This window comes from Mustelus asterias, chromosome 7 (assembly GCF_964213995.1).
Source record: "Mustelus asterias chromosome 7, sMusAst1.hap1.1, whole genome shotgun sequence".
NCBI classification, from domain to species: domain Eukaryota; kingdom Metazoa; phylum Chordata; class Chondrichthyes; order Carcharhiniformes; family Triakidae; genus Mustelus; species Mustelus asterias.
This window is the reverse complement of record NC_135807.1, coordinates 13,325,463-13,469,641: the sequence shown is the minus strand read 5'-3', so window position 1 is coordinate 13,469,641 and position 144,179 is coordinate 13,325,463. Positions and strand designations below refer to the sequence as shown.

Here is a 144,179-nt window from a genome sequence, read left to right as displayed (position 1 = left end):
ACATGTGCCTCCAGAGCCACAGCAATGTGGTTGACTCTCAACTGCCCTCTGAACAAGGGCAACTAGGGATGGGCAATAAATGCTGGACAGCCAGTGAGCCCATGCCCCACGAATCAATAAAAAAAAACACTGCAATGAAGTTACTTTGAAAATCCCCTAATCGCCAGACTTTGGCACCTGTTCGGGTACACTGAGGGAGAATTTAGCATGGTCAATGCACCTAACCAGCACATCTTTTGGACTGTGGGAAGAAACCGGAGCACCCAGGGGAAACCCACGCAGACACGGGGAGAACGTGCAAACTCCAAACAGACAGTGGCCCAAGCCAGGAATTGAACCTGGGTCCCTGGAGCTGTGAGGCAGCAGTGCTAACCACTGTACCACCATGCCGCCTAAGGCTTGGTGTCAATAACTCTCCTAGGAAGCACATTGGGACTTTTTATTATGTTGAAGGTGCTATATGAATACAAGTTTTTGTCGTTTCTGGACCATCCAATCAAAATGTTATATCAAACAAAAACAGAAAATGCTGGAAAGTCTCAGCAGGTCTGACAGGATTTCTGGAGGGAGAATAGAGTCAGTGTTTCGAGTCAGGATGACCTTTCGTCAGAGCTGTTTCTAGACTTCTTTGTTCCCAGATTACAACAGTGAGTCTACTTCAAAAGTACATCACTGGGTGTAAAGCGTTGTGGGAGCTCCAGTAGCTGTGAAAGACGTTAGATAATGCACAACTTTCTTTTTTATCCTACATTTAATTTATTAAGAATGAGCCTGACTTAAATAAAATATCCCCATGATGTTTTGTACAGGAAGCTGCCGCTGGGATTTAAAGAAAGATTTAGCCAGCTTAATGGTTGTTAAGTAGGCTTAATTGAATTATTTCTGATAAGCTAATTGAATGAACAATTATTTTATCTGCTTAGATTTTAAACCTGAATTCCAGCCTCCCCAGGCATAAAGCATGTTGCCAAATGATAACTTCCAATGTTTTATCAATATGAACCACCACGTGATTATATATCACATGGACTGATTGTGTATCATATAGGAAGTTGTCTTTACAAAGCAAGGTTAAAGTCTTGACATAAGTGTTGTAACAAAGTTCTTGTGTAAAACACAAAGTGACTTTCTCGCTGGTTGGTGTCTAAGTTATTCAGGTTTCAACTTGGTTGCAGTGGAATATGACCTTTAAATTAGAAATGGAAGTACTTGTGAGAAACATTATTTTGGGTTGGACCCAGGCTTTATCACCACCCAAATAAATTTCTGAAAGACGTGCTGGTTAGATACACTGACCCAAACAGGCGCCGGAGTGTGCCGACTAGGGGAATTTCACAGTAACTTAATTGCAGTGTTAATGTAAGCCTTACTTGCGACTAATAAATAAACTTTAACTTTTTAAATTTGCTGAAGGTTCTGTTGAATTAATGTTGCAAGGGGAACTGTAACAGGAAACATTTTAAAATATTATTTTTTCAAATCGGAGGATTTAAGCCGTTTTAATACTTGCGATACAGCGAAATGCAAAGAGTCGACTAGTGCTCCCACATCCCTAGAATTGACTTTTGGTCGTGTGTTGTACGGATATTGAAGTATTGTTCCCTCAGACATATTTGGAAATTTAAATTGTTTTCTGCTGCTGTTCTATAGCATGGCTTCATTTTCAAAACATTAGCCAGAATTATCCGGTCACGCATGCCCTGCTGCAGTGCCAGCGAGAATGTGGAATTTGATGCTCAACTGAATCTCTGTTCACAGAAGCACAACTAGAAAATCCCAGCCGCGGGCGAGGTCAGATAATTCCGGCCATTGTTTTTTTGCCATACTCTTAACCTACTGTTACATGTCATTGCCAAAGAAATCAAAGCTTTGGAGATGTTTATTTATCATTAGTGTCACAAGTAGGCTTACATTAACACTGCGGTGAAGTTGCTGTGAAAATCCCCTAGCCGCCACACTCCGGCACCTGTTCGGGTACACTGAGGGAGAATTTAGCATGACCAATGCACCTAACCAGCACGTCTTTTGGAATTTGGGAGGAAACCGGAGCACCTGAAGGAAACCCACGCAGACACGGGGAGAACATGCAAACTCCGAACAGACAGTGACCCACGCCGGGAATTGAAGCTGGGAATTTGGCACTGTGAGGCAGCAGTGCTAACCACTGTGCCACCATGCCGCTGTGTAAAGCAACAAGTTTTTAAAGTTTATTTATTAGTCACAAGTACGGCTTACATTAACACTGCAATGAAGTTACTGTGAAATTCCCCTTGAAATATGATTTGACTCTGGATCTTTGAGTTCTGCAATCTGATGCTGTAATGTGGAGGTGTGGTCCCCCACTTACATAGTAATCCCAACATTGACTGTTGAAAATTCCATGTTCAACACATTGCAATATTGCTGGGCAGGATATCGATATATCTCCTACCAGCAGCTGGCCACGTATGCTGGCAGGCCCAGAGAATACTTGGAATCAGGAGGAAGCTCTTAACGACACAACATGCCGGATTTTAAGCTCAAGAGCTCTTAAAGAAGAACTAGAATGTAGAAACTGAAACCTTAGATCAAAACATACTACACAAGTGTCGGGTAATAATTATCTTCAACAAGGGAAAACCTGCTTATGTTCCCTTGACATTTAATGGCATTACCGCTGTCAAATTCTGAACTATAAACATTCTTGGTGTTACTATTGACCAGAAATGGAACCGGACCGGCCATATAAATACCGTGATTACAACAGAAAAGTCAGAGGCTGAGAATTCTGCAGCAATTGACTCATCTCCCAACTCCCCAGAGCCTGCCCACCATCTACAAGTCACAAGTCAGGAAAGTGATGGAGCGCTCTTCAGCTACCTGGATGAGTGCAGCTCCAATAACACTCAAATGTTTGATACCATTAAGGATCACGGCGGCACGGTAGCACAGTGGTTAGCACTGCTGCTTCACAGCTCCAGGGACCTGGGTTCGATTCCTGGCTTGGGTCACTGTCTGTGTGGAGTTTGCACATTCTCCTCGTGTCTGCGTGGGTTTCCTCCGGGTGCTCCGGTTTCCTCCCACAGTCCAAAGATGTGCGGGTTAGGTTGATTGGCCATGCTAAAATTGCCCCTTAGTTTCCTGGGATGCGTAGGTTAGAGGGATTAGCGGGTAAAATATGTAGAGATATGGGGGTAGGGCCTGGGTGGGATTGTGGTCGGTGCAGACTCGATGGGCCGAATGGCCTCTTTCTGTACTGTAGGGTTTCTATGATTTCTATGATAAAGCAGGTTGTTCGACTGGCACTCCGTCTAACACCCTAAATATCCATTCCCTCCACCACTGGTGCCCTGGTGACAGCAGTGTTTACAATCTACAATATGCACTGCAACAATTCACCAGGTTTCTTCAATAGCATCTCACTTCCACCAAAGAATTCATAAAGAATATAGGACAGTACAGCACAGGAACAGGCCCTTCGGCCCACCAAGTCTGTGCCAAATCAGATGCCTCTCTAATCAAATATTTTCTTGCCTCTATGTGGTCCATATCCCTCTATTCCCTGCCTATTCATGTATCTATCCAGATGCCTCTTGAACGTTGTTATAGAATCTGCTTCCACCACTTCCTCCAGCAGCACATTCCAGGCATTCACCGCCCTCTGTGTGAAAAACGTGCCCCTTACATTGCTTTTAAACATTTCCCCCTCTCGCTTTCAACCTATGCCCCCGAGTAATTGACCCTTTGACCCTGGGAAAAAGACTCTGACTATCCACTCTATCCAAGCCTGTCATAATTTTGTAAACCTCTATCAGGTCCCCTCTCATCCTCCGACAGTCCAATGAAAACAATCCAAGTTTGTTCAACCTTTCTTCATAATCCATATCCTCCAAACCAGGCAACATCCCGGTAAATCTCTTCTGCACCCTTTCCAATGCATCAAAATTCTTTTGGTAGTGTGGCGACTAGAATTGTACACAATTACCATTTAGAAGTCCAATTTTAAACTAGGGTCCTAAATCTAAACAAAAGAACCTATGAGGCGTGCGTTGGCTAAGATAGATTGGGGAATTGCATTAAAAGGCATGATAGTGGAAGGCAATGGCTAATACTTAAGGAACAAATGTATGCATTGCAACAGGTATACATCCCTTTCTGGCACAAAGACACAATGGTCCAACCATGGCTTATAAAATAAATCAAGGGTAGTATCGGTTCACTGTCTGTGTGGAGTCTGCACGTTCTCCCCGTGTCTGCGTGGGTTTCCTCCAGGTGCTCCGGTTTCCCCCACACTCTAAAAATGTGTGGATTAGGTTAATTGGCCATGCTAAATTGCCCCCTTAGGGTAAATAGGAGGGGTTAAGGGGATAGGGCCTGAGTGGGATTGTTGTTGTTGCAGGCTCGATGGGCCAAATGGCCTCCTCCTGCACTGCAGGAATTCTATAATTCTATGATTCTATTCTATGAGTATTAGACCCAAAGAGGGGTCATATAAAGTTGCTAGAAAAACTAGCCTGAGGATTGGGAGAAGTTCCATACACAGCAAAGGAGGACAATGGGATTGATTAAGAGGGAAAAATAGAGTATGAGAGTAAACTTGCAAGTAACTTAAAAGCTTCTATAAGTATATAAAAAAAAGATTAGTGAAGACAAATGAAGGTCCCTTACAGTCTGAAACAGAAGAATTTATAATATAGAACAAGAAAATAGCAGAGCAATTAAACAATTAGTTTAATTCTGTCTTCACAGAATAAGACACAAATCATAGAATCCCTACAGCACAGAAGGAGGCCATTCAGCCAATTAAATATTAGCCATTGCCTTCCACGATCATGCCTTTTAATGCAGTTCCCCAATCTATCTTAGCCAACTCACACTTCATGGTTTCCTGACAACAATCCCACCCAGGCCCTATTCCCATAACCCTACACATTTACCTTGTTAATCCCCCTGACACGAGGGCCAATTTTAGCATGGCCAATCAACCTAACCTACACATCTTTGGACTGTGGGAGCAAACCGGAGGAAACCCACACAGACACAGGCAGAAAGTGCAAACTCCACATAGACAGTGACCCAAGGTTGCAATTGAATCTGGGTCCCTGGCGCTGTGAGGCAGCAGTGCTAACAACTGTGCCACCGCGCCACCCATAGCTTCCTTGAAACGCTAAGGAATGAAGGGTCGACTGAGAAGGAGGAATTGAAGGAAATTAATATTACTAGAAAAATAATGGCCTGAACTTTTCAGTCCCATCCACCAAGGGAATCGTAGCGGGCGAGGGGTGGACCATGGAAAGGTCCGTTGACCTCTGGCGGGATTTTACAGTTTTGGGATGAACAAGGCCATAAAACCCTGCCCATAGTTGGTGAAACTAATGGAACTGAAAGCCGGAAAATGCCCAGGACCTGATAAATGGTAAGTTGGTTTCATTGCAAGAGGACTTGTGTACAGGAGCAAGGGTTCCTTACTGCAACTGTACAGGACCTTTGTGAGACCACACCTCAATATTGCATGTAGTTTTGGTCTCCTTATCTAAGAAAAGATATACTTGCCACAGAGGGAGTGCAGCAAAGGTTTGCCAGACTGATTCCTGGGATGGCAGGATTGTCATTTGAGGAGAGGTTGGGTCGACTGGAGTTTAGAAGAATGAGAGTGGATCTCATTGAAATGTATAAAATTCTGACAGAATTGGACAGACTGGATGCAGGAATGTTGTTTCCTCTGGCTAGCGGGATCCAGAACAAGGAGTCACAGTTTCAGGATACGTGGTAGGCCCTTTAGGACTGAGATGAAGAGAAACTCTTCCACTCAGAGGCTGGTGAACCCGTGAAATTCTCTACCAGAGAAGACTGTGGAGGCCAAGTCACTGAATATATTTAAGAAGGAAATAGATAGTTCCCTAGACTCTAAAGGTGCCAAGGGGTATGGGGAGAATGCTGAGTATAGAGTTGAGATAGAGGATCAACCATGATCATGTTGAATGGGGGAGAAGGTTTGAAGGGCTGACTGACCTAATATTGCTTCTATTTTCTATTTTCTATGAATCCTGCAGCAAGTAACTCACCTTCTGGCTTTACAAATCCTGTCCACCTTCTACAAGGTGCAAATCAGGAGTATAATGCAATACTCTCTACTTGTCTGGATGGGTGCAGCTCCAACAACACTCTAGATTCTCGACACCATCCAGGACAAAGCGGCCCACTTGATTGACATCACATTCACCCCCTTCAACATTCACTCTCTCCACTACACACACTCAGTGGTAGCAGCGCGCACCATCTACAAGATGCACTGCAGCAACTCACCAAATCTCCTTTGGCAGCATCTTCCAAACCCATTTTAAAGGACAAGGGCAGCAGACACATGGGAACACCACCAGCTGCAAGTTCCCTCCAAGCCACACACCATCCTGACTTCGAACTATTTCACTGTCCCTTCACTGCTATTGGATCAAAACCCTTGAACTCCCTTCCTAACTCCCTTCCTTCTTGATCAATAAGGGGATCGAGGGTTATGGGAAAAAGGCAGGAGAATGGGGATGAGAAAAATATCAGCCATGATTGAATGGCGGAGCAGACTCGATGGGCCGAGTGGTCTAATTCTGCTCCTATGTCTTATGGTCTTATGGTCTAACAGCACTGTGGCTGTACCTACACCACATGGACCCTTAGCAGTTCAAGAAGTTGGCTCACCATCAGGGCCAGAGAGAGAAATCATGGGCCCCGGTGCTTCTCCTGTTTCTGAGATCTATATCCCATGACTCGTGCTTCATAGAAAATAGCATCCCGCACCCCCCCGCCCAACACCCTCGGGGTACCCAGAATTAGGAATCATAATGACAGTGGAGTCAAGCTGTTTCTTCTAGGTTTAACAAAATTCTTGGCTTTTGTGCTCTTTGCTTCTGTTTAGAAACCTATCAAAAGCTTAGGTTTCTGTACGATACACTTTACTTTGTCAAGCAATTGCACATGACGTGGTTGTTGGCTAAAGAGGTCAGACAGAATTTTCCCGTCTTGAGGTTTATACTTTGAGGAGATTTTTACTTGAGGATAGCAGGACTGTCACTACACAATCTCGTCCTTCTCATCTAGGAAATATCTGAAGGCAAGCAACTTGCTTGCTTGAGAGAGAAAAGGAACCAATGGCATAACCTCAACACCTGGCAATGCCAGTGGAAATTGACCCAGCCTGTTATGGCCCAATTTCTTGCACTCACCAGCCTAGATTGGTTAACTTGTGATGATACAGATACTCTAGATGAGTAGCTCTGACGAAGGATCATCCAGACTCAAAACGTTGGCTCTATTCTGTCTCCACAGATGCTGTCAAGCCTGCTGAGATTTTCCAGCATTTTCTATTTTTGTTCCTAGATTCCCTCCCTTCTCCAACAAATAAACCCGAAAGAATTGCCATGGAGAAAATCATTTTACGGTCTTCTAAAAGCAAGAAAATGATGCCAAATATTTATAAATCACTAGTTAGTCCTCAGCTGGAGTATTATATCCATTTCTGGGTAGGATGTCAAAGCCTTGCAGTTGTGGGCGGTTTAGGAATTTTTCTGACAAAAATACCAAGGATAAGGGACTTTGGTTATGTGGAGAGATTAGGGAAACTTTAACTGTCCTTAGAGCAGAGAATGTTACGGGGAGATTTAATAGAGATGTTCAAGGTTAGGAAGGGTTTTGATGGAGTAAATAATGAGTAACTATTTCCACTGTTAGGAGGACCAGTAACCAGGAAGACAGATTCATGACAATTAACAAAAAAAAACAGAAGGGTGATAAGTTTTCTTTTCTAACAGAGTGAGCTGCTATGATCTGAAATGCATTGCCTGAAAGGGTGGTAGAAGCAGATTCAATTGAAAAACTTTCAAAAGATAATTAAATATTTACATCAAAAGGGGGAAAAACACAATTTGGGGCGATGGGGGAAAGAGTAAGGGAATAGGATTGCAGGTCATTGGGTAGCTATTCCACCGAGCTAACACAGGCAGAATAGGTTGAATGGCCTAAGCCTGTGATACATTGATTGATTTTCTATTTATGTGAATAATGTTAGTCTGCTTCAGTAAGACATTAAGAAGTCTCACAACACCAGGTTAAAGTCCAACAGGTTTATTTGGTAGCAAATACCATAAGCTTTCGGAGCGCTGCTCCTTCGTCAGATGGAGTGGAAATGTGCTCTCAAACAGTGCACAGAGACACAAAATCAAGTTACAGAATACTGATTAGAATGCGAATCCCTACAACCAGCCAGGTCTTAAAGGTACAGACAATGTGGGTGGAGGGAGCACTAAACACAGGCCAAAGAGATGTTTAATCCCCTGTGTTTAGTGCTCCCTCCACCCACATTGTCTGTACCTTTAAGACCTGGCTGGTTGTAGGGATTCGCATTCTAATCAGTATTCTGTAACTTGATTTTGTGTCTCTGTGCACTGTTTGAGAGCACATTTCCACTCCATCTGACGAAGGAGCAGCGCTCCGAAAGCTTATGGTATTTGCTACCAAATAAACCTGTTGGACTTTAACCTGGTGTTGTGAGACTTCTTACTGTGTTTACCCCAGTCCAACGCCGGCATCTCCACATCAGTAAGACATACCAGACTCTCATTACAGGAGGCAATTATTTTAATCCTTATTTCTACCATTCAGTTTTTTTTCTGAAACGGAGAGGTTACTTATATTTAAGGGGATAATCTGAGATCTGTTACATCCCTCGGACATTTTTGCAGCTATGATACTTTCGGTAAAACACTTAGTCTACACTGAGAGTAGCACACTTGATTTGGATGCAAGAAAGTTTGTAGTTTTTTTATCCACTCGTGGGGCATGGGCATTGCTGGCTGGCCAGCATTTATTGCCCATCCCTAGTTGCCCTTGAGAAGGTGGTGGTGAGCTGCGTTCTTGAATCGCTGCAGTTTATGTGCTGTGGGTTGACCCACAATGCCGTTAGGGAGGGAATTCCAGGATTTTGACCCAGCGACTGCGAAGGAACGGCGATATATTTCCAAGTCAGGATGGTGAGTGGTTTGGAGGGTGTAAGAGGAATTTTCTGAAGGGTGTTCCCCTTGGGGTGCCCTGTATTTGTTGAACCTCACTCAACCAATACATAGACTGCGAAAGACAGCATATATTTAAAGAATGAAAAGGAATTTATTTGCTAACGCATGCATCAGGAGAGAGACACAGTCATTGAGGGTTGACTGTGCTCTCTGACCTAACATTGCCCGGTAAAATTATTATATTAGTCTTAACATTTCAATATCCCGCCTCGTCTCGTCAATCAGACTGGAGGGCCCAATCACAATATTCAACATTATTACCTTAGCCAATAACGTTCCACCTGTCAACAGGAATAGGAGATTATTAGCTTATTGCCCATGTAGGTTCCTTCCCCTTTACCTTGGAAACCCAACCCACATCATTACCACTAACCAAGGCCATAACGAACACCTGTGATTTTTAATTGGTGAAAGGAGTCGTTCTTTCGCTGGAACCTGGGCCTCCTTTATCAGCTTGAGAGCCTGCTCCAGCCTCACTACCCATGAACAAATCCACTCCCTTAAATAGCAGGCCTATGATTCAACTTGTTTTCGTGTATCCAAAAACAGATAAGAGAAGCTGCCTTTCTGTGCTCCATTGTATTAGAAGAATTTGGTCTGTCTACCACTGTGTTTATGATGTGGAGATGCCGGCATTGGATCAGGGTAAACACAGTAAGAAGTTTCACAACACCAGGTTAATTTCCTGTTGGACTTTAACCTGGTGTTGTGAGACTTCTTACTGTGCTTACCACTGTGTTTCCCATCATGCTGCATTCAGAACAAAGTTGGCCAAGGCGCACAATACAGGGTTGAAAATACAGTTTAAGCTTATAATACTTGATTCATTTGTGGATATAGAACATAGAACATAGAACAGTACAGCACAGAACAGGCCCTTCGGCCCACGATGTTGTGCCGAGCATATAGTTTATAATACATTTGGAATTTATAATACCTTTGCAATTGTTCTAGGCACATTGTGAATTCTTACCATATATATAAGGCACTTTATAATTACCTTAACTTATTATAGTATAACTAAAAGAAGGGCCTCATACTAAGAATTCTATCCTACCCCCCCTCAGTCCCTGCTTTTGGCCCTTGGCTATAGCCCAAGATAAGGCCACTAAATAGAAGTGTCCCAATACTTGTTTCTGTGTCCTGAAGGATGACTGGTCCCTTCGTATCCTTGTTTGCTCAACTTAACTGCCATCACTGGTACCATCCCTTCTGTGGACTTGGACAACCTTGCACAAGCACACTTAACTACATTGACAAGCACCATCATCAATGCCAAGCTCACCATGAAGAATATTGCAATCCCTTGTAGGATTGATGTTCCCAATGAACCCAGCCAGCCTGAGAGCCAATCACCTAAGGTAAATGGTTCAGGGTCTTTGAGTGTCTCCACCTCTTTCCTGATATGATTGATGCGCGATTAAATCACTCGGGAGGCTAGATTGTACCCGGGAAATAAAGGCTTTTATTACTAACAAGAATGGAGCACACTATATACAATACAATCCCAGACTAAAGGGTCACCAGGCAGTGCAGTGACCTTTATACTTCCCCAGGTAGGCGGAGCCAACTGGAGTGTACCACAGAACAATATCAACAGGTAGAACAGCCCAACCCTAACCCCAACAGTGACAACAGTAATATATCTACAAATACCCATAGTGCTGACCATCCATGGCTCAGCACTCATAGTGGTAACCAACTATGGTTCACCACAATGATTATCCCGATTAGTTATGTTTTCTGAACTATCTGGTATGTCCGTGCAACATCCTGATCCAATCACTGCACAGGTCCCACCCCTTGCCGCCAAGACTTAATCCAATGCCAATCTGTGTTGAAGTGCCACAGTATGCATGGCTATCATCTCATCATTATCCTTAGCAAGGGCAGTTGCTGTATCATTGGCGACTTGTTCCAAAATGGAGTGCAGAATCAGAATTTCACGCATCGCTTTAGCTACTCCATATTGGGGAAACAATATGCCAAAGAACCGTTCTGTTTCTGTTATAGCTCGCCGATGTCTTGGCAGGGAGGGAGTTTAGGAGTGTGATATATGTATGGGATTACATACCTAAGGTAACACGGCCCCTTCCATCCGACAGGGAACCAAGGATATGCCCTATCCCCACAAATCCAATATGTTCCATAACACTTGGATAAGTGTTGCATCCTCTAAAGCAATAAGAATAATGCAAGATTGGTCATTACTGGGTGGACTCAGGCATAGCCAGGTGGTTCGATCTACCATGTGTTCACATGCGCAAGTTTTCCCCTTGGCATTCCATGTTTCTAGCACAATATATCCCTTTTGATTTTGGTGTTGGCTGTTTTAAAACTAAACTAGGAGCTGGTTCCCCTAGGTTACAGATAGGTATATATGTGTTTATATAACCTAACTTCCCTGCACAAGACTCACCGTAAAGAAATTCTTTCCTTACCTCTCTACTGATTCCCTCTCCTACATGTATGGGGATGTGTGAACATACCCAACACTTCGCCTGACTAGTCAGTCTAGCATATGTGTGTGCCATACATAAGTAAGTATTAACACGTACCTTCTGTCTTACAATTAAACACAATTGTTGATCAATGTCAGTAATAATACAGCTTGTTTACAAAACTTGCACAATCACCGCGCCACACTTTGCACACGCGCGCGACTTGACTTGCTTCTGCGTTGGGGATGTCTGGTCGATCTTGATTGGAGCTGTGCCTTGATTGTAGTCTTCGTTGTAGAGCTCCGGGTATCTTCGCTAGCATATAATCTGCAATACAATCCAGATGGCCTCACGATCTTAAATTTAAAATTCGATCTAATCAGATTCTCTCCACTTCTACTATTATATTAAATCATTCGGTCACTGGGTCAGGTTCATTATCTTGGAGCTTACCACCAGGGTACGGCTTTAACTGAGTCCAGTGTCTCCAGCGCAGGCCACACTTCTCATCAATGACGGCACATGTCTGCTCTGTAACCACCACATCAAAAGGCCCTTCCCAGCAATTTCCTAGCCCCTTTTTGTCTGTCATGAGTTTCACCATTACCTCATCTCCCGGTGACGGCAACTTAGGAGTACTCTCTCCTGCCAATTTAGTCCAATCTCGGTGTTGCTGTTGTGTGATCACCTGCTTTTTAAGAAAATGTAGATGGTCTATTAGATCCCTCCATATTCAATTCATCCTCTCCACCACCCCTCAACTCTGAGGGCGATATGGTATGTGAAACCTCTGCTTTATTCCCAGCATACGACAGACCTCTTTCAAAACTCTTCCTGTGAAATGAGTTCCCTGATCAGAATCCAGCTGAAGAGGCATTCCCCACCTGGGAATTATCTCATTTGGTAATATGGGAATGCTCCAACCCAAAGAGTAAACTGGTCTACAATTATTAAACACTACGCTTTTCGTGTACCCATGGTAATGGTCCTGTAACATCCATTTGTAAATTCTCCCAGGGTCCTTTGGTCTGGGTTGACTTCCCATTTTAATCTTGCAAGAACGTCCTGGCACCACTAGGGTGCATTGCAGACTCCTCTGACAATACTAATATTTGTTCAATAAATCAAGCATTCTGTCCCTGCTTGTCTGTTCTATTCCGAGATAAATCTTCAGCAGGGAATGCTGTATTATTTTAGGAACTATTATTTTCCCTTCTCTCCTCCATATTAAGAACATAAGAACTAGGAGCAGGAGTAGGCCATCTGGGTCCTCGAGCCTGCTCCGCCATTCAATAAGATCATGGCTGATCTTTTTGTGGACTCAGCTCCACTTACCTGCCCGCTCACCATAACCCTTAATTCTTTTACTGTTCAAAAATGTATCTATCCTTGCCTTAAAAAATTCAATGAGGTAGCCTCAACTGCTTCACTGGGCAGGGAATTCCATAGATTCACAACCCTTTGTGTGAAGAAGTTCCTCCTCAACTCAGTCCTAAATCTGCTCCCCCTTATTTTGAGGCTATGCCTCCTCGTTCTAGTTTCACCCGTCAATGGAAACAACTTCCCTGCTTCTATCTTATCTATTCCCTTCATAATCTTATATGTTTCTATAAGATCTCCCCTCATTCTTCTGAATTCCAATGAGTATAGCCCCAGTCTACTCAGTCTCTTCTCATAAGCCAACCCTCCTTTCTCAAGTAAGGAGACCAAACCTGTACACAGTACTCCAGGTGTGGCCTCACCAGCACCTTATACAGCTGCAACATAACCTCGCTGTTTTTAAACTCCATCCCTCTAGCAATAAAGAACAAAATTCCATTTGCTTTCTTAATTACCTGCTGCACCTGCAAACCAACTTTTTGTGATTCATGCACAAGGAAACCCAGGTCCCTCTGCACAGCAGCATGCTGCAATTTTTTACCATTTAAATAATAGTCCATTTTGCTGTTATTCCTACCAAAATGGATAACCTCACATTTACCAACATTGTACTCCATCTGCCAGACCCTCGCCCACTCACTTAGACTATCTATATCCCTTTGCAGACTTTCAGCATCCTCTGCACACTTTGCTCTGCCACCCATCTTAGTGTCATCTGCGAATTTTGACACAGTACACTTGGTACCCAACTCCAAATCATCTATGTAAATCGTAAACAATTGCGGTTCCAACGCTGATCCCTGAGGCACACCACTAGTCACTGATCGCCAACCAGAAAAACACCCATTTACCCCCACTCTTTACTTTCTGTTAGTTAACCAATCCTCTATCCATGCTAATACATTACCCTTAAGACCGTGAACCTTTATCTTATGTAGCAGTCTTGTCAAATGCTTTCTAGCAATCCAGATACACCACATCTGCAGGTTCCCCATCGTCCACTGCACATGTAATGTTCTCAAAGAATTCCACCAAATTAGTCAAACATGACCTGCTCTTCATGAACCCATGCTGCGTCTTTCCAATGGGACAATTTATATCCAGATATCTCGCTATTTCTTCCTTGATGATAGATTCAAGCATTTTGCCTACTACAGAAGTTAAGCTAACCGGCCTATAGTTACCGACCTTTTGTCTACCTCCTTTTTTAAACAGTGGCGTCACATTTGCTGTTTTCCAATCTGCGGGAACCACCCCAGAGTCCAGTGAATTTTGGTAAATTACCACTAGTGCATTTGCTATTTCTCCTGCATTAGTACCCTGGGATGCATTCCATCAGGACCAGGAGATTTGGCTATCTTTAGCCCCATTAACTTGCCCGATGCTACCTCTTTCATGATAATGATAGTTTCTAGGTCTTCACCTGCCATAGCCTTCCTGTCATCAATTTTTGGCATGTTATTTGTGTCTTCCACTGTGAAGACCGACACAGAATACCTGTTCAATGCCTCAGCCATTTTCTCATTTCCAGTTATTACATCCCTCTTCTCATCCTCTAAAGGACAAATGTTTACTTTAGCCACTCTTTTTTGTTTCATGTATTTGTAGAAACTTTTGCTATCTGTTTTTATATTCTGAGCTAGTTTACTCTCATAATCCATCTTTTCTTTATAGCTTTTTTCGTGGTTTTCTGCTGACCTTTAAAGATTTCCCAATCCTCTAGTTTCCCACTAATCTTTGCCACTTTGTATGCATTTTCTTTCAATTTGATACCCTCCTTTATTTCCTTAGATATCCATGGCAGATTATCTCTGTTTCTACAGTCCTTCCTTATCAGTGGTATATACTTTAGCTGAGCACTGTGAAAGATCGCTTTGAAAGTCCTCCACTGTTCCTCAATTGTCCCACCATAAAGTTTTTGCTCCCAGTCTACCTTAGCCAACTCCTCCCTCGTCCCTTTGTAGTCTCCTTTGTTTAAGCACAAGACACTGGTATTGGATTTTACCTTCTCACACTCCATCTGTATTTTAAATTCAACCATACAGTGATCGCTTCTTCCAAGAGGATCTCTAACTGCAAGATCATTAATTATTCCCGTCTCATTACACAGGACCAGATCTAGGATAGCTTGCTCCCTTGTTGGTTCCATTACATACTGTTCAAGGAAGCTATCATGGATACATTCTATGAACTCCTCTGACCTGATTTGACCAAGTGATATGTAGATTAAAATCCCCCATGATAATTGCTGTATCATTTTTACATGCATCAATTATTTCTTGGTTTATTTCTCGCCCCACCATGATGTAATTATTTGGTGGCCTATAGACTACACCTATCAGTGACTTTTTCTCCTTACTATTTCTAATTTCCAACCAAATGGATTCAATCTTTTTTTCCATAGAACCTATATCATCTCTCACTACTGCCCTATTGTCATCCTAGCTTGTCAGAGCTACACCACCTCCCTTACCTTCCTGTCGGCCCCTCCGAACAGTCTGATACCCCTGGATATTTAACTCCCAGTCATGACCATCCTGCAACCATGTCTCTGTAATGGCCACCAAATCAGACTCGTTCGCAATGATTTGCTGTCAACTCATTTACCTTGTTTCGAATGCGATGAGCATTCAGATAAAGTGCCCTTATGCTAGTTTTTGTACCTTCTTTTTGAATTCTACCACTTCCATTAATAACATTTCCTGAGTTCTCCTTCCTTTTAACCTTTTCCCTGATTTTTGATGTAGTTGGAACATTTTCCCCATATTTTTTCCTTGCTCTCTCCTTCTCGGACTCCTTACAGAGGTTCCCATCCCCCTGGCATATTAGTTTAAATCCTCCCCAACTGCCCTAGCAAACACTCTCCCTAGGACATCAGTCCCAGTCCTGCCCAGGTGTAACCCGTCCAATTTGTACAGGTCCCACCTCCCTCAGAACCGGTCCCAATGCCCCAGGAATCTGAAACTTTCCCCCTGTCACCATCTCTTCAGCCACATATTTATCCGATATATCCTGTCATTTCTACTCTGACTAGCACGTGGCACCGGTAGTAATCCTGAGATCACTACTTTTGAGGTCCGATTTCTTAACTTTCTTCCTAGCTCCCTGTATTCTGCTTTTAGGACCTCATCCCTTTTTTTACCTATGTAGTTTGTACCAACGTGTACTACGACCACTGGCTGTTCGCCCTCCCACTTCAGAATGTCCTGCAGTCGCTCCGAGATTTCCTTGAACTTAGCACCAGGGAGGAACATACCATCCTGGAGTCTCATTAGCATCCTGTCTATTCCCCTTACAAGTGAATCCCCTATAACTATTGCACTGGCACACTTCTTACCCCTCCCCTCTGCAGCAGAACCAACTGTGGTGCAACGAGTTTGGCTGCTGCTGCTTTCCCCTGAGAGGTCATTCCCCTCAACAGTATCCAAAGCGGTATATCTGTTCTGCAGGGGAATGGCCACAGGAGATTCCTGCACTACCTGCCTATCCCTCTTGCTCTGTCTGGTAGCCACCCATTCTCTTCCTGCCTGCAGAGTCTGAGCCTGCGGTGTGACCACCTCTCTATACGTGCCATCCACGATACTCTCTGACTCGCGGATGCCCCATAGTGTCTCCAGCCGCCGCTCCAGCTCTGAAACTCGAGTTTCCAGGAGCTGTAGCTGGAGACACTTCCAGCACACACGCTGACCCAGGGGATTGGGACTGTCCCCAGGCTGCCATATGGAGCAAGAGGAGCAAACCACGGCTTGGAGCTCTCCTGTCATGTCTCACCCCTTTAAATTAAACTTTTGAAAGATGTTTTGTTTCAGATTATATCCAATTCTTGAGGGTCCTTCTTTCCTGCTCCTTGTTACTACCAAGTATAACCTTTTCAAACTATAAACCACAGAAATGACACAGAAACACTGTAGTAGTGTGCAACAACTACAATGTCAAGAGCAAAAAGAAAAAATAACACTTAGTTACCAATCAGAACTCTCGCTTATAGCCTCTGCTGCCTGTTTCACCTATTCCATCATGAACTTACCATCCCCCATCTTTTTTCCATTGTTCCTGTTCCTCTTCATCGGCTTGTTCCTGCACTTATTCTACATCAATATCTGGACTATCCTGAACTGCTACAGCTGCCAACCCTACAGGCTGTGTCCACTCCCAGTCCTGTTTTACTAAGGCCTTTGCTGCCTAGTCGGCAAAATGATTTCCTTGCTGCTCTTCATTCTCAATTTTCCTGTCAGCTTGAACTTTTATCTAATATTGCTGCTTCTAAAGGAGCACTGGCTGCCTGGAATAAATTCCTGAGTATGTGGGCTATGGAGGATCATTTTTTCCCATCAAGGTGAGGGGCTCCGAAACATTGACCGCCCACGAGGCACAAGCGAGTGCCCTCACACACCGATGCATCCCTTTGGCAACTGAGTCCAACTGAGCAGAGTAACACCCCATCAGTCTCAATCTGTCCCCGTGCTGCTGAGCAACTACAGCTGCCTGCATTCCATCATTTTCCTCACAGAAAATGTGGACTGGTTTGGTGACTAAAGCTGGGGCTGTCACCAAAGCCTGCTTCAAATCTGAAAAAGCCTGAACTTCTGCGTCTCCCCACTCTATCTTTTCCTGACTAGCCCTTCCTCCCTTTATCAAGTCCTGTAAGGGCTTTACCACTCGGGCATAATCTTCCACAAAATTCCTCCAATAGTTAAAAAGTCTTCAATATTTGACTTATCCCTTTTCCAGTGAAAAGCCTTTGTACACAAATAACCTTCCCCCGATCCTCTGGAAACTATCTTTTTTTCCCCCTGTATACTATAACCCAATAGCATCTTTGAAACAGAGATCAAGTCTTTCAATTTGATCCCAGGCCATAACTTATTTTAATTGTTTGTTCTTATCTTAGATCACATAATTTTATTAAGGTAACTTGCTTACAGCACATTTTCTTATGTCAGAAACATCCCAAACTCAGAAAGCAGTGTTTTGGGCTTTCAACTGCCCATTACTGTCTATCTTGTCTCTTCTTTCCTTTAAGAAAACTTTGTTCCTTCATCTATAGCTATCACCTAAACTGCGTTCTACTCCCTAGAATCCCTTTAAATGTCTTTCTTGTATCCAATGAATCCCACTTTTGATTCTGTCCTCTGTTTATTGTCAGCTCCTCTATAATGTATCTTTTATTACCCTGTTCATTTTCCTTTCTCATTTATTCCACTGAATTATTTCCCTCATCTCTAATTATATTAATCTGTCAAATCAGTGTTATAGGCGGGCTCTCCCTTTTAGCTCGTCTCGCATCTAATACAGCTTTCAACCTTCCCATATTCAAAATTTACAACAGGATGTGCTTAGTGTTCAAAACTACTCCTCCAGTTTTGTGGTTGATTCGCTACTTTGCATATCCATGTCATACATTTTAACTAGAATGCATTATGGCAGCATAATTCCCATCATTAAACACGTACTCTCATTCTACCTAATGCAACTCCCCTTTCTGTTAGATTTTTGATTTTATGTCTTAAAACTACTTCAAGTCTTATAACACAAAGATCCATCCTGTCTGGGACAGAATGGGTTAATTCTCTGCGTGTTTCAGCAGGGGCAGAGTAAATTCACTCAGATTGACATCACCACTTCAAACACTCCAGAATAATTCTTCCCATTTATCTTTTCATTGTCAGTTCTATCAAGAATACATTTTTGAAATTAACAACAAACTTGATCCAGATTAATCCAAAATTAAATGAAATTTTTATCACTTTTAAATATCCCTACTAAATTAAAACTTCTACACTTACAATTTCTCCAGTTTAGCTCAAAATTTGCATGATTAATTATTTCTACAACTCTGCCTCCGTAACCAACACAGGCAGATACAAAATCAAATCAACTGTGTTTAACTCTCCTTGCAACTTTTCAGACATAACGTAACGCCAGCTTGAAATTGATTTTCCTTTCCCAACATGGCAGAGCTCAAATCTCTGTCAGACTCCTATTCTTGAAAATGACCATGAATCGCACAATTACATCCTCTCTCTCTCTCTCTCTGTGCCATACTCAGAGAGTCCATGCCTGCTTTTAACCCTTTACTCCCCTCTTTGGTCTATGACGCTTTAGACCAACCAATTTAACCTGTCTCTCTGTCTCTCTCTCTCTCACAGGAGACCTGTACCTCTGGGACCTCTCCCTGCCGGTTCTCTCACACGACCTTGTCCCTACCTCTGGAACCCCTCCCTGTGAGTTCCTTATGCCCGAGCCAGCCGCCGTCTGTACGCACGGTCTAGCCACTTGATGCTTCTCTAGCCTCTTCGGCTACGCTGCATAGGAGTGTCCGAGAGTCCGTCCCCGGCCCCCTATGTTTAAGTGTATCTTCCCTGCAAACTCCTCTTCTACCCACACGGCTTTTCGCTCCGCTCCGTAGGAGATCTGAGAGTCCGTCCCCGGCCCCTGTACAGTAAGTGTGGGCTCTTTACATGCACACTGCTTTCGCACCTCTTCCCCAGTCCAAGATACTCAACTTCCGGCTTCCGGCTGCCAGACGCGTAGCCCCCTAGCTACTGGGTGGTATTTAAAGAAAGTACTCACCCATCTTTTGGGAACACGTCTCACCGCCGGCCACTGGTGAGTACTCTTCTGTCACAGCGCCAAATTGTAAGAGGAATTTTCTGAAGGGTGTTCCCCTTGGGGTGCCCTGTATTTGTTGAAACTCATTCAACCAATACATAGACTGTGAAAGACCGCATATATTTAAAGAACGAAAAGGAATTTATTTGCTAATGCATGCATCAGGAGAGAGACACAGTCATTGAGGATTAACTGTGCTCTCTGACCTAATATTGTCCTATTCCTGTTGACAGGTGGAACGTTATTGGCTAAGGTAATAACGTTGAATATTGTGATTGGATCCTCCAGTCTGATTGACGAGACTAGGCGGGATATTGAAATGTTAAGAATAAAATAAAACATCTCCCTAATATTAATCTGTAAGCATTCCTATGTTAGCAAATGATTACATTTAAATGAATAAATTATTCCAGATAGGTACATTACTGGATAGTTTATCAGTCATTGTAGAGCCAGCGAAACCCCTGCCGCCTCTTTTTGAGAAGGCCTTCTGCTTAATGTGGTCAATGGCGGGCCTTCCCCTGTGATCAAGGACCCGGGGGTGGGGGGGGCGGGGTAGTTAATGTCCTGCCTGTTGAGCGCTGATGGCAGAATCAGAGACCAGCAACTCTTCCGTATTCATCAGCGCCACTGGGGAGGTGGTGGCTACTGCTGGTATGACGCTGGCCCGAGGCTTAGGAATTGAAGAGGGCCCACGCTCAGGTAAATGATGGTGGGAGGATCAAGGGAGAGGGACACTGAGGGGGTTTGTCAGTACATGCAGGGTGGTGGCTTTCAGCCCCTCTCCCTATGCTAAGCCCCTCAATCAGGTATTGAGTGCCTTAGAATGAGGACCCATCCTGGGAGCCTGTAAGTCCTCTTGTCATGCTCCCTGTAAGGGTTAATAGCAGTGGCGGCAAGATGAGGCCCTTAAGTTGTCATTAATGGCTTCCTGCCACAGACTGAATTGGGGGGGGGAGGTGGGAAAGTGGCAGTACCCCAACAGATTAAATGCCCCAATTTAGTCCAATTAAATGCTCCCCCTGCCACACCACCAAATCCACCACAAGATTCCACTCAATGCTTCTACTTGTAGTGAATAACAAAACTAGGTGCCATAAATGTATGATACTCACCAATACATCCAATCGGGAATTGGTTAGAATGTTAAAATTGCTACCATAAGGAGTGCTTGATTCAAATTGTATAGACAAATTTAAGACAAAGTTGATTAATACATGAGGAAGTGCGATAATACTGTTCCTTTATGAAATGTATTTGTGTCATGTATCTTGTGCAGAATTTGTTTAGCAGTCATATCTATGTATTGGTGCCATTTTGTCTGTACATGGCAGTCCCTGTTGTTACTGCAGCAGCATAATTGATCTTAATTGCTGCAATGTTTGTTTTAATCTGGACTAATGCAGGGTTATTATTTTAGTGTTTTCCTCAGGTGTTTTTTCAGAGTGGGGCTTGATTAGGTTGATTGACAGGTGCAGTCATATGACTGGGCGTGACTAGGCTTACACAAAAAAATCAAGTCAGTTGCTGTTTGGAAGCCACAGAGAAAAGTCGCTCTTTCTCTCTCTGAAGTCTGGAGACTGGGATCTGCCAGAAACTAGGTTTATTTCTCTGAAGTTCTGCTGTTTGGGGATATATCCTTCTCTGAAAATTGCTGAATAGGAGCCAGAAGGCAGGTGTCCACAGGGGTTAAAAGGATTGAAATCTAGCATCCACATGAACATACCTGTTTTTGGTGCTAGTTGGTTCTGAAGTAGGATTTATGTCTATGGGGATATTGCTTAAATTGGAACTATAGAGATGGATAGCTGTTAAGAATCACATTTTGTCATGTTTAAATATCTTAATTGATAAAAGTTGTGCTAATTCTTTTTGATATATTCTAACTGTGTTCTGAAATAAAGTTTGTTTTAATGAAAGCTCCCTAGTGAGTTAATAGAGTCATGCCTGGAGCACTTTATGCTTGCCATAATGCCAAAATCAAATCAAGGTTTAGGCTAACTTCATAATATACTTTGGAGTTTCTGATTTGGTCCCTAACAGAAGGAAGAAGTAGAAAAATGTATATTTTTTTATTCATTCGTGGGACATGGACGTCACTGACTGGCCAGAATTTATTGCCCATCCCTGGTTGCCTGAGGACAGTTGAGAGTCAACCACATTGTTGTGGCTTAGGAATCACATACAGGCCAAACCAGATGAGGATGGCAGATTTCCTTCCCTAAAGGACATTAGTGAACCAGATGGGTTTTCCCGACAATGGACAATGGCTTCATGGTCATCATTAGATTCTTAATTCCAGATATTTTTTATTGAATTCAAATTCCACCATCTGCCACGGTGGGATTCGAACTTGGGTCTCCAGAATATTAGCTGAGTTTCTGGATTAATAGTCCAGTGATAACACCACTAGGCCATCGCCTCCCCCGAGAGACCAAGTGACCTGTTTCTGCGCTGTAAATTCTATCTTTATAAGGTTACCACTTCTGTTTTATTTTTCATAGAACAAGAAAATAATAATCTGCCCAACCCTCTTTCAATCAGGCATCTTTGTGCTGATGGAGTGAATTCCTTATCTTGAGCCACAGAGTTCAGTCGGATTGGCCAATATTCAGTTCCTATCCTTCTATTTGTGTCTGCCTGACTGGCTAGCTTCAGGACACCTGAGTCCTGGACCACTGAGACCTCTGCTGGGTGTCAACTCATCTTGGTCCTCATTGGGTATTGGATACCTGGCTACTGTCTACCTGTCAACATGGGCGGCACAGTGGCACAGTGGTTAGCACTGCTGCCTCACAGTGCCAGGGACCTGAGTTCGATTGCCAGCCTTGGGTCACTGTCTGTGTGGAGTTTGCTCCGGTTTCTTCCCACAGTCTGAAAGACGTGCATTGACATGAACAGGCGCGACTTGGGGAATTTCATAGTAACTTGATTGCAGCGTTAATGTAAGCCTTACTTGTGACTAATAAATTAACTTTAACTTTAACTTTATTCAGTGGATAGCAGTTGCTTTGCCACATGGGGTTATACTGTGTGTATGTTTGTCTGCAATAGGAAGTATATCTTAGGTGGTTTGGAACTTTTGGTCAAACCAGGCATGTGGCTGTGCCACTTCTACAGCATCCTGTCTGATGAATCAAACCATTTTCATGGTTTGGACCTCTTTAAAACATAAATGGTGAGTTTCTCCATCCTGACAGTGGAGAGAGAATAGAGCCAACGTTTCGAGTCTGGATGACCCTTCATCTCTCTCCACAGATGCTGTCAGACCTGCTGAGTTTCACCAGCATTTTCTGTTTTTGTTTCAGATTCCATCATCTGCAGTAATTTGCCTTTATCATTTTCTTTTAAGTTTTTTTTATAATCCCATTTTAACCCATTTGTTCCTATCATCTGATTTTTACTAATTCCGTGCAGATAGAGTGCTTCAGATTCAATACTGTTATGAGTAAACAGCGTTTGGCAGTCCTGCCCTTAGAGATTGATAAAGGATGGCTGAACAAGGAAGACCACATTACTGAAGAAATGTAAAATGGACTGTTGCTTAGTTAGACACTGGTTATAAAATACGTTTTTGTCTTCTGCTGAAAAAACAAAATTGCCCATCTGCAAACTGCCAGACAATGGTGTAACTCGTTTTTCCCAATGAAAGAAGGGTGGCATGTTGGCACAGCGATTAACACTGCTGCCTCACAGTGCCAGGGACCCGGGTTCAATTCCAGCCTCAAGTTACTGTCTGTGTGGAATTTGCACCTTCTCCCTACGTCTGCGTGGGTTTCCTCCGGGTGCTCCGGTTTCCTCCCACAGTGCAAAGATGTGCGGGTTAGGTGGATTGGCCATGCTAAATTGCCCTTTAGTGTCAGGTGGACTAGCTAGTGTAAATGCATGGGGTATGGGGATGGGGCCTGGGTGGGATTGTTGTCATTGCAGACTCGATGGGCCGAATGGCCTCCTTCTGCACTGTAGGATTCTATGATTCTAAGGAACATGTGCCTGTGCCTGATGAGGTAAAAACTGAGAGTGTTTACCGTTAAGGAGCTCCTAGAACAAAGAACATTACAGCACAGAAACGGCCCTTCGGCCCACCAAGCCTGCACTGGTATGTGGTTCCTATCCCTCTGTTCTCTTGCTGACTATGTGCTGAAGTTGTCTTCCTGTCTCGGAATTGAACTTTTTATGAACTTGGAGTTCAACTGGTTGAACTGACTTCGGGTGGGTGAAACCCACAAGATGGTGTGTGTGTGTGTGTGTGTGCGTGCGCGCAATTGTGTGTGTGACATCCTTCACACTATTAAGATCAGGAGCTCGAGAGGGTCAGTGCGATGATCAGAAAGGTATGAACTGGTCAGTCACTGAAAACATGCAGAGGATTCTCTCAGTGCAGGGACCACCCTGGGATGGGACGCGCACGCGGAAAGGCCAGTAGCCAGTTTCTAATACAGTATATTTGTAGTTATTCAATCAAGAAAACTTTGATTGAGCCACATGGCCGTCCTGCTCTGAAAACCAGAGTAAGGCGAGAACCTAGGCAGGGTATAGCCCAGGAATCAGAGGAGTTTACAGCAGGGGGGCCGTGTATCAGGCAACAATAACTTGTATTTTTATAGCACCTTCAGCATAGTAAAACATCCAAAGGTATCTCACAGGAGAGTTACCAAACAAAATCTAACTCCGAACCACCTGAGAGGATATTGATTTGGGCGTCACTGGCAAGGCCAGCATTTGTTGCTCATTCCTAATTGCCTTTGAACTGAGAAATTTGTTAGGCCATTTCAGAGGGTGGTCGAGAGCCAACCTCATTGCTGTGAGTCTGGAGTCACATATAGGCCAGACCAGGTAAGGACAGCAGCAGGTTGGTTGCTGGGATGGCAGGTCTGCCATATGAGGAGAGACTAAATCGGTTAGGATTATATTCACTGGAGTTTAGAAGAGTGAGAGGGGATCTCATAGAAACTTATAAAATTCTAACAGGGTCAGACAAGGTAGATTCAGAAAGAATGCTCCCAATGGTGGGGGAGTCCAGACCTAAGGGTCATAGTTTTGACGATGAGGTAAACCTTTTAGAACTGAGGTGAGGAGAAATTTCTTCACCCAGAGGGTGGTGAATGTATAGAATTCACTACCACAGAATGTAGTTGAGGCCAAAACGTTGTCTGATTTCAAGAAGAAATTAGATATCGCTCTTAGAGCTAAAGGGATCAAGGGATGGGGGGGGGGGGGGAAGGCGGGATCAGGATATTGAATTTGATGATCAGCCACGATCAAAATGAATGGCGGAGCAGGCTCGAAGGGCCGAATGGCCTACTCCTGCTTCTAGTTTCTATTTCCTTCCCTGAAAGACATTAGTGAACCAGATGGGATTTTACAACAATAAATGATAGTTGCTATGGCCACCATTACTGAGATGAGCTTTTAAGTACAGATTTCAGATAGGTTGCTATGAGAGGGGTTTGGATCTGTTACCTCAATACATTAGCCAGGCCTTTGGTGTTACCAGTCTACACACATTACTGTCTCCAAGTGCAAAGCAGTACAAACACAATGGGCGGGATTTTCCAGTCGCGCATGTCCCGAAACTGGAAAATCCCGCCCGAGGTCAACGGACCTTTGCATAGACCGTGTCCCACCCACTATGATTCCCGTGGTGGGCGAGACGGGATAATTCAGCCCAATAGGTTGAGAGGAGATGTGGAGTAAAAAGTAAGGCTGGTAAAGAGAGAATATGAGAACAGAATGGCTGTCCATATAAACAGGAACCCAAAAATCTTCTATGAGCATGTAAATAGCAAACAGGCAGTAACAGGTGGAGTGGGTCCTATCAAGGACAAAAGAATATATGCTTAGAGGTACAGGACAAAACTAGATATTCTAAACTAATTTATTCAGTGTATTGGTGTTAATGAAGGAAGAGGAATCTGACAAAATATCGGCAGAAATGGAGATGGTAGAGGCAATGGCTAGTGTGATAGACTAAGACCTCACCCTGTGTATGTTTTAAATAAAATATATAGAGATATGCTCATTAAAAATTTAAATCCAGACACAAACCTAAAATGGCCCAATCTATATCTATCTGCGCCCCTTGAACAAAAGGAGCTGCAGTCTGCAAATATGGAAGTCATGTTCTATGGATCTCTGCCTTGTGGAACCAGTAATATTGCCTTGTTGTAAGTAAGTTAAGTCACCGTTATCCCAGATGACCATAGGCTGCTTCCCCCTTTGAGGGCGAGAGCTGACTGGTAGTGATTTAACCTGAGGATCACCACACCTCAGGTGAGGGACAAAACTGAGAAGGTGGGCCTTCATGAATAACCTCAGCCGGTAGGGGAAATTGAACCTACGCTCAAGTTGAGTTTGAGTTGGCGGTGCTCTACATTACAAACCAGCTGTCCTACCGACTGAGCTAAACCAACCCCCAAAATTAAGTCTGCCATTTTATCATCTAGCCAGCTGCATCGCAAACAAGGAACTCTGGCTCAGGTTGGATACCTGGCCCCATCTACTCTGCTTCTGCTGGAAAGTCTGTCCCATCACCTAAAAGACTGATTCATTTCTGTGTGCCCATCCCATTGTGTGAAGTCAACACCACCAGAAAAGGAAATTATACAGCATTGCTATTCAGCCTGCTGATCGCCATGAAAGAATGCCTCATTGGACTTTGATTCTCGACTCTGTAACCCATGTGAAACAACATTTATTTTCTCTGTGGTTTCTGCACCATAAATCTTTCTTTTCTCTTTCCCCCTTTTACTGCCTGAGTGCAAAGAAGGCAATGTTGTGGCCCTCCTCCTGCGTTTTGAGTTTGCAAATAAACTAACCCTTTGAGTCTATCCTATCTCAAGTCTGCTGTGGGGATATGAATAGAAATTGGATCACACCAAAGCTGAGAGGTTGGGAAATAAGCCACCATTAAAGTGTGGGAAGCAAATCAAATAGTTTTCTGTTTGCAGACAGGTAATGAGGGGAAACATTAAAGTTTATTTATTAGTCACAAGTAGGCTTACATTAACACTGCAATGAAGTTACTGTGAAAATCCCCCAGTCCCCACACTCCGGCGCCTGTTCGGTACACTGAGGGAGAATTTAGCATGGACAATGCACCTAACTAGCATGTCTTTCACACTGTGGGAGGAAACTGGAGCCCTCTCCTGTCCATAACAGAAATTGGGAGCTCAAATCTGGGATCACCCATTGCAATTTGCCCAGAGTGCAAGTTAAAACATGAGCCAAATCTGATAAAAGAGTCAATTGGGAGCCTAACGGGAAAAGATCTTGGTGGCTGCTTCGGCGATACAATTCTAAGTGTGTGGCATGGAGGTGAACTTGCTGGTGGTGCTGTTCCCATGCATCTTCTGCCTTCTTGTAGAGATTGAGGGTTCAAAAGGTGATTTTGTAGGCGCCTTCTTGGACTGCTGCAGTGCATCTTATAGATAGTGCACACTGCTGCCACTGTGCATTGGTGCTGAAGGGAGTGAATATTTAAAGTGGTGGATAGGGTTCCAATCAAGAGGGTCCAGGATGGTGTTGAGCTTTATGAGCAGTAGTAGATGGTGTCCAGCAGGGGTTTTCCTTGTCCATGTTTGATCTGATGCCATAAGACATCATGGTATCTGGGGTCAATGTTGAGGACTCCCAGAGCAACCCCCTCCCAACTTTATACCACTGTGCCAATGCCACCTCTGGATGGTCTCCTGTAGGTGGGGCAGGACATGCCCAGGGATGGTAGTATCTGGGACATTATTTGTAAGGTGTGATTCTATGAGTGTGACTCTGTAAGGTTATCGCTTGACTGCTCTGTGGGACAGCTCTTCCAATTTTTCCCAAAGCCCCCAGCTGTTAGTAAGGAGAATTTTGCAGTTGATAGGGTTGGGTTTGCCGTTGTCATTTTCTCTGCCTAGATCTTTGCTGGGTGATTTGACAGGTTTCATTCCTTTGGGGTGGCACGATGGTTAGCACTGCTGCCTCACAGTGCCAGGGACCCAGGTACGATTCCCGACTTGGGTCACTGTCTGTGCAGAGTCTGCATGTTCTCCCTATGTCTACGTGGGTTTCCTCCGGGTGCTCCAGTTTCTTCCCACAGTACAAAAAACGTGCTAGTTGGGTGGATTGGCCATGCTAAATTCTCCCTCAGTGTACCCGAACAGCTGGAGTGTGGCGACTAGGGGATTTTCACAATAACTTCATTGCAGTGTTCATGTGAGCCTGCTTGTGACACTAATAAATAAAAAAAACTTTTAGATTTTGTTGTGGTATGATACAACTGAGTAGATTACTATGTCACTCTTGTTACATGTAGTCCAGACTAGGTAAAAATGGCACATTTCCTTCCCTAAGGGCATTAATGAACCAGATGGGCTTTTATGACAATTGACAATGTTTTCATTGTCTCCATTACTGAGGCTAGCTTTATAATTCAGATTTCTTAATTGAATTTAAAGAAATGGGGCAGCACAATGGCGCAGTGGTTAGTGCTGTTGCCGCACAGCGCCAGGGTCCCAGGTTCAATTCCGCCCTTGGCTGACTGTGTGGAGTTTGCACGTTCTCCCTTGTCTGCGTGGATTTCCTCTGGTTTCCTCCCGCAGTCCAAAGATGTGCAGGTTAGGTTGATTGGCCATGGTAAATTGCCCCTTAGTATCGGGGACTAGTGGGGTTACGGGAATATGGCCTGGGTGGGATTGTTGTCGGTGCAGGCTCGATGGGCCAAATGGTCTTTTTCAACACTGTTGGGATTCTATGATTCTGCTCTGAAATAGCTGCCATGATGAGATTTAAACCCATGCTCCTAGAGCAATAGCCTGGGTCTCGAGATTACTACACCAGTGATATTAACCACTATGCCGCCACTTTCCCTTGCCAGATGCTATAGATAGGTTAGCAGAATGGGCAGACCACTGACAGATGGAATTTAATACAGAGAAATGTGAAATTATGCTTTGAGGCAGAATGGATAGGGAGAGGCAATATAAACAAATGGCACACGTCAATGGAGTGTACAGAAGCAGAGGGATCTGGGGGTGCAAGTTTATCAAATTTTGAGGGTACAGAACATATTAAAAGAGTAGTTAGCACAGCGCATGCAATCTTGGGCTTCATAATCAGAGGATTTGAGTACAAAAACAAGGAAGTTCGGCTAAGCTTTGCTAAAGCTCTGTTTAGACCCCAACTGGAGTATTGCATTCAGTTCTGGTCACCACTCATAGGATGTGAGGGTCCTTGAGTGGGTTCAGAGAAGATTAATCAGAATGGTTCCAAGGATGAGGAATTTTAACCACAAGGTAAGGTTGGAGAAACTGGGGTGTTTGATCTTGGAGCAAAGGAGATCTGGGGATAGTTGACGGAGGTGGACAAGATTTTGGCAGTTTTAGATAAGGTTGACAACAAAAAGCTCTTCTCATTAGCTGACGACACAAGGACGAGAGGACACAGATTTTAAGGCTTTGGAATTGCAATGGGGAGTGTGAGGAATGATTTTTTTTAACACAGTGAATGGTAATGACTTGGAACTCACTGCCCTTGAGGGTGGTGGAATCGGAAGCAATCAATGATTTTAAAAGAAAGTTGGATGATCAGTAGAAGGTGGTAAACCTGCAGGAAAACAGGGATCAGATAGGGAGTGGAACTGACTGCATTGCTCTACAGAAAACCAGAATAGTCTCCTTCAGTGCTGTAAATCATAGAATTCCTACAGTGCAGAAGGAAGCCATTCGGCCCATCAAGTCCACACCGACAACAATCCCACCTATGCCCTATCCCCGTCATCCCACATATTTACCCCACTACTCCCTCTAACCTATATACCACGGGACATTAAGGGGCAATTCAGCATGGCCAATCAACCTATCCCGCACATCTTTGGAGTGTGGGAGGAAACCGGAGCACCCAGAGGAAACCCACGTAGTCACGGGGAGAATGTGCAGATTTCGCACAGACAGTGACCCAAGCTGGGAATCGAACCCAATTCCTCAGAGCTGTGAGGGAGCAGTGCTAACCACAGTGCCATCATGCCGCCCTATTCTATGTAAAGTTTAAAGTTTATTTATTAGTCACAAGTAAGGCTTACATCAACACTGCAATAAAGCTCCTGTGAAATTCCCCTAGCTACCACACTCCGGTGCTTGTTTGAGTCAATGCACCTAACCAGCATGTCATTCAGACTGTGGGAGGAAACTGGAGCACCCGGAGGGAATGCACGCAGATACGGGGAGAATGTGCAAACTCCACACAGACAGTGACCCAAGTCAGGAATCGAACCTGTGGCAGTAGTGACCACACTTCAAAACCCACTTCATTGCTTGTAAAGCGCTTTGGGGTGTCCTGAGGTTGTGAATGGCGCTATAGAAATGTAAGTCTTTCTTTGTATTTTTATACCTATTTTATGTCATATATTATCAAATCAAAACGTCTCAGAGTGCTTCGCTCAATTAATTATTTTTGGAATGTATTGACTTAGTCGGTGTATAGCCCACAGTTACACTTCATCCAATGCTGGCCTTGAGCTGTCCCGTCCCAGAAGCAAGCGAGAGTCTTCTGCTCGCGAGTATCTCTGAGCTTTGCTGACCCCTCGCCTTCTGCTGACGGGCTCAAATGGGAAATTAAGGACACGAACCCTCGCTTGTTCTGCTTGTGGGCACAACATTCCTTGCATCACATTGTTAACGCTGTGGCTAAAAATAGGAATTGCTCTGCATATGTGTCATGTAGGTGCACCTCAGGAAAATGCTGCATTAAATTTAGCTCTGCAAGCAGCAGCACAGATTAACATGAGTCTGATCCTTCTCTGTTCAAAGCAAAATAGAACTTTGTGGGTGTAAAAAGCTGAAGCATATAATTGGATTTTTACAGGGATTGCAATTGTAATCGTTAAGCTTAGATTTGAAATCAAATGTTATTCCCTTGGATTGACAATATATTTTAGAATAATATTGAAATATTGCACATTTATTTAATTGTTAGTTTATGTAATGATACAATTTCTCAGAAAGCTCTGCAAACATAAGCAGTTTCTGTTTGTTGAAAGGACTTCTGCAATAACAGTACTAACAGTGCAGTATGCTTTCCATGGTTGCTGTTGTATTACAGTATGCCCTGTTTAATTTTTATAACTGCGCCTCCCCACATGCAGCCGATGAGCAGTGTACTGGGATTGGAGATCCATCCAACCATAATATTTCCTTTAATGAATTCCCAGAGGATTTCAGCATATACCATTTTATTCCAAAGGGTCCACAGGACATTTTCCAAAAAATGTAAAATGCGGATAAGCAACTGGGGTGGGGTGTGTGTGGGGGAGAAAGCTGATTCAATAAAGGCAACGCAAGATTACAAAGGTTTTAGAAAATATATCTACGAAAATAAATAACAGGGGCTGGCGGTTTTGCGTTGCCATCGGTAATGAGTGGTTCCTTGGGTTCACCCTCGTGTTGGTGAAATGGAGGCAGACCAGTAGACGAGGAGCACTGCTGCACTAGTGAAATATAAATCAGTTCAAGTGTTGTTGTAGGCGTTGGAGGAGCTGAGTTTGTCTTTACGGGAGCAGGTTAAAAGCAGCAACCGGTTCATGATCTGGGACATTCTTTGCACCGATCGCAGCAGAAGTGTATGGAAGAATGGGAAATGCCACAAAAAGATTCTGCTTGTTCTTGTGGATTATGCATCTGTTGCTGCTAATTGAAGCAAAGACATCCAAGCAGATGAGATGTCCTGCAGGGTGCACTTGCTCGAAGGATAACGCTTTATGTGAAAATAGAAAATCCATTCCTCACAATTTTCCTCCCGGCGTAGTTTCCTTGTGAGTACTATCATTTTGCGACAATATTTGTCATTTAACATGAACGGGTAGCAGAGAAGCCAGGCTGTGTTTATTATATAATGTTGCATGAAAGGATCTCGCCTGTGTCACACAGCATCTAAAAATAGACTAGTGTGAATGCAGATTGTCGAATTGTTAACGGTGTTGTGGGATATTTGGACGATATTGACAAACGATGATGGATGTGTAGTCAGTCAACAATGTGTGCGATTGGGTTGATTGAAAGGGCTCAGAATTCTGACATTGTTAATTTTGTTTACAGGTCGTTTGTGAAGTCTGGTTTCAGTGAAATCCCACAAGGCAGCTTTTTACACATGCCCTCTCTGCAGCTCCTGTAAGATCACAGCTCCTTTTCTCTGTTTATTCGGTAGATTAATGAAGACTCTCATTTCATATTCTGTGGCGTTGAAGCAGCAACTGTCTCGGTTGGAAGGGGATGTCGGGGGGGGGGGGGGGGGGGTTTAATGTTGCAGCAGTAGCGCCCTCCCCACCCGCCCCCCCACCGAAATAATTTAACACAAACTAGCACAAGAAGAGGTTAATAGCGAAATTTCCATTGGAAATTGTGGAACAATCAGCAAGACTGTTTTGAATCGTAGTGTAATGTAAAAATGAGAGATTTAGATTTTACATTCATTGATATCTGTGTTGGGAAACGCAAAAGCAATAGGTGTAAATTTTAAGTGCTAATTGTGTAAGGAGCATTTATAGTTTGTGTTTTTTACATATTAATCTTCAAGAAGCGTATCAGAAGAACATCAGTATTGACTTAGGTCTTGGTCATGGGATTCACAAAATGCATTGGGAAAATGACACCATCCCCAATATTTTGTATTATTTGGAGAGAAAGGGATGTTTAAGTGTCTTTGGTACTGCATCCAACCTCCTGGTATGGCACAGTGGTTAGCACTGCTGTCACACAGCGCCAGGGACTCGGGTTCAATTCTGGCCTCAGGTGACTGTGTGGAGTTTGCACTTTCTCCACTGTGTCAGTGTGGGTTTCCTTCGGGTGCTCTGGTTTCCTCCCGCAGTCCAAAGATGTGCAGGTTAGGTGGATTGGCCATGCTAAATTGCCCCTTACAGTCAGGGGAAGAGAAGATTAAATATGTGGGGTTGCGGGTATAGGGCCTGGATGGGATTGTGGTCAGTGCAGACTTGATGGGCTAAATGGCCTCCTTCTGCACTGTAGGGATTCTATGAAAAGAATCATAAATCTTCCTTAGCTTCTCAATCCTGTGAGAGCTGCAGGAAGTATTCCTGCAGCAAAAATTTGTAACAGCGTGGGATTACTTTCTCTTTAGAAGAATGAGCTCAGTCCTGCTGTGAGGGAGGGTTGGTTGAGTAAGGCATTGTAAAAACAGAAATTTCTTCAACAACAGTGGGCGAGATTTTGAGCGCACTCTCTCTGTCTGCAAGACAGGTGGCAAGGGCTTAAAACTCGGAGAGTTCGGAAAAGCGTGATCCTCGTCAGCGAGATCGCCTCTTCTGATTTTGAGCTAGCCCCGCCGGCGGAGTGGTGCGGAACATGCCAGGCGAGGGCACGAACCTAATCTGAATGCATCGGCACATCATGCCAGATATTGAACCTGCATCGAATATTCAGCGGGCGTCAGCGTGACATCGCCTTGGCGCCATTTACAATAGGTCTACGCAAGTGTGAACCTGGCGCCATCACTTCTGAGGGGGATATCGGAGGTGAACGCTCAGGTGGCCACTGCTTCTCAGACAATCCAAGACTCAAGGGGCAGCAGGAGGAATGCTGGGGATGCGCACAAGTACAGCTTGGGGCTGGGGGCGAGGATCATGGTGGCCATCGTGGGGGGGGGGGGGGGGGGGGGCGGGGGTCGCTCAGAATCCTTATCTTCCCCACATGTCGGGTCGCTCCTTGCTCCGAGGTGATGTGCTGGCTGCCAAGCCGGCATCACTTCCTAGATTCCTACATGAATGGCCTCCTTCTGCAGTGCAGTGATTCTATGTCTCTGCCTTTGTCTGTGTGAGTTACTGTTCAAACAGTAGCTGAGTGGGTGCCCTTCCTGTTTGGAGCTGCAAACTGGGTGGGAGGTGGCCACCACAGAGGGGCAGCACTGGGGGTGAATATTAAGGCCAGGACTCCTGCTTTGGGAGAGGCTGCAAGGGCAGTGTGGGGGTATCAGTATTGGGGAGCTACTCTGCCTCATGAGGCATAAAGGCCCTCTCCCTTGAGAGAGGGCGAATGCAGTGAAACCTGCAACCCTCACTCTGTCAATAGTGTGAGACCAGAGGGGCCTATTGGACAGGAAGTTCAAATCCGCTTCTCTGTAAACTCCGACTCTCAGGTCAAGCAGTGAGTGTGTGTTTATTGTTCTCATGCAAGGCTGCTTAACTCCACAACATTGAAGAGCCGGAAGAATGAGGCTATCCTCGAGGGAATTGCTTCAAAAGCTAATTGCAGACCTCTCAGGATTCAGCTGTGTCTCATCAAGATGGATGTTGTTGCCAGAGCGACTAACTAATGAATCTTGGAGGAGTCCAGCAAGCCAGTTTAATATCCAGAGCTAGATCTAGTTAGATCAAGTCTGGGGATAAAGGCTGACCCTTTGGAACACCAAGCCCAAGAATGCAGAAGCGTCTTTCAATCCAAGCCTTAGTAGTGCACAGCTCGCACTGTGGAGAACCCCCTGGCAAGGTAGGATAGTGATAAGTGGCACCATGCCCCCTATTCAATATCAGGACTGGCACCATTTCTGAGGTGCCCTGTCAGAATGCAGACCTTGTTATCATGCATTCTGCCGGATGCACTTTAGCACTGTGCAGGGTCGGGGCACATTCTTTGGCATAGGTGGGTTGGGGGGGGGGGATGTGGGGGGGTTTAATGTGTTGATCAGATACCATGAGACAATAGAGGCTCAACACCATACATCCTGCTGGAGTTCAGGGGAAGCTATGAGGGGATGTGGCTGTAGTATCAGAGGGGGCAGTGTGAGATAGGGCAGAAATTCACACAGGTAATGGGAAGCACTGAGGTGGAGGTCACAGACACATGGAGCGATGAGGATCAGGGCTTTGTGCCGACTCCTTCGCACTCACTGTTTCAGTGCATGATTCATCAGAATCCTGGAGTCTGTTGACTTGACCTTTCTACTGATCAGGATTGGCCAGCAGCAGAGGCAGCTGATGCACGTGGCCAGGACCAGCGGCCTGCTGCGACTCAGCAGGACCACACATGGCGACGGCACCATCTCCTTGGACAGAAGGCGATGGGACTCTCCCAGTCGGCCTTGCACACCGAGGAGTGATGCTGCCAGCCCTTCCTGATGTTCACGGCTCTGCCTTTGCAGCTCCAACAGCTGTGGGATGGCTGGACCCAGGGGCACATCATCGGGCAGGGGCCCAGCAGAGTCCTGGGGTCCGACATCCCTCCGGTTCCCTGGGATGTCCCTTCCTCCCCCTGCTGCGGATTTCAGCTATGAGGTGCTCACCAGTGAGTGACCCAGAAACCAATGTACTCAGTGATCCCACCGAGGTGTGAGTATCTTCACTGGTGCCGGGTGACAGCTGTGACATATCTTCCATGGTGGGGTTGGAGAAGCCCCCCTCGGAGCTGCCTGAGTCCAGTGGGTCCAGAGGGTGCGAGGATGATCTGGCCTGCTTAGTTGCTATGCCTGAAAGAGAAGGGAAGGTGGCATTAATGCATTACAGGGAATGAAGGAGGGAATACTGATTACTCACTTGGGACTTGAGGAATGACAGTGTGTCTTGAGGATTCTCATGTTTATCTGCTGCCCCCACTTCACCATCAGCGTGGGTGCACACTTCCTCCTCAAGGGCTATCTCCTCAAGTTGTGAGAGCGTTCTGAGCTCCGGCATGACCCAGCCCGGGCGTGACCCAGGCCGGGCGTGACCCAGCCCGGGCGTGACCCAGGCCGGGCGTGACCCAGCCCGGGCGTGACCCAGGCCGGGCGTGACTCAGGCCGGGCGTGACTCAGGCCGGGCGTGACTCAGCCCGGGCGTGACCCAGGCCGGGCGTGACTCAGGCCGGGCGTGACCCAGCCCGGGCGTGACCCAGGCCGGGCGTGACCCAGGCCGGGCGTGACTCAGCCCGGGCGTGACTCAGCCCGGGCGTGACTCAGGCCGGGCGTGACCCAGGCCGGGCGTGACTCAGGCCGGGCGTGACTCAGGCCGGGCGTGACTCAGGCCGGGCGTGACTCAGGCTGGGCGTGCTTGCTGACACTTGTTGTGGTTGAGTTTGTCTTGCAATGACACAGATAGGGAGAGTGTAGGCAGGAGTGTTGACATTTAAGATGGTGATGAGGTGTGGCAGGCGTGGGTCTTGATTGGGAGCTGGAGTGTGAGGAGCATAGCGTGGGGGCAGAGTGCATCCCGCTTCTGCTCCACTCCATCAGGAAGTCTGGTCAGGGTCCCTCCGGGAATCAAGGGGCAGGCGTCCTGGGTAGCATTCGCTGTGAATGAGATTCACTTCACCTGAATGATGTTCTCTCTATTCGACATATCTTAATTGGTCTACTGCCTCCTTCACGTCTCCATAACAAAGCATTTGGCACAGCGGCACAGCGGTTAACACTGCTACCTCACAGCGGCAGGGACCTGGGTTCAATTCCAGCCTTGAGTGACTGTGCGGAGTTTGCACGTTCTCCCCGTGTCTGCGTGGGTTTCCTCCGGGTGTTCCTGTTTCCTCCCACAGTCCAAAGATGTGCGGGTTAGTTTGATTGGCCATGCTAAGTTGACCCTTAGTGTCAGGAGGATTAGCAGGGTAGATATGTGGGCTGGGATTGTTTTTGGTGCAGGCTCAATGGGCCAAATGGCCTCCTTCTGCACTGTAGCGATTCGATGATTCATGCTTCTTTTTAAAGTTTATTTATTAGTCACAAGTAAGGCTTACATTAACACTGCAATGAAGTTACAATGAACATCCCCGAATGAACCTGGGTCCCTGGCGCTGTGAGGCAGCAGGACTAACCACTGAGCCGCTGTGCTGAAAGAATCATTCTGAACATAACAATCATTCAATGGGACAAAAGCAAAATACTGCAAAAGCTGGAAATCTGAACTAAAAACAGGAAATGTTGGAGGGAATTAACAGGTCTGACAGCACCTGTGGTTAGAGAAACACATGGACTCGAAACATTAACTCTGTCTCTTTCTCCACAGGGGCTGCCAGACCTGCTGAGGTTTTCCAGCAGTTCCTCTTTTTATTTATATTAATTATCCAATGACTATTGCTGAAAAAAGAGCCATGCTGTCGAAGTTTTTCACCTTGCGCTCATCAGGACAGACCTAAGAATGCCAATTTTCAAAGGGAGCAACAATATCTGCTGCATGGGAAAATGGTGCAGATAGCAAAGCAAAGTGCGGCGGATGCTGGAAATTAGAAGTACATGCAGAACATGCTGAGAAAACTCTGCAACCTGGTATAGGGGTTGTTCACTTTTAAAACAGTGCTGTGACAATCCAGATTGGCCAAATCTGCAGGCGGCGTGGTGGCACAGTGGTTAGTTAGCACTGCTGCCTCACAGCGCCAGGGACCCGGGTTTGATTCCCGGCTTGGGTCACTGTCTGTGTGGAGTTTGCACGTTCTCCCAGTGTCTGCGTGGGTTTCCTCCGGGTGCTCCGGTTTCTTCCCACAGTCCAAAAATGTGCAGGTTAGGTGGATTGGCCGTGCTAATTTTCCAGGGGACTAGCTTGGGTAAATGCATGGGGTTATGGGGATAGGACTTGGGTGGGATTGTGGCTGGTGCAGGCTCGATGGGCCGAATGGCCTCCTTCTGCTCTGTATGGATTCTGGGATTTTAGGATGTATAATGTATTGGAATCAAGTTTAAAACACCAGAAACAAAAAAAGCTGACGTATTGATTCCTATCAGGGTTTCCTGTGGGAATGAGGTGGGCAGACCATAATATCCTTTATGGTTCTTAGGCACTAATTCACATTCCCGCTCCACTTACTCACCGGGATGAGCAGTAGTATGTGACAAGATGCCAGAGAAGGAAAGGTCTCTCCCTGCAGACTGAGGACAACTGACATAGTGAAGGGTAATGTTGCTCCTTGCCCCATTTCTTGAAGAAGCTTCTTTTGACTTTCTGTTTCTTTTCCCTCCATGGTCATCTAGCAACTTACTAAGTGGGTGTTCATCGCGTCTGTTGAGAAAATTGGGCCGGAATTCTCCGGACGTTCATACCCTGCCGCCGTTACCAGCGAGGATGGAGAATTTGGCACTCAGCCAAATCTCCGCTCACTGCAGCGGGACAGGAGAATCCCACTGCGAGCGAGGTCGGAGACTCCGGCTCCTGCTGTGCTACTTTCAATGGGGATCCCCCCACCTGTGCGTGTGACCATGTTCTCATTGGGCGTTTATTCATGTGTGCGGTCAATGTGAATTACTGGACAACAATCAGCAGCAGAGATCCTCATTAATTTTTCTACTCCTTAAGGATTTTCCGGTCGTGCCCACCCCGAGACCAGAAATTCCCGCCCGAGGTCAACGAACCTTTAAATGTACGTCAGGTTGTCTGTCCCACCAGTGCCAATTTCTAAAGGATTTGTCGTATGAGAAGCAGTTGAGGAGTCTGGGTCTGTACTTGATGGAGTTTAGAAGGATGAGGGGGGGATCTGATTGAAACTTACAGAATACTGAGAAGGCCTGGATAGAGTGGACTTGGAGAGGATGTTTCCACTAGTGGGAGAGACTAGAACTCGAGGGCCCAACCTCAGAGTGAAGAAACACTCCTTTAAAACTGAGATAAGGAGGAATTTCTTCAGCCAGAGGATGATGAATCTGTGGAATTCATTGCCACAGAGGGCTGGAGAGGCCAGGTCATTGAGTATCTTTAAGACAGGCCATTCTCTTAGAATTCTTAGAATCCCTACAGCACAGAAAGAGGCCATTCGGCCCATCGAGTCTGCACCGACCACAATCCCACCCAGGCCCTATCCCCATATCCACCTGCTAATCCCTCTAACCCACGCATCTCAGGATACGAAGGGCAATTTTAGCATGGTCAATCAACCTAACCCACACAGACAGTGACCCAAGCCGGGAATCGAACCCAGGTCCCTGGAGCTGTGAAGCAGCAGTGCTAACCACTGCGCTACCGTGCCGCCCCAGAGATGGATAGGTTTTTGATTAATAAAGGGATGAAGGGTTATGGAGAGAAGGCAGGAGAATGGGGAAGAGAATCATATCAGCCATGATTGAATGGTAGAGCAGACATGATGGGCCAAATGGCCTAATTCTGTTCCAATATCTTATGGTCTTTTGGAAAGGGCCAGAAAATTTGTCCCATAGGTGCTCTTGTTTTCTTGTGAACTAAGCTAATTTGGTACAGATCAGCATGCAAACCTGGGGATCTCCTGATCTGACTGGGTCACTGCCAGAACATTCAGTATAGCTATTAAGCTATTACACAGGACATGACAAATTAGCTTTAATTGATGGACAAATCTTACTGCGTGGAAATGAAAATCAGCACATTTAAGATCTTCAAGAAAAGTCTGCAGATTGGATTGGGTCTAATATATGACATAGGGTTTAACATTTTGCCAGGAGACATGGTGGCACAGTGGGCTGGCATATTGGTACAGTGGTTAGCACTGCTGCCTCACAGCGCCAGGGATCCAGGTTCAATCCCGGCCTCGGGTGACTGTCTTTGTGGAGTTTTCATGTTCTCCCTGTGTCTGCGTGGGTTTCCTCCGGGTGCCCCGGTTCCCTCCCACACTCCAAAGATGCGCAGGTTAGGTTGATTGGCCATGCTAAAGTGCCCCTTAATGTCAGGGGGATTAACAGGATAAATACCTGGGATTACAGGGGTAAGGCCTGGGTGGGAATGTTGTCGGTGCAGGCTCGATGGGCTGAATGGCCTCCTTCTGCACTGTAGGATTCTATTCTATTTTATCCATTCTAAAGCATAGAGTTTTGAAATAGAGAGAACTGAGAAGATGACTGTTCATCATGGTAAAAAGCATAACACACAAATCTAACCCGCTTGACTCCATGTTAATAAGTCTAGAAACACGTACGTTTGTTCAAGTCCATCAGATACATGTTGACTTGTAAAACACAAATGTATTTACTGACAACATTCAGGAAAAGGACCTGCTATCTCTAATGGGTCTGGCTTATATGTGACTCCAGTCCCACAGCAGTGAGATTGACTCATTATGTTCTCGGGGTGGGGAGGCAGGAAGAGAATCCTCACCATAGAATCATAGAATCATAGAAACCCTACAGTGCATTTGGCCCATCGAGTCTGCACCGACCACAATCCCACCCAGGCCCTACCCCCATATCCCAACATATTTACCCACTAATCCCTCTAACCTACGCATCTCAGGACACTAAGGGGCAATTTTAGCATGGCCAATCAACCTAACCCGCACATCTTTGGACTGTGGGAGGAAACCGGAGCACCCGGAGGAAACCCACGCAGACACGAGGAGAATGTGCAAACTCCGCACAGACAATGACCCAAGCCGGGAATCGAACCTGGGTCCCTGGCGCTGTGAAGCAGCAGTGCTAACCACTGTGCTACCGTGCCGCCCTTTTTTGGTTCTTTTTTGGTTGAAAGAGTCCTCCTCTCTCACCTACCCTGTCAGCCTTCTTTGCTGTCGCTCTCTATCTGTAACAATGATACAGATTTTGCCATGACAAAGAGGCTCTCTGTCATGGCAAAAATAGTGGAAATGTCAAAACATCTTAGGTTCTGCCCCCAAGTGCAACATTTGCTGTTTTTGTGGGGACGAAAATGGAGTAGGGCTGGGGTTTGCCTCTGTGTGTTTTATGGAGGTTGCTGGCCACTTAAATCATCAGCTGCCTCCACTGAAGTGGCATTTTGATAGGCCAAGAGTGTGAATCCTGGCGTGTGCAAATTAGACCAAGTAAGACGAGGTCTGAACTTGCCGATTTCATTTGGATAGCCCTTTGGAGAAGGAAAGTACCCCGGGGATATGGTCCAGGAGAACTATGGGAGAGGTAAGCCACCCTTTGGAATAGGTAAGACACATTTTAGTAGATCAAGGGATTGTTAAAAGTAACATGATTGTGTGTAAAAACTGCATACACTCATTGGAACTGTCAACACTGTCAAGCAACTGTCAAAACTAATTGGAACTGTCAAAGCTGTGAGTGGATTTTACTCTTCTGGGATTTAAATCTTAAAAACCATCTGGAGATTTAAAAAAAAATATGTCTGGCTGTTGACATAAGCCTAAGGGTTATCATTATAGGATTAGTGCTGCAATGTCTGATTTAAGAAACACATATTGTCACAGTGGGATGCCTGTCATGAGACCAGTTTGACTGACAGCTCCAAGTGGTTATAGAGTAAAAATGTTTGTTTTCATAAGCAATCAGTTGAAGGAATTTCCATATATTGATTTTTTGTAATCAATGAGAGTTTTTTTGTTGAAAATAATGACTTCATCAATGGACACATGACTTTATTTTGTGCCAAGATGGCTCCTGACGTTTGCCCATGATTGATACTAGATGAGTTGGCATGCAAGGGGTAAGGGCAAAGGATGATGGATATGGAACATGGGTTGGCAGTAAATTGGCATAGGGTTTAGAAAGGGGCCATGGGGATGTGGGGAATCTAATGAGTGAGAGGGTCCATGGGGGTGGATAGAAGAGCATGGGTTGGCATAGGGGATATGAGGAGCCATGGGGGATGAGTGGCGGCATGTGTTGACATGGATTGGCATGCATTGGGCATGGGGTGTGTGTGGGGTGAGGGGTGAGGACTGTAGGGCTTTTTTTTGTTTCAATCATTCTTTTTTATTGAATTCTACAAAGGGCTGGACTACAAAGACAGGCCTTCCCCACAGCCCGCTCCTGCACCCAGCAGCCTCCACACTGGTTCGGGAGGTGGCGGGCCAGACTTCTACTCCATCCTACAGCCCCTCCCAAAATAAAATTGAAACTGCGGGCCATCATTTTTAAATTGGGTGGGCAGGGCCTGGAACTCTCCCATCTCCATGCGCACAACCCGGGAGTGAGATTCTGGGCCAAAGACTCCAAATTCCAACATACCTTTGTCGGCCTCAGCTGTGCCTCAGTTTCTTTACATTATTGCTAAGCACTGCACAATTTCATGTTGTCTATTACTCTTGCTTTCCAATAATTTGTTGCAATCTGAGCAAAGCAATATTTCTTAATAATCTTTTTAAATTTGCTGTGTATTAACTTTGGATTTTCCAGTCTGATTTATTTTGAACTATTATTCGAGGCAGTGAAAATTAGACAATGTATTTATAGACCCAGAGGACAGAACCATAGGGCATTCGATTAGGAGCAACTCATGCCTCTCAATACCATTCTTAATTAGATATAAAGTGATCTGCTTTTTAATTGGCACAGCATTAGCTTTTGTGGGGAGTTTAATCCACTGTTGTTTGCTTTTCTGTAGGAAAGTTATTTAAAACCTTTAATCTTTTAGGTTTTCTAATTTAGTGCTCCAATCCATAATTCCGTAAGTACTCTCTCAGTACTGAATTGCAGCGTCAGCCTAGACTTCTGTGTTCAAGTCCCTGGACGGGAACTTAAGCCATCTTTCACTTGGAGCCAAGGTTGACACTGCTACACAACACTACACAACAGCAATAACTGCAATAGCTTTTATTCATATAGCACTTTTAACATAATAAAACATCCCAAGGTCCTTCACCAAGGCCCGATAAAATAAAATACAACTCCCAGCTACGTAAGGAGCTGGACAAAAACCTCGTCGAAGAAGCAGGTTTTAAGGAATGTGTTGAAGGGGGAAAGTGAGGTAGAGAGGTAAGTGGTTTAGGGAGGGAATTCAAGAGCGAAGGCCCGTGGCCACCAATGGTTTGAAGTTTTATTTATGAGTGTCACCAGTAGGCTTACATTAACACTGCAATGAAGTTACTGTGAAAAGCCCCTAGTCGCCACACTCCGCTGCCTGTTCGGGCACACTGAGGGAGAATTTAGCATGGCCAATGCATCTAACCAGCGCATCTTTCGGACTGTGGGAGGAAACCGGAGCACCCGGAGGAAGCCTGTGGGAGAACATGCAGACTCCGCACAGACTGTGATGGAGCAATTCAAATTGTGGAATGCACAGGAGGCCGGAATGAGATGAATGCAGCTGTCTCAAAGGGTTGTAAGGTCGGAGAAGATGGCAGAGAGAGGGAGAGACCAGGGAATGGAAGGATTTGAAAAGAAGGTAGAGAATTTAAAAACCGAGGCATTATCAACTTGGATACCGTGTAGGTCAGCGGGCACAGGGATGGTGGGTGATCAGCAATTGCCCTTATTTGCTGACAGCATTATCGTTTGCTTTTCCCTTCAAGCATCCAATCATTTTTCTTTTGGAAGTTGCTTTTGAATTTGCTTCCACCTTCCTTTCGGCCAGTGCATTCCAGGACATTACTCTCTGGGTGAAAAAAAAGTTTCCTCATGCTGCCTCTGGTTATTTTGTCAATCGCTTTGATTCTCTGTCCTCTGATTACAGGCCCTTTAGCCATTGGAAGTAGTTACTCCTCATTTGCTCTATCAAAACTGTTGATTTTTAACACCTCCAGCTGCAAGGAGAACAGTCCCTGATTCATTAGACTCTCCACATAACTGAAATCCCTCATCCTTGGTACCACTCTACTAAATCTCTCCTGTCCCCTCCATGAGGCCTTGACATCCTGCCTAAAGTAAGGTGCCAAGAATTGAACACAGCACTCAAGCTGAAGAATGAAAGTGTGTTTTAGTATACAGTAAATGTTTGGGCATAACCTCCCTGCTTTCATATTCGATTAATAAAGGGAAGGGTCCACTATGCCTTTTTTAATAGTGTAAGTTAATAGAAAAATTAAATAGCATGCAATTGAGGGCAATGTGGGGGTGGGGGGGTGGGGGTGGTGGGTTGGAGGGGGCAATTACCCTGTACATAATTACAAACAGGTTACCAGCTTTGACAAAGGGTCATCTGGACTCGAAACGTCAGCTCTTTTCTCTCCTTACAGATGCTGCCAGACCTGCTGAGATTTTCCAGCATTTTCTCTTTTGGTTTCCATTTGTAAGTTCATATCAGGCTGCCATCATTTCTGAAGGAAATTTATGCATTAGGTGGGTGAAACCATGCCCCTGTTTAAAGCCTTTAAGTGGACACTTTAGTGATCACTGAAGGGCATTTTCCCACCCAGCCTCATTTTTTTAGGCTGGTGGGCAGATGACAGTTCGGGGGAAGGCTGGAAAAAAACAAAGTTCGATCTTGGGTGGGGAGGCAGGGGCGTGGGCGTCTCCATCTGATGCCCCCCTTCTGACTAGGAGGTTGCCCTCCCCTTAAGGCCCTGTAACCTCCAGAACTCCCACTTCCCCTGGTTTATCCTCCAGGTCCCTGATCATTACCCTGGTGACCCCACAGACGTTCCCACCCTCCAAGCCCTGGAACCTTTGCCACTTATCTTTCCTTTGGGTCTCAGGATTTAGTTCCAGGCAGCTCCGTGCAGTACCCCTTCCGGCCACTGCAGTGCTGTACATAAGGGACCGGAGAGCTTCTGATCAATCCCGAGTGAGGGCAAAAGTTCCACCTTCTGCCAATCAATGCTCATTAGAGCATAAAATGGCATCGGCCCAATAGATTCTTTGGATGGCGGGGACGTGGCCTAAAAATTCAGGCCTAAGTGGTTCTGTGTTCCCTTGTCAAATCTCAAAAAACTGGACACAGTAGAGTAGCCTCTTGGAGGATGTGTAGGTTGGGAATAGAGCTTCAACACTAGTGTTGATCTCCTGACCTGCACTTTCTTCAAATTCTGTTCCCTACTGGCAGCATTGAATCACTAAATTTACCCTAATGATATTGGTTAGGCCGCATTTGGAGTATTGCGTGCAGTTCTGGTCGACACACTCCCGGAAGGACGTGGAAGCTTTGGAGAGGGTGCAAAGAAAGTTCACCAGGATGTTGCCTGGTCTCAAGGGTGTTGGCTATGAGGAGAGGTTGAATAAACTGAGATTGTTTTCACTGGAAACTTGGAGGCTGAGGGGAGATCTGATAGAGGTCTACAAAATTATGAGAGGCATAGACAGGGTGGATAGTCAGAGGCTTTTTCCCAGGATGGAAGTGTCAATTATAAGGAGGCACAGGTTTAAGGTGAGAGGGGGCAAGCTTAAGGGAGATGTGCGGGGGAAGTTTTTCACGCAGAGAGTGGTGGGTGCCTGGAATGCGCTGCCAGAGGAGGTGGTGGAAGCAGACACATTAGCAACACTTAAGAGGCATCTGGATAGGTACATGAATAGAGGGATATGGCCCGAGTAAGAGCAGGTTTTTTTTTAGTTTAGTTAGGGCATCATGATCGGCACGGGCTTGGAGGGCCGAAGGGCCCGTTCCAATGCTGTACTTTGCTTTGTTCTTTGGATTGCATTGATGCCTGCAGTTTGGGGTTCAATGCTGTTTATCACTTGAATTTGTCTGCTGAGATAGATGAGTTAGTCAATTCTTGGCAACACCATCCACTGGAAGGAAGGGGAAGGGGGACACTGGCTGCCTCTTGACTTGACATTATTTTTGTGCTTAATTGGCACTTAAAGATTCCACTGATACACAAAATGGCAAACGTCAAATTGGTGCAGCAGGAGTGCCCAGATAATGTTAACTTTAAAGTAACTTGATGTGGAAGGATCTAGAGATCTTTCGGTGAATCTTTCTGTTATTTATTGCACTGGGAAAAGATTAGCATGCGGACTTGCAGCAGAGTCTTTATGGAACAGCATTATTTACACCTCCCCAACAGAGAGGGCAGCAGAGAGGGCAATTTTACACTCCTTCCCCATTTAAAAAAAACTTGTACATCCAAATGTAAAAGGGCACAAGTACATAATTTCCCAGAATATCTAAACCAATGTCATCAGTTCCTAATATTTAACAGGCTGGGTTGCATATTTGTTTATACTATAATCACAACCAGACATCTATGTGACCAAAGTTACCCGAGTAATATACATGTTAAAAAAAACGTCCTTAATGTGTTTAACAAAAATACCATATTCGATAAGAAGTAATGGCATCTGGCTTCTTCCTCTTTCTGACTGGATTTGTCCTTCTGTTTCCAATGACCTGACGATGCTCTCTCAACATCTCTGATTGTGTCAATCCTGAACTTTGACTTTGATTACCAACTCCATTTAATGGTTGGGACTGTGACATTGATTGGTTTGTCTTTATCAAAGAACCCAACTCACTTGGCTGTATTGGTGGATTCTGTGATACTGGCAAACTTCCAGTTTTATCGTGACTTTCACTGTCTTTCTGATTTTAACTTCGGACTGATGGAGGAACTTGAATCATAGAATCATACAATCCCTGCAGTGCAGTAGGAGGCCATTTGGCCCATCGAGTCCACACTGACAATAATCCCACCCAGGCCCCATCCCACAACCCCACATATTTACGTCGCTAATCCCTCTAACCTACACATCCTGGGATACTAAGGGGTGATTTAACATGGCCAATCAACCTAACCCGCACATCTTTGGATCTTAGAAGGCCTCCCTCTGTCAGATTTTCTCTCTCAAGCATACAGTCTACATGACACTGATAGTCTCTCTCCATCTTCACTAGATATGTGAATGCACCTAGTCTCTTTACAACAACTCCAATCACATACTTCTCCTCATATATCAGTGGTTATCACCATAAATTTCTGACTAGAACTGAACTCTCTAGATTTCAAGCCCCGTGCATCATAACTCATCATCATTTTGTCTTGCTTTGCACTTACTTTGCCATTTATGTCAGGCTTAAGCAAACTAAACCTTGTCCTTAAGCATGAACTCGTAAGGAGAACTATCTGTTGTAGGCTGTGGAGTTATTCTGTAAAGGAACAGAAAATTGTCCAGGCTGTGTTGAAGAGAAACATGCAACTACATGGAGGGCAGCACGGTGATTGGCCATGCTAAATTGATCCTTAGTATCAGGGGGATTGGCAGGCTAAATAAGTGGGGTTAGGGGGATAGGGTCTGGGTGGGATTGTTGTCAGTGCAGGCATCCTTCTGCACTGTAGGATTCTATGATTTCTATGAATTACTGCTGTAAGAGGGAATGAACAAACTGACTCTTCCGAGACCATGTAGAACTTCAACAAAAACGGCTTTATTCAACATGCATTAGGGAGAGTAGAACTCATGGTTGTAACTACAGCTTGCTTCTGAGCTACTCTACTGAGCATTGGCTCTGTCAGATTATAATACCCCTTTACATTACAAAATATTACATTTACATCAGGTCGTCATATTGTTACTTTGAATTGGTTACAGTTGTGTTTTTGAATAGAGTCATAAAGGTTTACAGCGTGGAAACAAGCCCTTTAGCCCAACTTGTCCATGCCACCATTTTTTTTAAACCCCCAAGCTAGTCCCAATTGCCTGCATTTGACCCATATCCCTCTATACCCACCTTACCCATGTAATTGTCGAAACGCTTTTTAAAAGACAAAATTGTACCTGCCTTACTACTATCTCTGGCAGCTTGTTCCAGACACTCACCACTCACTGTGTGAAAAAATTGCCCCTCTGGACCCTTTTGTATCTCTTCCCTGTCACCTTAAACCGATGCCCTCTAGTTCTGGACTCCCCTAGATTTGGGAAAATAATTTGACTATCGAGCTGATCTATGCCCCTCATTATTTTATAGACCTCTATAAGATCACCCCTCAGCCTTCTACACGCCAGAGAAAAAAATCCCAGTCTATCCAGCCTCTCCTTATAACTCAAACCATCAAGTCCCGGTAGCATCCTAGTAAATCTCTTCTGCACTCTTTCTAGTTTAATAATATCCATTCTATAATAGGGTGACCAGAACTGTAAACAGTATTCCAAGTGTGGCCTTACCAATGTCTTGTACAACTTCAACAAGATGTCCCAACATTACATTATACGGTTCCATTGTCTTGTGTGCTTTCACTTTTAATCATTTTCTGGACATCTCCTGTCAACCTGTTTACAATATCAAAGTGTTGTGTTTGCCCAACCGATTTTGATGGGGTGTTAATTGTCCCATCTCCTGGATATGTGACTAAGTTTTCAGAGGCACAATGGTTCCTCTAGACCTTTTGGAGCCTTGATAATTGATACCAATTCTCATATGGTTGTTGTAATCGTGGAGCGATACCACCTGGGGTGTGACTGTTTTAGTGCCGTCTGAGATATAGTTATTTGTATTTTGTCCTGTCTGCCTACAATGAGTGTGGATACCACAGTGCGATCTGTTTAACCCTTTCCATACATTCCTCTCCTGCTGCAGCTCACACTCCCTGGGTTTTGCCCTACTACACTGCCTAGCTTGTCACCTAACAAATACTTCTGCAAAGACCTCTTCATAATCTGTACACTTCTTTCTGCAGCTCCATTCAATGCTAGGTGTTATCGTGATAATTGAGTATGTTTCTTACTCAGAAATATTTCAGTCTGTTCTGATGTAAACTGTGGACCATTATCTGACATCAACACCTCTAGCTACCCATAAATCGCAAACAAACTTCTCTAAATCTCAATAGATTTTCCATTTGTGATATTGGGCACAGATTCAATGTTTATCCATTTGCTATATCCATTGACCAAAACAAGATACTCTTTCCCCTTCCACTTCAAACAAATCAACAAGTACTCATTCCCACGGTATTCTTGGATTTGACCACAGAATTAAAGGAATCTTGGTTGGATCATTTCTCATTCTGAGATACACTGCACAACCTCCCACCAACTCTTCAATATCTTAGTCTATCTTTGGATACCAGAAATAGCTTCGTGCCACTGCTTTCAAATGGACTATCCCCATGTTCCCTTGATGAAATTCCTCTATCACGGTGGCACAGTGATTAGCACTGCAGTCTCACAGCACCAGGGACCCGGGTTCGATTCCAGCCTTGGGTGACTGTGTGTGTGGAGTTTACACGTTCTCCCTGTGTCTGAGTGGGTTTCCGTCGGGTGCTCTGGTTTCCCCCCACAGTCCAAAGATGTGTAGGTTAGGTGGATTAGCTATGGTAAGGGGCAGGGGGTGGGCCTGGGTAAGATGCTCTATTGAAGAGTCGGTTCAGACTCGATGGGCTGAATGGCCTCCTATACCGTAAGAATTCTATGAACCTTTCTCAAAGCCTTGTTGGAATAATGACTCTTAACCACCACAGGAGACACTCATTTCATTTGTACATGTGAAATACCCTTGCAATTTCTCATCATTATATTCTTTAGGTTAGTCATTCATGATATAATCGAGTACTTTACTGAGCACCGCACCCTTCTGAGTCTCTTCGCTAATTTCTCTGGCAGATGCTGGCATGCCGTTTTGCATGTAAAGTAATTCACAGGTAACTCAGTGGATAAAAATGAATAAGAATAAATGGGAAATCCCAAAAGAATGTTCACATTTCCATGTTCTGCTAACTTCCGACATTTAAATCATACTGATGGGCTATCAGAATCAACGCCCATCTTTAAAGCTGTGCTGCCACTAGGGATAGTGCTCTCTTCTTGGAACCAAACGTGATCATAAGGGTCACCTCAGAAGCAGCTGGTTCCATCACATTTGCTTTAGCCTCACCTCCTACTTTATTTGCCTTCAGTCAAATGTGTAATCTTCGTTTGTAACTACACCTTTGTGAGAAACCAAAAGAGAAAACGCTGGAAAATCTCACAGGTCTGGCAGCAGCTGAGCAGATGAGCTTTGACAAAGAGTCATCTGGACTCGAAACACCAACTCTTTTCTCTCCTTACAGGTGCTGCCAGACCTGCTGAGATTTTCCAGTGTTTTCTCTTTTGGTTTCAGATTCCAGCATTCGTCGTAATTTGCTTTTACCCCTTTGTTAGAGTTGAGTTTCCCCCTATTGTCCCCAAATATGTCTTCACTGCAGTGACTCGCTGTTTATCTGTACATGGAACAATCTTTCAAATTCCTCAAACTCAACTCTAGACATTCCAAAAATGTGTCACGATGTTTTTCAGCCATTAATTTCTCAAATGAATTGTAAAAGAAAATTCTAACCCAGTCTGGTCACCATCTTTCTGTTGTGCAGAGAATGTGGACTCACAGCAGGTAACCATTATTGAACATCTTTACTTACAACTCCTCAACAGAAAGGCCAGCAGAAAGGACAATATAACAACATGCTCAGCTATCGCAATTATTACATTTTGCCCTTGCTGTGTCTGTCCTAAAGAATTTTGATGTTGACCCTTGCAATGAATTTGATGGCTGTGGTGGTGGACCTGTTCACAGCCCAGAAAGCTGAAGGCAAATCCTGCCATGGTCATTTTTGGAAGCCCAAATGTAATTACATGGCAGTCAGGTATCTAAGGGCAGAGGCCCTGCCTTCGAGAGCTGTTTGCCAATCAGAGAGTCAGCAAGTCTTCAGTCCCTGCTGTGCCACCAGGAGTGGTGGCTGCTGCTGGTACTGCAGGCAGCCTGTACTATGGGGGAGGCCCAGGAATGGATCTAGTTTTTGGAGATCCTCAAGACCGGTTGGGCAGATTCCAGCTCATTGTGGAGGACAGGGTTTTTTTTTCCATTGGCGCAGTCCTTGTCACCATTTGGCCCTTTGTGGGACACAGAATGCCCAGTGAGGAAGACCCCGAAGCCCAGAGAGAGGCCGTCAGGTCTTACCATGCGGTTGACCACCCCTACCAGTCGTGGTGGGTTGAGGCCCATAAATGGCCATTAATTAGCCATTTGAGGGCCTCACTTGGCCTCCACCTCACTTGGCCTCCAGGCAGGAAGACCATCTGTTACCCTTTCCATCCCTAATTTAAATGGTCTCTGCTCCCTGCGATCTCTCCCAATTCTACTGTCCCCACCGCCTCCTAGCCTGCTCCTGAGGGTGGAATTAAATTCTAACCCTTACTTCAGCACACAAGAGTATTTTATTTCCAGCATTGATCCCCTTGTTGGGCATACAGATAGAATTGTGGAATCTAACTGCAGTGAAAGAGGCCATTCCACCCCTCATGTCCGTGCCAGCTCTTTTGGAAGTGCTATCTAATTACTCTGCTTTTTTTTCACAGGCCTGCAAAACTTTTCCTCTTCAACTGTGCACCCAATTCTCTTTTGAAAGGGTGATTTCATTAACAAATTGGGTATCGCTCTTGGGGCTAAAGGGATCAAAGGATATGGGGAGGGGAGGGGGGATCAGGATGTTGAATTTGATGATCAGCCATGATCATAATAAATGTGGCGTGGTGGCACAGTGGTTAGCACTGCTGCTCACAGCTTCAGGGACCTGGGTTTTATTCCCGGCCTGGGTCACTGTCTATGTGGAGTTTGCACGTTCTCCCTGTGTCTGCGTGCGTTTCCTCTGGGTGCTCAGGTTTCCTCCCACAGTCCAAAGATGTGTGGGTTAGGTTGAGTGGTCATGATAAATTGCCACTTAGTGTCAGGGGAAGTTGCAGGGTAAATATGTGGGGTTATGGGGATAAGACCTAGGTGGGATTGTTGTCGGTGCAGGCTTGATGGACTGAATGGCCTCCTTCTGCTTCTAGTTTCTATGTTTCTATGCAAGTTGCTAATTGAATCTTACTCCACTCCCCGCCCCCCCATCAGATAGGGTCAACCAGCAAAATACACCCACCTTAAAGTGTGTGATTGAGAATTGCATAAATTTTGTCAGTATCAATCATAATGTCAGATATTTTCTGAAAATAAAAAATATTCTTGTTCTGATTATTACTTCTCTAACAGCTTGTTCACTTCAAACTCTTTTGACACTGTTGGGGATGATGCCTTCCTTGGTCTTTCTCAACTCGAGTATCTGTGAGTAGATGACAAATCTGGACGTGTTCGCGCTTCGGAATAATTGAGTATGATTGATATGAGAGCACTGAAATGCTAATCTTCCCCCTAGGTTTGTAGAAAACAACAAAATACAGTCCATCTCCAGATATGCTTTTCGAGGACTCAAGTCTCTAATTCACTTGTAAGTATAACGTTTCTCACTCCATGTAACCTATACATTTGACATAGCATATGACCCTTGTACCTTGTACAAATGCTCTTGAGGAAAAGTAGTGAACAATTCTAAAATTGTAATGAATGCCAATAACATACCTCTGTGTTGTGCTGAAATCAATGTATTTGATATCATCCGATCTAATTAGTCCCACCTCCTCTTTGATCATGCCTATTGTTTATTACCTAAACCCTTCTTGTCAACCACCATCTACTCTCATACATGCTCTTGGTGTTTCTAATTTTCCCTTTTGCTTCCCCTTCAGTGTTTTTATTATATTTCAGTTCTTTGCAACCTTTAATCCAGCACATGTCTTTTTAATGTCTGCAAGGATGGTGGAGGTGGGATAGGTAATAAGTCTTCAGAGGCAGAAGTCCCTTCACCAAATCCCTTTATTTACAATTCCAAGAGCAGTACGCAGAGTGCTATCAGTCAGCAGTCTATCTTCAGGAGTGTCAGAGGAACTGACACTCCCAGTTAAATACAAGGAAAAGATTCCCTGATTGGCCCATCAATTGACTCCTTAATCAGGGACTTCATATTCCAATAGGCCAACCTCAATGACCTGATTGAAGTCATTACAGGGTAGATGAATGATTTCAAAAGGAAATTGGATGGGCACTTGAGGGAAATAAACCTACAGGGTTACAGTGCCGGGTTGGGGGGGGGGGGGGGCGGCGGTGGGGGGCGGTGGGGGGCGGTGGTGGGGGGCGGGGGGGGGGGGGGCAGTGGCGGCCGGGGGGGGGGGGGGGCGGCGGTGGGGGGGGGGCGGCGGTGGGGGGGGGCGGTGGTGGGGGCAGCGGTGGGGGTGGCGGTGGGGGGGAGGGGCGGCGGTGGGGGGGCGGCGGTGGGGGTGGGCGGCGGTGGGGAGGGCGGCGGTGGGGGGGCGGCGGCGGTGGGGGGGAGGGCAGTAGTGGGGGGGCGGCGGTGGGGGGGGTGGCGGTGGGGGGGCGGCGGTGGGGGGGGGGTGGCGGTGGGGGGGGGCGGCGGTGGGGGGGAGGGGCGGCGGTGGGGGGGGGCGGCGGTGGGGGGGGCGGCGGTGGGGGGGGCGGCGGTGGGGGTGGGCGACGGTGGGGGGGGGGGTGGTGGGGGTGGGGGGGAGCGTGGGGGGAATGGGAGATGGGACTGATTTGTCTTCTCTACGGAGAGCTGGCACTGAATGGGTTGAATGGCCTCCTTCAGTTCTGTAATGATTCTGTGATATGCGGGTTATTGTATAAGCTGTAGTGCTGCAGGATACAATATAAAAACTTAATGCTGACTACAATGTAAAATGTTAACTAAGTTATTTAAATGTTACATGGATATATAGAAGTTACAGTGCAGAAACAGGCCATTTGAACCCTCCACTCTATACTAGTGTTTATGTCCAAATGGCTTCTTGGGGTTGATTAGCTCAGTTGGTTGGATGGCTAGGGTGTGGTGCAGAAAGTCCAAAGGTGTGCAGGTTAGGCAGATCGGCCATTCTAAATTGCTCCTTAGTGTCAGGGGGACTAGCTAGGGTAAATGCATAGGGTTATGGGGATGGGGCCTGGGTAGGATTGTGGTCAGTGCGGACTCGATGGGCCGAATGGCCTCCTTCTGCACTGTAGGATTCTATGATACCAATGGTGCAGGTTCAATCCCTGTGCTGGCTGGAGTAATTTATGGACATTGTCCTTGCTTTGCCCATACTTGAATTGTTCATTTGGAGAGTCAGTGCAGACAGGATGGGCCAAATGATTTCCTTTGGCGCTGTAATGATTCTGTGTTATAACCAATTGTCTCTCATGAATGAATATTCAAAAACCTGTTTGTCTCATTCAACTCTCCTTGGTTTGGACTTCAACCCAGAGCAATAGCATGAAACTCCGGTCCTGGCTCAGTCTGGAATTCTGCAGGTTTCCTGCCATAATTTGATTTGGACATCAGTGAAAAACATGTGCAAAATGATGACGAACAACATTTAGACTATTCCCCCTGGGGGATTTTTGCCAGTGTCCCATTGGAATTACCGTGGTAAACACAAGATTTCTGGGTCATTATTTCATTTGACTGCAAAAGTCCTAAAGTTAGCTTTGATAGCTTAAAATGCAGTTCCAGTCAGTTGGTATATGATCTAAGACTACCCACAATCTGGTGGTTTTACTCAGGAGCTTACAAAGCAGAGTGGTATTGGAAATCGAGAAAAATTGAGTATCATAATGGGAATGGAGGGTTGGGGAGTGGGGGTGGTGGAGAGATGATCTGCACAGAAAATTTCAATATAGGACTGTGCTGTTTTAAAATATTAATCTACATTTCTCGAATGGATAGTTTTGTGGCTTGATTGTTTTCTTGAGAATCGTTTCTCTATCAGGCATTTCTCTACCAGGGTGGCACGGTGGCACAGTGGTTAGCATTGCTGCCTCACAGCTCCAAGGATCCAGGTTCGATTCCCAGCTTGGGTCACTGACTGTGTGGAGTTTGCACGTCCTCACCATGTCTGCGTGGGTTTCCTCCGGGTGCTCCGGTTTCCTCCCACACTCCAAAGATGTGTGGGTTAGGTGCATTGGACATGCTAAATTCTTCCTCAGTATACCCGAACAGGCGCTGGAGTGTGGCGACTAGGGAATTTTCACAGTACTTCATTGCAGTGTTAATGTCACTACTTGTGATACTAATAAAGAAAGTTTAAAAAAAAATCTTTTATACATTGATTCATCATTTTGACTTCAAGTGATATTTGTTAAGTTGGAAGTATAGATTCCTAGTGCAGAAGGCTGGTGCTCTACCTCTGGGCTTCCTGTCCTATCTGTCTTGGATTTATCAACTGAGTTGAAAAAAAAGAGTAACAGCAGGAATCAAGGCCAAGGTTACTTTACAACACCAGTCCTCGAGGCTTCTCAAGGGGGATAGCAGAGCTCTGTCTCAGTCAAAGGAAATAAACCAGCAATTTGATGCAACTGAGCTTTCCTGAACCCTCTTGGGGACAGTCACAAGTCACGTAGCTTTTGCTCTCTTACCAGTGTTTTGGCTGCCGTCACATTATGCAATGGATATTCTTAGCAATTCCAAGGCACTAATCCAGTCAAGAGCTTTAAATAGTGTTGCAAACTAGAAGGGTTATGTGTAAGTAGATTATAATTGTCATCTAATTGTAATTGGATCACTGCCTTATTGAGTGCTATCTATATTTTTTTATTGGGCAATCTTGATGTCAGACCAAGATGCAAAATGTAAGGTAGTCTTTTACCAAGGTTGAAAAGAATTGGACAGAAAGCGAGTTGAATTTAATTGTTATAATTGGATGACGTTAAGATTGTTGTTTTTAATTTATTGGACTATGAGAAGACTCAGAGTAGTAAATGATTGTTGTGTATTATTGAGATGCTGGGGAACATGTTTTTTCATTTCCTCATGGGTTGTGAGTGTCGCTGGCTAGGCCAGCATTTACTGCTGATCCCTAATTGCCCTTGAGAAGGTTTTGACCAAGCGACAGTGAAGAAATGACAATATATTTCCAAGTCAGGATGGTGGTGGTGTTCCTATCCCTCCGCTGCCCTTGTCCTTCTAGATGGTAGAGGCCATGGATTTGTAAGATGCTGTCTAAGGAGCCTTGGTGAGTTGCTGCAGGGCATTTTGTAGATGGCGCACACAGTTGCTACTGTGCATCGGTGTCATAGAGTCATAGAGGTTTACAGCATGGAAGCAGGCCCTTCAGCCCAACTTGTCCATGCCGCCAATTTTTTTTAAACCCCTAGGCTAATCCCAATTGCCAGCATTTGGCCCATATCCCTCTATACCCATCTTATCCATGTAACTATCTAAATGCTTTTTAAAAGACAAAATTGTACCCGCCTCTACTACTACCTCTGGCATCTTGTTCCAGACACTCACCACCTCTGTGTGAAACATTTGCCCCTCTGGACGCTTTTGTATCTCTCTCCTCTCACCTTAAACCTATGCCCTCTAGTTTTAGACTCCTCAATCTTTGGGAAAAGATATTGACTATCTACCTTACCTATGCCCCTCATTATTTTATAGATCTCTATAAGGTCACCCCTCAGCCTCCTACGCTCCAGAGAAAAAAGTACCAGCCTATCCAGCCTCTCCTTATAACTCAAACCATCAAGTTCTAGAATCCGAGTAAATCTTTTCTGCACTCTTTCTAGTTTAATAATATCCTTTCTATAATAGGGTGACCAGAACTGCACACAGTATTCCAAGTGTGGCCTTACCAATGTCTTGTACAACTTCAACAAGACATTCCAACTCCTGTATTCAATGTTCTGACTAATGAAACCAAGCATGCCGAATGCCTTCTTCACCACTCTGTCCACCTGTGACCCCACTTTCAAGGAGGTATGAACATGTACCCCTAGATCTCTTTGTTCTGTAAGTCTCCCCAACGCCCTACCATTAACTGAGTAAGTCCTGCCCTGGTTCAATCTACCAAAATGCATCACCTCGCATTTGTCTAAATTAAACTCCATCTGCCATTCGTCAGCCCACTAGCCCGATTGATCAAGATCCCGTTGCAATTGGAGATAACTTTCTGAGTTAAGTGGTTCCGAGTTAAGGGTTAAGTGGTGGAGGGAGTGAAAGTTTGTGGATGGGGATCCATTCAAACAGGCTGTTTTGTTCTGGATTGTAAGGAGCTTCCTGAGTATTTTTGGAGCTGCACTCATCCTGACAAGTGGAAAGTATTCCTCACAGGCCTCACTTGTAGATGGTGGACAGGCTTTGGGGAGTCAAGAGGTGAGTTACTTGCCTCATGATTCCTAGCCTCTGACCTGTTCTTGTGGCCACAATATCGACTTGGTTATTCCAGCTTTGTTTCTAGTCAATGATAACTCCAAGGATGTTGATAGGTTTTGGAAATAGACACGAGTTTTAATTTCAATACAGTGAGAGTGTAGGTTGGAGGAAGAGAATTATGGAGCTGGTTCTGTGATCAGAAGGCAGTGACAGACGTGCCATAGATAGATTGGGTCTGATTTTGTCTCAGTTTGAGAGGTCAGGTTGCTTGACTGATCAGAAGGTGCACACGTTAGCCGAGTAGCAACCTGATGAAGGAAGAGGATAGGAAATCTGGCACAACACAAGATCCTTTAAGGGTTAATAAAAGCAAAATACTGTGTATGCTGGAGATCTGAAATAAAAACAGAGAATGCTGGAAAAACTCAGTGAGTCTGGCAGCATCCGTGGAGAGAGAAACGGAGTTCGCCTTTTGGGTCCATTACTTGGCTCTTCTTTGGAACTGAAGAGAGGCAGAAATGTGATGGGTTTTGTGCTGTTGGAAGAGGGTCAGGTGGAGCAAAAAGAAAAGGCCAGGGATAGGTTGGAGGACAGGGGGAAGTTAAATTACAAAGATGTCATGAAACAAAAGAACTTAAATCCTTTATGGGTTGCATGGAAAATTTCATGGAAAGTAACTACATGAGGGCAAGCTGTCTTTTTGGCATATGATGGGGGTGGGGGTGAATTAAAAAGCAAGTAAGGGCATGGCAATGAAGCAAAGGAGAGGATGTGGGTTTGTGATAGAGTAACATAACTTTGTCTTGTGGCTGAGGAAGTGAATGTGTGGGAAGGGCTTGACCTCTTTAGCATTCGAAATTTCACAAGAAAGGATATAGAACCTGACGTAGAAGAAGATGGCACACATTAAGGAACCTGGCACTTTAATTATCCAACAACGTTCAATGGATATATCTTGACTTAGCATGGCACACAGGGAAGTTGCATTTTTTCAGCTGAAAAATGTGTTTATTAAACTATCGAGATACCTGTATGCTTTACGAATTGGTGAGCACCACTCTCTGAGATGACTGGAATTAAAAGCAGACACTAAACATTAGGAGCGGGATTTTCCGGCCACGCTTGCCCCATGACCGGAAAATCCTGTCCGAGGTCAACGGACCTCTGCACGGTCCTGTCCCACCTGCTGAGATTTTTGTGGTGGGCGGGACAGGAAAACTCCATCCTAGATGTGTGATATTAACACGAGATGAATTTAAAATACTGCGTAAAAGCAACTGTATTTGCTTCAATCATTTACTACTCTGAGTCTTCTCATCCTCCAATTAAAAACAATCTTGAAGTCATCCAATTATAACTATTAAATTCAACTTGCTTTCTGTCCAATTTTTTTCAACCTTGGTAGTACTTTACATTTTGTACCTTGGGTCTTAGATCAAGATTGCCCAATAAAAAAATATAAATTTAGATGCTCTAAATCGGAACAAAAAAAAAAGAATGCAAGTCAGGCAGCATCTGTGGAGCGAGAAACAGAGTTAATTTTTTAGATCGCTGACTTTTCATCAGAACGGAAGTCATATTTGTGGGACCTTGCCGTGTACAAATTGGGTGCCTCCCTCGCCTGTATGACAACAGTGACTGTACTTCAAAATAATGTAAACACTTTTGGACATTACTGAAAGGTACAGTGCTGTCTGTATAGATCAGCGTTCTTTATTTCCAGCTTGGTATGGAGACTTCTTCAGTGATTGATTTTCATAAGCAAACATCCAGTTAATGAACCTGCCCTATGCTCTAAATGGAGTAGCGTAAACAGCAGGAAGGAAGAATTTAATGCGAATGAAAGGAACAGCTTATATGTACTCAGCACTATGCACAAATTCAGGATGTGGCAAAGTGCTTTGCAGCCAATAATGTACTTTTAATTGAAACTGGTCAATGCTGTAAGGAATTATGGCATTGGATCTGAACATAGCAAGGTCAACAAACAATTAATTTTTTTTTAATGATGTTGTTTGAGGGATAAATGGTGGTGAAGGCACTGGGACAATTCCCTTGTTATTCTACTTTTACTCTTTCACCTGATGTGGTATCGCTGGCTGGGCCAGAGTTCTGATTGCCCAATCCAGAATGAGGTGGTGATGGTGACCTGCAGTTCATAAGACCATAAGACATAGGAGCGGAAGTAAGGCCATTCGGCCCATCGAGTCCACTCCACCATTCAATCATGGTTGATTTCAACTCCATTTACCCGCTCTCTCCCCATAGCCCTTAATTCCTCGAGAAATCAAGAATTTATCAATTTCTGTCTTGAAGACGCTTAACGTCTCGGCCTCCACAGTCCTCTGTGGCAATGAATTCCACAGACCCACCACTCTCTGGCTGAAGAAATTTCTCCTCATCTCTGTTCTAAAGTGACTCCCTTTTATTCTAAGGCTGTGCCCCCGCGTCCTAGTCTCCCCTGCTAATGGAAACAACTTCCCTACGTCCATCCTATCTAAGCCGTTCATTATCTTGTAAGTTTCTATTAGATCTCCCCTCAACCTCCTAAACTCCAATGAATACAATCCCACGATCCTCAGATGTTCATCGTATGTCAGGCCTACCATTCCCGGGATCATCCGTGTGAATCTCCGCTGGACCCGCTCCAGTGCCAGTATGTCCTTCCTGAGGTGTGGGGCCCAAAATTGCTCACAGTACTCCAAATGGGGCCTAACCAGTGCTTTATAAAGCCTCAGAAGTACATCCCTGCTTTTGTATTCCAAGCCTCTTGAGATAAATGACAACATTACATTTGCTTTCTTAATTACGGACTCAACCTGCAAGTTTACCTTTAGAGAATCCTGGACTAGGACTCCCAAGTCCCTTTGCACTTTAGCATTATGAATTTTGTCACCGTTTAGAAAATAGTCCATGCCTCTATTCTTTTTTCCAAAGTGCAAGACCTCGCACTTGCCCACGTTGAATTTCATCAGCCACTTCTTGGACCACTCTCCTAAACTGTCTAAATCTTTCTGCAGCCTCCTCACTTCCTCAATACTACCTGCCCCTCCACCTATCTTTGTATCATCGGCAAACTTGGCCAGAATGCCCCCAGTCCCGTCATCTAGATCGTTAATATATAAAGAGAACAGCTGTGGCCCCAACACTGAACCCTGCGGGACACCACTTGTCACCGGTTGCCATTCTGAGAAAGAACCTTTTATCCCAACTCTCTGCCTTCTGTCTGACAGCCAATCGTCAATCCATGTTAGTACCTTGCCTCGAATACCATGGGCCCTTATTTTACTCAGCAGTCTCCCGTGAGGCACCTTGTCAAAGGCCTTTTGGAAGTCACGATAGATAACATCCATTGGCTCTCCTTGGTCTAACCTATTTGTTATCTCTTCAAAGAACTCTAACAGGTTTGTCAGGCACGACCTCCCCTTACTAAATCCATGCTGACTTGTCCTAATCCGACCCTGCACTTCCAAGAATTTAGAAATCTCATCCTTAACGATGGATTCTAGAATTTTGCCAACAACTGAGGTTAGGCTAATTGGCCTATAATTTTCCATCTTTTTTCTTGTTCCCTTCTTGAACAGTGGGGTTACAACAGCGATTTTCCAATCCTCTGGGACTTTCCCTGACTCCAGTGACTTTTGAAAGATCATAACTAACGCCTCCACTATTTCTTCAGCTATCTCCTTTAGAACTCTAGGATGTAGCCCATCTGGGCCCGGAGATTTATCAATTTTCAGATGCATGTGGTGCAGGTACATCCACTGTGCTTTTAGGGAGGAAGTTCCAAGATTTTGACCCAGCGACAATGAAGGAACGGCGATATATTTACAAGTCAGCATGGTGTGTGGCTTGGACGGGGCCTTGCAGTTGGTGATGTTCCCATGCGTCTGCTGCCCTTGACCTTCTTAATGGTAGAGGTCACAGTTTAGGAAGGTGCTGTTTAAGGAGCCTCAGTGAATTGCTGCAGTGCATCTTGTAGATGGTACACCCTGCTGCCACTGCGAATGGTGGTGGAGGGAGTTGAGGATGTTGGAGTTCGTGGACGAGGTGCCAAGTAAGTGGGCTGCTTTGTCCTGGATGGTGTTGAGCTTCTTGAGTCTTGATGGAGATGAAAATTTATTCATGGGATATGGGCATAGCTGGTCAGGCCAACACTTATTGCCCAACCCTAGTTGCTTTTCAGAAGGTGGTGGTAAGCTGCCATCTTGAATCGCTGCAGTCCAGAGGTGTAGGTACACCCACAGTGCTGCTATGGAGGGAGTTTCAGGATTTTGACCCAGCAACAGTGACAAAAAGGTGATATATTTCCAAGAAAGGATGGTGAGTGACTTGGAGGGGAACCTCCAGGCAGTGGTGTTCCCAGGTATCTGCTGCTCTTGTCCTTCTAGATGGTAGTGGTCCTGGGTTTGGAAGGTGCTGCCTGGGTTTGGAAGGGCGGCACGGTAGCACAGTGGTTGGGGCGGCACGGTAGCACAGTGGTTAGCACTGCTGCTTCACAGCTCCAGGGTCCTGGGTTCGATTCCCGGCTCGGGTCACTGTCTGTGTGGAGTTTGCACATTCTCCTCGTGTCTGCGTGGGTTTCCTCCAGGTGCTCTGGTTTCCTCCCACAGTCCAAAGATGTGCGGGTTAGGTTGATTGGCCAGGTTAAAAATTGCCCCTTAGAGTCCTGGGATGCGTAGATTAGAGGGATTAGTGGGTAAATATGTGGGGGTAGGGCCTGGGTGGGATTGTGGTCGGTGCAGACTCGATGGGCCGAATGGCCTCCTTCTGCACTGTAGGGATTCTATTCTATTCTATTCTAAAGGAACTTTGGTGAGTTCCTGCAATGCATCTTGTAGATAGTACACACCACTGCCACTGTTCATCAGTGGTGGAGGGATTGAATGTTTGTGGAGGGGGTAGCAATTGAGCAGGCTACTTGTCCTGGATGGTGTTGAGCTTCTTGAGTGTTGTTGGAGTTGCACTCATCCAGGCAAGCGAGGAGTATTCCATCAAACTCCTGACTTGTGCCTTGTAGATGGTGGACAGGCTTGGCAGGGGGAGGGGAGGGGAGTCAGGAGGAGAATTCCACCCCCCCCCCCCCCCCAATGTTTCTCATCCATGTGACTCTTCTTCAGAGCTAAAGAGAAGGGGAAATGTGTTGGATTGGAAGTTGGGCATGATGGAGGAGTGGACCAGGGTGTCACAGAGGGAGCAGTCCCTGTGGAATACTGACAGGGGGAGCGAGGAGAAGATGTGTTTTGTGATGGCATCATTCTGGAGTTGGTGGAAATGGTGGAGTATGTGAAGGATGGTGGGGTGGCTAGTGAGGACAAGGGGAACCCTATCCCTGGATGCTGGAATCTGAAATCAAAAGAGAAAATGCTGGAAAATCTCAGCAGGTCTGGCCGCATCTGTAAGGAGAGAAAAGAGTTGACCTTTCGAGTCCAGATGACACTTGGGTCATCTGGACTCGAAACGTCAACTCTTTTCTCTCCTTACAGATGCTGCCAGACCTGCTGAGATTTTCCAGCATTTTCTCTTTTGGGGACCTCATCTCTGTTCTTGGAGGGAGGGGAAGGGGTAAGGGCAAGGTTGCAGGAAATGGGTAGAACACAGTTGAGTGCCCTGTCAACCACGTGGGGGGAGAGTGGGTGCATGGGAGAGGGAAATCTGCAGAGGCTGAACGCCAACTCTCAGACACTTCTTCCTACCTCCTCCTGGATCATGACCCTACCACCGAGTATCAAATAATTATTTCCAGGATTGCCACTGATCCCACCATGTCTAGTGATCTTCCCTCCACAGCCTCCAACCTCATAATCCCCCAATCCTGCACAGCCTGCTTGTACCTCCTTCCCAAAATCCACAAACAGGACAGCCCGGGTAGACCCATCATGTCAGCCTGTTCCTGCCCCACTGAGCTAATTCCTTCTTATCTTGGTTCCATCCTCTCTCCACTTGTCTAGTCTCTCCCCACCTATATTCATGATTCTTTTGATGCCCTACGTTACATCGACAATTCCCAGTTATCTGGCTGTAACCACTTCCTCTTCACTGTGGATGTCCAATCCCTCTGCACCTCCATCCTGCACCAGGATGGGTCTGGGGGGGGGGGGGGGGGTTCTCCACTTCTTCCTATATTAAAGTTATAAGTATGTCAGAAGTAATATTTACAATTAAGTACAATATATTTATTATGTTACCTGTATTTTAAAATCGTGTCTCTTGATTTGCATCCATGAAATTCATATCCATACAATGATGTAGTTAACAGATAAGTAGGGCAGTAGGATTGAAACCAAAGTGACCATGGCTTAAAATCTGGTCAATGCATCTTCATTTGGAGCAGGTTGGCTTCTCAGTCTTTTGGCCAAGATCAAGCGTTAGATCAAGCCTCAGTTGGGGTGCAATGCCTTATCTTGTCAGCTTGGATCTCATTTGTCTCTCTTGTCGTTGAGACTGGATCATTAGAAGTATTTAAAGTGGAGATGGAAAAATATTTGATGGATTGAGGACCAGAGGGCTATGGGGAAATGGCACAGAACAGGAGCTGAGTCCGGCATAGATCAGCCATGGTCATATTGAATGGCAGGGCAGGCTTGAAGGACCTGGTGGCCTACTTCTGCTTCTATTTCTTGTGTATTCCTGTGCGGGAACCATGAATTGGATTCAGTTGGATTTTGAAATTAGTTTTTGGAGCAAGCAAGAAATGGACTTGGGTTTAACCCAGTCCGTTCTGAGCATTGGCTTTGTAACTTTAAGGATAGAGTGAAAAATTAAAAAGAAAGGATCAGCTCTTATATGAGGGTCTTTTGAAGTTGGCTCCTTTGTCATGTATATAAAATTGGGATCCTAGCTGTTGACCAGTCTTGAACTTGTCAGATAGTGCACCACAGCTTATCACCATGTATGCTGTTAAAGTAACATAATTTCTCCATTTTTGTTTTGACAGAAGCTTGGCAAATAACAACCTTAAGACACTTCCAAAGGATGTATTCAAAGGGCTGGATGCCTTGACCAATGTGTAAGAATGATCTGTAATTATAATCTTGTGTTGCTGATCTAATGGCGTGGCAAGCATTTACGTTAATTAATACACCGTCATACTTTAAAAGGCTCAATGACGTATCAGAATTTCTGATACAATGTTGGGGGTGAGGGTAGCACAAAATGGCTTTTCCAGTTGTCTGTCCATGTTATACCCTAGCTGATGTTCTGTTCCATTGTGTAAAACCAACTGCCAATTCACTGTTACCTGTATTGTAACACTCTCAATAGTCAATTTTCACTGCCCTCCTTCCCACCTGAAAGCTGTTATTGCTTTTATTTGTGGAGTGACTGCTAAATCCACGAGATTGCGAGTTTTCAGCATTTTAAGAGGAGGGCAGTATTCTGGGAGCGAAAACAGGGTGGCAACTGATTGGTACCCAGTCATTAATACTATCTCACTGGAACTCTGACAGTTTTGCACCAAAGTTATAGTTAAAGATCAGGAGAACCATTGTGGAATTCTAGACATGTTATAGATATGTTTCAGTTTTGCTTCCACTGAGCACTGATTTCCTGTTAACTCTGTTCTCCTATTAACACATTCTGCTCTCACATCTTTGCCACTACTAATGCTCTTCAATCCCTAATAGCACCATTAACAACCCCCTTGTCTCCTGTCCATGACATCTCTGTCAATCTCTCTTTAACTCCGACCTATCACTGACTTTCCATTTTGCCCCACCCCCTTCTCCAAGTATATAATCCTTCACGTTTCTATCCCTTTTCAGTTTTGTAGAAGGGTCGTATGGACTTGAAACATTAACTCTGTTTCTCTCTCCACAGATGTTGCCACACCTGTTGAGTTTATCCAGCACTTTCTGTTTTCATTTATGTTTTAGACAAATCTGAGTCTGAAATATAAAAGGTCTGGATATAGCATGTGGTGTGCGAATAAAAACGACACAATAAATGCAGTGAGCATACAGCCCCAGCACAAAGCCTCATTAGACAGTGGAATATTCATGAAGTTTTACCGATCTACAGTGCATGATTAGTAAAAACCAGGCAGGAATTGAATAAGTAGCTATTTATGCCATTTTCTGTGTCTGTGCCAATCTCCTTCTGGTAGGAGATTGGGAGAAGTCATACAAGCACTGATTACATAAAAGGTCAGTATTTTCTTATCTTCTGAGCTCTGACGAAGGGTCATCCTGACTCGAAACATTGGCTCTATTCTCTCTCTACAGATGCTGTCAGACCTGCTGAGATTTTCCAGCCATTTTCTGATTTTGTTTCTTATCTCCAAGTACATCGTTTTGCTCTTCTTAGTCAATATCTTACAAGATTTTTTGTCCATGGAGGTAATTTTGCTCTACCCACCTGGCTGGGCCTGACAGGATAATCAGCCGCTCGTTTTCTACCCAAGCTGATTTTGTTTCCCGGTAAAGACAACTGATCTTTTCTAAGCTTCTGAGATGGGAAAGGGCACAGTAGAGTTTAGTCAGGTGCTGCTTGCCTCCACTCCACATGTTTTAGATGAGGTCCTTGTTCCAGGCAGTCGCCTCTTGTAGTTAGGCCTGTCCAATACTGTCAGCTACCTTCCATTGTATTGTGGCAGGTGTATCCTTCATTGCCTCCCTCACTACATCGTTTGGAAGATGTGCTACTTCTGATTCCACATCTGCTAGATTGCTTATATCCAATGTGTGGTGGAAGAGCCTCGTCAGCAGGGGGAATAGATTTCAAGATTACATTGAAACATAGAAACGAGAAGCAGGAGTAGGCCATTTGGCTCTTCGAGCCTGCTCCTCCATTCATTTTGATCTTGGCTGATCATCGAACCAATATCCTGATTCCCCCCTTCCCCCCCATATCCCTTGATCCCTTTAGCCCCAAGAGCTATATCTAATTTCTTCTTGAAATCAGACGTTTCGGCCTCAACTACATTTTGCAGTAGTGAATTCCACACATTCACCACCCTCTGGGTGAAGAAATCTCTCCTCATTTCAGTTCTAAAAGGTTTGCCCCTTATCGTCAAACTATGACCCTGAGTTCTGGACTCCCCCACCACTGAGAACATTCTTTCTGAATCTACTCTGTCTAACCCTGTTAGAATTTTATAAGTTTCTATGTGATCCCCTCTCACTCTTCTAAACTCCAATGAATATAATCCTAACTGACTTAGTCTCTCCTCATATGACAGACCTGCCATCCCAGGAATCAGCCTGGTAAACCTTCGGTGTACTCCCTCTACAGCAAGGACATCTTTCCTCAGATAAGGACACCAAAACTGCACACGATACTCCAGAGGTGGCCTCACCAATGCCCTATGCAATTGCAGCAAAACATCCCTATCCCTCTACTCAAATCCTCTCACTATGAAGGCCAGCATACCATTTGCCTTCTTTACTGCCTGCTGCACCTGTGTGCTTACTTTCAGCGACTGATGCATGAGGATTCCAAGGTCTCGTTGAGTTTCCACCTCTCTCAATTTACATCCGTTCAAGTTATAATCCGTCTTCCTATTATTGCTACCAAAATGGACACCCTCACATTTATCCACATTATACTGCATCTGCCATGCAGATGTCCACACACTCAGCCTGTCCAAATCATGCTGAAGCATCTCTGCATCTTCCTCATAGCTCTCCCTCCCACCCAACTTTGTATCATCTGCAAATCTGAAGATAATACATTCAGTTCCTTCTTCCAAATCATTAATATATAATGTGAACAGTTGGGGTCGTAGCACAGATCCCTGCAGAACCCCGCTAGTCACTGACTGTCAATCAGAAAAAGACCCATTTATGCCAACTCTGCAGGTTATCTTAGAAATAGAAACCCTACAGAGGCCATTCGGCCAATCGAGTCTGCATCAACAACAATCCCATCGAGGCCTTATCCCCATAACTCCACATATTTACCCCGCTAATCCATCTAACCTATGCATCCCGGGACACTAAGTGGCAATTTAGCATGGCCAATGCACCTAACCAGCTCATCTTTGGACTGTGGGAGGAAACCAGAACACCCGCGCAGACACGGGGAGAACGTGCAAACTCCACACAGACAGTGATCCAAACTGGGAATCGAACCCAGGTCCCTGGACCTGTGAGGCAGCAGCGCCAACCATGTGCCACCGTGCAGCCCAAGGGACTTTGCCACATTTTTGACCAATTTTTTGGATCTTATCAAGATTCTGCAGGTTATCCACCTGACCGTGGGACTTTGCCACATTTTTGACCAATTCTTTGGATATCATTGGCTGACATTGGAGCATTTATGCGTGCTGTCCTCAGACATTTGCTGGTGTGAGTAAGCAGCTAGATGACTTGAATTGGTGAGGAAGTAAGCCTGTTATTAATTTAACTTGAATGCTGGTGGGTTTCACCAGTTGCTCTGTGAAGTGATGTCTCTGTTTTGTTCCTGATTACAGTGGATACAAAGGAAGCTTCCCAGACTCCCTTTATGTTGACAATAGCTTGTCCTAGTTTAGCACAATATTCCTTCTATGCTACTGCTCACCTGAAATGTGTCCCTGGAGAAGGATGGAGTGGATAACTTGCCGCTCCGCATTAGCTTTGTGCCTTATGTGTGTTAGTTCAGAGGACCTTCTGGGTAAAGAAGAGATTTACCATTTTTAATTCAATAACAGGGTACGGGTATCATGGGCAAAGCCAGTCATTATCGCTCATTCCTAATTGTACTCCAGGCCACTTGTTAGGCCAATGCAGTTGGTAATTAAGAGTCAACCATGTTGCTGTAGGCCAGAGAGGAGAAGGATGGTAGGTTTTCAGATGGATTTTATTTTCACCAATACTGATAATAGCTTTTTTATTTCTGGATTTAATTTAATTAGTTAGATTCAAATTTCACATCTGGGGTGGTGGGATTTGAACTACGTATCTCCAGAGCATCAATCCAGGCTTCTGGATTACTAATCTAGTAACATAACCATTATACTGCCATACCATTTCAATTGCAAACAGTGTTCTGATGTCCTAAATTGTCTTTGCTATTAAGTTCTGGTCTCTGACCAGGAGTTAGGCCTCTTGGGCTCTTAGCTCCAAAGTATTTCTGTCAACTTCAGTGGACCAATCTTCTCGCTCTTCTTAGTGTTTCTTCTGAGTGTTGACCATGTGGAATTTGCAGAGCTGTGTGTACCATATGCCGACGACATTCTTAAAGATACTACTGAGATTTATAATCCAAGGTCAAGGTAGTTAAAGGTTCCGCCTAGATTCTGCCCTGAGTTTAATTGTTCTGTTGGGGGTTGTGGTTGTCATCAATGGGTAAGAATTCCTCGAGACTGGGAGATATTCTGGGATTCGCAGAGCTGCAGACTTGTTCGTTCACCATGGTCCATGTTGGATTTCTTCCAGCTAGCCTTGAGTGTGCTGCGCAGGTGAACTATTTATTGGTTTAGGTAAAGCATAGGAGGCTTTGCTTTGCTCCACGTGCACTCATATTAGCAGGTACTGTGTGTTCATCTGTTCACCAGGAGGCAGTCTCTGAGAGAGAGGGTTACAGGTAGTTTTTGACTTCCTGAATTTGGGGAGGATTGAAGTGTGACCAGCCTGTACCAGTTACAATACATTATTGTACAATACCCAGCTCTACTGGACTTCCTCGCTCTCTACAGCGGAATAGAGATCAATGGGCGGCTGACTGCCTGTTTTGCATCTCCCTGCATTCTTTCAAGTTGAATCAGCAGATCACTGAGTGCACTTTGCACAGAATCTGCTGGCTGATTATTATTCACTCCTATTTTCCACTTGCTCATGCCCTGTGGGAATGCTTTTAGCTTCTGGACTTGAACACATGTGCTGTTTTTTAAGACTACAAGTTAATCCTCAGCTCATTGATGTGCGGAGTCAATGATGTTGAATTTAAATAATAAATTGATGAGCTCCTTACACAATATGTTGACCTCAGCAGATGGAAGAGTGTTGACAAAATTAAGTTAGGGTCACTCGGGCATTTCATGCATTTCAGGGCTGACCTTAAGATCGCCTTTGCTTTGACTGCAAGTGTAACAATATAGATAATTGCATGTTATTTTGGTGTTATACTTCAGTCAATTAATATCTGTTGAGTACGCCTTTCTACATGACCTGTGTGCAGCTTACTCATATAATTTTACTGATGATATTGAGAACTATTTGAGAATACCTTTGTGTGACTTCCTCCCACTGTCTAGAACTGCTAGACAATAGCCAAAAATTCTGGTGTCTGGGGAAATTTAACCTGAGGCACAATATAAAGTTAAGTGCCTTTATTTACAGTAAATTATTAATTATTCTGAAAATTACTGCTTTGAAAACAAGTAACTATTTTTATGAAAAAGACATCAATCAGAAGAGAACTTTGGGTCATAAACTGTTAAAATCTATCAGAAAAATAAACCAGATTTGAAGCAGGGATATGTTGAATTCACATGCGACTCCAGAGCTGTAGTTTTAGATTCTTACTGTAGAAGTTGGTCTCCTACTCAGATACTGCGTGGAAATACAGTCCGCAATGAGCAAAACGATTAATCAACAAGTAAAATAAAAGCAAAATACTGCGGAGGCTGGAAATCTGAAAATAAAAACAGGAAATGCTGGAAAAGCTCAGCAGGTCTTGCAGCATCTGTGGAGAGAGAAACGGACATGTTCGAGTCCGTCAGACTCTTCAAAGCTCAACATTATTTGTGTTATGTATACATAATACCTCAGATGGCATTTATTTCTGTTTTCCACTGAATAATTCATAGAACATGTTTCACAATTGCTATCATTCAACAGAAAGAGTGAAGCCACCATGATGTGGAATCGCTTCACAAAAACTTAATTACTACTAATGCTCATTCAAAAAAGAAGAAATATTTCTTCTTTGTTGTCTGGTTAAGACATTGCAAAGAAAATGAGTTAATTCCTGAAACATCTACAACTGTGTTGTTGATGCATCTTTTATATTTAGGATTCTCAAGACATATCTGGAAAACAGCTCCTTTTGGTTCAAAAAGTTAAGCATGACATGAAGAAGATACTTTGGAGTTGCTTTTTTGACTTTCCAATATTCTTAATGTATGTCGCAAATTAACTTTCAAAAAGCTTAGAAAAGTGGGTTAGTTTTTTTTAAAAATTGGCATGCAGAGATACAAAGGCGGCACTGTGACACAGTGGATAGCACTGTTCCCTCACAGCACTAGGGACCAGGGTTCAATTCCGGCCTCTGGTGACAGTCTGTGTGGAGTTTGCACATTCTCCCCGTGTCTCTGTGGGTTGCCCCCGGGTGCTCCGGTTTCCTCCCACACTCCAAAGATGTGCGGATGAGGTTGATTGGCCATGCTAAATTGCCCCTTGGTGTCAAGGGGATCAGCAGGGTAAATACCCAAGATTATGGGGATAGGACCTGGGTGGGATTGTTGTTGGTGCCGGCTTGATGGGCCAAAAGGCCTCCTTCTGTACTGTAGGGATTCTGTGACACTGCAGCTCTGAACTTCTAAGTCTTGCATTTTCAAGTTGCCCTGTTCCAAGGACAGGAAAAATGATGCTCCTCCATCAGCTGTGAATCACCAAAGATAATTTTTCAGTTGGAATTATGTTTCTTTGCAGAGATCTTAGAGGGAATTCTTTTCATTGTGATTGCAAACTGAAATGGCTGGTGGAATGGTTAAGCAGCACAAATGCTACGGTTGATCAGATTGACTGTGCCAGTCCAGTGGAGTATCAGAATGATAAAATTAACAATCTCTCACTGAAGGAATTCGACTGCATAACTACAGGTGATGCAAACCTCTTTATCAGGATTAAAATGGGAAGGTCTAAATCACAGCTTTATTAATTCAATTTCCTTTTCCATCTTTCAGAATTTGTCCTTGATCAGTCTTTACAGTTTCAGTCCCTATCAATCGAAGCCTTCACCTTCATGAATGATGCCAATGTTGTTATCGCTCAGCCTATCATGGGGAAATGCAGCTTTTTTGAATGGGATCATGTGGAGATGGTTTTCAGAAACTATGACAACATTGTTGGTATGGATAGTCAGTTCCCTGAAACAATAATCGGTGTTGACATTGAAATGAGTTGTCTGGGTTCCCTTGACCTTTTTCCCAATAAACTGCTGACCACTTGCAGGTGTCCATGTTAAGTGACATGTTAACATGTTGTCTTTGATCCACGTGGCAAACTCCATTTTGAGTAATTGACTCTATTCCTCTCCCAAGCAATAGTTGCAAGCTTGGTGTCATTCGATTCCGAGCTTCTGACTGGATACCCATGCCATCACCAAGACTGCTTATTTCCAGCTCCATACCATCGTCTGACTCAATCTGTTCCTGCCAGCTCATATGGTGCTGAAAATCTCATGCATACCTATATTGCTTCCAGACTGTCTATTCTAATAAACTCCTAGCAGGCCTCCCACCTTCTGTAAACTTGTGGCCATCCAAAACATAAGAATATAAGAAATAGGAGATGGAGTAGGGAATTTTGCCCTTAGAGATAACTCTGCCATTCAGTAAGGTCCTGGCCAAACTGCTACCTGAACTTCACCTTCCTACACTAGCTCCATGTCCCTTAATTCCCTTAGTAGCAAAAAATCTACCACCCTCTGTCTTGAATGTTGTCACTGCTCTCCAGGGTAGAGAATTCCAAAGATTCACAATCCTCTGAGTAAAGAAATTGGAATCATAGAATGTTTACAGCACAGAAAGAGGCCACTTGGCCCCTCATACCTGCGCCAGCTGAAAAATGATCCAGCCAGCCTAATCCTACTTTCCAGCATGTGACCCATAGCCCTGCAGGTGACGGCATTTTTGGTCCATATCAAGATACCTTTAAATGGGTTGAGGGTTTCTGCTTCAGCTACTTCTTCAGGTAGTGAGTTATTTTTTCTAACATAACTCAGGTAGTGAGTTATGTTGGAAAAAATTATAAGGGATAGGATTTATAGTTATTTGGAGAGTAATGAATTGATAGGTGATAGTCAGCATGGTTTTGTGGCAGGTAGGTCGTGCCTTACTAACCTTATTGAGTTTTTTGAGAAAGTGACCAAGGAGGTGGATGGGGGCAAGGCAGTGGACGTGGTATATATGGATTTTAGTAAGGCGTTTGATAAGGTTCACCATGGTAGGCTTCTGCAGAAAATGCAGATGTATGGGATTGGGGGTGATCTAGGAAATTGGATCAGGAATTGGCTAGCGGATAGGAAACAGAGGGTGGTGGTTGATAGTAAATATTCATCATGGAGTGCGGTTACAAGTGGTGTACCTCAGGGATCTGTTTTGGGGCCACTGCTGTTTGTAATATTTATTAATGATCTGGATGAGGGTATAGTTGGGTGGATTAGCAAATTTGCTGATGACACCAAAGTCGGTGGTGTGGTAGACAGTGAGGAAGGGTGTCGTAGTTTGCAGGAAGACTTAGACAGGTTGCAAAGTTGGGCCGAGAGGTGGCGGATGGAGTTTAATGCGGAGAAGTGTGAGGTAATTCACTTTGGTAGGAATAACAGATGTGTTGAGTATAGGGCTAACGGGAGGACTTTGAATAGTGTGGAGGAGCAGAGGGATCTAGGTGTATGTGTGCATAGATCCCTGAAAGTTGGGAATCAAGTAGATAAGGTTGTTAAGAAGGCATATGGTGTCTTGGCGTTTATTGGTAGGGGGATTGAATTTAGGAGTCGTAGCGTTATGTTGCAACTGTACACAACTCTGGTGCGGCCGCACTTGGAGTACTGTGTGCAGTTCTGGTCCCCACATTACAGGAAGGATGTGGAGGCTTTGGAGAGGGTGCAGAGGAGGTTTACCAGGATGTTGCCTGGTATGGAGGGGAGATCCTATGAGGAGAGGCTGAGGGATTTGGGATTGTTTTCGCTGGAAAGGCGGCGGCTAAGAGGGGATCTTATTGAAACATATAAGATGATTAGAGGTTTAGATAGGGTGGATAGTGATAGCCTTTTTCCTCTGATGGAGAAATCCAGCACGAGGGGGCATGGCTTTAAATTGAGGGGGGGTAGTTATAGAACCGATGTCAGGGGTAGGTTCTTTACCCAGAGGGTGGTGAGGGATTGGAATGCCCTGCCAGCATCAGTAGTAAATGCGCCTAGTTTGGGGGCGTTTAAGAGATCCGTAGATAGGTTCATGGACGAAAAGAAATTGGTTTAGGTTGGAGGGTCACAGTTTTTTTTTTTAACTGGTCGGTGCAACATCGTGGGCCGAAGGGCCTGTTCTGCGCTGTAATGTTCTATGTTCTATGTTCTTATGGGGATCAGGCGGGTAAGTGGTACTGATCCACGTCAGATCAGCCATGATCTTATTGAATGGCGGGGCAGGCTCGAGGGGCTAGATGGCCTACTCCTGCTCCTATTTCTTATGTTCTTATGTTACAGACCCCTACAACTCTCTGGGTGAAAAATCTTTTCCTCATCTCCCCTGTAATTCTTCTAGTAACCATTTTAAACCATGCCTCCTAGTCACTGACCTCTCTGCTAAAGTAATTAGGCCCATCCCATCCACTTTATTCAGGCCCTGTACAAATTTGTGCATCTCAATCAAATCTCCCCTCAGCCTCCTCTGTTCCAAAGAGAACAACCCCAGCCTATCCAATCTTTCCTCGTAGCTGCAATTTTCTGATCCTGACAAGATCCCTGTAAATCTCTTCTTTCTTCTCAGCTTAATCCTCAATGGCCAACGTTCTCGATTCCCCAGGCAACAGAAACATTTTCTCAGCTTCTATCCTGTCAAATGCCAGAGGGATTTTACATTTTACAGAGATCACCTCTCATTCTTCTTACCTTCAGGGAATAGAGGTCTAATCTACTATTCTCCATATAGGGCAATCCTCTCATCCAAGGAACAAGTCTAGTGAACTTCTGTTGCACTCTTTCTAGGGCAAGCACCAGTATCTCCTTCCATAAATGAGGAGACCAAATTTGCACGCAGTACTCCAGGTGCGACCTTGCCAACGCCCTGTATAATTGCACTGATATTGCTTTACTCTTATACATTAATCCGTTTGTAACAAAAGCTGACATACGATTTGCCTTCTTAATTGCTTGCGGTACTTGCATGTTAAATTACCTTGATTCATGCACAAGGAAATGTATAAACTTCTTACTCATCTAATCTCTTTCACCCATTACCCCTGTGCTCTCTGAGATACACTGGCTTCTCATTAACCAAAGCTTCCATTTTAAAATTCTTATCCTTGTTTTTGAACCCTGCCATGGCCGCACCCCTTCCTATCTCTGCAATCTCTTCTGTGCCCTCTAACATACTTGCGTTCATCTAACTCTGGGCTCCTGAGTATCCCTGGTTTTAATTGTTCCACCGTTGGTGGCTGTGACTACAGCTGCCTGGGCCCCAAGTTCTGTAATTCCCCTCCTAAATATCTCTGCCTCTCTTTCTTCCTTTGAGACACTCTTCAACATCTATCTTTTTGACAAAACGTTTGGTTATCTGCCTCAATATTTGTTTAGGCAGCTCAAGCTTTGCATTATAATACTCCACATTTGCATTATAATGCTCCATTTTATTACACTAGAGGTGGGATATATCAATACAAGTTGTTGTTGCAATCAGTCCAGTCTTTAGGCCTGAGGGTCTGAGATCGCCAGCTTTGCCCTCTCACCCATTTCTGTTTTTCATTTCTTCACAATTAGGCGCCACGACCTAAATTTTAAAAGTTCCTCCCTGAGCCTCCCTGCTTCTCCATTACTCTTCAGATGCTCTTAAAACCTACCTCTTTGATCAAGCTTTTGGTCTTCTGTCCCAAAATCTCCTAATGTGGCTTGGCACTAAATTTCATTTTAACAGCCTTGGGAAATTTTACTGCTTTAAAGGTGTTAATATAATTATTAAAATGTTTTCCCTCAAGCACCCCCTCCCCCCTCCTCCAACTCCCTCACCCCAGGAACCTACTCCGGTATCCTTATTCCAATTTTGGACCTGACAAAAGATAACGGCCATAACCATGATAACAGTGTCAGGTTCTGTTTTCTCTGCACATTAATAACTAACATTCCTTCTCCTGCTGTAGGTAGCTCGATTGTGTTCTGCAAGCCCCTGATCATTGATGCTCAGCTGTTTGTCATTGTGGCCCAGCTGTTTGGCGGCTCCCACATCTACAAAAGGGATGGTTTCTCCAACAAGTTCATCAAGATGCAAGACGTGGACAACTTTAAGATCAGAAAACCCAATGACATTGAGACATTTGAAATAGAAGGCGAGCGGTACTTTGTAATTGCAGACACATCCAAGGCTGGATCGACCACTGTGTACAAATGGAATGGCAATGGATTCTATTCCCATCAGAGCCTGCATTCCTGGTTCAGGGACACAGATGTGGAGTACCTCGAAATAGCAAACAAGCCACATTTAATCCTGTCAAGTAGCTCCCAACGTCCTGTTATCTTCCAATGGAGTAAAAGCCAGAAGGAGTTTGTGTGGCGCACCGATATCCCAGACATGGAGGACGTGTACGCAGTGAAACATTTTGTCATCAATGGCGATCTCTACATTTGCCTGACCAGATTCATAGGTGACTCCAAAATGATGAAATGGGAGAACTCCAGGTTTGTGGTCAAACAGTCCTTTCCGTCCCGTGGTGCCATGGTATTCCAGCCTCTACGAGTGAACGACTGGCAGTACGCCATTCTCGGGAGCGACTACTCCTTCACCCAGATCTACCGCTGGGAAAGCAGCAAAGAGAAGTTTGTAAAATTCCAAGAACTAAACATCCAGGCTCCGCGATCATTTACATTTGTGGTGACAGACCATCGCGAGTTCATGTTCAGCTCAAGTTTCAAAGGAAATACTCAAATATACAAACATGTCACCATTGATTTGAGCACAATATGAGAAAACATTCAAGTGTGTTTAAGGATCAGTAAAACGACATCTTAAAAGTAGCTTTGGGTAATAATATTTACATGGACGTGATAATGAAACGTATGCATGATTTATCATTGTTCTGCGATGAATGCTATCAGGTTCCGGTGTTCTGGGAAAAATATTTCAATTCCCAGTGTTCATTTTCCCTATTTTCGATCACATTACACATAGTGGTTTCCGAACTCTTACCATGACAAGGTGAGCAATTAACTGTTGTATTTTGCCGATGCAAGCTGTAAATATTTGTGCAATCACATCTGTTACTGGAGCAAATATTAAGGTGTACATTTCCATTTATTTATTCTACTCGATGAACAATCTTCCAAATAAAATCTTTACATTTTTGTGCGGTTTTTAACAAAGATTATTTCATAACGTTAATTCTTAAAGGAATATTTCCTCTTTGCTAATGTGAGAACTACTTAGTGCAAGATTTTGATTGTTCTTGTTTATATTCAAATAAATATGCATCTTTCCCAAGAAATACTTTTATGACTTTGCTGTAAGCAGCAGTTTATAATGAGCGCATCTGGCATTAATCTACATCGACATCTCCCTCTTTAATTTATATTAAAGAAGTTAAAGTTTATTTATTAGTGTCACAAGTAGACTTACACTAACACTGCGATGAAGTTACTGTGAAAATCCCCTAGTCGCCACACTCCGGCGCCTGTTCGGGTACACTGAGGGAGAATTTAGCATGGACAATGCACCAAACCAGCACGTCTTTCAGACTGTGGGAGGAAACTGGAGCATCCAGAGGAAACCCACGCAAACATGGGGAGACTCCACACTGACAGTGATCCAAGTCGGGAATTGAACCCGGGTCTCTGGTGCTGTGAGGCAGCAGTGCTAACCACTGTGCCACCGTAGAATCATTTGTTTAAAGTTTTGTTACAATCTATTTTGGTTGTGCTCTGTACAATTAAATAATCACAATTAGCACCTTAAATAGTATGCTCTTACCTATTCAGTTTTAGCCACGGAATCTTCACTGCTTCATCATTGCCCTTCCCTCCATCATAAGGTCAGAAATGGTTTCTCTTTGTTTCCTTTATCTTTGAAGTCACCCAAGGGTGACCAAAGCCATTGGCTTCAGCCTCTGCTACAGATTTGTGTTTTCTCACCACCAGGTCCATTCCTCTCTCTGACCACTGCCTCATGATGATCCAGTCTGCTTGTAACCGATGTGGCCCTGAGCTGAGCTTCCTACCCATTATCCTCTCTATCAGAAACCTGCCTGTACCCACCTCCATAAATTGCTGATGTCCGCCACAGTCCATCCACTGTCAGAATTCTCATCCCTTCTTATTTCTAGACTATTCCAAGGCTTAAACTGATCACCATTTACTTTCCAGACAGCCAAACTTCTCCAAAGCGATTACCCATATTCTAACCATCTTCGAATAGCGCTAATCCCTGTTGATCTACACTGGCTCCTGATCCACCGACACCTCAAAGCTAAAATTGTTATCCATGTATTGAAATCTCTCTATGGTCTTGAACTCCACCTCCTCTGATCGCTACAACTTTCCAACAGCTCTGCATTTCACTCATTCCAACCGGTGACTCCCTTTTGTGTTGTGGCCTCACAAGTTGGTTCAGTGAGCATCAGGGATGAAGAGAAAGCTGACCCATCACAAGGACCCATCAGAGACTCTTCAGTTCCCAGCATGGAAACTTTCACTTTGGGGAATCAGATAGAATGCCCGAGGGAACAGCTGATGAGACATCCAACATGAATGAGGACTAAGAGCCACAAATTGACAGATGAAGAGTTAAACATTGTTTTCTTGTAGATTTGTACCTTTTGGAACTTCACATGGAACATTTTTTAGGAAGGAAGAATACTCAATAATTTGAGAACCTTCCAAGCTTCCTTCATTGCACGTTGGAGACTGAAGGGGTGTAGCTCTGACATCTGTGTGGACATGTGCAAAGGATTTGAAAGTCTGCAGTCTACAGAAGCTTTGGGGAAGGTACAGAAAATATTTACCAGGGTGTTGCCTGGTATGGAGGACATTGGCTCTGAGGAGAGGTTGGAGAAACTTGGTTTGTTCTCACTGGAGCGATGGAGGTTGAGGGACGACCTGATAGAAGTCTACAAGATTATGAGGGGCATGGACAGAGTGTACAGTCAGAAGCTTTTCCCCAGGGCGGAAGAGTCAAACACTAGGGGGCATAGGTTTAAGGTGCGAGGGGCAAGGTTTAAAGGAGATGCACGAGGCAAGTTTTTTACACAGAGGGTGGTGGGTGCCTGGAATTTTCTGCCAGGGGACGTAGTGGAAGCAGATACGATAGTGACTGTTAAGGGGCGTCTTGACAAATACATGAATAGGATGGGAGTAGAAGGATATAGTCCCCGGAAGGGTAGGGGGCTTTAGTTCAGTTGGGCAGCATGGTCGGTGCAGGCTTGGAGGGCCGAAGGGCCTGTTCCTGTGCTGTAATTTTCTTCATTCTTTGTTCTTTATATGACAGTTCCATGGATAAGTCCAGCTAAGTGAAGACTTGGGTCCAATTTATAGGTTTTCACTTCTGCCCTTGAGAGGCCAAGAAATGGACTTGAGAGAACATGGATGGAAGGCAGCACAGTCCTAAGGGCTCATGTCCAATTCTCACACAAATTCCCTGTTATTGTGCAGCTGTGGCAATAGTGCAGGTTCATATGATGCAGTTGCCTCTCAGTGTGCTGAAACATTTGAAGATTCCAATCATCCCTTTCAAATTATTGGATACATTTATATTGTTCATGGGATGTGTGTGTTGCTGGCAAGGACAGCATTTGTTGCCCATCCTTAATTGCACATGCCTTCTTGAATCACTGCAGTTTATGTGGTGTCAGTACACCTACAGTACTTTTAGGGTGGGAGATCCAGGATTTTGACACAGTGATGCAGAAAGGACAATATAATTCCAAATCAGGATGGTGCGTGACTTGGAGCAGGACCTGCAGATGTTCCAATGCACCTTTTGTCCTCTTTTGTCCAGGTTTGGTCCAAGGCAAGATAATGAGGTCAGGAGCTGAGCATTATAAATGAAAATGCACACCATTTCCACGCTCTAAATTAAGCTAACTAAGATACCATGCTTGAAGGACAGGATTCTTGTCTGGTTCACAATTGCAAACTATTTTCCAATGTGACCCCCAATTTTAACACATCACCACCTTCTCAAGGGTAATTAGCGATGGGCGACAAATGCTGGTCTGGGCAGTAACGCCCACATCCCATGAAAGAATACATTAAAAAAGTCTTGAAAATTAACAGGTCCCCAGATGTCACCAAGAACTAGACAGCAATAAAGCAGCATAGTAACATTCAATATATAATCAATAAAGTTTGCATCTTAATAGATCAACATACATAATGGGTCATATAAAAATTAAAATCCTTGTTTTTAAAGTGGGTTTGATTTCAGTTAAGCTCTCCATATTTTATCCAACAGAAACACAAAGGAAGAATGAGTCTCCTGTCATTGCCTGAGAAATATGGGACATGTAGGGCACAACTTTCCCGGCCCGCTGCACTGCTCAAGTAGCACAGTGGGCCGGGAAATGTCAGCGGGGGGTCTTTAGTGGGAGTCGCAACTGGCGTCCAGCTGATCATGACTTTCCCATGACCTTTTTTTCAACGTAATCAGCCTCACGCCGGAATTCAGCACGAGGCTAATTACAATATGGAAATCGCCATTTCCACATAATTAGTAAGCCCGGGACGGTATCATCCAGGCTCACTAATGCTTCCCCCCCCACCGCTGAGAGAGGTTCCCAACAGCAGGGATTAAAGCTCGTCCCTATCAACGGGGACAAGGCGTGATCACCCCGCTGGTGGAGACATTGAGGCCCCCCAGGAGATCAGGGGCAGGGGTTGCCCCCTGGACCATGTCAGCCTGGCACCCTGGCAGTGCCAGTTTAGCACCCTGGCACTGCCCACCAGGCACCGGGCAGTGCCAAGGGATGGGGCCTGAGGGGAATAGGCCTACTGGGGAGCGGGGCTGATTGGCGGTAGTGGGGGAGGAACATGCTGCGTGCTCTGCATTAGGGATTGGTGGGGTCGGGAGGGAAGAGGGCATTTTGGGCTGGCCACTGGGGGGAGGAACTGGGGCTGGCCATGAGGGGTGGGTAGTCAGGGCTGGCCATGGGGAGGGGGGGGGGGGGGAGGTCGGGGCTGGCTATGGGAGGAGGGGGTGGGGGGGAGGTTGGGGTCAGTCACGGAGGCTGGTGGGAGGGTGGGAGGGTCGGGGCTTGCCATGGGGGCAGACAATCAGGATTGGCCGAGGGAGGGCGTTCCAGGAAGCCAGGGGGGTGTGGGGCGGTCACGGAGGCTGGCAATCGGTGGGGGGGGGGGGGGTTGGAGAAACTGGCGATCTGGAGGTTGGCGACGAGGGGGCCACTGCTCATGTGCCGATCTCCGCACTGACAGATCAGCGCTTGTGCAGTGGCCCACTCAGCGCAGTGATGCCGACCTCTTGGACGGGATTAGGCCCTTACCGGCGTGAATCCCCCTGTGGCACTGTGTGATGCACAGAGTGCCGGAAATCCATCACACTAACTGTGCTCAAAAAACAGGCAGGAAAATCTCCCGTTTTCCCATCCGTTGGGCACTTTGATTTTTTGGGGGGAAAATTGCCCCCATAGTATCTTGCAAAGATGGGCGATCACCAAGTAGATTAACAAATGAACGGTTAATTTAGGTAAATAACTATTTACCGAGAGTGATATAAAGGCTATCATACTCCCTGACTCCAGACTCCGAACTGGCAAGAAAAACCCGTGTTGAGGTCCAGGATTCGGGCACTCTGGCCCGATTGGCTGAACAGGTTGGCTCTGACCCTCTGAGGCCTTGCACTACCACAGGACAAATGGCCTCCTGAGAACCAGACAACCGGGGCGTGGAACAAAATGTGAGATTATGGGGATGATCGCTTAAAATATGGGACAGCTGGTCACCGTCATAATGTCACTTTTTAACTGATCTCTTCATCTCTCAACTTTTACGATTTTGAAAGAATTAACTTCTAACTGTATGCATTGCCTCGACAGAGCTTAGCAGTGGATTAATTCCATCTTGTGATGATACATGGATAAGGAACAGAAGTTCTTGTTGAGGAAGAAATTCCACCTTTCGAGCCATTTGTAGGTGGCAGGAGATCATGTGCGGGTTATACTTAAACAACCTAATGATACAGCTGGTTGAGGGGAGGAAGGGGTTGGGATTGGGGGAGAGAGGGTGAAGGGATGGTGCGAACTCACTTACACTTTCCTCAGTGTGTGTGATCCGAGACAAATGCTCCCCCTCCAGTGGATTTATTCCCCAAATTTTAGAATTCAATCACAGGCTTATACAGCAGGGGAGGCCATTCAGTGCTGGCTTGTTAAAAATGCATCCAATCAGTCCATCTCCCTTCCACTTGCACAGTAACCCAGCAACTTTAGTCTTCAACCTTTCGAGGTATTTATTCTCTCGAAAGTTTAATTCCCTCTGAAAGGTTGCCATTGAACCTGCTAATTTTCAGTCAACAGGTTGCACATCACAACAAAAAAAATCTGCTCTGGCGAAGGGTCATCCAGACTCGAAACATTGGCTCTATTCTCCCTCCACAGATGCTGTCAGACTGGATGAGTTTTTCCAGCATTTTCTACTTTTGTTTCAGATTCCAGCATAGAATCATACAGCTCGGAAGAGGCCCTTCGGCCCATTGAATCCACACTGACACATTAGCATTACATCACATTGACATTACAGCATGGAAACAAAGAAAATAGAAGCAGGAATAGGCCATTCGAGCCTGCTCTGCCATTTATTATGATCATGGCTGATCTTCAATACCATTATTCCCACAAAACTCATCTCCAAACTATGTGGCCTGGGGCTTGGCTCCTCTCTCTGCGACTGGATCCTAAACTTCCTAGCCCACAGACTGCAATTAGTAAGGATAGCAACCTCCTCCCCGATCATCCTCAACACCAGTGCCCCACAAGGCTGTGTCCTCAGCCTTACTATACTCCTTATACACCTATGACTGTGTGGCCAAATTCCTCTCCAACTCGATTTTCAAGTTACCACTGTAGTGGGTCGGATCTCAAACAATGACGAGACAGAGTACGTGAATGAGATAGAGAATCTGGTGAACTGGTGCGATGACAATAATCTCTCCCTCACTGTCAATAAAACAAAGCAGATGGTCATCGACTTCAGGAAGCGCAGTGGAGGACATGCCCCTGTCTACATCAATGGCGATGAAGTAGAAATGGTCGAGAGCTTCAAGTTTTTAGGTGTCCAGATCACCAACAACCTGTCCTGGTTCCTCCACGCTGACACTATAGTTAAGAAAGCCCACCAATGCCTCTACTTTCTCAGAAGACTAAGGAAATTTGGCATGTCAGCTACGACTCTCTCTTCCACTTTCTTCCGTCGGGAAAAAGATACAAAAGTCTGAGGTCATGTACCAACCGACACAAGAACAGTTTCTTCCCTGCTGCCATCAGACTTTTGAATGGACCTACCTTGCACTACCTCGTTGATCTTTCTCTGCACCCTAGCTATGACTGTAACACTACATTCTGCACTCTCTCGTTTCCTTCTCTATGAACAGTATGCTTTGTCTGTATAGCGTGCAAGAAACAATACTTTTCACTGTATGTTAATACATGTGACAATAATAAATCAAATCAAATTTTGCTTTTAAAAGAATCCACCCTGAGTTCTTTTAAAACATATTGAGACCATCACCTTTGCCTTCCTCCCAGTGGATCTTCCTTGATCGAAGGCGCCTGCTTGTGGGATCTTGCTGTGCCTTGTTGCGGGGCGGGGGGGGAGTTGCTGTGTTTTTTCACATGACAACAGGGATCAGATTTTTGGAGAAAAAGAAGCTATTTCATTGCCTTGTGAAGTGATTTGGGATGACCTGTGGCTGTGAAAGGTGCTATACAAATGCAGAGCCTTGCTTGTTGTACTGGTCCCCATGTGCTGGCTGAGCCTGATGCAGATGGAGAGGCAGTTCCCATGGTAACCGCAGCCATGGGGATGAACCGGAAGGGGAACCGTGGAGTGGGTCAGAGGTCATCCGGATGTAGTGGCGCTGAGCCCCTTTCAGGCTGTTCCCTCTCCCCGCCCCCCCAGCGTCGTGGATGCAACAAGCGGGAGAGCCCGCCGCAGGGGAGATGAGCAGCTCGGCCAAGCAGGAGAGCCCGTCCCCGGGGCAGAGCAGCTCAGCCAACAGCCCCGGCAGGAAACCCGAGAAACGGAGGCGGCAGGAGGAGGGGGGAGAGCAGGAGGAGGAGCGGAGAGGAGGAAAATTCCAGGTAGGGCCTGGGGCCGGGGGAATGGTTGTCAGCGCGCACGGAGCCCTCTGAATGGACAGCACCCTCTGTTTATAAAGGGAAGGGGGGGGGGGTCTGCACCCTCTGTTTATAAAAGGGAGGGGGGGGGGTTTGCACCCTCTGTTTATAAAGGGGAGGGGGGGGTTTGCACCCTCTGTTTATAAAGGGGAGGGGGGGGTTGCACCCTCTGTTTATAAAGGGGAGGGGGGGTCTGCACCCTCTGTTTATAAAGGGGAGGGGGAGGGGGTCTGCACCCTCTGTTTATAAAAGGGAGGGGGGGGGGGTTTGCACCCTCTGTTTATAAAGGGGAGGGGGGGGTTTGCACCCTCTGTTTATAAAGGGGAGGGGGGGGGTTGCACCCTCTGTTTATAAAGGGAAGGGGGGGGTCTGCACCCTCTGTTTATAAAGGGGGGGGTCTGCACCCTCTGTTTATAAAGGGGAGGGGGGGTCTGCACCCTCTGTTTATAAAGGGGAGGGGGGTCTGCACCCTCTGTTTATAAAGGGGGGGTCTGCACCCTCTGTTTATAAAGGGGTGGGGGGGTCTGCACCCTCTGTTTATAAAGGGGAGGGGGGTCTGCACCCTCTGTTTATAAAGGGGGGGGGTCTGCACCCTCTGTTTATAAAGGGGGGGGTCTGCACCCTCTGTTTATAAAGGGGGGGTCTGCACCCTCTGTTTATAAAGGGGTGGGGGGGTCTGCACCCTCTGTTTATAAAGGGGAGGGGGGTCTGCACCCTCTGTTTATAAAGGGGAGGGGGGTCTGCACCCTCTGTTTATAAAGGGGAGGGGGGTCTGCACCCTCTGTTTATAAAGGGCGGGGTCTGCACCCTCTGTTTATAAAGGGGAGGGGGGGTCTGCACCCTCTGTTTATAAAGGGGAGGGGCTCTGCACCCTCTGTTTATAAAGGGAAGGGGGGGTCTGCACCCTCTGTTTATAAAGGGGGGGGGGTCTGCACCCTCTGTTTATAAAGGGGGGGGTCTGCACCCTCTGTTTATAAAGGGAAGGGGGGGTCTGCACCCTCTGTTTATAAAGGGGGGGGGGTCTGCACCCTCTGTTTATAAAGGGGGGGGTCTGCACCCTCTGTTTATAAAGGGGGGGGTCTGCACCCTCTGTTTATAAAGGGGGGGGTCTGCACCCTCTGTTTATAAAGGGGGGGGTCTGCACCCTCTGTTTATAAAGGGGGGGGGTCTGCACCCTCTGTTTATAAAGGGGGGGGTCTGCACCCTCTGTTTATAAAGGGGGGGGGTCTGCACCCTCTGTTTATAAAGGGGGGGGGTCTGCACCCTCTGTTTATAAAGGGGGGGGGTCTGCACCCTCTGTTTATAAAGGGGAGGGGGGGTCTGCACCCTCAGTTTATATAAGGGGGGGGGTCTGCACCCTCTGTTTATAAAGGGGAGGGGGGGTCTGCACCCTCTGTTTATAAAGGGGAGGGGGGGGGTTTCCCGCCTCTGTTTATAAAGGGGGGGAGGGGTGAATGCCCCCTCTGTTTATAATGGTTATCGAGTTTTACAGAAAGAGGGGTTTTGGCCATCAAGCTCTTATCTATTCTAATTCCATTTTCCAGAACTTGGTCCATAGCCTTGTCTGTTCATCTAAATGCATAGAGTCATAGAATCCCTACAGTTCAGGATTAGGCCATTCGGACCATGACGCTTGCACTAACAACAACTTTACGCAGGCCCTATCCCCGTAACTCCACATATTTACCTTTCAAATCTCCCTGACACCAAGGGGCAATTTAGCATAACCAAACAACTTGGCCCGCACATCTTTCAGTGTGTGAGGGAACAGGAGCACCCGGAGGAAACTCATGCAGACATGGAGAGAACATGCAAACTCCACACAGTCACCTAAGGCTGCAATTGAACCCGGGTCCTTGGCGTTGTGAGGTAGTAATGCTAACCACTGTGCCGCTTAAATGTTTTGAGGGTTCCTGCCTCTTCCACCCTTTCGGGCAGTGAGTTACCGATTCCCACCACCCTCTGGGTGGAAAAGGTTTTTCTCAAATCCCTTCTAATTCTCCTGTACCTTATTTTAAATTGATGCCCCCTGGTTATTGACCCCTCTACTAGAACATAGAACAATACAGCACAGAACAGGCCCTTCGGCCCACAATGTTGTGCCGAGCTTTGTCTGAAACCCAGATCAAGCTATTTCCTCCCTATCATCCCGAAGTGCTCCATGTGCCTATCCAATAGCTTCTTAAATGTTCCTAAAGTTTCTGACTCCACCATCCCTGCAGGCAGTCCATTCCACACCCCAACCACTCTCTGAGTAAAAAACCTACCTCGGACATTCTTCCTATATCTCCCACCATGAACCCTATAGTTATGCCCCCTAGTTACCGCTCCATTCACCCGAGGAAGTAGTCTTTGAACGTTCACTCTATCTATCCCCCTCATCATCTTATAAACCTCTATCAAGTCTCCTCTCAACCTCCTCCGCTCCAAAGAGAAAAGCCCAAGTTCCCTCAACCTTTCCTCATAAGACCTACCCTCCAAACCAGGCAGCATCCTGGTAAATCTCCTTTGCACTCTTTCCAGTGTCTCCACATCCTTCTTGTAGTGAGGTGACCAGAACTGCACACAATATTCCAAATGTGGTCTCACCAAGGTCCTGTACAGTTGCAGCATAACCCCACGGCTCTTAAACTCAAAGCCCCTGTTAATGAACGCCAACACACTATAGGCCTTCTTCACGGCTCTATCCACTTGAGTGGCAACCTTCAGAGATCTATGGATATGAACCCCAAGATCTCTCTGTTCCTCCACATTCTTCAGAACCCTACCTTTGACCCTGTAATCCACATTTAAATTTGTCCTACCAAAATGAATCACCTCTCATTTGTCAGGGTTAAACTCCATTTGCCATTTTTCAGCCCAGCTCTGCATCCTATCTATAATCTGTTTGCAGCCTACAACAGCCCTCCACCTCATCCACTACTCCACCAATCTTGGTGTCATCAGCAAATTTACTGATCCACCCTTCAGCCCCCTCCTCCAAGTCATTTATAAAAATTACAAAGATCAGAGGACCAAGCACTGATCCTTGTGGCACTCCGCTGGTAACCGGTTTCCAGTCCGAAAATTTTCCATCCACCACCACCCTCTGTCTTCTGTTAGATAGCCAGTTACCTATCCAATCGGCCAAACTTCCCTCTATCCCACACAACCTTACTTTCTTCATAAGCTGACCGTGGGGGACTTTATCAAGCGCCTTACTAAAATCCATGTATATGACATCAACTGCACTACCTTCATCTACACACTTAGTTACCTCCTCAAAAAATTCTATCAAATTTGTGAGGCAAGACTTGCCCTTCACAAATCCGTGCTGACTATCCCGGATTAAGCTGCATCTTTCTAAATGGTCGTAAATCCTATCCCTAAGGACCTTTTCCATCAACTTACCGACCACCGAAGTAAGACTAACCGGCCTATAATTACCAGGGTCATTTCTATTCCCTTCCTTAAACAGAGGAACCACATTCGCCACTCTCCAGTCCTCTGGCACCACCCCCGTGGACAGTGAGGACGCAAAGATCAATGCCAAAGGCTCTGCTCTCTCATCCCTTGCCTCCCAAAGAATCCTAGGATATATTTCATCAGGCCCAGGGGACTTATCAACTTTCAGTTTATTCAGAATTGCTAGTACATCTTCCCTCCGAACATCTACTTCCTCCAGCCTATCAGCCTGTGACACCATCTCTTCCTCAAAAACATGGCCCCTCTCCTTGGTGAACACTGAAGAAAAGTATTCATTCATCACCTCTCCTATCTCTTCTGACTCCATGCACAAATTCCCACTGCCGTCCTTGACCGGCCCCAGCCTCACCCTGGTCATTCTTTTATTCCTCACATAAGAATAAAAAGCCTTGCGGTTTTCCTTGATCCGACCCACCAAGGACTTCTCATGCCCCCTCCTAGCTCTCCTTAGCCTAGCCCCTTTTTCAGCTCATTTCTTGCTAACTTGTAACCCTCCATCGAGCCAACTGAACCTTGTTTTCTCAACCTAACATACGCTTCCTTCTTCCTCTTGACAAGACATTCCACCTCTTTTGTGAACCATGGTTCCCTCACTCGGCCATTTCCTCTCTGCCTGGCAGGGACATACCTATCAAGGACACGCAGTATTTGTTCCTTGAAAAAGTTCCACTTATCATTAGTGCCTTTGCCTGCTAAGGGCAAGTAAAATTGGATTTCAAATTCTAGAGACAGCCAACTGTTTTAAAATACATTAGTACAACTGTGCTTTTGTGCTTGTCAGTTTGTGCTTTTCACTTGAACATACATTTTGGGTTGTTTGGTTCACAGCTGAAATGGCTGCTTTCTCTTTCTGTTCCATTTCCTGAAGATAAACTGTTGATGCTGAAGGGTGATGTTCCCCATTCTTGTCTCTTTCCCTTTTGATTTTTGACAATTAGTGTCAGAAAGTTATTTGGCTTTGGAAACCATCAAATTTGAGCTGGCAGAAATTGTAGGAAAATGAACAAGATGTCTTGCTAGAGAGATTAATAGATGTTTGGTGGTATGCTGCTGGACTAATGTTCCAGGGACTCAATAACTTAACATCTAAACAATAGTGTGTACTTCCTGGATTGTGAAATCACCAGACAGACAAAATCTTTTACAGATGCACCATAGAAAGCATTCTTTCTGGTTGTATCACAGCTTGGTATGGCTCCTGCTTTGCCCAAGACCGCAAGGACCAACTAAAGGTTGTGAATGTAGCCCAATCTATCACGTAAACCAGCCTCCCATCCATTGACTCTGTCTACACTTCCCGCTGCCTCGGCAAAGCAGCCAGCATAATTAAGGACCCCACGCACTCCGGACATTCTCTCTTTCACCACCACCTTTCGAGAAAACGATACAAAAGTCTGAGGTCACGTACCAACCGACTTAAGAACAGCTTCTTCCCTGCTGCCGTCAGACTTTTGAATGGACTTACCTTGCATTAAGTTGATCTTTCTCTACACCCTAGCTATGACTGTAACACTACATTCTGCACTCTCTCGTTTCCTTCTCTATGAACGGTATGCTTTGTCTGTATAGTGCGCAAGAAACAATACTTTTCACTATGTTAATACACGTGACAATGATAAATCAAATCTACTTGCATTTTGACAGTGAACACTAATTGAAATTTAACCCTTTTGCTCAGTCCTAATTGTCACACATTAGAAGTCTTACACTGATGAGAATGTTGGCCGAATGGTTAGTTTTGCAAAGAAAATTCTGTAAATCTATTGGTGGGAAAATGGAGCCATGGCAAAAACGTTTTCTGTTCCCCATTTGCTGTTTAATTTCTCTGCCCATGTCATTAAGATTTATTTTCAAATTAAGGTCTGAAGTTATGCAAAGGAAATTTTTGTCTTGATGTTAAAAGCTTATCTGTTTTTTAAAAAAATCAGAAATTAGATGAAGGACACTGCAGTAAAGTGGCTGCACACTACAATGAGCTTCAGGAATGTGGTTTGGCAGTTCGTAATCAGAGTCCTATCTTTTACTTGCGCAACTTCAACAACTGGATCAAGAGTGTCCTTATTGGTACGTATGTAATAATCTGATTTATACTCAATGGTCACAATCCAATTACAGCCAATGTAGCATAGTAATGTAAGAAAAGTAGCAGCCAATTTGCTCATAGCAAGCTCTCTCAAATGGCAATGGCAACTAGATAATCTGTCTTCAGGTGTTGGTTGAGGGATGAATATTGGCCAGGACACCAGGGAGAACCCCTGCCAGTTTTCAAAACAGTGCCATGGGATCATTGGCGTTTACCTAGAGGGTTTCAAATTTCAGTTGACGTAGAGCAATTTAAAATACGTGCTGAATATGTTAGAATAGACTGCCAAATCTGTGATTCAACTGATGCTATCATATTTGTATCTTAACACCTTATAGTCCGAAAGACGTGCTGGTTAGGTGCATTGGCCTTGCTAAATTCTCCCTCGGTGTACTTGAACGGGCACTGAAGTGTGGCGACTAGGGGATTTTCACAGTAACTTCATTGCAGTGTTAATGCAAGCCCACTTGCGACACTCATAAATAAACTTGAATTGAATCTCTAGAATTGGCAAAGGTTCAATTTTACGTGCATATCTCGGTGGTAACGTGGCACGGTTCAGAAGATGGCTTAAATCATGAGAATGAAGATTAATCAATTTTCTTCCATTGCCTGAACATAGATATCCCAAACCATCGCTGCTGTATATCCATTCCATATCTTTTCCACAATCTTGTGTTCTGTGGGAGTAGGGTTTAGTGTTTTGGATATAGTGATGGCATTGGAGGGAGAGTGGTTGGGTCGCAAAACTTAATCATTGTAGTGCAAATGCTGCACTTTAAGTGGTCTGTATTAATCTAAAATAGTTAGGCTATTCTATTATATTCTTGTAAAGTTGTCATCAAGGAGGTCACTTTACATTGTAGAAAGACAAGAAATCTAAAACTAAAACGTGCAGTCGGAAGGCAAGCATCCGAAAGAGAAAGATACGTTCACAATTTGGATATGTCTACTCATCTGAAAGGGATAGCAAAGTAACCTCGATCTCTAGCTGAGCAGTTCTAACAATTTCTGCTATCATTTTATGGCCCTCTACGAACCACACTGACCTTCAGGTAAAAACTTGGTTAGTAGTTCATAAAGGGCAGATTCTGAGGTTCAAGGAACTTTTGGGATAAACTTATTTTTTATTGCAGGAGAATATCTTGAAAAGGTGAAGCTGAAGAACAGGCACAACATCTCTGTCATGGACCTAGGGTGTGGAAAAGGTGGTGATTTACTGAAGTGGAAAAAAGGGCAGATTAACAAACTGGTTTGCGTTGGTAAGTAAATTGCAGGAGAGATGAGGGAAGAAAGTTGATCTGTTTTGGAAATTGTTCCAGAATGAAGTAGTTTATAAAATATTTGAATTAGGTGCTTTGATTTTATCTTTGGGTCGATGCAAGAATCAATAAATGTGTAACCCCCTGCTGACAACTATATGCTCTGACCAGCTGAGTTAAGTGAAGCTGTACCTGGGATGTGCTTGATGTTATAAGGGGCTACTATGTAAATGTTCAATTAACAGGATCCTGAGTTCTTAGCGGTTGGTGTTGAGCTAGGCTAAATTTCCTATTTACCAATAAATGTCAGTACAGGCGTGAATGAAAAGGATTAGTGTATGCAGTTGCAATCTGGAGTAATAACCTATTAATAATAGCGCGGTACCTCCCAAAATGGTAAGTATGTAAACCTTGTAATAAGAAAAAGTTCAGGACAACCATGCAAAAGAATAACAAAAATAAATTTATTTTCTTGCATTGTTGCGTCTCATAAAACAGGTAAAGAGTCCCAAACTAAAGATTTTTCAATTTAACAGTTCAACCCTGAGAAATGTTCAAAATATTACCAAGTGCTTGGATTTATAAACGTTGGGGCCCATACGTTGGTGCACATATGAAGAAAACACACCCTCAACAACACAATGCTGATACCGTTCAGTGTCTGATAGTATAGTCTCCAGTTACTCACGCAACCACGACACACACACAGCCCAGAAGGGTCTGCGAGCGGGAAGAAAATGCAGCAAGCTGTCCGTGTAGTGACGCAGGTCCAGTGCGCTGAAGTCTGTCCTCCTCGGCAGTGCTACTTAGCAAGTGAGCTTCAGCTAATCCTCGTTCTCTCCGTCTTCTCAGTGAAAACTACGCCCGGCGTTTATAGCTGACTGTCCCTCACCGGCAGTTTCTAGCAGAAACGTCCACGCTTGAGAATACAAGACGATGCACTTTACACTTTTTCTCAACAGTAATGAAAATAACAAACAGGACTAAACCTTGCTGCCTTTCACTTCAAACTGGAAAAAATGAGTTGTTAAACTGCGACAAACACGAGCTTTAACTGCACAGTAATATTTGTGCCCATACTGTGAAGTATGTTAGTCTACAAATATTATCTGCCTTGACGTTAAAACTGGGTTTTTACCGCATGGAAACAGCTCCTCTTCCCCACGTGTGTCTCCCCACTGCAGCTTCCTCTGCCTCCCGCCGTTTTTCTTTTTCCCTCCCCCTAAGTAATCTGATTGGCTTAAAGTGCAGCTCTCTAGAAAATGGATTGGCTTAGCTGACATCACTCAAACAAACAGTATCTGTTCACGGTATTGGGCCCAGTAAACAGGACATTGAAACTCACAAGAAAACAAAGAACAATGGTAAATGTCTTTTTCATTAAATTCACCCATATTTCAGGAAAACACACTCTTTTCATTTTTCTTTCATTTATCTTTTTTTTCAGGCCCCTACAAATGTAATTAAGATATAACTTAATTTTACAAATCGGATAACGTTCAAGTTCTAGTTTTTTAATCCTGTTTAAAAAGAAAAAAAAATTTGGAGCGAGATCTCTAAACATGTTTTTGCCATTTGTTTTAAACTGAATCATCAGCACTTAAGCTTTAAATGATGAGAACTGTTTAGTAGTTATTCATAGAATCTCTACAGTGCAGAAGGAGGCCTTTTGGCCCATCGAGTCTGCACCGACCGCAATCCCGCCTTATCCCCATAGCTCTACTTATTTATCCTACTAAGCCCCTGACACTAAGGGGCAGTTTAGCATGGCCATTCAACCTAACCCGCACATCTTCGGAGAGTGGGAGGAAACCGGAGCACCCGGAGGAAACCCACGCAGACACGGGGAGAATGTGCAAACTCCACACACAGTGACCCGAGGCTGGAATCGAACCTGGGTCTCTGGCACTGAGAGCCAGCAGTGTTAACTGCTATGCCACAATTTATTTAGCTACTGAAGAATAGTTTTCTGATTTCATTCTGTTTCCTCTGTTTTTAGATCTTTTTAAGTCGGCTTCTTCCAATGAGATTAATTGTGATCACTTAATCTCACTATGTATTAACCTCTTTGTAAAATGAAGCTTGTGTTTCTTTTGATCACAAAGGAATCTGTTTTATTATTTAAATTGTTAAATAAGATTTTCATAGGGTTTTATCTTATTAATTCCTGGGATTATAACATTATAGGTGTTGTTGCCAAGACCAGCAGTTATTGCCCTTTGTTAATTGTCCCTGAGAACCTGGTGGTGAACCACTCTGGATACTGTGAGGGAGAGAGTTGCTTGATCCTGACTCAAATATTTCCATGTCAGGATGGTGTCTGACATGGAGGAGAACTTGCAGGGGGTAGTGTTCCAATCCATTTGCCACCTATGTCCATCTAGTTGGTATAAGTTGAATGTTTGGGATGTGCTATTGAAGAACATTGGCAGTGCATTTTGTAGATGGTACACAATGCTTGAAAGTTTATTTATTAGTGTCACAAGTAGCCTTATGTTAACACTGCAGTGAAGTTACTGTGAAAATCCGGCCCACTCCGGCGCCTGTTCGGGTACGCTGAGGGAGAGTTAAGCATGGCCAATGCACCTAACTAGCACGTCTTTCAGATGGTGGGAGAAAACTGCAGCACCCAGAGGAAACCCTCATAGACACGGGGAGAACGTGCAGATTCCACACAACAATGACCCAAGTCGGGAATCGAACCCGGGTCCCTGGTGCTGTGAGACAGGAGGGCTAACCACTGATATCTAGTGGTGGAGGGAGTCAGTGTGTAAGATGGTGGATGGAGTGCCAATCAAACAGGATATCTTGGATGGTGTAGAGCCCCTCGAGTTTCTTGGAAAGGTGACATTTGTTTGTGTTAAGTATTACCTGATTGCCTTTCCTGTCTTAAATTAGGTTCAGGATCTGCCCCATGCCATTTCAGGCTGAAGTGGGCATGGTCTCAGTTCCAGAGACAGCACCTCACAAAATTTACTTAGGAATTGGGAGAGAGAGAGAGATGATGATGAAGCACGAAGTTTGTTTAAAAAAAGTATTTGTTAAATTCATGAGGATGATTGCTTAAATTCTTATTTTTTTCACCCTTTCTCCTCTAACAGACATTGCTGATATTTCTGTGGAACAGTGCATTCAGCGGTACGATGACATGAAAAACAGATGTTACTCTAACGAACGTCTTTTTGCTGCGGAGTTTGTAAGAGCAGACTGCACCAAGGTAAAATCCTTCAAATTTAGGAAGCAGTTCAATTCTATAATCCACCATAATACGTGGAGGCTTTGGGAGTACAGAAGAGGTTTACCAGGATGTTGCCTGGTATGGAAGGTATTAGCTACGAGGAGATAGTGAATAAACTGGGATTGTTCTCCCCGGAAAGACAGAGGCTGAGGGTTGAGCTGGTAGCAGTTTATAAAATTATGAGGGACATAGAGAGTGTGAACAGTTGGAAGCTTTTTCCCAGGGCAGAAATGACAATTACAAGGGGGCACAAGTTCAAGGCAAGGGGGGAAAGGTTCAGTGGAGATGTGCGGGGGATGTCTTTTGCACAGAGGGTGGTGGGGGCCTGGAATGCACTGCCGCGTGAGGTGGTTGAGGCAGATATGTTAGTGACATTTAAGACTTATCTGGATAGACACATGAACAGACGGGGAGTAGTGGGATACAGGCAGTTGGTCTAGATAGGACAATGTGATCGGCGCAGGCTTGGTGGGCCAAAGGGCCTGTTCCTATGCTGTACTGTTCTTCTTTTGTAATACATGAAAATCTGAATAAATGTAGATGCAATGCAACATTTGGAAGCATATTTTAGCAGTAATGATACAATAATTTTCGTAAATTCAGGAAAACATTTTGTTTAGAAAACCTTTTTGTTCGTAATTCTGAAGGACAGGATTAACCTACACTTGGAAAGGCAGGGATTGATCAGGGATATTCAGCATGGATTTGTTGGTGGGAGATCCTGTCTAACTAATTTAATTGAGTTTTTTGAAAAGGCAACTAAATATATTGATGAGGGTAGCGCAGTTGATGTGGTTTACATGGACTTCAGTAAGACCTTTGACAAAGTCTCACATGAAGGCTGGTGCAAAAGGTTAGAGCCCATGGAATCCTTGGCAAATTGAATCCAAATTTGGTTTGTTAGGAGGCAAAGGGTGATGGTGGAATGTTGTTTTTGTGATCGGAAGCCTGTGACCAGCGCTGTACCACAGCGATTGGTGCTGGGACCCTTGCTGTTTTTTATATACATTAATGATTGGATGTGAATGTAGAATGTATAGTTAGTAAGTTTGCAGGTGATGCGAAAATTGGTGGTATTGTTGATAGTGAGGAGGATAGTCTTAGGCTACAGACTGATATTGCTCAGCTGGTAAGTTGGGCAGAGCAGTGGCAGATGGAATTTAATTCTGATAAGTGTGCGATGATGCATTTTGGGAGTTCTAATAAGGGTAGGATGTACACAATGAATGGTAGGTCCCCAGGGAGTATTGCAGAACAAAGGGACCATGGTATACAAGTCCATGGATACCTGAAGATGACAGCACAGCTAGATAGGGTGGTGAAGAACGCATACAGAATGCATACCTTCATTAGCCGGGGCAGAAAATATTGGAGCAGGGAGGTTTTGATATAACTTTATAAAACATTGGTTAGGTCACAGATGGAGTATTGTATGCAGTTCTGGTTGCCACACTATTCAAAGGACTTGATTGCATTGGAGAAGGTGCAGAGGAGATTCTCACAAGATTCACCAGGATGTTGCTTACGATGGAAAGTTTTAGCTTGAGGAGAGACTGGGTAGGCTGTGTTTGTTTTCTTTGCAGCAAAGGAGGCTGATGAGGTGGGATCTGATAGAGGTGTACAAAACTGAGAGGCCTAGGTAGTGCAGATCATTAATTTTTTTCCCATGGCAGAGGTACCTAAGTCATGATGTGGAGAGACCAGAGGGCGTTGGTTTAAGGTGAGGTGTAAGTGGTTTGGGGGGATCTGAGGAAATAAAAATCACCTGAGGGTGGTGGAAATATGGAGCACGCTGCCTGAGAGCGTGGTGAGAGCCAGGACGCTCAGTATTTAAGAAGCATCTCAACGAGTATTTAAATCACCAGACATAGTTAGTGTTGGTCCAAGTGCTGGTAAGTGGGATTAGTATAGATTAGTATTTGATGGACGGCATAGACATGGTGGGCCGAAGGGCCTGTTTCTGTGCTGTATGACTCTTAACTCTATAATCAGTCTACTGGTGGCAACTTCTTTGTTTATAAATGCCTGCACTTTTCCAAAAATCTTCCAATTTCAACGGTTTGCTTCGCTTTTATTTTAGGTGCTTTATCCAACAAGTTTTAATTAAGAACTTGGAATTTGGTGTTTGAAAATTGTAATAGCAGATAATTTGTTTTATTGAATGCAGTAAATTGCGCGTAGGCCTCAGTAATTTGGATTTTGTGCGACTGGAGAAAGATGTAGGGTAGGAAAAAGGGGGTCAGCTTTGGACTGTTCTTGCAAAGAATTTGCATAAAGACAATGAACTGAATGGCCTGCTTGTGTGCTGTAGACTTCAATAGTTCCGCAATTCTCTGCAGTACAGAAGTTGGTCGCCACCTGAATTCTGCTTCATAACCATTTACTGAGCTGTTAAACATTTAGTTAAATGTGTATAATCTGTCACCAAAATCATTTAGCTTTCATCCAAGGAAGTAGAGTTAGTTAGCCACAGCATTGCAATCTGCCTCATCTGGAGATTGAGGGAGAATGGATATGGCTGGTGAGTGTATGCTAACTAACTAGGCTGAATCTCTTGAGTTAAGTTATGAAGTGACTGCAACAAAATCTGAATTAAAAAATTTAAATATAAAAAAATTATTTCATGGGACAAGGATGTTGCTGGCTAGACCAGCAGTTATTGCCCATCCCCACTTGTCATTGAGAGGATTTGGTATCGACGATAGTTAGAACCATATAACAAACTAGCACAGAAGGAGGCTATTTGGCCCATAGTGCCTGTACTAGCTCTATGAAGAAGCAATCGAATTAGTCCCATAGCCCTGCATCTTTTATCCCCATCCACTAATTACCTAGATTCCTTTTGACGGTTGTTATTAAACCTACTTCCCTCACTTTTTCCTGCATTCCAGATGATCACAACTTGCTGCGTATGCTTTTTTCTCCTTGTGTTGTCTCTGGCCCTTTTTGCCAACTTTCTTAAATCTCTCTCCTCTCTGTCCTCTCGTTACTGATTCTTTTGCTATTGGAAGCAGTCTCTCCTTGCTTACTGCATCAAAAACCATCATGACTTTCAAAGCCTCTAATAAATCTCCCCATAAGCTTCTCTGCTGCTTGAAGAGCAATCCGAGTTTCTCCAACCTATCTGTCCATGTTTGGTATGGAAATCTCCTCTGCACCCTCTGTCAGCCCTCTGTATCCTTTGTTACTGTTTCCCATTTAAAGAAATTTGGAAACTTGCCCCTTGTCGTCACAATCGTAGCTAAAGTGGAAAGAATAAATCAGCTTTTTGGTAAACAAAAATAACTGATCCAATGATGTGTGACACAGTTAGAAAGGCACTCAGCAGAAGGTGGGAGAGAAGTGTTTAAGAGCTATATATTTTTATTATTAACCTACATTCTTAAAATGTTTGGTTTTGGTTTTAACCTTGGTGTGCGATTAATGCAAATACTTTTGCTTTTATTTTCAGGAGTTACTGACTGAGAAATATCAGGATCCTGACATTCTGTTTGATATCTGTAGCTGTCAGTTTGTCTACCACTATTCCTTTGAGACGTTGCAACAGGCAGACACCATGCTGAAGAATGCCTGTGATCGCTTGCGCCCTGGAGGGTACTTCATTGGCACGACACCAAATGCTTTTGAACTTGTGTGAGTCTGAATTTATCTGGGAAAAGATGACTTCATCATTGCCAAATTGCAACATGGGTGTGGGAGGAAATAAGTGGCAGGGACATTGAATGACAAAACCCTAAATTAGACCAAAACTTCCAGAAATGCATTCAGTTGTGTCCAACTTATTTATACATTCTGTCTCAAAGGCCTTACTTGGAACTCATTGGGTGAAGACGTTATACCTTGTTTCCTTTCTGGCTATTTAACTTGGTATTTGAATATTTTGCTGTAGGGACCAGTGTTGTTTTGAAAGTTTACTTCATAACCATATATCGCCTTGAAGTTACTGAGAAAATGTGCTCAGTTAACTCTCTGTTCCTCATTGGAATCACCTTTTTGTTATTCACCCCTGCATCTACCTCTGGTCATACTATCCTTTCTCAGATTAGGTGATCGAAGAATGGGAGGTGACCTCATTGAAACCTACAGAATGCTTGAATAGACAGGTAGATGCGGGTCAGATATTTCCATTGGTTGGGGAAGTTAGAACCAGGGGGCACAATTTCAAAATAAGGGGGTCATCACGTGGGATCGAGATGAGGAGAAACGCTTTTGTACTAAGGGTTGTGATTCTTTGGAATTCTCGACCCCAGAAGGTTGTGGAAGTTCAGTCATTGTGTATGGTTAAACCAGGGGTTGATAGATTTCTGATTAACAATGACGAAAAGGATTATGGGAATCGTGGGTATAAAGTGTCCAATCAGCCATGATCAAAGGTTTATTTATTTGTCACAGCTAGGCTTACTTCACACTGCAGTGAAGTTACTGTGAAAATCATATTAAATAACAGAGCAGGCTCGATGGGCTGATAAGTCTACTTCTGTTCCAGGTGGAAGAGTGGAGAAACCTCTTCAGTCCAAAATGGCCACCCCCATATTCTGAAGCTGTGGCCCCCTAGCCCTAGAATCCTGAACCAGGGAAAACGCCCTCCCAGCATCTACCCTGTCTAACCACTTAAGAATTTCAGATGTTTCAATTAGCTCACCTCTCATTCTTCTAAACTTCAGGAAATATATCCCACATCTACTCTGTCTCTCCTGATAGGACAATCTATTCATCTGAGGAATCAGTCTAGTGAACCTTTGTTGCACTTCCTCTAAGCTAAGTGTATCCTTTCTTGGATAAGGAGACCAAAACTAACAGTAGTCCAGGTGCAGTCTCGCCAAAGCCCTAAGATATTGCAATTTTTACTCCCAATTCTTTTGTAATAAAAACTAACATGCTATTTGCTTACTGTAACTTTGAGAATCCTACAAGGATACCTCGGTCCTGTTGCTTACCAGTCTGTCACCTTCTTAAAAAATATTTTGTTTTTTTATTTTTTCTACCTAAGTAGAAAACTTTTACATTCTTCCACTCTTAACTTCCATTTGCCATGTTCTTGCCCACTAAGCTATCGACTGATATTCCTTTGCAGCCTCTTTGCTTATAGCTTAGTTCTCAACCTAACTTTTTATCTTCAGCAAACTTGAATACGTTGCCCTCAATCCCCCACAGTGCACTCGGTCCCCCACATTGATAGAGGTTGGGAATAACTGAGGCTTGAGCACTTGGCAAATGGCTGGAAAGGGTATTTGCAGAATAATGATCTAACTGAGCTTTGCTTATTATTAGCCCTAGTTCATATTTTTATAACCACCAGTTTTGAGGTCTTATTTGAAATAAGAACATAACATAAGAACTAGGCCCCTTGAGCCTGCTCCGCCGTTCAATAAGGTCTATTCATCCGAGGAATCAGTCTAGTGAACCTTTGTTGCACTCCCTCTGAGCTAAGCGTATCCTTTCTTAGATAAGGAGACTGAAGGGCTTATCTTTTTGTGGGCTCAGCTCCACTTATCCGTCCGCTCACAATAGCCCTTAATTCCTTTACTGGAATTAAATGTATCTGTCCTTGCCTTAAAAACATTCAATGAGGTAGCCTCAACTGCTTCACTGGGCAGGGAATTCCACAGATTCACAACCCTTTGTGTGAAGAAGTTCCTCCTCAATTCAGACCTAAATCTGCTCCCCCTTATTTTGAGGCCATCCAGAAATCAGAAATGTCATCCAAGTTGATGCTGTGTTTTGGAGGTAGCTGGGTTCGCAAGACGAACCCCCAATGGGGCCTATTTTGTAATCTTCGCCAATGTTGCATTTTATGTTTATCTTTGTTTTCCTATCCTTCAGTCTTTCTTCTGTGAAACACTAAAATTTATCTTTTAATTCTGAGCCCTTGTGTTTGCCTCTGAAGTGCTACATGTTTATTTATATTGGTGGTATCTTCAAAATTAGAAGCCTTGCCTTAATCCATTTTGACTCTTCTTTCACGAATTATACTTTCCCAAGTATTTATCCACTTGGCCTCTCACAATTTAGCTGTTTCCCCCACCAGCAAATGTTTCTAATTTCTAACCATGCTCCTTGACCCTTTGCTGTTCTGATAGCTACTTTTCTAGCTTGAATTTCGTAAGATAGCTGGCCTTGTCTCAGAGTACAATGCAAATTGTGTCGTCATCTAGGTATTTTATGTATTTTAACAGGATCTGGGCAATTTTATGACCATTATTTATGATGCTGCTTTTAAATAGCATTGGCCTCACTTCAGTTTCTCTCTCTCCTCTTCAGAAAACGCCTGGAAGCATCAGAAACCAACTCGTTTGGAAATAAATTGTACAGCGTAACATTTCAGAAGAAGGGCGAATACCCACTCTTTGGCTGCCAGTATGACTTTAACTTGGAAGGAGTAGTTAATGTCCCTGAATTCCTTGTTTATTTTCCACTGTTTGAAGAGTAAGTTATCTGTTGAGCCAGTAGTTCTGATTCAAAATTGGTGACCCCAGACTGCCAAGGTTGCCTTGCTTGACTTTTTGCTTTGGAAATTTAGGGGCAATTGGTGCAAAGAGGAAGAAGATGCCCAATGTTCAAAATCAGCATCTCAAAAAAATTAAACCTGAATTTTAGACAACTGTGTTGTCTTAATTGTTAAAATACGACCTGCCACATCCAGCCATGAATGGTGGTGGACAATTAAACAGCTCACTGGAAGAGCAGGCTCCACAAATATCCCCATCCTCAGTGATGGAGGAGCCCAGCATATCAGTGCAAAAGATAAGGCTGAAGCACTTGTAATAATCATCAGCCAGAAATGATGAGTGGATGATCCACCTCCGCCTCCCCCGGGAGTCCTCAGTATCTCAGATGTCAGTCTTCAGCAAATTCGATTCACCCCACATGATATCAAGAAACGGCTGAAGGCACTGGATACTGCAAAGGCTATAGGTCCTGACAGGAAGCTTTAGGTCACAGCTCCCAGATCGGAACCTCTTTACGACCTGCATCTGGTTTTAATCTATAAATTGATTGAAAATTCCCAGCATGCTCAGCTCTTAGCCAGAATAGCCATTTTAAAGCCACTATTGCCATTATTGTTGTTAAATCATTGTTGTAGCCGTTTTTTCTCTGTCCACATTCCCCCCTCTTGATCCTGGAGTGTATAGTGAAATGGATCACAGACCATGACCAAACTCTTTCCCAACCAGGTAGTATCAAAATCTAACCAAACTAACTATTAATATGTGACAAATGTTATATTTACAATTAACAGAATTTTTGTTTTGTACCAACATTTCCCATCACCTTCCCGGGCAGTGCGCTCCAGAAATTCACCACCCTCTGTGCAAAAAAACTTGCCTTGCACACCTTAAACCTGTGTCCCCAGTCCTTGACTTTTCCATCTAGGAAAGAGCATCTGACTATCCACTGATCATCCACTTATTGCAACAAACATCAAAGTGGACATTTTAATGTGTTAGTAAATGTATTTGAGAGATAATTGAACTGTAACAATTTAATTCATTGTGGGAATAGAAAAACCTTTCACTGCCTTTTGCCCTCTCGGCCAATTGCCTAGCTCCTTTTTGGTATAATTTCTCCTAGTGTGGAGTTCAGTGTAATTTGACAAACTATATCATTGCTGTTTGTGCTTCTAGGATGGCTAAAAAGTACAAGATGAAGCTTGTTTTAAAAAAGACTTTCGCCGAATTTTTCAAAGAGAAAGTCCAGAATTCAGAACACAAACTGCTGTTGAAGAAAATGAAGTCATTAGAGGTAACATGAAATTGCAGTCAGTGAAGGTTCTGGCCACGTCTCATTGGCTGAGCATCATTGGCTTCCTTTGTCTTTTGTTCATGTTAAGATATAGGAAATATCAAGTTTGTGGCGCAAAGTCCAGTGTGTTCTGGAATGGCTGAATTCAAGAGTTGTAATTGGAGCGTTTTTTCCAACATCTGGGATGAATGAATGGCTCAGTTTCCGAGTTCGGGGGGACATTTGGGCAGCATGTTGGCACTGTGGTCACCACTGCTGCCTCACAGCGCCAGGGACCCGGGTTCAATTCTGGCCTCAGGTTACTGTCTGTGCAGAGTCTGCACGTTCTCCCTGTGTCTGCGTAGGGTTCCTCCGGGTGCTCTGGTTTCTTCCCACAGTCCAAAGATGTGCCGGTTAGGTTGATTGGGCATGCTAATTTGACTAGTGTCGGGGGGATTATGGGAATGGGGCTTGGGTGGGATTGTGGTCGGTACAGACCCCTTGGGCCGAATGGCCTCCTTCTGTACTGTAGGGATTCTGAGTTAATACAGAAAGTTTCACGGTCTCATTTTGCAGTAATCAGAACTTTATGGAATCCACAGACTCCTGTTGTTATCCTCCTTTGTGGATAACAGTCTTCCTTCGTGGATAATCTCAGCCGGTACAGGAATTGAACCAGCACTGTTGGCATTGTTCTGCATCACGAACCAGCTGCCCAGCCGCTGCACTAAACTGCAGTGATAAATATAAAAAAACTGAATGCCCCACCTGGCAGCGACCTAGGCTTCTATTAGAGGCATGTCAAAGGTGCGCACCGATCAGTCAACCCTGTAAATATTTCCTCATCTAACATCTGGGAACTTGTGCCAATATTGGGGGAGCTGTCTTGCAGACTGGTCAAGGAACAGCCTGACCTCGTACAGAATGATACTTTCAGCTAGTTATAGATCAATAAGTAACAGTGATAAAGCTTGCTGCTCCTAAAGGCTGAGCTGAACAGCAAGTGAACGAAACTGAATTTGTTTTACAGTGCCCACTTTGTGTTTTGCAGATGTTTCTGCTTAATATGTGACTGTTACAGAGATAACACATTGCTGGGACAGAGAGATTTGCAATACATCTGGAGCATTTAATTGTTGAATATCAATGTTGATTGTACGGATTTAGGAAACACCACAGGACCAGAAGCCTTTTTTTTATTGAGGCCAAGGAAGAAGGTGAAGTCACCAGAAAATATTTGAAAGGGGTGGGAAAGAAATCAAATTCTCAGTGGAAGTACTTGCAGATGAGTAGAGGTGTTCGAATTGAAGGCGCAGCGTCAAGAACTGTGTTCAGATAGACCAGTTCTAAGTGGGAGAATTCCAAGTTCCTCATGAGAACCAATACAGTAGACTGTATAGGGAGTCACTCCTGAACACAGAGCAACACACTGGAGCAACATAGGAAGAATAACACGGGAGCAACATAGGAGTAGGTCCATGTAGGTAGGTGCATGTAGATAGTGTGGCACTGTGGTTTGCACTGCTGCCTCACAGCGCCAGCGACCTGGGTTCGATTCCCAGCTTGGGTCACTGTCTGTGTGGAGTTTGCACATTCTCCCCGTGTCTGCGTGGGTTTGCTCCGGTTTCCTCCCGCAGTCCAAAGATGTGCAGGTTAGGTGCATTGGCCATGATAAATTGCCCCTTAGTGTCGGGGGTTAGACGGATAAATAAATAGGGTTATGGGGGTTAGGGTCTGGGGAAAGGATTGTGGTTGGTGCAAACTCAATGGGCCGAATGGCCTCCTTCTGCACTGTAGGGATTCTATGTTATTGGAAATATTATACAGGAACTTTAGTAGAGGGGGGTTGGGAAGAGGAAAAGTCTTAAATGAAACAAGCCCCAAATCTACCCCCTCCCACCCCCCACAAACGCAAATGATATTTTAAAATTTGTACTATTCAGCGTCATTATACTTTAGAATGAGACTGAATTTATAAAGCGCTTTACTGACATCTAGTGACGGAAATTACAAATTACCACTTCTATGTCAATGAAGTGGACTGCTTCTCTACCTTCCGATCTTGGATATTACGTTTGCTGCAGCTTGACTCTGTTTTTGCTGGTGTTCCCCCAAAAAAGGATATCCTAAAATCTTTTGAGGTTAAGGACCACAATCCCTAACAATCCTAATCACATTCTCTTGTATGCTGCCCTGCACTGTGGGCGACATAAGAAAAGTTGTGAGCGATTAAAGACCATTCCGTCCATTGTTATCCTAGTACATTAACTTGGCTATCATGGAATCTATTATATTTTGAACAGCACCAGTATTTTTGTGTATCTCACTTTCTTTGGCAAGTGATTGCCCAAATGTAATTATGCTTTTCCGCTTGTTTGGACAATTCCGTTTACTTCGTCATTTAAAAAAAAAATCTGAATTATACAATAAATTTAAGTAACAGCACTTAATTAAGCCCCCACCCTCTCCCCCCAGTTAAGGTGGTGATGAAGCTGATTACGTCACATTCCTGCCCTCTTCCATTTTATTTTGTCTGAATTCAGGAGTGGGGAGGCTGCCTGTCCATTCCAGCTGCGACAGGCAGTGTCCTGGCTGCAAATTAGTTTAAAAAAAAAATGTTCCTTGTGCGTCAAGAGGCGCAGGAGTTCTCTGCCTAGCTCCACCACGATAATGTGGACCGCCAAAGCTGGACAGTGAGCAGTGCACATGGGAACAGGAAATTGGGAAGGGAGTATAGATTGATGAAGTGAGTGGGCTAAACTCTAGCAGATGCAGTTCAATTCGGGAAAATGTGAGGTAATCTGCATTGAATCCAACCAACAAACTGGATCATAGCTCTGCAATTCTGCATATCCTGTTGTGGAATGGTGGTGGACAATTAAACAAACTGGAAAAAGGGGAGAGTCAGTTAATGGTAGGGTGTTGGGGAGAGTTTACAGAACAAAGGGATCGAGGAGTACATGTTCATAGCTCCTTGAAAGTGGAGTCACAGGTGGACAGAGTGGTGAAGAAGGCATTCGGCATGCATCGGTCAGAACATTGAATACAGGAGTTGGAATGTCTTGTTGAAGTTGTACAAGACATTGGGAGGGCCACACTTGGAATACTGTGTGCAATTCTGGTCACCCTATTATAGAAAGGATATTATTAAACTAGAAAGAATGCAGAAAAGATTTACTAGGATGCTACCGAGACTTGATGGATTGAGTCATAAGGAGAGGCTGGATAGACTGGGACTTTTTTCTCTGGAGCGTAGGAGGCTGAGAGGTGATCTTATAGAGGTCTATAAAATAATGAGGGGCACAGATCAGTTAGATAGTCAATATCTTTTCCTAAAGGTAGGGGAGTCTAAAACTAGAGGGCATAGGTTTAAGGTGAGAGGGGAGAGATATAAAAGTGTCCAGAGTGGCAATTTTTTCACAGAGGGTGATGAATGTCTGGAACAAGCTGCCAGAGGTAGTAGTAGAGGCGGGTGCAATTTTGTCTTTTAAAAAGCATTTAGATAGTTACATGGGTACGATGGGTATAGAGGGATATGGGCCAAATGCGGGCAATTGGGATTAGCTTAGGGGTTTTAAAAAAAAAAGGGCGTCATGGACAAGCTGGGCCAAAGGGCCTGTTTCCATGCTGTAAACCTCTATGACTCTAGTACATGAACATTCCCATCCTCAATGATGGGGAGCTCAATGCCAGGGCAAAGACGAGGCTAAAGCATTTGCAGCTATCTTCAGCCAGCAGTGCCAATTGGATAATTCATCTTGCCCTCCTTTTGAGATTCCTAGCATCACAGGTGCCAGTTTGCTATGGCTGCTGCTCTGTCCAAGACCACAAGAAACTATAAAGAGTCGTGAATGAAGCCCAGTCCATCATGCAAACCAGCATCCCATCCACAGGGCTTTGACAAAGAGTCATCTGAAACGTCAGCTCTTTTCTCTCCTTATAGATGCTGCCAGGCCTGCTGAGATTTTCTACCGTTTTCTCTTTGGGGTTTCCATCCATTGACTCTGTCTACACTTCCTGCTGCTTCGGAAAAGCAGCTAGTGTAATCAAGGACCCCACATATCCCGGAGACCCTCTCTTCCACCTTCTTCGGTCAGGAAAAAGATATAAAAGTCTGAGGTCACATACCAACCGACTCAAGAACAGCTTCTTCCCTGCTGCTGTCAGACTTTTGAATGGACCTACCTCGCACTAAGTTGATCTTTCTCTACACCCTAGCTGTAGAGGGTATAACACTACATTCTGCACCCCCTCCTTTCCTTCTCTATGTACGCTATGCTTTGTCTGTATAGCACACAAGAAACAATACTTTTCACTGTATACCAATACATGTGACAAATCAAATCAGTCTTTAGCTGATTCGATTCACCCCATGGGGTATCAGAAAATGGCCCAGTGCATTGGCTACTGCAAGGGCTGTGGTTCCCAATAACATCTCTACTCTAATGTTGAAGGCTGGTGCTGCAGAACAAGCTGTGGTTCTAGCTAAGGCTGTTCTTGTACAGTTACAATACTGGCATCTACCTGGCAAAGTGGAAAATTGCCCATGTATTTCCTGTCCACAAGAAGCAGGATGATCCCAAACTAGCCAATGACCACCGTCATTCCAATTCAATCGTCAGTAAAGTGATGAGTTATTGACAGTGCTATCAAGTGGCACTTACTCATCAATAATCACTAATGCTCAGTTTGGATTTTAAGGGTCACTTGGCTACAGACTTCATTACAACCTTGGTTCAACCATGGACAAAAGAGCTGACATGAGTTGCTGCCCTTGATATCAAGGCAGCAGTTGATCATTGTGGCCTTAAGGAGACCGAACCAAATGTGTCAGCGGGAATTTAATATAATAGGAGGAGGCAATGGCCTAGTGGTATTATCGTTAGACTATTAACCCAGAAACTCAGCTAATGTTCTAGCGGGTTCAAATCCCGCCACAGCAGATGGTGGAATTTGAATTCAATAAAAAATATCTGGAATTAAGAATCTACTGATGACCATGAAACCATTGGTGAACCAGATGGGTTTTTCCGACAATATCCTTTAGGGAAGGAAATCTGCTGTCCTTACCTGGTCTGGCCTACATGTGACTCCAGAGCAATGTGGTTGACTCTCAACTGCCCTCTGAACTGGGGCAACTAGAGATGGGCAATAAATACTGACCAGCCAGCAACACCCATGTCCCACATATGAATAATATTTTTAAGATTTGGGCGTTTTTGGGGAGAACCCTCCACTAATTGGAGTCATCCCTAGCACAAAGGAAGATGCTTGTTGGAAGCAAACTATCTCAGCCCCAGAGCATCGCTGCAGAATTCCTTCAAGATGGTGTCCTCAGCCCAACCATCGCAAGATCAAAGGTGAAATTGTTTTTAGATGATTCCACAATGTTTGGCATTATTTGCAACTCCTCAGACGCTGAAGAACTCTAACTATATAAGACTTGGACAGCATTTGGGTTTGGGATGATAAAGGGCAGCAGCATTTGTGCTGCACAAATGCTAGGTAATATCTCTAACAAGAGTCCAACCACCTCCCCATGATAGCATTGCCATCACTGAACCCCCCATCAACATCCTTTTTGGGGGGGGTTGGCATTGACCAAAACCCTAACTGAACCAGCCATATAAATACTGTCTCTCCAAGAGCAGATCAGAGACTGTGAATTCTGTGGTGACTAATCCCCCTCCTGACTCCCCAAAGCCTGCCCACCATCTACAAGGCACAAGTCAGGAGTGTGATGGACTGCTTTTCACTTGCCTGGACGGGGGAAACTCCCAACAACACTCACGAAGCTCGATGAAGCAGCCCACTTGATTGGCACCCCATCCACCACCTTAAACATTCACTCCCTCCATGCGCGCAGTGGCAGCAGTGCTTACAAAATGCACTGCCATGGAACTTAAGGTTACTTCCCAACCTCTGATCTCTATCAATTAGAAGGACAAGAACAGCAGATGCATGAGAACGCTACCACCTGCAATTCCCCTCCAAGCCACTCGCCATCCGGAGTAAAGAGCTATTTTGCTGCTCCCTCATTGTTGCTGGGTCAAAATCCTGAAAATCCCACCCTAACAGCACTGGCTGTACCTGCACCAAGCGGACTGCAGTGATTCAATAGAGTGGCTCATTCCCACCTCCTTGAGGGCAATTAGGGATGGGCAATGAATGCTGGCCTTGGTAGTGGCACACAAATCCTGTGAATGAATTAGAAAAAGCTTTGTGCGTGAAATCTGTGGTGATGGTCTCTGCTGAACGGTTAAAATTCACTCGCTTCCCCAATGAATTTGTTTTCTGACCCGGTTTTCTAAATTTCTTGAATAACACGAGTGTAAAGCAGAATGCATTGATGGATAGAGTATGTTTTTAACTTGGATCATGTGTTTTAAAGTTCTAATTATATTATTTAAACTATTTTGTGTGTATTTTGCAGCAATATCCTAGTGCAGAGAATAGTGGTAGTGTTGGGCCTAATAAGGAGGATTATTTGCATGCGGAAGATTACCTGAAGAGTTCACAAGCAAGACCGCCACTGGTGAGTTTGAATAGCTCCTTTTTTTATCAGGAACAGTTAAATGAACGTGTTGCCACTTTAATGATTTCTAATTAATTGTCCCAGGCTCACCTTTGCGCTGAAAAGTTACTTGCATTTTTTTCCAGAGCCCCATTTTATTTCCTGCTAATCGAATGACCAAATGGTTGTTCCGTAAGAAGTCTCCCAACACCAGGTTAAAGTCCAACAGGTTTATTTGGAATCACGAGCTTTCGGAGCGCTGCTCCTTCATCAGGTGAGTGGATGTTAGTTTGTCCACTCACCTGATGAAGGCGCAGCGCTCCGAAAGCTCATGATACCAAATAAAACTGTTGGACTTTAACCTGGTGTTGTGAGACTTCTTAGTGTGCCCACCCCAGTCCAAACGCCGGCATCTCCACCAAATGGAGATTGCCAGAATTTTCCTGTATGTGACTCTCTCAATTTTATTGTATCTATAAAATATTTACAGGAAAGGCTGCTGGCAAATTAATTTTTGGCTAGTCCCAAAAAGAAGAATTCAACTGGATGAGTTACGCCTCGCTTTAGGTTAGAAAAGGTGTTGGGCTGAATACTTCCTATCAAATATGAAAGGCCTGCTGTATTCATAACATACCAACGTTTGACCTGAAGTGGAACTGACAATGTACAAAGTTGCTGAATGATCAATTGAGGCGACAATCTTACTAAATACAAGGCATTTGCCAAAAGGAACACCAATGTGCACAGAATACTGGGAAATAGCACGAGAGTAGGGGGATAGCAAGTTATTAGGTGGAGTCAGAGTAAAGGAGAAAGTAATAAGTCTAAATGAGGTCTAGTGCACATGTGTTTGAATGCACAGTGTGTGGTATGCAAGATTGGTGAATTACAGGTGCAGATTGATATGTGAAAAAATGATGTGGCTAAAGAAGGGCAGGATTGGTTGTTAAATATTCGATACAAGGGTGTTCAGGAAAGATGAGGAAGAAAGAAAAGGGGACAGGGAGGTGGTTTTGATGTAGGAGAGAATTGTTGGGCTGGAGAGAGAGGATGTCCCAGAGGGGTCAAGAACAGATCTATTTGGCTAGAGCCAAGGAACAAAAAAGGTGCAATGACATTGCTAGGTGGAGTCTATAGGCAAATGAATGGAAAGGAAATTAGAGAGATGCAAAAATTATAGGAGTAGTTATAATGGGACACTTTAGCTATCCAAGTAAAGACTGGGGTAGTAGCAGTGTAAAGGGCAAAGAGGAGTAAGTGTTCCTTGTGTTGAGGAAAGATTTCTACAGCAGAATGAGAGGGGAGGCACTGCTAGACCTGGTTCTTAGGAATGAGGTGGGCCAAGTGGATCAGATATCGGAAGGAGAGCATTAATGGGACAGTGGAAAAGAACAAAGGACACTAGAATAAGAATAATGAACTTGAAGTGGGGAAAAGCCAACTTCAAGGTAAGAATGGATCTGGGCCAAGAAAATTGGATTCAAAAGTTGGCAGAAAAAGCGGTAGCTGAAAATGGGTTGCTATCTAAGAAGAATGTTTGAGCACAGGCCAGGTACATTCCCTCGAAAGGGGTCAGGTTGGGCATACAAAGCTGGAGCTCCCTGGATGATGAGATTAAGGTTAAGAAGGAAGAGTGTGCTTATGATATTTCTCAAGTGGATAGTACAATGGAGAACCAGGTTGCACATAGAAGGTTCAGAGAAGAAGTGGAAAAGCGAATAAGAGGAGGTGTATGAAAAGAGACTGGCAGTAAACATAAAAGGGAATCCCAGGGTCTTCCATAGGTACATAAGTAGTAAAAGAAGGAGTAGGACAGATTAGGGCTGATTAGACAGACAGTAGGGCCAATTAGCGGGTTAGACACGGTAAATGTTGGGGGGCTGTTTCCAGGGGGGCATAGTCACAGACTAAGGGGGTGCTCAGTTAAGATGGATTTAGGAAGTTTTTTTCTCTGAAGGAGTGGCAAATCTTTGGAATTCTTTAACCCGGGAAGCTGGAGGCTGAGTCCTTGAACATTTTCAAGGCTGAGATCGATTGGTTTTCAATTAGTAGAACCATAGAAAATTACAGCTCAGAAACAGGCCTTTTGGCCCTTTTTGTCTGTGCCGAACCATTTTATGCCTAGTCCCACTGACCTGCACTTGGACCATATCCCTCCACACCCCTCTCATCCATGAACCCGTCCAAGTTTTTCTTAAATGTTCAAAGTGACCCCGCATTTACCACTTTATCCGGCAGCTCATTCCACACTCCCACCACTCTCTGCGTGAAGAAGCCCCCCCCTAATATTCCCTTTAAACTTTTCTCCTTTCACCCTTAACCCATGCCCTCTGGTTTTTTTCTCCCCTAGCCTCAGCGGAAAAAGCCTGCTTGCGTTCACTCTATCTATACCCATCAAAATCTTATACACCTCTACCAAATCTCCCCTCAATCTTCTACGCTCCAGGGAATAAAGTCCCAACCTATTCAATCTCTCTCTGTAACTCAGCTTCTCAAGTCCCGGCAACATCCTTGTGAACCTTCTCTGCACTCTTTCAATCTTATTTACATCCTTCCTGTAACTAGGGGAAATAAGGCAGGAAAGTAGAATTGGTAAGGGTTGGACTAGCCATGATCTTATTAAATGGCAAAGCAGGCTCGAAGAGCTGAATGGCCGACTCCTGTTTTTTCTCATGGAACCAAAAAGGGGATTTACACATGGAGGCAGGGGGAATAGCTGAGGTATTAAATGAATACTTTGCATCATATCTGGACCATAGTGAAAGTGGGGGTAATTCAAATGCTGGAAGGATTTAAGATTGATAAGCTAGAGGTGACCAGCTGTCTGTTCATTGTTGATAAGACACCAGGACCAGGTGAAGTGCATCCAAGGATACTGAGGAAAGTGGAAATTGTGGAGCTACTGGCCATAATTTTACAGTCTTCATAAACTCTGGGCTGCTGCCAGAGGACTGGAGAGTTGCAAATGTTACAGCCTTGTTCAAAAAAGGGTGCAAAAATAAGCACTGCAACTGCAGGCCAGACAATTTAATGTCTGCGGTTGGAAAATGTGCTGAAACGGTTTAAAGTTTATTTATTAGTGTCACAAGTGGGCTTATATTAACACTGCAATGAAGTTACTGGAAAATCCCCCCCGTCGTCACCCTCTGGTGCCTGTTCAGGTACACTGAGGGAGAATTTATCAAGGCCAATTCACCTAACCAACATGTCTTTCGGCTTGTGGGAGGAAACCGGAGCACCCGGAGGAAACCCATGCAGACACGTGGAGAATGTGCAGACTCCACACAGACAGTGACCCAAAATCGGCTGTGTGACAGGAAACAGAAGAGTTGTGGTTACTGGATGTATTTTGAGCTGGAGGAAGGTTTGTAGTGCAGCTTCCCAGTGGTCAGTGTTGGGATCCTTACTCTTCCTGACAAATAGACCATGGTGTTGAGGACACAAAATTTGTGGATCGTACGAAACTTGGAAGCATCATGAACTGTGAGAACTACATCAAAACCACCTCCCCGCCCCTTTTCTTCCTCGTCTTTCCTGAACACCCTTGAATCAAACATTTAACAAAAAGACATTGACAAATTGATGGATTGGGCCTCCAAGTGGCAGCTGCAGTTCAATGTGGAATAATGTGAAGTGATTCATGTTGATCGGAAGAAAGTGGAGAGACAGTATAATATAAAGGCTGCAATTCTAACGGGGATGTGGGACAGATGTGGCACCTGGGTGTCTGTGTAGAAGCCGTTGAAAGGTGGCACAGCAGACTGTGCGGTTAACAAAGCATACAGTACCCGAGGTTTTATTGCTAGGGGCATAGAGTACAAGAGCAAGCAGCTTTTGTGTTTAAGACACTGGTTTGGCCTCAGTTGGAGTACTGCATCCAGTCGTGTGTCCCACATTTAAAGATGTGAAGGCTTTGGAGGTGATGCAGAAAAGATTCATGAAAATTGTTCCTTGGATGAGCATCTTACATTATGAAGATAAATTGGAGAAAGAACAATACAGCACAGGAACAGGCCTGTTGGCCCACTGCGTCTGCCCCGATACGCGGTTTCTATCCCTCTGTTCACCTCCAGTTCATGTGTCTTTCAAGATACATCTTGAACATTGCTAATGTACCTCTTCCACCGCCTGCACTGGCAGTGCGTTCCAGGCACCCACCACCCTCTGTGAAAAACATTCCCCGCACATCTCCCCTAAACTTAGCCCCTCTCACCTTAAACCTGTGCCCTCTTGTAGTCGTCCCATCCACCCTGGGAAAAAGCCTCTGACTATCCACCCTGTCTGTGCCTTTCATAATTTTGTAGACTTGTATCAGGCCGCCCCTCAGCCTCCATCTTTCCAGTGAAAACAATTCGAGTTAATGCAACCTCTCCTCATACCTAAAACCCTCGAGACCAGGCAACATCCTGGTAAACCTTATTTGCACATTCTCCAAAGCATCCACATCCTTTTGGTAGTGTGGTGATCAGAACTGCACACAATATTCCAAATGTGACCTTAACTAAAGTTTTATATAGCTGTAACATACCTTGACAACTTTTATACTCGATGCCCTGGCAAGCCTTCTTCACCACCTTTGATTTGATTTATTATTGTCACATGTATTAACACAGTGAAAAGTATTGTTTCTTGCGCACTACACAGACAAAACATACCGTTCACAGAGAAGGAAAGGAGAGAATGTAGTGTTACAGTCATAGCTAGGGTGTAGAGAAAAATCAACTTAGTGCGAGGTAGATCCATGCAAAAGTCTGACAGCAGCAGGGAAAAAACTGTTCGAGTCAATTGGTATGTGACCTCAGACTTTTGTATCTTTTTCCCAAAGGAAGAAGGTGGAAGAGTGTGTGTCTGGGGTGCGTGGGGTCCTTAATTATGCTGGCTGCTTTGCTGAGGCAGCGGGAAGTGTAGACAGAGTCAATGGATGGGAGGCTGGTTATCCACCTGTGTTGCCACTTTCAGGTATCTGGATGTGTAAGCCCAGATCCCTTTATGTCAATGCTCCTAAGGGTTCTGCCATTTGCTGTAAAATTCACACGTGAATTTGATCTTCCAAAATGTATCACCTCGCATTTGTCAGGATTAAACTCCCATCTGCCATTTCTTTGCCCAAGTCTGCAATCTATCTATATCCTGTTGTATCCTTTGACAATCCTTGTCACTATCTGCAACTCCGCCAATTTTTGTGTCATCCACAAACTTACTAATCAGACCACCTACATTTTCCTCCAGTTCATTTATATATACGACAAACAACAAAGGTCCCTGTACTGATCCCTGTGAAACAGTTACTGATCTTCATTCTGAAAAGCACCCTTCCACCGCTACTCTGTCTTCTATGACCAAGATGTGGTCGATGCCAGCGTTGGACTGGGATAAACACAGAAGTCTAACAACACCAGGTTAAAGTCCAACAGGTTTATTTGGTAGCAAAAGCCACCAAATAGACCTGTTGGACTTTAACCTGGTGTTGTTAGACTTCTTTCTATGACCAAGCCAGTTCTGTATCCATCTCGCCAGCACACTCCGGTTCCCATGAGACTTTACTTTTTGCACCAGCCTGCCATGAGGAACCTTGTTTTCCTTGGAGAAGTGAAGGATGAGAGGAGATCTGAATAGATATTCACAATTATGAAGCGTCTGGACAGAGTAGATTGGGAACAGTTTCTCCCTTTCTTGAAATGGTCAAGAACAATTAAAGTAATTGGCAAAAGCAACTTGATGAAAATCTTTTTTTCACAGCGAGTGTTTTAAGGTCTGGAATGCACTGCCTGAGGCAAGTTCATTCGAGGTACTTAAAAGGATATTAGACTGTTTTCTGAAAAGGAGGAATGTGCAGGGTTACGGGGAAAAGGCAGGTGCAAACATGATGGGCTGAACGGCCTCCTTCATTGCTGTAATGATTCTGTGATTTCAAATCCATTGTATGAATGCCTAACCATTAATGTAAATTGCCGTGCTGAATTGCCCCACACGTGTGTGGCGACTTGTTTGGTATATTGATAGTTGAGGACAAAGTGCTTGTGCTGTTCAGACCTCTTAAGGTAATCCCACGTGCTTTTAATGTTTTTAACTGCTTGGGTTGTTCTAGTTTAACTTCTCCCTCTGCCCCCTCCTATCATCCTTACCATAATCTGACTCCACATCAGAGTGACAGCGGCATCTTGAAGGTTGGTTACCTTGTGCAGTTCACAACAGCCAAAAAGAATCCTGTCAAAGTGTTGCACTGTTGCAGCGTTAATAATCGTTTTATTTTAGAAAAAGTGGATTAAATTATCTGCAGAGGAAGACGAGCTAGACGAACTTAAAGCCGGATTCACTTTCCAAAGAGAACTGAGAGACTGCTGTGTGTTCTGTTTCACGGAGACGTGGCCCACTCCTGCTTCACCGGACTGTGCCCTACAAACAGAGGGCTTCTCAATCCATCGAATGGACTGTACAGCGGCCTCAGGCAAGGCATGGGGAGGTGGGGCCTGCTTCCTAATCAACACCTCGTGGTGCCTAGACGTAGCAACACTGGTGAGTTTCTGCACCCTAGACCTTGAATACCTGACGCTCAAATGCAGCCCCTAATACCTTCCGCGGGGGTTCACCTCCGTTATCCTGATGGTAGTTTACATCCCACCCCATGCGGACGTGAAGATCATGCTGGTCGAAATATACACCACTACGAATAGCCTTCAGACAAAACATCCCGAGGCCTTGTTCATCGTGGCCGGGGATTTCAATCAGGCCAAGCTCGAGCGTCCAACCAAGTTACCACCAACACATCTCCTGTTCCACCAGAAGCCCAAACATCCTAGACCACTGCTACACAAATATCAAACATGCCTACCGCTCTATCGCCTGCCCACGCTTTGGCAAATCAGACCACAAGGCTGTGCTCCTGCTCCCAGCTTACAAGCAAAAACTGAAGCGGGAGAATCCATCAAAGAGAGTCATGCAATGTTGGTCTGAGGAATCAGGATAATCTCCTACGCTTAGAGTCAGTGGACTGGTCAGTGTTTAAAAACTCTGTGACCAGCCTGAATGAGTACGCCACTACAGTAACTGACTTCATTAGTAAGTGTATAGAAGACTGTGTGCCAGAGAAGCAAATCTGTGTGTTCCCCAACCGGAAACCATGGATGAACAGGGATTTCCACTGCTTGCTGAAGTCCAGGTCTGAGGCATTCAAGTCAGGTGACCCTGACCTATACAAGAAAGCCAGATACGATCCAAGGAGATCTATGAAAGATGCCAAAGGACAGTACCGGACCAAGCTAGAGTCCCAGGCTAACCACACAGATCCCCGTTGACTATGGCAAGGTCTGCAAGACATAACAGGCTACAAGATGAAGGCATGTAAAATTGCCGGCTCCAACGCACCCCTCCCTGATGAGCTCAATGCATTCATTGTCCGTTTTGAGCAAGAGGTCAGTGAGAACATGCCCTCCACCCTGGGAGCCCTGGATGAAGCTGTATCTGGGGTCACCATTGCAAATGTCAGAGCAGCTTTCTCGAAGGTGAACCCACGGAAAACCACTGGCCCAGATGGGGTACCCGGTCAAGCACTCAGATCCTGCGCGGATCAGCTGGTGGACCTCTCTTTACAACAACCTGAGGTCCCTATCTGCTTTTAAGAAGATGACCATCATCCCGATACCTAAAAAAAGCCAAGCAGCATTCCTCAATGACTATCATCCAGTGGCTCTGATATCCATCATTATGAAGTGCGTCGAATGGCTAGTCATGGCACGAATCAATTCCAGCCTCCCGGACTACCTGGATCCACTACAGTTTGCCTACCAACGCAACAAGTCCACAGCAGACGCCATCTCACTGGCCCTGCACTCAACCCTGGAACAGCTAGAAAACAAAGACACCTATGTCAGACTCCTATTTATTCACTACAGCTCAGCCTTCAACACTATTATTCCCACAAAACTCATCTCCAAACTCCATGGCCTGGGCCTTGGCATCTCCCTCTGCGACTGGATCCTGAACTTCCTAACTCACAGACCGCAATCAGTAAGGATAGGCAACAACACCTCTGCAATCACCTTCAACACCGGTGCCCCACAAGGCTGTGTTCAGCGCTCCCCCCCTACTATACACCTTATATACCTATGACTGTGTGGCCAAATTCTCCTCCAATTCGATTTTCGAGTTTGCTGACGACACCACCGTAGTGGGTCAGATCTCAGGCATTGACGAGACAGAATACAGGAATGAGATAGAGAATCTGGTGAACTGGTGCAGTGACAATAATCTTTCCCTCAATGTCAATAAAATAAAGGATATTGTCATCGACTTCAGGGAGTGTAGAGGAGAACATGCCCCTGTCTACATGAATAGGGACGAAGTAGAAAGGATCGAGAGCGTCAGGTTTTTAGGTGTCCAGATCACCAACAACCTGTCCTGGTACCCTCATGCTGACACTATAGTTAAGAAAGCCCACCAACGCCTCTTCATTCTCAGAAGACTAAGGAAATTTGGCATGTTGGCAACGACACTCTAACTTTTACCGATGCACCATAGGAAGCATTCTTTCTGGTTGTATCACAGCTTGGTACGGCTCCTGCTCTGCCCAAGACTGCAAGAAACTACAAACGGTCGTGAATGTAGCCCAATCCATCACGCAAACCAGCCTCCCATCCATTGACTCTGTCTACACTTCTCGTTGCCTCGGCAATGCAGCCAGCATAATTGAGGACCCCACGCACCCTGGGCATTCTCTCTTCCACCTTCTTCCGTTGGGAAAAAGATACAAAAGTCTGAGATCGCATACCAATCAACTCGTGAACAGCTTCTTCCCTGCTGCTATCAGTCTTTTGAATGGACCTACCTTGCATTAAGTTGATCTTTCTCTACACCCTATCTATGACTGTAACACTACATTCTGAACTCTCTCGTTTCCTTCTCTATGAACGGTATGCTTTGTCTGTATAGCGCGCAGGATACAATACTTTTCTTTGTATGTTAATACATGTGGCAATAATAAATCAAATCAAATTTTAGAATCCCACCTGGGGGGGAACAGAAAATGTACGTTTGTGTTTTCTGAAAATGAGCCAATGAGTGTTTAAATTGTTGAGGAATGATACTCAAGATTTTGTGGGAGATACATTTCTGTATTTTTCCAGGGAGTCGCTGCAAACAATTATCTTTGTGATGTTTGTTTTACAGGGAACGTTAAGCAAGTCAGAGTGGGAGGCTACAAGTAAGTATAACCTTCAAACACCATTCTGATCAACAACAACTTGTACTTGTGTAGCGCCATATTTATGTAGCGCCTTGACCGTGGTAACACATTCCCATGTGCCTCAGAGGAGCATAGTAAAACACAACCTATTTCTGAGCTGCAAAAGGAGATGTTACGTCAGATGACCAAAAGCTTTGTGAAAGAAGTAAATTTTAAGGAGGGTGTGTGTGGGGAGGAGGGTATTGCAGAGCTTTGGGCCATGGCCACTGAGGTTGTGCCAACCACTGGTGGACGGTTAAAATCAGGGTTGCTCAAAAGGCTAGATTGGATGATGCAGGTGTCTCGGAGGATTGTGAAGCTGGAAGAATTACAGAAATGGGGATATGTGAAGCCGTGAAGGGATTTAAAAACAAGGATGAGATTTCTGAATGAAACATTTAGCCCCTGGACTCATCGGGACACTGCCAGAATTGCAATGTGAGGGGGGAAAGCAACTTATACTGCACGAGAAAAGAGTGGTGATAGATTGGCAAGTGGACTCTGGTAGAGGCATTGCATTAGTGAATGCACCAGTTAATACTGACTGTCCTAAGGTGCATTTCATTTACTATAGATGCTCAGTTTGGGGGTCATTGTGACACCAGGGTTGGGAACAGTTTCAGACAGTTGTCAGGGAGAGGGATGGAGTTGGTAGCTAAGGAGCAGAACTTGGATTGAGACTGGAAGCAGTGGCTTCAGTCTTAACATTTAGTTGAAGGAAATTTCTGCTCGTTGGATTATCAAATTGTAAGTAAGTGTTTGTTCAGCATCTGGTGTTAAATGAGCCCTAATTAACATTGATCTCAATTCCTCCTCCTCCTCCTCCAAAAATACAGCCGGGGCATTGAATACAAGAGTTGAGGAATCATGTTGCAGCTATATAAATACTTGGTTAGGCCGCATTTGGAGTATTGTTTGCAGTTCTGGTCATCACACTACCGGAAGGATGTGGAAGCTTTGGAGAGCAAAGAAGGTTCACCAGAATGTTGCCTGACTGGGGAGAGGTTGAATAAACTAGGATTGTTTTCACTGGAAAGTTGGAGGCTGAGGAGAGGGTGGACAGTCAGAGGCTTTTTCCTAGGGCGGCAGTGTCAATTACAAGGGCACACAGGCACACAGGTTCAAGGTGAGAGGGAGGAAGTTTGAGAGATGTGCGGGGGATGTTTTTCAAAGTGGTGGGTGCCTGGAACGTGCTGCCAGAGGAGGTGGTGGAAGCAGGCACATTAGCAACGTTTAAGAGGTACCTGGATGGGTACATGAATAGGGAGGGAATAGAGGGATACGGACCGAGTAAGGGCACAAGGTTTTTCTTTAGTTTAGTTGGGGCATGTTCGGCACAGGCTTGGAGGGCAGAAGGGCCTGTTCCTATGCGGTACTTTTCTTTATTCTGACATTGTGCATTACCAAGTCTCGGGTAGCCTGCTCCCTGGTTGACCGAAGAATGTACTGCTCTAAGAAATTGTTCCGAATACACTGAATTAATTTTCTAGGATGCCTTTGCTGATCCGATTTGCCAAATTCATTTTGCCATGTTGAATATTCTGTTTTAAAGGAATCTGGTTTGTCACCAAATGCTTAACCAAAATAGTTGAATTGTGGATGGGCCATTTTAATAATCCTTAAATTTTAGAAACCATTATCCTGTCGTAGATCCCTGGTTTTGGGGATTTGCAAGTGTGAATGAAAATGTAATATAACTTCCTGTCAATAGATGGTGTAGATATAACGTGCACTGTAAGAATAGAAAGCTGCTGTGCCTTGTATAAGAAACATATTTTTCAATTCTTTATATTCTGTGATGTGCTTTCGGGCTTTTCAATATTCTTATGGCTTTGTTCGTAAAGTGCAGCCATTCTGTCTTTCCTTCTCCTCCCTCTTTCCCCGCCTTTCCAACGGAACCCTCTGTTAAGCCTGGCGGGGCAGACACATGGCAGATGAAATTTAACGCAGAGAAGTGTTGGAAGACGTTTTGCTAGGAAGAATGAGGAGAGGCAGTGTAAAATAAAGGATGCAGTTCCAAACAGGAGAGGCGGTGGGATCTGTGGCACAAATGTTGAAAGTGGTGCATTGCAACGGTGGCTGCAGTCCAAAAGTAAGGCTGCAAGGTGCTCTGAGAAGTCCGTTGGTTGTGAAAATTGTGGTATAAGTACAAGTCTGTCTTTCTCTCACTCTTTATCCCTGAGCTTTCCATTCTGCTGGAACACGCTGCCAGAGGAGGTGGTGGAAGCAGGCGCATTAGCAACACATTTAAGAGACATCTGGATGGGTACATGAATAGGGAGAGAATAGCGGGGTATGGTCTGAGTAAGGGCAGAAGGGTTTTTTTTAAACTTAGTGCATCATGATTGGCACATGCTTGGAGGACTGAAGGGTTTGTTCCCGTGCTGTACTTTTCTTTGTTCCTGATATATTTAGCCATGTCAAGCATGAGTAACCATAAAATAAACTATTTGTAAAAATCTTGGCATCTGTTGCGTACAGCCATCATTGACAGTGCATTTGTATTGAAAAATGAGCACAGCAATAACCTTTCCTTTTGCATATTTTTCTTCTCAGGCATATACTTAGTTTTTGCGTTTGAAAAGCTGCCATAAACAAGCGAGCAAGCCTCCATTTTTCACTGGAAACTTCTTCGGTACCTGAAGCTCCAGTGCTAGAGGACTTAATCGCAGCAGTTAATCCTCTGAAGACTGCTTTGACGTACAGTATTATAAGACTGATATTTATGCCAGTTAAGTCTACAAGATATTTTGGATGAATTTGTGGATTCAAGCTGAAGTCCTGGGTTTCCCGGGTTGTTAGGTGTACAAGAAGCAATGTCTTGCTGGAATGTTGTTTTTTTTTTTTCTGTTACTTTTTCTTTGTTCAATACTTGTTTCTGTTTTACTTGCAAGTATATATTTTCATTTTAAAAAAAAAAACAAAAAATCTTTTTGGATACTGAACTTTTTATTTTTTAGGACGAACAGTTCAAGAAACGATGATGTTAGAAAGTTGAAATCGTTGTTAAATATATTATAAAAAAAAAAGAAATCTTACAAAGAAGGGTTTGTTGGTTTCGCTGCCTCTGATTTGAGTTTCTGAGCACGGGTCAAACCGTGTAACCAAAGCTTTGTGTTTGTGCATTTTCTGAAGAAGTATAATCTGGCCATCTTTTGAACTCATCTTCTGCTTATTACTTCAGTCATCTTCTCTAGTAATGTAACCTGTTTTCTTGTGAAGTAGATCAGCCTCCTCCATCTCCTGTTTGTTATTTTGCTAGTGGTTGAACTTTTTAATCCCCCCCCCCCCAAACCGTGTGAACAATTTATCTGGATCAGCTTTATCAGTCTCTTGCTTTCGGAAGTTTGAAAACTGAATTTGAGCCGCCTCCTATCTTTATTTTCCTCCCCCACTAAGAAGTCGTCCAACATTTAACCCTTCCCTCAAAATTCACACTGTACCTTCAGAGAGTGTTCTTGTGGTACAGTGACCTTGAATGTACAGGGTACTGAAATCTAATGTTCTATGTTGCAGTTGTTATTACTGGCCAAATTTCATAAACTCAGTCATGAACTCAGTTAATTTTTCATCAGCTACTTGGCTTTTTATTTTCTTGATGTAATAAGGGGATCAGGGGCTATGAGGGAAAAGGCAGGCGAATGGGGATGAGAAAAATATCAGTCGTGATTGAATGGCGGAGCAGACTCGATGGGCCGAGTGGCCTAGTTCTGTTCCAATGTCTTATGGTCTTATTATTTGATGGGATGTGGGTGGCACTGGCAAGGCCAGCACTTGTTGCCCACCCCTATTTGTCCTTGAACGGAGTGGCTTGCTAGGCCAGTTCAGAGGCAGTTAAGAGTCAAAACCACATTGCCGAGAGTCTGGAGTTGCATGTAGGCCAGACTGGGTAAGCATGGCAGATTTTCTTGCCCAGATAGAGGACATTAGTGAACCAGGTGGGTTTTTCCAACCAGCAACGATAAGTGTCATGGTCAGAGACTGGCTTTTTATTCCAGTTCTATTAACTGAATTTAAATTCCACAAGCTGTCGTGGTGGGATTTTGAGCTTGCGTTCCCAGAACATTAGGCTGGGGTCTCTGGATTACAAGTCCAGTGACATTACCACTATGCCAGTGATGACTCATTCTAATTTTAGTATCTGTTGACTTAGGAGATCTTAATTTTGATGCACTTCAAATTAGTGGTCCTAGGGCAACCCACTGCTGTATCTCATTCACCAGTCAGTGATGATGTTTGCTGGGCTAAATCCAGAGTCTGGGCTACCAGTCTGGGAACATGAGTTCAAATCCCATGATAGTAATTTGTGAATTGAGAATGAGCAATAAATCCTGCTCTTGCCAGTGACACATCCTGTGAACGAATGGATGAAATAAAGTGAAACTTGTTTATGGCTACCCTGTTTTCTGTACAGGATTTTGCACTTTGCCCATACCACGTGTCTTTTGTTGTGTCTCCGAATCTCAAGCCAATTCTTGTTAAATACGTTGCAAATCTAATTGAAAGTATCCTCTGCTTCACTGTACAATTCAAAACTAGTAAGATATCTGTTTTTAAAAAAATCCAATAAGTTAATTCTTATATTCTTTCACTAAAATACTGCAAAAGCATTTAGGATTTTCTTAAAGCACAAATTAATATGATTAGTCCACACTTTCTGGAAAATTCGACTTTTTTAACTTGTCAATTTTCTGAGGCCTCCCGCCCCCGAAAGTATTGTTTTTCCTTGACGGAGGTGCATTTGCTGACTCTGATACCCCAAATGGCCATTCTTCATGCTCAACACTGTAGAATCATAGAATCCCAACAGCGCAAAAGGAGGCCATTCGACCCATTGAGCCTGCACCACCAACTATCCTACCCAGGCCCTATCCTCATGACCCCACGATCCCCCTGACATCCCCCTAACAGTAAGGAGCATGACCAATCAACCGAACCTGCACATTTTTGGACTGTAGGAGGAAACCGGAGCACCCAGAGTAAACCCACCCAGACACAGGGAGAACGTGCAAACTCCACACAGACAGTCACCCAAGACGGGAATCGAACCCGGGTCCCTGGAGCTATGAGGCAGCAGTGCTAGCCACTGTGCCACCCACTTTGATGGTGAAGGTTAGCTATTTGTTTAAATGCAGAGAGCCTGATCACTGAAGTCAGTGCCATGGGGGTTCTTTTGATAATGATCAGGAGCAGTGATCCTGTTTTTTGTTTCATGTAAGATTGAGCAGCGTGTGCGCTGCTTCTGTGACTGATCCGATTATTTAGCAGAGACTGGGATCTAATCCAGACTGAATCGATAGCCAGAGTTGAATCAAGAGGGATAGGTGGAGGCCTGAGTGCAGTATAAATACTGGTGTGGACCTGTTGAGAGGAATTGTCTGCTGTATGCTCCATGCAATGTTAGCATTAGCGAATGAAAGTGACCTTTACTTAATCTCTTACAGAAGAGTTCCTGAAAGAATCTTCTCTAAGGTATTTTGCATTCTAATTCCAAATTATTGGGGTTAATAAAGTCACTCCATAATAAGGTCAAGCTTGGATTTAGTGATCCAACCAAAGATGTGCTTCAGCTGGGATTATTGATTCCATGGTAGTTTTGATTCTGATTGGCTGAAATTTGACTTGGATGATAGGGTGGCGCAGTGGTTAGCACTGCTGCCTCACAATACCAGGGACCCGGGTTCAATTCCGGCCTCGGGTGACTCTCTGTGCGGAGTTTGCACGTTCTCCCTGTGTCTGCGTGGGTTTTCTCCGGGTGCTCCGGTTTCCTCCCACAGGCCAAAGATGTGCAGGTTAGGTGGATTGGCCATGTTAAATTGACCCTAGGGTCTGGGGAATTAGCAGAGTAAATATGTGGGGTTACAGGTATAGGGCCTGGGTGGGGTGGTTTTCAGTGCAGACTCTGGCCCGAATGGCCTCCTTCTGCACTGTAGAGATTCTATGGTTTCATCATACTGCAATGTGTCCAAAGGTCTCATTTAAACATTTGTAACATTCTACAGTTCAAAGCTGGAGCGATGTTAAAAGAAAGTATGTTGCTTAAATTGCAACGTCAATATTTCTAACATAAATCCCAACATAGAATTATTGTGGAAATCTGGTTGAAGGAGGCTGATCTTGGCTGTTCCTGCGTACGGTTTTGAACATGGTTAAGCTTAATGGACTGATTTGCTGATTTGACACCCGACATAGTTTCGATGTGGTGATCTTTACTGGTGGGGTTCTCGACCATTTTGCTTCTGAGGCTTTCAGACCCCTAGCCGAACCCAACTTGGCAGTGCAGCATTGTTATTTCTTAAAATTACTCTGTTTCAGTTCACCAATGCTAACTCAGCACTGCAAACAACAAAACTGGTCTGCATGCATGTCTCACTTCCTTTTCCCCTGCATGAATTTCGGTCACATAAGCCCCGATCTTTTTTCCCCCCTCAACCTCTGATTCCCTCACCGACTGTTCCCCGCAAATTAGACAGTTCAAGCGCTCTGATCGTTAGTCAACCATCTTGCCACTCCCATCCCCAGCTCCAATATTTTTAAGTAATAAAAGTGTGCAGATGGTTCCGTTTGGGCAAACAATTAGGTTTTCTGGTGCTACCCACCATCACCGCAAGACTGCTCACATGAGGTTTGGACTCTCAGGTGTAGAATGACTGAGGATAGGCATCGAAAGGCACTACAGTGTGACTCGACACTTAGAAGACAGGGGCGGAGTGACTCACCTGCACACTTCCCCAAAGCCTGTTACAAAGCCACTGACAAGACACAAATGAAGAATGTGATGGAATGCTCATCATTTGCCTGGCTGACAGCAGTCCGCTTGAATGGTACGCCATTAACTCCCTCCGCCATCAATGCGATGAGTTGCAGGATGTTGAAAATGGGTCACTGGGTATGTTCTTGCTGCAGAAACTCACCAAGCTTTCCTTGAAAGCACTTTCTAAACCCGTTACCTCTACCACCTTGATGGGCGAGGGCATCAGCTGTCTGGGAACACAACCACCTACTCGCCCCACCCCACCCTAACTTGGGACTATATTGCTGTTCCTGCACTGTCACTGGAGCTCCCCATGCAGTGGAGAGATACCTACACCATATGGACTAGTGAAAGAACGTTTAGTGAAGGAGCATTGCTCCGAAAGCTTATGGTATTTGCTACCAAATAAACCTGTTGGACTTTAACCTGGTGTTGTGAGACTTCTTACTAGTGAAAGAAGGCAGACCACCACCACCTCCAAGACGAGTATGGATGTGTAACAAACGCTGACTTTGATTTGATTTATTATTGTCACATGTATTAACATAGTGAAAAGTATTGTTTCTTGCGCGCTATACAGGCAAAGCATACCATTCATAGAGAAGGAAACAGTGCAGAATGTAGTGTTACAGTCATAACTAGGGTGTAGAGAAAGATCAGTTTAATGCGAGGTAGGTCCATTCAAAAGTCTGATGGCAGCAGGGAAGAAGCTGTTCTTGAGTCGGTTGGTACGTGACATCAGATTTTTATATCTTTTTCCTGATGGAAGAAGGTGTAAGAGAGAACGACGGAAGAAGGTGAAAGACCTTACCACTGCTGTGGAAGAACAAATAAGGAAAAAGAAAATGGGGACAAAGTTGGAGAATAAAAATTATTTGAATGAATTTGCAGATAATTTCAGTTTATCTGCTAGTAAGCATCAATTGTAATAGTTTCTGAATGTATAGTTTATTTGTTAACGTCAAAAGTAGGCTTACATTAACACTGCAATGAAGTTACTGTGAAAATCTCCTAGTTGCCACACTCTGGCACCTGTTCGGGTACACTGAGGGAGAATTTAGCATAGCCAATGCACCCTAACCAGCACGTCTTTCAGACTGTGGGTGGAAACCGGAGCACCCAAAGGAAACCCACGCAGACATGGGGAGAATGTGCAGACTCCACACCACAGACAATAACCGAAGCCGGGAATCGAACCCAGGTCCCTGGTGCTGTGAGGCAGCAGTGCTAACCACTGCCAAATGTTGACATATTCTGCTCTTCCTCCATGAAGAAAGCAGCTCCGTAGCAGCCACAAATTGTCTTGCTGCTGCTTCATTTGTTTGCCAATCACAACAGCATGAATAACAAAAATGGACAAGAAATTTAATGCTGAAACAGAGTTGGTATCCATGTGCACAGAACTGCCATTAGCTGATTTCAATGATTGTGGGTATATGTGAACACTGGTGGCCTAAATGATGTTGTGGATTTATTCTGGAATTTGTTGGCTCCGTACTCTGGAAGAGATCTCTGGAGGTGATGGTCTTTTGACAAAAATATTTACATGCTAACCATTTACAAAGGCTAAATAAGGCCACTACATCGCTGGAACTACTCCCTGAAATGCTTCATACTCATCTCAGTGAATGATATCACTGTGACATAGCTTCTCCCTGTTAAGAGCACAGCTGATATTAAATGCTCGGGTTTTCCAACTCCTAGTGTAGGGAAGCTTGAAGTGCCTGCTCTCAACTGTATTTTCCATTTTGGTATAACGTGATGAAAGGTGTGAAGACCAGTGAAGGATGTTCCAGATTTTTTTTGTGATGATTTTAAACAAAATAAATGTTGGTTAGACATTAAAAATCCAATAAGAAAGTCAGCTAGAAATACATTTAACTACCTTAATGGCTATGCACGGAATCTTTAAATTTAGCCAGTTGCAAATCCCTCTATTTCCCTAACTTAAGAGCTAAACCCCTTAAACCTCATCCCAAAGATTTTAAAACTATCGGCAGAATCCAGCAATCATTACCACACCAGGCACATGCCTTTGGGGTTGCATCAGACGTGGGATTAAAAAATTGGTTTCTGAAGCAGGCTTTTCTTGGGAGTTGACACAGCTGGGCCGTGTTCTCAAAAACAGCTAACGTGCATAGGGCGAACTTACCTCTAATCTACTGTTTTTTCCCTTCTGATCTTCCCTTATCCGAACTAACCTTCTCATCTTCCCTTATCTGAACTAACCTTCTCAGAAGACGCTCTTAATTGCCTTCATTTCGTGAGTTTACCTTTCAGATTATAATTGTGAACTTCACGCTCTGTCAATTTCTTTGAACTTCTAAAATCTTTATTTACACCTTTGACATTCTATCCCCCATGGTTACCAAGTTGCCTCAGGTAAATATCTGTTTTGAGTGTGGCTAGGCTTATCAACATATCAAAACACTGGTTCCACAAACCCAGTTAATCTGTCTCTACTACAGTTTGCATTTTAAGATATTTTTTATTTATACATGTAACCAGCAGAACACAGTCCCAATTATTGGAATTTCTTGCTTTTCAAATTATCTCAATTCCTGATGTTACACACTTTCTCATACTATCATTAGAGTTAACCCTTTACCCTACAACTCTCTCCTCCCCCTGCACCACCTCCACCCCAGTATGGCCCCGCGACGTTATCTCTACACTGTTACACATTCTCCTACACCTCCCCTTCACAGTCTCTTGCACTGGGGGTTTCAATCTCTGACTGTCCTCTGCTCTCTTTGAGGATGTGTAGGACATATGCTCTCCAGAGTCTTTGGCAGACACTAAACGCAAACCCTAACCCTAACACTAAGTGCCAAGGTTTCTGCTTCTGGTTGACAGTGCACAGGTGACAAACAGAGATTTGCCTTTTCTTCTCTTTTTGTCTTTTCCTTTGACCGGACTGCTGGCTGCTCTCCCTTGAAAGAAGGAGGCTCGTTCAGCCCCTGTGAAGATTTGTACAGCTGTAGAGTCTACAAACCTCTCCTGCTTCAATGCACCAAGTATTGGGCACGATTCCCCTGATGAAAAACTAAGTATTGCTGCCAACGGGAAAACTGGAGTGTTTACCCTTGGCGCTGGCAGCACTTGCCAGGTGAGATTCTTCCACCTTTGGTGGGGAACAAAAAGTCCCCAATATTAACCACGCTGGCTAGCCCAGTCTCTCCGAGATTGGGGCGCCACCTTTAAAGGTTGCCTGATCTCAAGGTTGAGTGACAGGCCTGCCTACCACATGTTTCCCTCCTCACCTCTCTCTTACCCCCCCCCCCCCCCCCAAACGGGTATGGCAACCCCCAACTCACTAGAGTGACGCCACACACCACATATCCCTCACGGGAGGGGGGGTGCTACCTCCCCCCACCCTTAAATTAATGGGCCACCCCACAGCACACAGGCATACGAACAAAGAAAATTACAGCACAGGAACAGGCCCTTCAGCCCTCTAAGCCTGCACCGACCATGCTGCACGACTGAACTAAAACCCCCACCCTTCCAGGGACCATATCTCTCTCTTCCATGCTATTCATGTATTTATAAGGGTGACCCATCCCCCTTCCCACCCCCACCCCAAATCATCGGCCCCAGTCAAAGGCTGCACACCCCCGCCCCACCCAATCAGAGGCCTTAGCACCAACTCTCTCAAAATTCAGATAGGGGGTGACCAAGGGCTCCACCCCTGAGGCCCCACTCTTTGGCAGTGCCATCCTGGCATTACTCCCTGCCACCCTCACACTGCCACCCTGGCACTGACACCCTGGCATTGCCAATGTCAGGGGGCACTGCCAGGATGACAGAGGGAGTGGCACCTGTCTCCTCTTTGGCTGAAAGCCACCTCCAGTGCAGGCATGGGTTCCAGCACGAGAGGTTGAAGAAGAGCCACTATGAAACAAAAAGAACAGCCAAGGTCTTCAAAACAAAGAACAAGCCTGTTTTTTAAAAAAAACTGTGGTTAGAAAAGAGGAAGTACTTCAGATTTAATCAACTGTGAAGTGAAACAAAAACAAACAAAGCAATTGTCTGCTGTGAAATAGCCTGGACCTGTCAATCAGGAAGCTGGTTAAGGGAACAGGACTGTGAAATTGAATGTAAACAAAGCGTTTCAAAGCATTTAAGCCTCTCTGCATAGCCAGAGACCTGAAAGGAAGCAGCAGTGTTTAAAAAAAAAGGGGCCAAACCGAACAGGTGTGGTGAAAAGAGGAAGTACTTCAGGGTTAATGAGGTGCAGAATGATTGTATCAACGATGCAAGCTTTGACCTCCCAAAACCTTTCGCAGCTAAATGCATCATCTGTTCCTTATGTAAACAAATACAGCTAATCTCTTGGATGTGGTTTGGGCTGTCAATCCAACAGCCTCATAAAACTCAATGGAGCCTAAGGTGAGTTTATAAACAAACCCTAATTGAGCAAGTGAAGCAGACAGCTTTCTGTCAATCAAAGCAGACTAAAGAGGCCAGACAAAGGCTGCAGCTTATTCCAGTTTGAAAGGGAGATTCATGAAACTGAATACTGTCAAAGCAATTCAAAGAAGCTTCAGGACAGCTGGGGTTTCTGAGAGAAAGCAAGGGAATCCCCCCCCTCCCCCCAGTGAACCTGACATCACCTGTCAGTCAAAGTACTTTAATGGGATCTTGTCACACCTGGGTGTTCTGAAATCAACCAAGGACAATCCCTTCCATGGAATGCTATGATTCTGCAGCTTTTAGATGTTCAGTGGACATGGATGTTAACGTGACCAGGCCACTTCAAAAATTTTACAGAACACAGGCAATAAAGAGTTTTGACAGGAAGTTCCCTGAAATCACCATGCTCAGAGTGATCTCCACGTTTCCCAGGGCAAGAAGGGGAAGTCCAGTCCCGAGACTCCCACCCCACGGGAGAGCCTAGAGGTCAACATCTTTTCCCCACCCAACTCCCAGGACCTTGGAGAACCATCCCTCTGCAGCCTGGCAACAGCAGAAGGGCACATGGGCACCGTACCTACCACCTTGCCCCCCTCATGGAGTCCAAGGTGCCAGGTCCAGACGTGTCAGAACCTGCACCAAGTTGCAGGTTGGGCTTCCAGCTTGGGGGAGCGGGATGGCAGAAGCAAAACTTGCGGCTGGAGCTTCTAGCCTCAAACCCGTGAATTATATTCCAATGATATTAAAACAGTTTTCATCAGATACTAGAATACTCTGGGAAGGAGCTTGATTGGGGCCAGCGCAGCTGGAGGGAGACTCACAATGGCTTTGATGCCTGGTGAGGCTCCATGCTCACTGACCTCCACTACCTCCAATGCCACAAAACTTTTGACATTCTCACTGTGTTAAAATCCCTCTGTGGTATAGGGTTTGGTGAGGCCATACCTAGCGTATTGTGTGCATTTTTGGTGTCCTTATCTGAGGGAGGATGTCCTTGCTATAGAGGGAGTACAGTGAAGGTTTACCAGGCTGATTCCTGGGATGGCAGGTCTGTCATATGAAGAGAGACTAAATTGGTTAGGGTTATAGTCATTGGAGTTTAGAAGAGTGAGAGGGGATCCCATAGAAACTTATAACATTCCAGTAGGGTTAGACAGCGTAGATTCAGAAAGAATGTTCCCGATGCTGGGGGAGTCCAAAACTAGTGGTCATAGAGGATAAGGGGTAAACCTTTTAGGACTGAGATGAGGAGAAATTTCTTCACCCAGAGAGTGATGAATGTGTGGAACTCACTACCACAGAATGTAGTTGAGGCCAAAACATTGTCTGATTTTAAGAAGAAATTAGATATAGCTCTAGAAGCTAAAGGGATCAAGGGATATGGGGGTAAGGCGGGATTAAGGTATTGAATTTGATGATCAGCCATGATTATAGTTAATGGCAGATCAGGCTCAACAGGCTGAATGGTCTCCTCCTGCATCTATTTTCTATGTATGTTTCTATGTATTAGTTCCTCCCTGCCTGTGTCTGTAACCTCCTCCAGTCCTGCAACCCCCGCTCCCATCGATATCTCTGCACTTCTCTAATTTTGGCCTCTTAAGGATCCCCAGATTTAATCACCCCACCCTTGCTGGTTGTACATTCAGCTGCCTCGGTTCTAAACTCTGGAATTTCTTCTCTCAAACACTTTCCCTGTTGCACTTCCTTAAGATATTCCTACCAATTGTGACCACCTATCCTGGGAACTCTTTCTGTGCACTCTCTGAAGGGCCTAGGAAGGTTTTTACTACATTGAAGACAATAGATAAGTCAAAGCTGTTGATGATTGGAAGATTACCTACATGAACCAGTTATCCCTCCCTGGCTTTCAAAGAAATTCCTTGTTAAAGAAAATAAATTGTCTCAATTTTTTTGAGTTAGAGCAAAGGAGTGAAAGGTGTGGATGGTATTTTAGGCACAAATTTCTGACATTCACCTAAGACTTGACTGTTCTATACATTGGTCTGAATCCCCGTGATTAAATTGTGTAGTCTTGTTTTCATAACAGATGCTTCCTTGAAGATAAGGCTGTAATCCGGTGAGCGGAGCCACAGGGATGAGATTCTTGGAGCTGGATTAAAGTGTATCGAAATGTTAATGGAAGAGTTTCAAACTGGCTTCATGTGAAGTCAAATTGCCCGCAGCAGTTTGGGGAAGTGCCCGAAATTTAATCTTAAAAAGATGTGTGTTATTGGTAGGTCATGATTAATGGTGCAGGGGGAAGGGTGTAAGCTCTTAATGTTTGACCCAAATTCATTGGGGAATATTAGTGGATGTGTACCAATTTCCAATTTCAAACTAATGCCTCAAGGTAATATGGTAATTCATTCTATTAAATTATCAAATGGACTTTTTATGGAGCACAAGGTACTTGCAATGCATCCTGTACTCCAGTTTTCTTCTGTGGCTATAGGGACATGTTGTGAACCATTTGGGTCAGTTGAGTCAAGGAGTCATGAGAATTATGGGGTGAATTGAGATGGTGTTTTAAAATTATGAAGGAATGGGATAGAATAGCTAGAAACAAGGCTGTTGCCAGAGGTTCAGAGACCGTAGATGGTAGAGAGAAGTTTTTTTTTAACATGGGGTCTATGAATTCACTACTGAAATTAATGATGGGTTGAATCATGTTGACCATGTCAACATTAAAGACTGAAGCTTAGATTTTCACTCCTGAGTCAAGGAAGCTTCCCAGCTCTGAAAGCCCAATTTGGGAAAAAGTGCCCCAGATTTTCAATCCAGGGTGCTAATGAGAGTCCAATTCGCTGTTCCTGGAAGGAGTTTGGAGGCAGCCACAGGGATTACCGGATGTGGAGACAGGCTGTCTGAAAGGCCAGACTTGGTGCTCCATGACTTTGTCCCAGTTGTAAAAAGAAAACAAAAAACTAAACAGCTGTCCAGCCCTCCCCCTCACTCACACCCCCTCACCCCACTCATACATTCCCCATGCTCCAGCCACGCAAAATCATGCTGCCTCATGCCCTCCACCCATCCCCCATTGGTTGTTCATACTTTCTAATGTCAATCTATGCCCTGTTCCCATCCATATGGACCTTCATAGCTCCATGCCAAGTTAGTTCCAGTTCATGCCAACTAATGCCCCACACCCATGACCTTTCAGCTCTTACACCCTTCATGCTAACTCACGTAGTTTCCATGATGGGCAGACTGGAAGAAACATTCTAAGATGAAATAAAATGAAGTTCTAAGTGTCATTGAAAACTTTATTTTTGTTAGAAACGCCCTCATTCTTAAAAACCCATTCACTACATTTACATTCCTTCAACTTCATAATTTCTTATAGAAACAAACATTCTATTCAAGTGTTTAATCCCTTATAATAACAAGCATTTGTATTCATGGCCTCACGTTATAGACTTTACAATCATTTGAACTTGTGAACTAATAGGTAACCCATTGTAAGGAAAGGTTGTGAAATCAGTCAAACAGCACAAATCCTATAATGATAATCTTCAGGATTGTATCAACAGACAGAATGAAGAAGCAATCACTTTTTTTTAAAATCCCCAGTTTAACAGTTCTCTTGCCAGCTTAAGAGTTTCAATGCATTTATTTACTTTATACACACATGTCTAATTTTAACAATCAGATGTGCAATCTTATAGAGGTTTATAAAATAATGAGGGGCACAGATCAGCTAGATAGTCAATATCTTTTCCCAAAGGTAGGGGAGTCTAAAACTAGAGGACATAGGTTTAAGGTGAGAGGGGAGAGATACAAAAGTGTCCAGAGTGGCAATTGTTTCACACACAAGGTGGTGAGTGTCTGCAACGAGCTGCCAGAGGTAGTAGTAGAGGCGGGTACAATTTTGTCTTTTAAAAAGCATTTAGATAGTTACATGGGTAAGATGGATACAGAGGGATATGGGCCAAATGCGGGCAATTGGGACTAGCTTCGGGGTTTAAAAAAATGGACGGCATGGACAAGTTGGGCCGAAGGACCTGTTTCCATGCTGTAAACCTCTATGACTCTATGATGCTATACCTATAACCCACCCCATTTCTATCTTGGCGAAAATGGTGGGTGCCGGGTCTCGGTTCGGGGGTGGGAACTGGAGGGAGGAGGGGGGTAAACTTCTGGAATAAGATTTCAGGTGCTATTTTCACCTTTGCTGGATGCATTCAGTGAAGTACTCCTGCTGTGCAGTGGCTCAACATAGCAAATAAGAACATAAGAACATAAGAAATAGGAGCAGGAGTAGGCCATCTAGCCCCTCGAGCTTGCCCCGCCATTCAATAAGATCATGGCTGATCTGAAGTGAATCAGTTCCACTTACCCGCCTGTTCCCCATAACCCTTAATTCCCTTACCGATCAGAAATCCATCTATCCGTGACTTGAACATATTCAACGAGGTAGCCTCCACCACTTCAGTGGGCAGAGAATTCCAGAGATTTACCACCCTCTGAGAGAAGAAGTTCCTCCTCAACTCTGTCCTAAACTGACCCCTCTTTATTTTGAGGCTGTGCCCTCTAGTTCTGGTTTCCTTTCTAAGTGGAAAGAATCTCTCCACCTCTACCCTATCCAGCCCCTTCATTATCTTATATGCCTCTATAAGATCACCCCTCAGCCTTCTGAACTCCAACGAGTACAAACCTAATCTGCTCAATCTCTCCTCATAATCTACACCCCTCATCTCCGGTATCAACCTGGTGAACCTTCTCTGCACTCCCTCCAAGCCAATATATCCTTTCGCAAGTAAGGGGACCAAAACTGCACACAGTATTCCAGCTGCGGCCTCACCAATGCCTTATACAGATGCAGCAAAGCTTCTCTGCTTTTATATTCTATCCCCCTCGCGATAAATGCCAACATCCCATTTGCCTTCTTGATCACCTGTTGTACTTGCAGACTGAGTTTTTGTGACTCATGCACAAGGACCCCCAGGTCCCTTTACACAGTAGCATGTTGTAATTTTTTTCTATTTAAATAATAATCCAATTTGTTATTATTTCTTCCAAAGTGAATAACCTCGCATTTGCCAACGTTATACTCCATCTGCCAGATACTTGCCCACTCACTCAGCCTATTCAAATCTCTCTGCAGACCTTCCGCTTCCTCCACACAATTCACTTTCCCACTTATCTTCGTGTCACCAGCAAACTTTGTTACCCTACACTCAGTCCCCTCCTCCAGATCATCTATGTAAATAGTAAACAGTTGAGGCCCCAATACCGATCCCTGCGGCACGCCACTAGTCACCATCTGCCAACCAGAAAAGCACCCATTTATTCCAACTCTCTGCTTCCTGTTGGATAGCCAATCCCCAATCCACGCTAACACCCTACCCCCAACTCCGTGTGCCCCAATCTTCTGCAGCAACCTTTTGTGAGGCACCTTATCGAATGCCTTTTGGAAATCCAACAACACCACATCCACCGGTTCCCCTCTGTCAACCGCACTAGTCACATCTTCATAAAAATCCAGTAAGTTCGTCAAACATGACTTTCCTCTCATGAATCCATGCTGCGTCTGCTTGATCGAACCATTCTTATCCAGATGGCCTGCTATTTCTTCTTTAGTGATGGATTCCAGCATTTTCCCAACTACAGACGTTAAGCTAACTGGCCTGTAGTTACCCGCCTTTTGTCTACTTTCTTTTTTAAACAGCGGCGTAACAGTAGCTGTTTTCCAATCAGCTGGCACTACCCCAGAGTCCAGTGAATTTTGATAAATAACTATTAACACATCCGCTATTACCTCTGACATTTCTTTCAGTACCCTGGGATGCATTCCATCCGGGCCCGGGGACTTGTCCACCTTCATAGAATCATAGAAACCCTACAGTGCAGAAGGAGGCCATTCGGCCCATCGAGTCTGCACCGACCACAATCCCACCCAGGCCCTACCCCCACATATTTACCCGCTAATCCACGCATCCCAGGACTCTAAGGGGCAATTTTTAACCTGGCCAATCAACCTAACCCGCACATCTTTGGACTGTGGGAGGAAACCGGAGCACCCGGAGTAAACCCACGCAGACACGAGGAGAATGTGCAAACTCCACACAGACAGTGACCCGAGCCGGGAATCGAACCCGGGACCCTGGAGCTGTGAAGCAGCAGTGCTAACCACTGTGCTACCGTGCCGCCCGATTAGTCCACCCGATTCAGTCCCTTTAGTCTACCAAGCATTGCCTCTCTAGTAACAATAATTGTATTGAGTACCTCTCCTCCTACCAACACTCGTTCGTTAACATTCGGTAAACTATTTGTGTCTTCCACCATGAAGACCGACACAAAAAACCTATTTAGAGTCTCAGCCATTTCCTCGTTTTCCACTATTAAATCCCCTCTCTCGTCCTCCAAGGGTCCAACATTCACTCTTGCCACTCTATTCCTTTTTATATATTTGTAAAAACTTTTACTATTATTTTTTATATTTAGAGCTAGTTTAGTTTCATAATCTATCTTTCCTTTCTTTATCGCTTTCTTGGTCATTCTTTGTTGTTTTTTAAAGCTTTCCCAATCTTCTAAGTCTCCACTATTTTTGGCCACTCTGTACGCATTGGTCTTTAATTTAATACTCTCCTTTATTTCCTTCGTTATCCACGGCTGGCTATCCCTTTTCTTACAGTCTATTAAATAATAGAAAGTAAGTCTAATAATGTGAACCATTAATAATTAGAGATCAGTGAAACCTTGTGTGATCCTTGTCTGAAACCCATCCCTCATGTTTGATTATCACATGGAAATATGATAAATTACAATTACCATATGATTAGTGGGTATTCTCCTATGGGGCGGCAATCAGTGGATGGGGACCCACTGCCACTCTGCACTGGGGATCGGTGAGAGAGGAGGGCTGGCCACAGGGATGCGCGTGTATCGAGCCTGGTCATCAAGGTGGGGGGGTTGGCCATGGTGGGGGGCTTGGGGCTGACCGGGGGAGTGGGGGCGAGATTGGGGCTGGCCCTGTGGAGGGGAGGGATCGGGGCTGACCCTGGGGGGAGCAGGGGAGGGGGGTTCCAGTAGGCCAGTGATCGGGGGATGGGAGGGTTGGAAAGGCCAGTGGTCAGGGGTTTCCGGAGAAGGCCAATTTTTGGAGGTCAGCGATTGGGAGGCTGGCGATGGGGAGGAGCAGTGTGCATGCGCAGTGGCCACTTAACACTATGGTGCCAGCCTCTTGGACGGGAATAGGCCCTGCCCACCACTTTCCATAAGAACATAAGAAATAGGAGCAGGAGTAGGCCATCTAGCCCCTCGAGCCTGCCCCGCCATTCAATAAGATCATGGCTGATCTGAAGTGGATCAGTTCCACTTACCCGCCTGATCCCTATAACCCCTAATTCCCTTACCGATCAGGAATCCATCTATCCGTGATTTAAACATATTCAACGAGGTAGCCTCCACCACTTCAGTGGGCAGAGAATTCCAGAGATTCACCACCCTCTGAGAGAAGAAGTTCCTCCTCAACTCTGTCCTAAACTGACCCCCCTTTATTTTGGGGCTGTGCCCTCTAGTTCTAGTTTCCTTTCTAAGTGGAAAGAATCTCTCCACCTCTACCCTATCCAGCCCCTTCATTATCTTATAGGTCTCTATAAGATCCCCCCTCAGCCTTCTAAATTCCAACGAGTACAAACCCAATCTGCTCAGTCTCTCCTCATAATCAACACCCCTCATCTCTGGTATCAACCTGGTGAACCTTCTCTGTACTCCCTCCAAGGCCAATATATCCTTCCGCAAATAAGGGGGCCAATACTGCACACAGTATTCCAGCTGCGGCCTCACCAATGCCCTGTACAGATGTAGCAAGACATCTCTGCTTTTATATTCTATCCCCCTTGCGATATAGGCCAACATCTCATTTGCCTTCTTGATCACCTGTTGCACCTGCAGACTGGGTTTTTGCGTCTCATGCACAGGGACCCCCAGGTCCCTCTGCACAGCAGCATGTTGTAATTTCTTTCCATTTAGATAATAATTCAGGTCAGAAACTCCAAAGTGTTTTATGAAGCCCATCTGGATCATAGGTTTTGCACTTTGAATTTGGCTAGGATAAGCCTGTTCTGTTTCACCTCAGGTATGATTCAACTGACCCACTAGGGAGCTTTTATCAAACAAAGAATATAGTTAACATGTAGAAAAAGAAAATTAGCAATAACTTTTATCAATTACAAACAAAAACAAAACAATCACGATAATATATAACCCTTAACGAATATATCTAAAATATCTAAAATGTTCCAATCAAACAAAACTTCCCATAGACAAAACCCTTTCCACAGGTTTAACACGGCAAAAACTAATGCTCAGGTGATCCTGGGACTGAGTCCTTTGGATGAATGCTGCAGTTCTCTTGAGGCACACACACAGAGAAGCTTGGAGTCAGAACAGCTTCCCAGAACACCAGGGAGAGACTCAGGTCGAGCCACCAACAGCAGATTCTCTGCTCCAGGAAGGCAAGAAGCCTTGCTTTCAGCTAACCAGCAGAATTTCCAAAACCAGGGAGACAGGGAAACGCTTATTTTCAGCTTGATGTTTCTTCGAAACTCAAACTGCTGCCAGCAAAACAGAAAATGAAACCTTGAATTCACTATGAAGGAAACAAACTGCCCAAAAACACATGACCTTGCTCCTATCAGTGCAGGGTCATAAAAGACCCCAGAGTAAAAATAAACAAACCCCATTTTAGTAGCAATAAAAGGACTCCTACTGACAACTTGGCAACACTGGCAGCTACAGAGAAAATGATTTAAAAAATAATCTCTTAAAGATACACTAACATCACAAGGGAATGACTCTGAGGCAGTCTGCATTATTCAGCGTGTCGGAGATTTGTTCAGGGAAGTACACCCAAAAAATGAGTGGGAAATGCTCCTGTTTTCCAATCCATAGGGCACTTAGTTTTGTTTTGGGAGAATCTCAGCCTGTATGTTTTCAAGAAGCAGTTAGATATAGCAAGAGGGTAGCCAGGGAGAGGGTTGGCCCACTCAAGGTCAAGGGAGGGAATCCATGTGTGGAGCCAGAGGAAATGGGCGAGGTATTAACTTTGCATCAGTATTCACCAAAGAGAAGGACTTGGTGGATGATGAGTCTGGGAAAGGATGTGTAGATAGTTTGAGTCATGTCGAGATCAAAAAGGAAAAGGTATTGGGGTTCTTGAAAAACATTAAGGTAGACAAGTCCCCAGGGCCTGATGGGATATACCCCAGAATACTGAGAGGCAAGGCAGGAAATTGCTGGGGCCTTGAGAGAAATCTTTGTATCCTCACTGGCTACAGGGGAGGTACAGTAAGAAGTCTCACAACACCAGGTTAAAGTCCAACAGGTTTATTTGGTAGCACAAGCTTTCGGAGCACTGCCCCTTCATCAGGTGAGTGGGAGTTGTGTTCACAAACAGGGCATATAAAGACACAAACTCAATTTACAAGATAATGGTTGGAATGCGAGTCTTTACAGGTAATCAAGTCTTAAAGGTACAGACAATGTGAGTGGAGAAAGGTTTAATCACAGGTCAAAGAGATGTGTATTGTCTCCAGCCAGGACAGTTAGTGAGATTTTGCAAGCCCAGGCAAGTCGTGGGGGTTACAGACAGTGTGACATGAACCCAAGATCCCGGTTGAGGCTGTCCTCATGTGTGCGGAACTTGGCTATCAGTCTCTGCTCAGCAATTCTGCGTTGTCGTGTGTCATGAAGGCCGCCTTGGAGAACGCTTACCCGAAGATCAGAGGCCGAATGCCCGTGACCGCTGAAGTGTTCCCCAACAGGAAGAGAACACTCCTGCCTGGTGATTGTCAAGCGGTGTTCACTTATCCGTTGTCGTAGCATCTGCATGGTCTCCCCAATGTACCATGCCTTGGGACATCCTTTCCTGCAGCGTATCAGGTAGACAACATTGGCCGAGTCGCAAGAGTATGTACCGTGTACCTGGTGGATGGTGTTCTCACGTGAGATGATGGCATCCATGTCATTGATCTGGATACCCCAGTCTTGCTTACCCCAGTCCAACGCCGGCATCTTCACATCATTGATCTGGATAGACAGGGACTTATTAGGGAGAGTCAACATGGCTTTGTGCGTGGTAGGTCATGTTTGACCAATTTATTAGAGTTTTTCGAGGAGGTTACCAGGAAAGTGGATGAAGGGAAGGCGGTGGATGTTGTCTACCTGGATTTCAGCGAGGCCTTTGACAAGGTCCCTCATGGGAGGTTAGTTAGGAAGGTTCAGTCGCTAGGTATACATGGGGAGGTAGTAAATTGGATTAGACACTGGCACAATGGAAGAAGCCAGAGAGTGGTTGTGGAGGATTGCTTCTCTGAGTGGAGGCCTGTGACTAGTGGTGTGCCGCAGGCATCGGTGTTGGGTCCATTGTTGTTTGTCATCTATATCAATGATCTGGATGATAATGTGGTAAATTGGATCAGCAAGTTTGCTGATGATACAAAGATTGGAGGTGTAGTGGACAGTGAGGAAAGTTTTCAAAGCTTGCAGAGGGATTTGGACCAACTAGAAAAATGGGCTGAAAAATGGAAAATGGAATTTAACGCAGACAAGTGTGAGATATTGCACATTGGAAGGACAAACCAAAGTAGAACGTACAGGGTAAATGGTAGGACTCTGAAGAGTGCAGTTGAACAGAGGGATCTGGGAATACAGGTACAGAATTCCCTAAAAGTGACGTCACAGGTGGATAGGGTCGTAAAGAGTGCCTTTGGTACATTGGCCTTTATAAATTGGAGTATCGAGTATAAAAGTTGGAGTGTTATGGTAAGGTTATATAAGGCATTGGTGAGGCCGAATTTGAAGTATTGTGTACAGTTTTGGTCACCCAGTTACAGGAAGGATGTAAATAAGGTTGAAAGAGTGCAGAGAAGGTTCACAAGGATGTTGCCGGGACTTGAGAAGCTGAGTTAGAGAGAGAGATTGAATAGGTTGGGACTTTATTCCCTGGAGCGTAGAAGATTGAGGGGAGATTTGATAGAGGTGTATAAGATTTTGATGGGTGTAGATAGAGTGAATGCAAGCAGGCGTTTTCCACTGAGGCTCGGGGAGAAAAAAACCAGAGGGCATGGGTTAAGGGTGAAAGGAGAAAAGTTTAAAGGGAATATTAGGGGGGGGCTTCTTCACACAGAGAGTGGTGGGAGTGTGGAATGAGCTGCCGGATAAAGTGGTAAATGCCACTTTTAACATTTAAGAAAAACTTGGACGGGTTCATGGATGAGAGGGGTGTGGAGGGATATGGTCCAAGTGCAGGTCAGTGGGACTAGGCAAAAAATGGTTCGGCACAGACAAGAAGGGCCAAAAGGCCTGTTTCTGAGCTGTAATTTTCTATGGTTCTATGGTTCTATGATCCGGCATGTCTTGCAGAGGTTGTTGTGGCAGGGTTGTGTGGTGTCGTGGTCACTGTTCTGAAGGCTGGGTAGTTTGCTGCGGACAATGGTCTGTTTGAGGTTGTGCAGTTGTTTGAAGGCAAGAAGTGGAAGTGTGGGGATGGCCTTGGCAAGATGTTCGTCTTCATCAATGACCTGTTGAAGGCTCCGGAGAAGGTGTTGCAGCTTCTCCGCTCCGGGGAAGTACTGGACGACGAAAGGTACTCTGTCCGCCGTGTCCTGTGTTTGTCTTCTGAGGAGGTCGGTGCGGTTTTTCGCTGTGGCGCGTCGGAACTGTCGATTGATGAGTCGAGCGCCATATTCTGTTCTTATGAGGGCGTCTTTCAGCGTCTGGAGGTGTCTGTTGTGATCCTCCTCATCTCAGCAGATCCTGTGTATACGGAGGGCTCGTCCATAGGGGATGGCTTCTTTAATGTGTTTAGGGTGTAAGCTGGAGAAGTGGAGCATCGTGAGATTATCCGTGGGCTTGCGGTACAGTGGAGGGCTGAGGTGACTGTCCTTGATGGAGATGTGTGTGTCCAAGAATGCATCCAATTCTGGAGAGTATCCATGGTGAGTCTGATGGTGGGATGGAACTTGCTGATGTCATCATATAGTTGTTTCAGTGATTGTTCGCCAAGAGTCCAAAGGAAGAAAATGTTATCGATGTATCTAGTGGAGAGCATCGGTTGAAGGTCCTGTGTGGTGAAGAGGTCTTGTTTGAACCTGTGCATGAAGATGTTGGCATATTGAGGTGCGAATTTGGTCCCCATGGCTGTTCTGTGTATCTGGATGAAGAACTGGTTGTTGAAGGTGAGGGTGTTGTGTTCCAGGATGAAATGGATGAGTTGTAGAATTGTATCTGGAGATTGGCAGTTGTCGGCGTTGAGTACTGAGGCAGTTGCAGCAATGCCCTCATCGTGGGGGATGTTGGTGTAGAGTGCCGAGACATCCATTGTGACGAGGAGTGCTCCTGGTTCAACTGCTCCATGTGTGCTGAGTTTCTGTAGGAAGTCCATAGCGTCGCGACAGAAGCTGGGGATTCTTTGTACAATGGGTTTCAGGATGCCCTTGACGTAGCCGGAGAGGTTCTCACACAGGGTCCCATTGCCTGCTACGATGGGACGGCTGGGTGTGTTGGTCTTGTGTATCTTCAGGAGGCAGTAGAGATCTCCAATGCGGGGAGGTCTCAGAGGATTGGAGAAAAGCTAATGTTGTTCCTTTGTTCAAGAAGGGTAGCAAGAATAATCCATGTAATTACAGGCCGGTGAGCCTTGGTTTGTCCTCACTGGAACGACGAGGTTGAGGGGCGACCTGATAGAAGTCTACAAGATTATGAGGGGCATGGACAGGATGGATAGTCAGAAGCCTTTTCCCAGGATGGAAGTGTCAATTACTTGGGGGCTCAGGTTTAAGGTGCGAGGGGCAAGGTTTAAAGGAGATGTACGAGGCAGATTTTTTACAGAGAGTAGTGGGTGCCTGGAACTCATTGCCGGGGGAGGTAGTGGAAGCGGATACGCTAGTGACTTTTAAGGGGCGGCTTGACAAATACATGAATAGGATGGGAATAGAGGGATACTGTCCCCGGAAGGGTAGGGGGTTTTAGTTCAGGCGGGCAACATGGTCGTGCAGGCTTGGAGGGCCGAAGGGCCTGTTCCTGTGCTGTAATTTTCTTTGTTCTTTGTTCTTGTTCTAGCACCTGAGGTGGAGGTGATCAAAGGATATGGATGGTGTGGTGGTGGTGGGGGGGGGGGGGGGGGGGCGGTATGCAGTGGGGGCGGGGAAGACGAGATCAGACTATTGAGTTGGATGATCAGCCATGAACATAATGAATGGCGGAGCAGGCTCGAAGGGTTGAATGGCCTCTCCCTGTTCCTGTTTTCTATGTTTCTCTGTTTCCATGGCTGTCTGTTCAGGTGTGGAGATGCCGGCGTTGGACTGGGGTAAACACAGTAAGAGTTTTGACAACGCCAGGTTAAAGTCCAACAGGTTTATTTGGTAGCAAATACCATAAGCTTTTGGAGCGCTGCTCCTTCGTTAGATGGAGTTCGTCAGATGAGAGCACATTTCCACTCCATCTGACGAAGGAGCAGGGCTCCGAAAGCTTATGGTACTTGCTACCAAATAAACCTGTTGGACTTTAACCTGGTGTTGTTAAAACTCTTACTGTGTCTGTTCAGAACCATTTCTCACTATTTGCCTTCACACCTCCTCCATTGATGTTTGACCTTTGCAGTCTATCTGTCTCCAATTCAATGAAATCAGTCACTCCCTCACCAGCTTATATGTCAATATGATGACGATATTGCAAAAAAAAAGAAATATTAAAACTCATTTTCCTCACAGAAAGTAGACTGCAGCATTTCACGTTCTAAATGATTTTCTACATATACTTCAACTGATTCTCTCTATATGAGTTGTCATCTGTAGAACAGCATTTGAAAATGGCCCTTAATGCGCTCCCAATATGTGACCCAATGTTGATGTATGTTTTATCTATAGGTTCCTCAAAGCAACTGGACATTTTGATCAGCAAAACCTTTCACCAGAACTCCACTTGTTCAACACTTGTGTGCCATAATGTGGGGCAACGGTGGCATAATGATGAAGTATGAGGAGAGATTGACTAGGTTACTCATGTATGAGGAGAGATTGACTAGGTTAGGATTGTTTTCGCTGGAGTACAGATGAATGAGGGAGGATCTCATAGAGACTTGTAAAATTCTCACAGGACTAGACAGGGTAGATGCAGGGAGGATATTCCTGATGGTGGGGGAGTCCAGAACCAGGGGTCACAGTCTGAGGATTCAGGGTAGACCATTCAGGACGGAGGTGAGGAGACATTTCTTCACCCAAAGAGTGGTGAGCCTGTGGAATTCATTACCACAGGAAGTAATTGATGCCAAAACATTGAATGTATTCAAGAGGCAGCTGGATATCGCACTTGGGGGCGAATGGGATCAAAGGTTATGGGGAGAAAGCAGGATGAGGCTATTGAGTTGGACAATCAGCCATGATCATAATGAACGGCGGAGCAGGCTCGAGGGGCCAAATGGCCTCCTCCTGCTCCTATCTTCGATGTTTCTATGATGGCAATGTCACTGGGCTGATAATCCAGAGACCAGGCTAATGCTCTGGGGGCATGGGTTCAAATCTCAGCTGGTGGAATTTAAATTTAACTAGTAAATCTGGCATTAAAGCACGTGTCAGATCAAAATCAGATGCAATGCATTTTCTTGTCAGCTTGGATCTTGTATATCTTTCTTGTGGGGACCACGAATTGGATTCAGTTTGATTTTTTGGAGCAAGCAAGGAGATGGGTTCGGGCTTGCCCATCCACTCTGAGCATTAATGTTAAGAATGAAGTAAAAATTTATTAAACCTAATCTCAGTACAAAGACCAAAGAAAAGTACAGCACAGAAACAGGCCCTTCGTCCCTCCAAGCCTGTGCTGATCATAATGCCTTAACTAAACTAAAAAAAACCTTCTGCCCTTACTCAGTCTGTATCCCTCTATTCCCTCCCTATTCATGCACCCATCCAGATGTCTCTTAAATGTTGCTAATGTACCTACTTCCGCCATCTCCTCTGGCAGCACAACTCTGCATGAAAAACTTCCCCCGCACATCTCCCTTAAACTTTCACCCTCTCACCTTGAACCTGTGTCCTCTTGTAATTGACACTCCCACCCTGGGAAAAAGCCTCTGACTATCCACCCTGTCTGTGCCTCTCACAATTTTGTAGACCTCTATCAGGTCTCCCCTCAGCCTCCATCTTTCCAGTGAAAGCAATCCTAGTTTATTCAACCTCTCCTCATAACCAGGCAACATCCTGGTGAACCTTCTATGCACTTTCTCCAAAGTCCTTCCACATCCTTCTGGTAGTGTGGTGACCAGTAACTCCAGAACTACAGCAATGACTACTTTTTCAAGAGACTGAGTAAATTTGGCATGTCCGCTACGACTCTCACCAACTTTTACAGATGCATCATAGAAAGCATTCTTTCTGGTTGTATCACAGCTTGGTATGGCTCCTGCTCTGCCCAAGACTGCAAGAAACTACAAAGGGTCGTGAATGAGGCCCAGTCCATCACGTAAATCAGCCTCCCATCCATTGACTCTGTCTACACTTTCTGCTGCCTTGGAAAAGCAGCCAGCAGAATTAAGGACCCCACCCACCCCGGACATTCTCTCTTCCACCTTCTTCTGTCGGGGAAAAGATACAAAAGTTTGAGGTCACGTACCAACCGACTTTAGAACAGTTTCTTCCCTGCTCCCATCAGACTTTTGAATGGACTTACCTTGCATTAAGTTGATCTTTCTCTACACCCTAGCTATGACTGTAACACTACATTCTGCACTTGCTCCTTTCCTTCTCTATGTACGGTACACTTTGTCTGTATAGCGCGCCAGAAACAATACTTTACACTGTATACTAATACATGTGACAATAAATCAAATCAAATCAAACCAAAAATAACTCCAGATCCACAGCAGTGTAGTTGACTCTTAACTACTCTCTGAAATGGCCTAGCAAGCCACCCAGTTCAAGGGCAATTAAAGATGGGCAAAAAATGCTGGTCTTGCCAGCGACACCCAGATCCCTTAAATGAATAAATCAAAATAAATCCTGGTGAGGTGGAAGCCTCCTAGATGCGGAGATGCGATGTGTCGTGGAGTGCTGATAGGGAATTTCTGGTCCTACTTCAGGAACATCTGAAAGAAGAAATGCTACAATGGTTTGCTGATGAGCACAATTCACAAGTGAAAAAATCTGAAGCTAACAGAGAAAAATAATCTTACTGAGGAGGACCTTTCAGTTCTGATTAGCAGAGTAATGGACTGACACAGTTATAGTCCAAAGGGTTAGGGAGAGTGATGGTATATTTATGCAGGTCAGGCATTATCAATGAAATAATAGTTATAAAATAAGTATGTGGAAAATGATTTATTGCTACAGAAAAATGTTATTTAGAAGCAGAGTAAAAATAACAAATCATGGTAAATCGCACCATATCTTATGATTAAAAAGAATGATGCCAGCACATGAGATGTAGGTAATTATAGAATCATAGAATCCTACAGTGCAGAAGGAGGCCATTCGGCCCATCAAGTCTGCACCGACCACAAAACCATCCAGGCCCTATCACCATAACCCCATGCATTTTCCCTAGCTGGTCCCCCTGACACCCCCTGACACCAAGGTGCAATTTAGCATGGCCAATCCGCCTAACCCGCACATCTTTGGATTGTGGGAGGAAACTGGAACACCCGGAGGAAACCCACACAGACACGAGGAGAATGTGCTAACTCCACACAGACAGTGACCCAAACAGGGAATTGAATCAGGGTCCCTGGTGCTGTGAGGCAACAGTGCTAACCACTGTGCCATCGTGCTGCCCATAATTGGTGAGGTTATTTCTGTTCAGCCTAATGCTTAAAATTCTTTTAAAGAGATGCATGGCAGCACAGCTTAGTCCTGAGGAGTGCTCATCCTTTTCCACGTGGGAAATCTTGGATACTTCTCGTATCCTGGACAACCACATGTGTAGGAAATGTTGTCAACCGAAGCAGCGGAAACTCTGGAATTCGGAGCTTGAGCAACAGTCGACATCACAAGGCAGAGAGTTTTGTGGAAAGCATATTTCTGTATGTAATCATCGCTCATCTTAAGGGTGAGCAGGGAGAGAGAAAATGGGTGACTGTCAGACAGTCGAGGATGTCCAGGCGGGTACTGCATCTCACTCCAACCAATATTTAGCTTGGAGTGATGGTTCCTCTGCGAATGCAGCCAGAACCATGTCTGTGGCACCACAGCTAGCTCAGTTGTAGAGGGGGTGACGCCAGTCGGAGAACATTTAGGGGACAGTGATTATAGGATCATAGGTTTTGGTTAACTACTGAAAAGGGCAAAATAATCATTTGGGGGAGGGCCATTTTCTATACAGTGAGAACTGTGCTGGCCCCGGTAAATTATAGTCAAAGTTTGGCAGTTACTGCAGCAGCA

General features: G+C 44.7%; 2 protein-coding genes across 2 annotated transcripts; both read left to right on the top strand.

Annotated features, from left to right (window-relative positions):
• Positions 1-31,005: 31,005 nt before the first annotated feature.
• Positions 31,006-75,202, top strand: LOC144496057 (leucine-rich glioma-inactivated protein 1-like). Its single transcript, XM_078217014.1, has 8 exons — positions 31,006-31,262; positions 31,546-31,617; positions 50,955-51,026; positions 51,118-51,189; positions 62,879-62,950; positions 69,516-69,685; positions 69,770-69,934; positions 73,938-75,202. The coding sequence occupies exons 1-8, from the start codon at positions 31,081-31,083 to the stop codon at positions 74,756-74,758; spliced, it is 1,626 nt and encodes a 541-aa protein (XP_078073140.1). The 5' UTR covers positions 31,006-31,080; the 3' UTR covers positions 74,759-75,202.
• A 6,646-nt stretch (positions 75,203-81,848) lies between these two features.
• On the top strand, positions 81,849-120,065 carry rnmt (RNA (guanine-7-) methyltransferase). Its single transcript, XM_078215674.1, has 10 exons — positions 81,849-82,094; positions 87,524-87,659; positions 88,815-88,940; positions 92,042-92,157; positions 95,630-95,811; positions 98,440-98,604; positions 99,804-99,921; positions 106,334-106,435; positions 115,580-115,613; positions 118,191-120,065. The coding sequence occupies exons 1-10, from the start codon at positions 81,921-81,923 to the stop codon at positions 118,226-118,228; spliced, it is 1,191 nt and encodes a 396-aa protein (XP_078071800.1). The 5' UTR covers positions 81,849-81,920; the 3' UTR covers positions 118,229-120,065.
• The last annotated feature ends 24,114 nt before the right edge of the window (positions 120,066-144,179 follow it).

Bases quoted from the DNA above. Each gene is read 5' to 3' on its own strand.
- LOC144496057 (XM_078217014.1), top strand. From the start codon at position 31,081: ATGGGAAATGCCACAAAAAGATTCTGCTTGTTCTTGTGGATTATGCAT. The intron at 51,190-62,878 runs GTAAGTATAACG...TTGTTTTGACAG, and splicing joins CTCAAGTCTCTAATTCACTT to AAGCTTGGCAAATAACAACC. The intron at 62,951-69,515 runs GTAAGAATGATC...GTTTCTTTGCAG, and splicing joins CTGGATGCCTTGACCAATGT to AGATCTTAGAGGGAATTCTT.
- rnmt (XM_078215674.1), top strand. From the start codon at position 81,921: ATGCAACAAGCGGGAGAGCCCGCCGCAGGGGAGATGAGCAGCTCGGCC. The intron at 106,436-115,579 runs GTGAGTTTGAAT...TTTGTTTTACAG, and splicing joins CACAAGCAAGACCGCCACTG to GGAACGTTAAGCAAGTCAGA. The intron at 115,614-118,190 runs GTAAGTATAACC...TTTTCTTCTCAG, and splicing joins GTCAGAGTGGGAGGCTACAA to GCATATACTTAGTTTTTGCG.